Source organism: Hylobates moloch, unplaced genomic scaffold (assembly GCF_009828535.3).
Source record: "Hylobates moloch isolate HMO894 unplaced genomic scaffold, HMol_V3 SCAFFOLD_14, whole genome shotgun sequence".
NCBI lineage: Eukaryota > Metazoa > Chordata > Mammalia > Primates > Hylobatidae > Hylobates > Hylobates moloch.
This window is the reverse complement of record NW_026652289.1, coordinates 74,045,986-74,175,839: the sequence shown is the minus strand read 5'-3', so window position 1 is coordinate 74,175,839 and position 129,854 is coordinate 74,045,986. Positions and strand designations below refer to the sequence as shown.

Here is a 129,854-nt window from a genome sequence, read left to right as displayed (position 1 = left end):
TAAAAATGTTTCAGGCTGGCTATGTTGGCTCACAGCTATATTCCCAGCATTCGATGGAAATGTGGTGATTTAGGATCCAGGTTCTGTTTAGCTCAACAAGCTAGAGGCCCTCCCCTGAGGAGGGAAGACAGCTTGAACCCAAGAGGTCGAGGCTGCCGTGAGCTATGATTGCGCCATTGCAGCCTGGACAACAGAGTGAGACCTGTCTCAAAAAAAAAAAAAAAAAAAAAGTTTCAAATGATAATACAGTTGACCCTTGAACAAGGGTTTAAACTGCGTGAATCCACTTATGTGCATGGTTTTTCTGTTTTTGTTTTTGTTTTTTTTTTTGAGACAGGGTCTCACTCTGTCACCCAGGCTGGAGTTCAGTGGCACGATAATGGCTCACTGCAGCCTCAACCTCCCTGGGCTCAGGTGATTTTCCCACCTCAGCCCCCCGAGTAGCTGGGACTACAGGCATGTGCCACCACGCCCAGCTGATTTTTGTATATTTTTTGTAGACACAAGGTTTCACCATGTTGCCCAGGCTAGTCTCAAACTCCTAGGCTCAAGGGATCCTCCTGCCTTGGCCTCCCAAAGGGCTGGGATTACAGTCATGAACCATGGTGCTCAGCCCAGATTTTTTTCAATAAAAGTTACACCAGGTGTGCCTGCCTCTCCTGCCTCCCGTGCCTTCCTTTCTACCTCCTTCATCTCTTCTGCCTCTGCCACTCCTAAGACAGCAAGACCTACCCCTCCTCTTCCTCCTCCTCAGCCTATTCAATGCGAAGATGATGAGAATGAAGATTTTGATGACGATCCACTTCCACATAATGAATAGTAAATATATGTTTTATTCCTTATGATTTTCTTAATAACATCTTCTTTTCTCTAGTTTATTGTAAGAACACAGAATATAATACATATAACACACAGAATATATGTTAATCGACTATGTTATCAGTAAGGCTTTTGTCAACAGTAAGCTATTAGTAGTTAAGTTTTGGAGGAGTCAAAAGTTACATATGTGAATTTTCAACTACTGGGGGTGGGGGTGGTCAGTGCCCCTAACCCCAACATTGTTCAAGGGTCGACTGTACTGTATTCAATTTTGGTGACCTTGTGTTAGGTAGGACTCTCATATACTGTAACCAAAAGTGTAAAATGATAAAAACTTTCTGGAAGACAATTTAGGGACAGGTATCAAAGGCTTTTGAGAAATTCATACTCTCTGTATCCAGAGATGGTTAGCAGTCCACTGATCATGCTTGCTTCCATAGTGTACAAGTGATGCAGGGAAGTGGCTGCCCAGACAGGGACTATATTCCTCAGTTCTCCTTGCAGTAGGTGTGGCACCATGCGACCAGCCCTTGCTAATGAAAAATGAATGGAGGTGATGTGTGTCCCTTCCAAGCTGACATGGTAAAGATGTGCCTCCTCCACCCTCTCTTTCTCTGTGTATAGTGGCTTTTCAAGGTACATGCTGAAGACAGCAGAGTGACAAGCTAAATGGAACCTGGATCCTAAATCACCATGTTAAAGGCCACCCACCAAATACTCAACATTGAACAGCTCTGTGAGTGAGAAATAAACTTTTATTGTGTGAAGTCTTTGAGATTTGGGGCCTTATCTATTATAGCAATTCTTGTTGCTTACTATGACCCAGAAATTGCACTTCTAGGAATGTTTCCTAAAGAAATAATCCGAGATGCAAAGACTGACAGAATCTGAGAACAATGGACAAAACCCAAAATGGCTATAATCACAATGAATGCTGCAAATGGCTCTGAAACATGGAAATGGAAAGTGAAGAGCAGAGGACAGAAAATAAATTACAAAATTGCTCAGTAGTACAAATACAATATTTGTGATGGGAATTAAGACGAACAACAGTTGAAAAGAAAATAAAAAATTGATCAGCAAGCCTGGTGTTTGCACAAACATTTTGGAATAGATTGGTGAATGGATCCTGGCATGGAAATACTTTGTTAATTGTGATCAGAGGGTTATCAGCTCTTTTTCTCTAAGAAATTATTTGACATATGATTAAATTGCCAAGGTCTCTTCTACCTTTTATACGTAGATTTTTCCAGCCCAAGTCTCCTAACATTATTGTGTTCACAACTCCGAAGGCTTTTTTTCTCCTCTTCATAGCTGATCCTTCTCACCATTCTCCCTGGCCTCAGGCAGTGATGGTAATATGGGTAAAGTAAGTGCTACTACCAGAAATTATGTTAAAAATGTATTATGGGCGGGACATGGTGGCTCACACTTGTAATTCCAGCACTTTGGGAGGCCGAGGTGGGCAGATCGCTTGAGGTCAGAAGTTCGAGACCAGCATGGCCAACATGGTGAAACCCCATATCTTCTAAAAATACAGAAATTAGCCGGGCATGATAGCAGGTGCCTGTAATCCCAGCTACTTGGGAGGCTGAGGCAGGAGAATCACTTGAACCCAGGAGGCGGAAGTTGCAGTGAGCCAAGAATGCGCCACTGCACTCCAGCCTGGGTGACAGAGTGAGACCCCATCTCAAAAAAAATACATATGTGTGTATGTATATGTATATATATATATTTTTTTTGAATATGTTTATACTTTCAAATTACTTTCACATATATTGCCACTATTTTGGATAATTGTAATCTCTATGTCAAATAGCATCTTTCAGACTGGTGAGTCATACATATACCAGAGTTGATTTTCAAGGTTTTATCTTTCAGTTTTTGAAATAGTAATCTCTAATATGGACACAAAATGTAAAGAGAAAAAAAATTGTTCCTCTTTGACTACTATATTATTCAAGATAGGCCAGGGTATGCTGCAGTAATAAAGCAACCCCCAAATTTCAGTGGACACAAAAAAAGATTGATTTCTCTCTCTGCTGCATGTTTATTCCAGATTGACAGGCACATGGCTCCACATAGTCACTTAAGGACACAGGATGAAAAAGGCTATTTCATTTTGTAGTTGTGCTATTGGAACAAGGGGCCTCTTCAATCACTGGAACAAGGAAAGAGGAAAGTAAAGAAGGGCACGTGGGTATTTTCTGTCTTAGCCCAGAGGTGATCTGCATCATTTCTGCTTATATTTCATTGCCTGGAACTTGTCAAATGGCTCACCTAATATACAGGACTAAATACAATGTTTAGCAAGCACCACTGTTTCTAGTTACTTCTCTCATTCTGTCTACCATTTCTTTTCTGGGGCTGTTTTCTACTTATCTTTGCATATATATGACAGTCTAACTTTCTGAAATTGTGCTAGATAAGGGACATCAAATATGTGCGGTTGTTTCCTCCTCCCATGCCCAGTAGACATTGCTCTTTGGTCATGGTACTCTTTTGGGCTAAGCCTAGATGTAGCATCAGAAACCTTCCCAATACAGCTGGCTGCCAATTTCTCATTATCGCTAGAGATGAAACTTATTTGTCATCCCCTGCCTAAGGAATTCCACTAGCCCCAAGGACGTGGAACTGACTTGCTTGATTCTAATCTACACTACTCCATTACTTTCTTCAGGGATGGACATGAGACTAGGAGGCACCTGACCAATTCTGTCATCTGTACTGTTCACAAATACCTAATCTCGGGACTCCAGAGTTACCATCATTTTGGGGCTCTGGTATTTTTCCCTTCCACTGTCTGCCACTTTGATCAGGGTAAGAACAATCAAAGGAAACTTGACTTCCTTTACAGCTAACATGGGCTACTACCCATAAACTGGGAGAGAGAAAAAAAAAGAAGAAGAAGAAGAAAAGAAAAAGGAGACTTTAGGGTAAAAACAAAAACACAAATCTTCCCCAACCAGAACTTTGAAATGGATTGGCCCAGGCTTCCTCTCCAGAAGCCTCCACAGTTTCACGGGCCATTCCCCAAACCCAGGGAAGGGAATATTTCTTTCCTATCCTCAGTGACATGGAACAAAGAGAATAGCCCTTGTAAAAATAATTTTTTTAAAAAACTTAAAAAAGAAAATGTCACTTTCCTTAAGGGTTAAACAAAGTAGGATATCAGGAAAATCTAGAATGTTCTTCCCCTCAGCCATGAAAACTGCTCACCATTTTCTGTTTCTTGAAAGCTTTATCCCGAGCCCCCTGGGGGTCTCTGATAAGAGATACTTTAGAAAATAGAGAAGTTGGGGCAGGCTGCTGGCTTCCTTGTGTTTTTTTCCTCTCAGCCATTTCCCAAAACTTCTTAAAGTCCTCGCGTTATACAAAGTGAAGATTTGTTCTCCCTACACCAGTAGTTGAGAAGTCTCTCCCGACAGAAGTTTTCACTACTGTTGCTGTTTGGAATTGGCTCAGCAGACGTAAACAGGGTCATCTGGGGCCAAAGAGGGTGGGTGTTTAGTTTTAAAGCTCCGGGGTTAAGAGTGAAAGCATGTGACTCCAGCCCAGCCAGAAACAGAGGAGGCTTTGTGTGCAGCGAGTGAGCCAGAGGCAGTCCACAGGGGGAGCGGGAAGGAGAACGCTGACACAGGTTCAGAGGGGCTGACAGGATGCCACTGCAGGGAGATTAACTCTTTGTTCCACAAGGGGAGCTTCTGTTCGTGGCTCACAGTAGAGCAGAATACTTTTAAAAATAAAACAGCGAGCTTGCGGAGGGACACACATATTTCTGTAGCCAGAGTTGAGATGAGAGGCAGACCGAAGCAACTGGAAGCAAGAGCAATGTCCCAGAGGGAGTTTTTGGTCGATTAGCCTGGGTACCTCCTTGGGGTCCTCCCATCTAAACACTGCAGGCTATTCCTGTGCTGCTGCTCCCCTCAAACACACCCCTTCTCCTCCTGGATGGCTAGGACGAACCGCAGGGGATAGCAGGGCAGCCTGGACCACACCTCCCCTGGTTCTGCTTCCTCAGGAGCAGGGAGGCTGGTGGTTGGCAGGACCCTGCCAGAGGGAAGCTGCCAGGCTGCTGATTCAGCCCACCCTGGCCGCACCCTCAGGCACCAGAGCCCACTGGTGTCATCCTTCACCAAGGTGCTTCGGAACCATGGACATTTGGTGAGCGTGGGCTCTGCTGGCACTGAGCAAGGAGATGGCCCTCAGCCTGGCTCACCAGCCTACACTGCTCAGAGCCCACCTGCCCCAGTGCCAGTGTGCCCTTCCCCCAACTCCACTTCCACCCAGAAATTGCTGCATTGAACCCTACTGAAGTGAGCAAGTCAAATTTCCTGAAAGTCTGCAGAATGTGACTTTCAGACTTTGGCAGGAGGAGGAAAGGAAACAAGGTTCATTTTGCCCTCGCCCCGTGGGACTGCTCAGGAGTTCAGAAGTGAGGGCAGCAGTGAGTGGCACGCCTTGCTGAACATCACACCACGAGCACTCACACTTCCTCCCACTAGTATTCTTCACTCTGCTTACATGAAGATTGCTGAGCTCCTTGCAAGCGTCAGGTTCTTTGCTGGATAGCGGGGCTACAATGGTAAAAGAGACAGATCAGTGCCTGCCCACCAGGGGCCTTCGGTCCATCCAGACATGTAAAAAAGCCACTCGCACAATAATGTCCATTGGTGGTCAAGAAAATGGGGACAGTTGTACTGAGTAAATGGTGACCATCGGTGGTAAGAGGTAAAAGGGAAATTTGCTGGTCCTTAATGGTATGGAATCCAGTCTTACAGGTGTATTTCGGTTTCCCCAGTCTGTGAAATGTCATCAGTTCTCCTCTACATTTTACAGAGGAATCATGGAAATTATGGGTCTAGAATGGCTGTAAACTGCAGAATATTGAGGCAATACCAAGCCCTGGTGCTCAGGCAAGTGGCTCATGACCACAGCCTTTGATCTACCAGACTCAGGGGCTGATGAATTTTTTTTTGTTGTTGCTTTTTAGAATAGTAGCCAGCCCTTTCAAGTGTGTGAGAGTGTGTGTGTGTGTGTGTGTGTGTTCAGCACCTATGAAATTGGTACTCAAGGGCTCAGTACCTATGAAATTGGGCTCAAGGGCACTGGGCAAATGTAATGGTGTGTTAGAAATGAGGTTGCCACCAGGCACCAAACCCTCTCCACTTCAAAGACAGAATCACAGGGCAGAACCCTACGCTCACTCAGGTGCAAAGCAAGCAGCGTTTATCAGGGTTGCCCAGAACTCCCAGGCCTTTGCCCCTGGTCCACTCCTGAGTCTTCCACAGCCCCCAACCATGTTTTCCTGCCCCTCCAACGGTTGACCGCTCCCCACCAGTTCATTTTGCATGAACCTCAGAAGCCTCTTTCTGAGTTCATGGAAAAGCACCCCAGGTTCATTGCCCGTCTTCCAACTGGATAAGATAGAAGGCTGCAAAGACCATTGTGGCTACAGATACTCTCTGTGGGCTGAAGTTGTGACCTCCAAAAGGACAGGACCATTTTCACAGCCTCAGTCTCGGAATGTGCTGACAGGAAGTGTACATCTCCAAAATCAAGAATGCAGTACAGTAAACACACGTGCCTCCAGAGGTTGCACCATCCTCCATCACCGTGTACACAGGGTGAAATGTACAGGCGACAGCAGTAACTGCCTGGAGTATGAGGAAAGTCAGGCGCGCAATGAAGAAAAAGCTTGCTTTGGTTTCGAAGGTTTTGCAGTACTTGTTCTTTTGCTTTTTCCTTTACAAAGAAAACCATAATTCTGAAGCCTAGAGACCAAGTGACAGGTCCAGAGACTCAATAATTTTCCTGAAATCTTATGCAAAAATTCTCGAGTCTAAGCATGTCATATGCCTTTTCCCTAGGAAAGGATTCCTATCGTAATTCAGCAGAATCTCAAAAGAGTTCAAGACCTCGCCAAAAAAAAAAACAAAAAACAAACAAACAAAAAAAAATTGCTGAGGCCGGGGGTGGTGGCTCACGCCTGTAATCCTGGCATTTTGGGAGGCCAAGGTGGGTGGATCACTTGAGTCCAGGAGTTCGAGACCACCCTGGCCAACATGGTGAAACCCCATCTCTACTAAAAATACAAAAAATTAGCCGGGAGTGGTGATGGGCGCCTGTAATCCCAGCTACTCGGGAGGCTGAGGCAGGAGAATTGCTTGAACCTGGGAGGCAGAGGCTGCAGTGAGCCAAGATCGTGCCATTGCATGCCAGCCTGGGCAACAGAGCGAGACTCCATCTCAAAAACAACAACAACAACAACAACAAAAACCTGCTGAATAAAATGCTGGGGCAGGTCACAGAGATGCAGTCTGGTCCTGCCCCATTGATAGATAAGGACCCCAAGGACCAGTGAGGTGAAGTCACATCCTTGCCCAAAGTCATTCAGTCAGCTAATGATACAGTCAGCCAGAAAACCCAGTCTCCTTAATCCCCACCAGGTGTTTTATCCACTTTTTCCACACCACCTGGATTTCTTGCAGGGCATAATTTTGAGGATGGGGACCATGTAGCTTATTTCTTTCCAATCTTTGCACTGGGCTTAGCGTGGCACCTCGCTTCAGTGCCAGTGACTCATTCAGTGTATCTCATCTTCTTAGGAGCAGGATTGGTGCTCGAATGAGCACTCAATGCTGGCGACAGATCCCCCTGCAGAGTAGCGTGGAGCCAGGGGACATGTGAATGGTAGCAAAAGCAGCGGCCAGACAGGACATCACTAACATCACTTACTTTCACCCTCCCTTTAGGACAATTCCAATTCCAATTCCACACCGAGCCTTCCCAGTTACGGGGGCAGAAGTGTCTCCTAGGAAGCAGTGCGTTAAGGGCAGCATGGTTTGGGGTTTGGGGTCCAAAGCAGTCTTATTGTACACAGGGACTAGTTCCAAGACCCGTAAAGCCAAATCACATAAAGTGAAAATTTCCCTTGAAAATCCTTTAAAATGCCTGTGAAGCACAACAAGCAGACATGATCCCTCCACAGGACATCCCAGCCAGTCAGCTCTGCCTTCAGGCTGGAAGAGAGTCCTGTTACCTCAGCTGAGCAGCAGAGGAAAACATGGGTGGCATTTAGGGCTGTGCTGGGCCAGAGAAGCTTATCTTCAGTGTGGTGAGAGGCTGCCGTGAGATGAGGCCAGGGAAGGGCGGCTGCGTGTGCTCCCGTCTCACACACCCTCCGGGCCCTGCAACCTTGCCCGGCTGCTGCACTGTATCACCACACATCAATATATCACTGTATGTGTCCCTCCCGCTCTCCCCACCTCTCAGCTGAGCTCCTGCAGTTGACTTCATGAAAATTAAATGGGTGCTTCAGGAGTCTCCACCTTAATACCAGCACCTCATCACGCAGCCACCTTGGGCTGCCACTTCCAAATTCCTGGCCCACAGAAACTGTCAGATAATAAATTTTTGTTTGTTTGGTTTTTAATTTTTGTTTGAGACAGAGTCTTGCACTGTTGCCTGGGGTGGAGTGCAGTGGCGGGATCTCGGCTCACTGCGACCTCCACCTCCTGGGTTCAAGCGATTCTCCTGCCGCAGCCTCCCAAGTAGCAGGGATTACAGGTGCCCACCACCATTCCCTTCTAATTTTTTGTATTTTTAGTAGAGATGGGGTTTCACTATGTTGGCCAGGCTGGTCTTGAACTCCTGACCTCATGATCCACCTGCCTCGGCCTCCCAAAGTGCTGGGATTAGAGGCGTGAGCCACTGCACCCGGCCATGTTTGTTTTAAACTGCTAAATGCAGGGGTAATTTGTTTTGCAGAATACAAATACAAAGGAGATATCTGGAGAGGCAGGCTAAGGATCCGGTAGGGCAAGTTTTCCAGTGGGGGCGATGGGATTGAGTCTGCCATTTAGGAAGTTTCCCTGGCAGCACGGAAGACCATGCTGTGGAAGGGGCAAGGCTGATGAGAGAACAGTTAAGATGCTCCACAGTTGTTCAGGCAAAAGAACTTACATTAAGACGGTGCAGCAGAGACGGAAGATAGGCTGCAAGAGACATTTCCAAGTAAGAATGGCCAGAGCTTATTGACCAACTGCCCACAAATAATTATATCATTAATATTAATAGCTAACATAAATTGAAAACTTAATATGTACCAAGCACTCTTCTAAGCACCTTACACATATTTACACATTTAATTCTCACAATAACCTTATGGGTAGGCACTACTATCTCATTTTATAGGTGAGGAAACTGAGGCACAGAAAGATTATGTGGCCTCCCAATGCCACATAGCTGGTGAGCAGTACAGTCTGGGTTAAAACTTGGACAGCTGTGCCTTTAATGTCTCTGTTCTTCCTCTGGAGGGATCAGAGAGAGAGAAAGGAGGGAACAAGGGGAACAAAGGTGAGCTCTCAGATTTCTAGCCTGGGCAACCGAGTGCAGCCTTACCCAAGGCAGGCCTCGCTGATGTGAAAGACATCACTATCACCAGCCACCTACTAATCCCCCGTGAACCTCATAGGAACTGCTTAATGGACTCAACTACAACCCAGCAAGTGAAATGTGGAATAACATCCGGACATGGCACCAGGCCCCACTTATACCACGCTCCAGTAAAAATAAACCTCCCTGTCCAAATACAGAGTGGTTGGAAGTGCCATACTTTACAGAAGAAGAGGCAGTTATTTGGCATTAAAAATAGATAAGTTTTGGCTTACTTGAAGATCTGGGCATGAGCAGTGCGATTCCCAAATGGAAACAGATGGATGGGGTGAGCCCCCCCTCAAGACTGACTCAGCTATTTAAAGAGACCAAATAGAAAATTATATCCCCTTTCTGGGCCTCAGTTTACTCACCCATAAGACAGAGAGGTTGGACAAAAGATCCAATGTCACGCCAAGCTCCAACCCCCTATGAGGGTCGGAACTGGAGGCCAAGGCTAGATCTGAGAGCTGACAACCTCCTAAACCAAGGACAGCCCAACAGATGCAGGGTGGGTTGGCCCCTCAGTTCATAACTTACTGCTGATAGGATCAGGAGTAGTTTTTCCCAAGGATTTTCAGAACTCTGTCAAGAGCTTTAAATCACCGCTTTGAATCGGACACATTGTTAATCCACAAAGAAATGCAAGCCAGGAAGTCCTCCTACAACTAGCTTGCCTCCTGAGGGGCTACCTTGATAGAACGGAGGGGTAGGGGAGTGTGTGCGGGAGGGGCTGCTGGGGTCCTTTCCATCACTGGGTCCCAGCGGCGGACAGGCCCTTTTGACACATTCCCTTTAATCCTGCAAGGCAGGCACAGTCGTATTTCACACGTGGAAGAACTGAAGGCTCAAAGAGGTGACATAACTTGCCCAAGATCATTCAGCTGGAGGAGGAGGGAACCGGGTCCAAAGCCTGCATCTTTCCCCCTCACAGGGCCTCTGCTGTGCTGCCTACCGTGTGGTCGGAATCACTCTTCTCAACTCCAAGAGGGGAAAGGAAGTCACGGCAAAAGCTGAGCACCTCCGGGTCACTCAGGCTGGCAGCTGAGAAAGCTAGAAGGCTTTAATTTCCTAACTGATCTCCTTGCATTTTTACCACACCTTGAAAAATAAAAGACCAGATTTGCTTTAAATGATTTTATTAAAAATGGTACCAATTGATGGGGGGAAAGATATACACACATACACACATATGCATGTGAAGAACATAGACACATAAAGCCAAAGGCTCTGTACAGTTTTTTAAAAAACGGGGCCCCTTTCTTCTTCCTCTCTCCCGGAGGCAGAGTGCCCAGACCCCAGGGCAGCTACCCTGGGGATGAACAAAATGCTACATTCTCACTGGGTCTCCCCCTGATAGCCCCTGTGGATCCAGGGATGGGGTAGAAGGCTAGCAATGCTCCCAGAGCAGCGAGGGGCACTGGCCACCTGCACAGAGAGAGGGGCAGTGGGGCTCTGAGCACCTTTAGGTGGGAGGCTGGCTGGGCACCTATGAGCTCAGCTTTTTCCCCTATCCCCTCAAGACTCAAAAGTCCCCACCAGCCCTCAGGCTGCCTAAGAGTGACAGGTGAGCCCCTTCCTGCTAGGGTGTCTGGCCAGGATGGCCTGCCTCCAAGAGTCCTCACCTTCACACAGAGAGCTGTTTCCAGCCCAGGCCAGCACTGATTTGCAGAAGGCCTGCAGAGCCATGGTGACCAAAGTCTTCCCGCTTCTGCCATGTCCCTTCTCCCTACCCCACCTCCCCATCAAGTCCCTCAAAAAGAAGTGCTCACTGGGGTAGCATGCTCCTTGCTGCCCAGGACAGTCACCGTGGCTCCACAGCACTCTTCCTGGGAGGCCCTGGCTGAACTGTCCCGAACAACCCCCAGGCAGGGGCCACCTGCCGATGGGGCTGGCCTGCCAGGAGCAGTGAGACAGGTCAGCTGGGCCCCTCTGGGCCCTTGAAACAAGCCTGCCACATAGCTTTGGACACAGACCTACTCCCCTGGGGGCTGAGGGAGGTCACTGGGAGGTGATCTTTTTCCACCTCGGATTGAGCAAGAGAAGGCTGCCAGGGAGCAGCTCTCCAGTGGCCCAGACTTTGAAACAGGCCAGGCTGAGTCCTCCACCCTCACTGCAGGAGTCCAGCGTCTGGCCTGGGGAGTTCCCTCACCAGATCTGTCGACCAACTTCTAGAAGCCCCTGCTTTGGGGTTGTGAATTAGAAGGGCTGTTTTGATCCTGAATATCAGGCTTCCCTTCCTCCCAGGCATTTCTTTGCCGAGGAGGAAGGTTTCCAGTCCCTCTCCCAACCCCCACCCTCAGCAAGCCACAAAGCCTCCACCGTCTTCAGCTGGTTACAGGTCAGGATCCAGGTCAGACTCTCCCTCCCTCTAAATCTGATTCTCCACCCCTCGCTAGAGACAGCCAGGCTCCTGGGGGTGGGGGATGGAGTCTGAGGGGGTGGAGGTGGGGGGGGAGGGGCAGGTCTCCCGAGGCTAGACTTGAGGAATGTTTAGGCCAACTCACCAGGCAGAGGAGGAAGGGGCCAGTTTAGATCACTAAGCCAATTAAAAACAACCAGCCAGAAAGAACCTTTCTCCTTCCTGACAGCTACTCTGCCAGCTACCTCCTGGGTTTTGTTGGTGGGGAAGAAGGGAGAGGGAAAAGTGAGGGGTGTAAATTTTGCCCCGGCTCACTTAAGACAGTGAGTGAGTTCCTGGCTTTGCATAAGATGGAGACAGTGCAGTCAGACCACCTTCCACCTGCCCCAGGCTTGATGTTGAGGTGGGTTTGTCAAAGCCTGGGCTCAGTTCTCAGGCCACAGGGCACCCAGCCTGGGCCTGGCAAGGTCTCTGAAGCCGATGGCCTTGCCTCAGCACCAAGATCTAAATCATTTTCTCTCTCACTGAGCTCAGGTGGAGAGTCTGCCAAAAGGGGTGAATAGTTGGCTGCTGTAAATAATCCCGGTTTTTTGGTGTGTGCCACTGAAGCATACGGCAGCAGCCTGCCTGTCACCACCTTGATCTAGAGAGGGGAAAACAACATATGTCCCATACACATCATAAAATGGTATGGAGACCCACAGGGAAGGCTGAATTTCACAATGGTCAGTGTGTCCCAGAGCCAGTCTTCACACTGGTCCCTGGCTCCTTCTCTACATAGCAGGAACCCGTCTTCTTAGCAGACAAATCATGGTACACACCCTGAGAATAGAATTCTGACCAAGAAGAGGTAATATCCAGAATATCTGAGCAGAACAAAACAAAGGCTTACACACACAGTTTGAGGCCCTTCTCCTCCAGGGTGCTGTAAGCCCATATGGCACCTTTGCAAATTAGGAAAGGCACCCCTTCTTCTTGGGAGAAGTAGCCCCACACCAGGGCACACAGCTTAGTGAGCAGAACACAAGCTGAATTCCAGCCTCCATTAGCTCTCTCTGCAGGTGCCCTTGTGCAGTGAACAACCTGCACAACTGTACATCCAGAAGATCAATGTCTCCTTCAATAGTACTGAAGACCTTCTCTCTTCAGAACTGGAAGAGCTTGGGCTTGTTCAGATTTGTGAGTCTACTCTGGACTCCTCCTATTTCCTTGGGTAGCCCTGAGGTCTTCTTCGTCCAGGGAAGCCATCTTTTCTTTGGGCCTTACTTCACTGTTAGCACCAATGTTGTCTTTTCTCACATATGCAAAAGTTATAATTTAGTTTCTAGCGTCTGGTTAACAGATTCCCTGTGCCTGCCATTGGAGCTGCCACACCGGCTGCTTTAGATCCTCTCCATAAGTGCCGCAGCAGGGAGAGAAGGGAAGACATGCAGAGGCAGCTGTGATCCTGCTGGGTTCCAGAGCATGCCCTTCTGGCCTAGCTGGAAGCGGGAGGATGATAGGAAATGTGTACCCAGCTTTGACGGTTCCCCACTCTAATCATTATCTGTTACTCTAAAAGTCACTTAGCTGGCAAAGCTACTGTCCTGGCTTCTTCTGTATCCCACTAGGTATGAAAAAGGATTGGGGATAAGGGGGAAGAGGTATGTTGTTTCCAAGGAAACCAAGGAGTCTGGGGTCCTCTAGGGCTGACTCTTATGGTGGGGTGGCCCCACATTTTCCAGCCCCACTGCAAACCTGCCCCCGAGGTCCCTCAGTGCTGATGTTGGGGGTGGAATGCGGTCTGTCGGCGGGGTCTTTTGAAAGAAGAGCTGACAAAGGCACAGGCTGCCGGCAGCAACACGCTGACTGGCTATTCGGCTCATCCCGTGGCTGACACTCAGCTGGTCCCAGGCCGCCAGTGGTGGCATGGCTCTGTACCTCAGGCCAATCTTGGGGCCTCCAAGTGGGACCAAGTCAGTTTTGAGGCCTAGCCAGAAGTTTGGTTCATTTTGCAACATGTTTGAGGGGTCCTTAAAGAAACCCAACCCTCCCTGAGGTCTGCTGGAGGTGACAGGAGCTGGCCAGGAATCCTTGAGCCCATGGGGCAGGTACTGGCTGGGAAGTAAGAACCCAGTCAGCTGTGGAGCTGGCCGGCCAGCCTAGTGAAGCTGCTATCCTCAAGTGGAGAGCCGGTGGCCGAGGCCCTGCTGGGTTAAAGCAATGTGACCATCAGGATCATGGCCCCCATCCACAATGGAAGGCTCATAAGTTTGGTGGAACTGGGAGTCTAATCCACTCTCGATTTCTTAACTGAGTTCCTCTGGAATAAACCACAGTCCACTTCCCAGAGAACATCACTAACGGATCATCTTCCACAACTGGTAGATTCCTCAGTCGAAGAATCTACTTGTCAGAGCCCTTGGGAATTCTCACCATCACAGACACGTCAGCCTCTCCTTCAACAGTGTTTGACAAAGGCCCCCATTCCAGGTCAAGGGCCTGACAGAGAAAGAAGGTCCCACTTGAGTACGTTGTATGTACACTCAGAGAGAAATTTAAAAAAATTAAAACGCAAAATAACAACAAAAAAACAACTTCACAAGACACAGTGTCAGTCCTGCCCGATGTCCTTCCTGTTCCAGACGGTGTTCCTGGCGCCCCATGTGAAGAGGGCGGCCCAGCCTCACCTAGGGCCTGCCCCGTTCCTGTTCTCTTCTCCATTCAAAGCAAGGTTGTGCAGGAAGAGGAGGATCTGCCACCACACGCGATTTCGGTTCTGCTGGTGCTGAAGGGAGAAAAAAAAAGACCAACATAACTCCCAAACACAACCTTAGACGACTCCCTCTCATTTCCAATAAAAGTTCAGATCTCCAAGTCTCACGGCTGGCACTTTAATCCTATCAGTACAGCTCACAGCGGGGAGGAGGGGGAGGCGAAAAAAGAGACACTGCCATGTAGAGGAGATAGTTGAGTTCTCCCAAAACAATTACAGTTTTAACATTAAAAAGAAAAGACTAGGCTCTATATGCACTATGCACAAGAGGATTAAGCTTTTTCCCCTGCTTGCAGGATTTTCCAGAGTTTAGCCAAGTGCTGCTTTTAATCAGATTGGCTCCCGAGCCCCTCAAACCTCAGCTGCATGAACAACAAACTGGCTTCAGAAAGAGAAGAAGTGCCCCCCTCTCTCCCCCGACTCCAAAGTAACATAGAGAACAAGGGGAAAGGGGGGGCCTCCATCTGCAAGTGATTTGACACTGTGAAGGTCAAAGGGTTAATCTTCAATTTAAACCACACTGCTGAGGCAGCAAAAATCTGATTTCATCCAGTGCAAACACGCACACACACAGACTCTCACACACACACACACACACACACTCTTGTGCGCCCGCCCGCTCTCCCTCCCCAGCATCTCCAGCTCAGTGCTGCCCTTTTTATAGATGCTCTTGACAGTAAGCCATAAATAATCCCTCTTGGAGCGCTCTCCTACTGACTGGAGCCAATTAAACATTAAGCAAGAACATACTTGAAAACAAAACAAAAACAAAGAATATATACTATGCTCTGGAGGTTATCCCAGGTCCTACTGTCAGGCTGGGAAGCTAGGGGCAAAGTTCAGGGGTCAGTGGCTCACCAGATTGGGGCTGGTGCCCTGCCCACACAGGTACCATTTCCCAGGAGAGGCCTGGGGGGTGGAAACTGGGGGGTGCTGGAAGAGGCGGTCTTTGTTCTCTCTTTGTCTGCCAGGGCAGGAGGACTGGGCGGGGGCCTCTCCACAGGGTTCTCAGTGGACAAGGGAATAAAAACCTAGTGTGCAGAAAGGAGCCAGCATGGGCTGGACTTGGATTACTTCAGTGGCCCCATCAGCAAGCAAGTTTACATGAGGTGTCCGGGGGAGCTGGAGCCCTCTCTTAAACTGTCTTTAACTACAGCACCAGCCCCCACCAGGCAACTACTCCTGGTCAGATGGGAAGAGGAGAGAGGATGCCAGCGGCACAGCTGGAAAGGGGGCCCAGGTTGCCTGGACTCCCAAAGCTTCCAGGTTCTGTCCAGCCCCGGCCTCCCTGACCTTTCCCAGGGCCGCCGTGCAGGTTGCTGGCTTCCCCTTCATGCTGCCCTAGGCCACAAAAAGAGAGGCATCCAGGCAGCTGGCCTCAGGGCCTGACAACCCAGGTGAACACAGAATGCCCCCGTCCATGGCAACAGCATTCCTCCTTCCCCCATGGAAGAGCCTGGAAAACAACCCGGCAAGCTGGAGGCGCAGCTCCTGCTCAGAGGGGAAGGGAAATCGGGCGTGCCACAGAAGAGGCCTGGCAGACAGAGGGTGGGGAGATGGATGGCTTCCTCGTGTTTTGTAAACAAAGATGAGTAAAAAGAGGAAACACACCCGGCTTAACAAAATCTGGTTAGAGTAAAACAGCGTGAAAATGGACTCAGCTGCAAACCCGAAGCCTCCGGCCTGCGGCAGCTGGGCCAAAGACCCTCTCTCCTTCCCTCCCCAGCTGCTGCCCGAGACAGGTGCAGAGGTCATGTGGCCGAACAAGAGGAGAATCCAGGAGCAGACTCATCCCTGGAGAGGCCAGTCTGCTGGAATTCCAGATCTCCTGAGGTGCTTGTCTGAGAAGACCGGTGGCAAGAACAATCATCACCATAATAGTAACGTGGGCTAGGGTGGCAGTTGGGGGTGGGGAGGTGCCAGGCTCTGTCCTGTGTGTTCTGCATCCTTGCTTCTCAAAGGGTGGTCCATGGACTAGCAGCCTCAGCACCATCAGAGAGCTGTCTGGAAATGCAGACCCAGCATCAGAAGATTCCCCAGGTGATTTTGAGGCACATTGTCATGCCCATTACTTAGCGACCACATAGCTAGTTTAAGTGGCAGGGACTGGACTGAACCTAGACCATCTGGCCCTAGAGCTATGTCCCTTCCCATTATCTCTGTGCTCAGAGTGCCACTACCTTTCTTTATACCAAAGCAGACCCTCTAGCTTCCCCTTCACTAAATCATCTCAAAACAGCTCAATGGCCAAGGAAAGCAGATGAGAATTCTATGATTTGGGGCTGAGGTGATTCCCATCTCTGTATGCCTCAGTTTCTCCCAAATTCCACTAATGGAGGCCACCTACTCCCTGGGCAACTTGAGATCTCTGAAGATGAGGCACAGACTCCCATCATCTGGGAGCGTTGGGGGACTCAGAAGCAGCCGTGGGCCAGAGAGTGCTTTCAGACAGGAAGGCTGAGGTCTTGCAGGGGACCCAGGCAGGCCTAGGTGCAGGAGGCAGGGTACATAGGCCAGCCCTTGGGAAGGATCTAGTTTCCATGCCTCTGCGTGTGACAGTCCTTAAGGCTCATGAATTGGCAAGAAAGGCTCTATGGTGCATGGATCCCCAGGGACCAGGAATCAGAGGACCTGACTTTAGAGTTGGATCTCCCATCAACCTGCTCATGAGTTCTCTCTTGGCTTATAAGGAAAATGCAGGTATTGTACTAGATCAACGGTTTCTAAACCCAACTGTGTCACTAAGCCAGCTGAGGTGCTGTTGTAAGTACAGAGTCTCCAGGCCTCTCCCAGACCCACTGGGTCAGATTTTCAAGGAAGGGTCCCAGGAATCTGTATACTGAACAAGCTCCCTGGGTGACATTTTAGAGATCAGAAATCATTTACTGTATATTTTAATCATAAAAGCAATACATGTTAATTGTAGAAATATTGGAAAATACAAGACATTACAGAGGAGGAAATAAAGTCACTTATGATCCTCCAGCCTAGAAGAAAACACTGCATATGTTGATGTTTTCTTCAGTCCCTTTCGATCTCTTCCCACCAAAGTAATGTCTTACCCCACTGGCCAAGCCAGAGGTCAATCCTGCCCAGGTGGTTCTGTGGCAGCCAGGACACAGCCTTTTGGAAACCACAAAGGTGCTCTCCAACCCTAAGGAGTTTGTCATCCACAACTACCTTCAGGATTACAACTCAGAGCTCCAACAACTGAATTCTGTCAGCTGGGTGTAGGGCCTGGGAACCACCCATGGGCCCATGAGCCCTCTCTGGCTACAAGCAGATACCACACAGGCTCCCTATGGCCTTCTCCTGCCTCAGGGCAGCCCTCACAAGACCCTTTTCCATGAGGAAACCAAGAGAATCAAAGAATGCCCTGATTACAAAATACAACAATAAATAAAATCTTTCCTAAAAGTTTAACAAAAGGGCCTGACTAGAAAGGAAAGAAAAAAGACTTGAAGGGAGGCCAGTGGGAGAAACAGTGAGGAGGAAGGAAGTTGGCCTTCACCGAACAGGATGAAGAACACAAAGACACCAAAACACCAGAGAACGTGGGTCCTTCCACAAGAGGGTGTGGAGAAGAAGGGGAAGAGAGAGGAACCAGGAATGAGTGTACTTGGCCTCTGACCCTCAGGCACCTGGCACAGCACCCAGCGCACCATCTGAGATCAGTGAGGGCAGATCCCCAGAACCAGGCCTGCTCTCCTAGACTCAGCTAGGGAACCCCTCACAGAATGGGAGTTCCCAGAATACACAGTCAGGGTCACCCAAGGGTGGGGGCTGGGATACAGAGGAGGGGAAGCTCACCCTAGAGCCCTCGGACTCACATGGTTTAGAAGGCAGGGCCAAGGCATGGAGGGAATGAACAGAGGTGAATGCCCCCAGGGAAGGCGCCCTAACATGGTAGATCACGGTGTTCTCTTCAATGAAGAGAGCACAAGCAGGCGTCAGAGCCCTGTGCAGCTTCTTTGGCCCAGCCTCACTTTCTTGCCACGGTCAGGGGATGAAGGCAGTCGGCTGACAAATGTTTCAATCCCTACTGTGTGCAACACCCTATGCCTGAATGCACAGTTGCTCATCCTGTGTAATGGGGAACATGGAAGGCACACAGTAGGCACTCAACAAGGGCATGCTGGACCAACTACAGAGGAGTCAGCCCTGAAAGATAACCCACTTGTCTGAGGCCAGGAACAACTGATGTCTGGCCAGGTCTAAAGATGTACTTTATGTGATAGTATCAGCCTCTCACCTGGGGAGAGGCCCAACTAGTAAAAGGCCTCCTTTTTTTTTTTCCTCTAAAGAGCTGGCTGTGGTGTCTGACAAGGTTGGATTACATAAATCAAACTATGTTTCATCCCACACAGCCTCTGCCCTAAGCACAAAGCGTGTTCCCTACGCTCCCTGGATAAGAATCTCCCTCTGCCTCTCCCCCTTTCAGATCCAATTCATACCCTCTGGGGGCTTTGTGTGTCATCAGTGTTCCAGATGCTCCAGCTAGAGCTAATTCACCCCAAAGTATCAGAGGAAGAAGCAAAGCGAAGCCCTGTGCAGCTCTAAAACAACCTAACTCACAAAATGCAAATTTACCAAACAGAGAGCAACTTATAATATCTCAGATATAGAACAGAGCACTTTCCTTTCTTCTCATGTGATCCTCACAATAGGAGGAGCAGGTATTATCAACCCATTTTAGAGCGACGGAAACAATGGCTCAGAAAAGTGATCCCAAGTTAGTTGGGAGGGGTGTTATTTGAGGCCCTGACTTCTGACTCCAAAGCTATGTTCCTTCACCAAAATTTTACAGTGTGTTTATTCACATTATGAAAATAGTATTACCTTTTCAAAGCAAATCACCACTGATCTGCTCCCCTAGTATGTTTAAAGACATTGTTTCCAGATCATTAACTATTTAGTAAGGATGCTGTGGACCAGAAAAAAATAACCCTTTCAGAGGCAGAGCTAACTGAAGATCAAACAGAAATAAAGCTAAAACTTTAGGTCTGAAATTATAACTTCAGACTGTGATCTGAAACCACACTCAATCTCTTCAAAATGCAGAATTGTCTATACTCTAGGGGAAGGTACACAGTCCACGATGTGAAGTTTTCCTCCCTCTTCCCTTTTGCCTGTCATTCTCTAAACCTACTCAGGCCAAGGCTGAAAGAGCCTGGCAGTTGAGAACAGGAACATTGAGATAAGAGAGACTTTTGAAAAATTCCACTTGAAGGAAGCTAGGAAGATGTTTTCTGTTGAAATAAGGACATTTTAATGAAGCACCCAACTGAGCTACCAAGCACCCAACTGAGCTACCAAGCACCTAACTGAGCTACCAAGCAACCAACTGAGCTACCAAGCACCCAACTGAGCTAAGAGTTATGTGGATACAAAGATGATTAAAATATTATAAACTTGATTCTCAATCATTTTACAATATAATGGGGAGAAGAGCAAAAACACCGAGCTAAGTATCACATGAGGCAGAGCGGGTTGGGGCAGCAAATGTGTGCTCCCTTGTACCCTTGTTTTCTGGAATGTGATTGCTGGGCAGCAGGTATGGGGCGATTGGACCATGGTTCCAGAATCCATCAAATCTGTATGACGCCTCACTCAGCAAATGACAGTGTGACTTGGGCATGTTACCTCACTTCTCTGAGCCTCAGTTTCCTATAACACAGTGACAAAGGAGTCTAAAAGTACAAGGTTGCTTATACATAAAGCACTGGCTTGCGGGCAGCAATGAGCAGGCTCCTCCTTCCCTGGGGAGCACAAGGAAAATCTGGGATTCACTGGGTTTGCAGAGCACTTCTCTCAATATGCTCTGCAACAGGGCCTGCCTGGGGAGCACCATCTTCCCGCCAGACTCATGAAGTCCCTGGGAGATCCCTGACTTTCTGCGTTGAGACTGCCCACAGCAGCCACAGGCCATGGGGCTCAGGATTCTAGGCTGCCAGGCTAAGCCAAGGATTCTGAAACCCAGAGGGCAACCCCTTGGACCCAGTGGGCCCACTGCCTCAGACTGCTTCTGACCCAGAGGCCCGAGGAACGAGCAACGTGGCAAAATGGGAAAGGAAAAAAAGACTCATTGCCAAGAGCTTCCTCAGCCCAGCCAGCAGTGTTAACAGGACATTGAAGCCACCATGGCCACGCCCATTGCTTCTCTAAGGAAAAAAGAGCAGTCGGAAGCCAGCCAGCTCTCAGTGGAAGATGGCAAGGCTTCCTCTAACACAACTGGAAGACACTGGCTCCAGCCACTGGGGGTTGAGGGGTACGGGTGGGGGACAGAGCTGTGCTGCACCTTCCATGTCCCCAGACCCTTGTTTTGCACCTGCACAGCCTGGAGGGAGAAACTACTGAAACCCTTACTCAGTTTCCTTCAAGCTGAGAACAGCTCCATCAAACTACTGGGCAACTTCTTCAGAGCTCAGAAGGGCACAACGGTGTGTGCCCTGGTTAAAGAAGGGAGAGGGAGGGAGTTGGGGGGACAAGCCTGTTGTGTGTATTATGCTATGCAAAATAACCCCGGGTTCTGAAAATCAACTTGGGGTCTTTTCAGCTGACTGTTCATGTCCTGTCCGGGACCAGGTGAAGGCAAACCAGGCAAGGAGGAAGGTTGGAACCGTCCCCTTCACACACGGACTGATCGTGTGCTCTGCTCATGGAACATGACCTCTTGGCTGCCAGACATGGATCAAAAGGCAAATCAGACATTTTTCTTTAACCTTCTTTCTTTGTGTCTCCCTTAGTCCCCTCCTCCCATCACCCACTTTCCAAAAAAAAAGCCAATTTCCATCCCATGGCCTGCCTTGGTGGGGAGGGAATGAACTCTCCGGAACTACAAGGCCCTCTCCTGGAAGAGGGAGCAGTCAGGTGCAGAGTGTGTGGGGAACTCAGCCTCTAGTCTGCCACGCTGATGACTCAGAAGCTAAATATAGCGAGCGATATAAACAGAGCCAGCCACACAGCAAACACAGGCCCCGGCCCCGGCCCCGGCGCCGGCTCTCACGCACGCTGGCTCTCCGCAGTCCCTCCCCCAGCCTCAGTCTTCCCCTGGCACTGTCCTACGTGGGCCTCCCACTCCTGGGACAGAGGCTGGCTTCCTAGGGACCCTTCTCACTCTATAGCAAACCTCTGGGGCCCCTGCCCGGGGCTGTCCCCATCTAGACCCTGAGCAACCTAGTTAGCCAGCTTAAGTTCCAGAAAACCACTCACTAATAACTAGAGAATCCCAAAGTGTCAGGAAGCAATCGGGGGCTCCCTGAACAAACGATCCAGTCTGCTAGGCAGAGAAGCTGCTAGTGAATAAACCATGTAAACACCAACTCGGGTACAACATCCAAAAGAGCTCCCCAAATTACAAAGTCAGGTCCAAGCGAAATCCTAAAGTCACCTTTTAACATATTTCTAAAAGTACTCAACTCTCCCTGACTTAATAGTTATTTGTAGCACAACTCCTAAAGGCCTTTCACATCAACTAGGCAAGCTAAGTATTAGAAACCAAGGCTGAGCCGGGTGCAGTGGCTCACGCCTGTAATCCCAGCACTTCGGGAGGCCGAGATGGGCAGATCACCTGAGGTCGCGAGTTCAAGACAAGCCTGACCAACATGGAGAAACCCCGTCTCTACTAAAAATACAAAACTTAGCCAGGCATGGTGGTGCATGCCTGTAATTCCAGCTACTCAGGAGGCTGAGGCAGGAGAATCACTTGAACCCAGAGGCGGAGGTTGCAGTGAGCCGAGATCGCGCCACTGCTCCAGCTTGGGCAAGAAGAGTGAAACTCTGTCTCACCAAAAAAAAAAAAAAAAAAAAAAAAAGGCTTGAAGAGATTAAATGATTTGCCCACGAACACACAACTTATAAGTGGCAGAGCTGGGATTGTAACAGATCTGCCTACAAGTCTAGGATTGTTTTTGTGATATTACAGCTAAAGATGGTTTCAACTGAGTAGCTGAAAGTTTTCTCAGATTTCATTTGCCAAAAAATCTAATTACTACTCAGGGATTTCCAAACCCAGCTTTTCTGAATGGAGCCACTCCTGGTCCAAGTGAAAAAGCCATTTCCAACATGAAGAATTCCAACCCTCCTGTAGCTTTACTTACTTGACTGTCTACAGTAACTACTATTTTTGAAGATTCTTGGCTTCTTAACATTGCCCAGAAATATCCCCAAATGTCATAATGGGCCATTGGGACAGAAGACTCTCCCAAGGGGAGGGGATACCACTTCCCGCCCCTCCTTAGGCTCATGCTAAAGGAGGCCATGGCACAAGGACAGGAAAGCTGGGGCTCAGACCTTCTGGCCAGGGCAGCCCAAGGGCTCAAGGAGGAAGTACATCTGCACCACGCTTTTCCACGCAGAAGCTGGACACAGAAGCACCACAGCACCACCGTCAAGATAAGTCATTATCAGCAGACCATCGGGGGTCCCTGCCACAGTTTGTCAGCTCACAGAGGAGCGAACAGGGGAACCTTCACTCCTGCCCCGGCCAAAGAAAGGTGGGATGTGTGGTGAGGTTCGGAAAGGTTTTTACCTCCACTCACTCTGCCTCCAACTCTCTTGCTGCTTTGGAGACACAAAGAGCTGAGGCAGAGCACCCTGATGACTCTGATCTTCTGCCTCCGGTTTTTTGCCTGTGGATCTGGAAGAGTCGCCCTGAACTGGTAACTCAGGTAACCAGGCTAGTCCTCCACCTAGCAAGGCTCTTGGGAAATGTGCTGAAAGTGCAGATGGCCCGCGTAAAATGACACCCAGGGAAACTTGGAACCTGTTGCATCTGGAGCCAGGTCGATACACTCAATTGGGATTTCATGGCATCATCACGCCCCCTCCCTCTGCTCCATACCTCCAAGGGAGAAGGGTGTTCTGGTGCAAAAAAACGAATAACTCGGGTCTGTAACCAGGGAGAAAAAGGGGGAGTTCACACTCTCCACAGGACTATGGACCAGTGGCCACTGTCTGGCCCCAGGACACTATCCCAGATGTAGGGGAAAGGTGGTGGTCAGGCCTCCTCAAGTCCCATCTGCCTCTAGGGTTGCTTTTCTTGGCTCTCTAAATCCAGCCCGCAATGATGGGGAACGACTATCATTCCCTGAAGAGAAATCGATAAGGCCAAGGTCCACAAATGATCAGTCTGGACACTAATTTCTCTGGACCAGGCAGGTGGAGGGAAGTTCAGGGGAAGCAGCTCTGCTCAGGGAGTGCCCTGCCAGGTGGAGTGGGAAATGAATTGTGAACCAACAAGAATAAACATGGGGGCTGATCAGGATCATAAACACAAACAGGCATTAAAGAACATCTACTGTATGTCCCCAACTCTCATAGGTATTTTCTCACTTAATTATCACAGTAAAATTCTGTGGTATTAGCACTAATTCATAGAAGAGGTAATAGGCTCAGTGAAGTCAAGTGACTTCCCAAAAACTAGTAGGTGGCAAAGCTGGTATTCAAACCTGGGCTTTCTGACTCTGAACCCAAAGCCTAGAAACTAAATCCTAAATAACCTCCTTCCCACTGCCTCAGTTTCTCTGCCTGCAAAAATGAGGGAAGGGAATGGGGAAAGAAGATAAAGGATAAGAATGCAGGAGTGACAACAGTACTTTCTAGATATGAAATCTTAGACTGTAGTTTATATAAGAATCAAGCTTAGAAAATGACTCACTTCTTAAAACCAGCTGCTGAAACGTTCCAGGAGTACCAGTGTTCCACCTGCCTGAAGCCATCACCTTAGCCCTTCCTGCAGGTTGAGTTCCTGGTGAAGGTCTATAAGTAGGGCCAGTGGGAAGGAGGGGGTTAAAAGCAAGAAGACTCTGGGGAGAACTGTTCAAGAAGACAAAAAGCCTGGCTCTTTGTACTGGAAAATTTGGGAAAACCAGCTCTTTGAGCTAGAAAGGGCTCACTGGCCAGCCTCTTACCCTTGCAAGTAAGAAGAAGTAGGTAGCTGGCAGGAGGGTAGGGGTACAGGGAACCTGGGAGCCAGTGTGGAGTAAGGTGCAACGCAGAGGAGACTCTCATGCCTTGCACCTCCACTTTTCCTTCTCCCCAGCTTGGGTGGCTCTGGCTAAAAGCATAACACCTTGTCTAAAACTAACCTGTGCCCGCAAAGAGGCAGCTCTGAACTGGGAGAAGTGATGCCAACCAGCAAAAAGCAGGGCAAGGCCGGGCGCAGTGGCTCACACCTGTAGTCCCAGCACTTTGGGAGGCCGAGGCAGGTGGATCATCTGAGGTCAGGAGTTCGAGACCAGCTTGGCTGACATGGCGAAACCCCGTCTCCACTAAAAGTACAAAAATTAGCCTGGTGTGGTGGTGGGCGCCTATAATCCCAGCTACTCGGGAGGCTGAGGCAGGAGAATCACTTGAACCAGGGGGAGTGGAGGTTGCAGTGACCCGAGATCGTGCCATTTCACTCCAGCCTGGGCGAAAGCCAAATTCTGCCTCAAAACAAAACAAAACAAAAAAAAAGCAGGGCCAGACCTTGGGATAAGGGCCTCCTCCTCCTCCTGTTTAGGACCAAGTTAGGAGGGCCCCCAAGACTGTATCCTAGTCTTGTGCCAGGAAGGGTTCCCAGCCTATTCCCAAGCCTATAGAGGCTTACCAGTGGATGGGGGAATATTCTGGGGAATAACTGGTGAGAGAGATCAGATTATTGCAAATGAAGCAAGCTGCCTTCCACGTAGCCCTCTAGATAGAGTCTAGGAGAGCCACAGCCACTGTGTCCTCCCATCCTCTCCAGTACCGGGACTGGAAGCTGTGAGCTGGGCTCAGCCATAGGCCTGTACAACCACGGTGGAGTGAATGGGCAGGAAGGAGGCCAAGAAACTGAAAACAAGAATCAGAGTGAGTCCACACATGGACTGAAGGGGAAACTCTAAGCCAAGTTTCCACCAAATAATCAAAGGAGAGAATAAGAACTGGAGCTTAAGTCTATTATCTAAGCATAGGGCCGCCCTCCCTTCCTGATCACTAAGGGACTGGGAGGACTTAACCAGGGCCAGGCCTGGCCCCAAACTGTCCTTAGAACTCCCTGGCAGAGGGCACTAACCATATCTAACCCACAATGTCCTGTTCGTAGGAAACCCAAGGTCAATTCCTCTTCCCCTGGCACTGGTAATGGTTTGACCCTTAAGTCAACCTATTATTACCAATAGCTCTCCTCCAGCCACCTGAAGCTACCCATCTAACCTCGGAGTCTGCCCAGTCATGGTCAAGCTATTTATTCCCTTGATTTCCTCACAGTCAGACACACAAACACACATTCAGAGCCAGCTGGGCTGGGGACACAGTCCCAGAAGTACAGAATGTGTTCGCTTCCAGGTGGCATGCCTGTGCTTCAGCTGTGGCTGTATCAGCACGGATGCAGCCTCAGGCTCCTCTCCCAGCCTTGGCAGCCATCCAGAAACCCCGAAGAGGAAGGGTTAAGTGCCTGGGGGCCCAGCCCAGACAGCGGCTGCTGGAACAGGGAGGGCAACCTCCAGTCCATGGCACAGAGGGCTCCTCCAGCACGAGCCTGCCAGCCGCCGCCTTTGTTGATGGACTCTGCCACATGCTCGGCTGACACGCGATGCTCCGCCCTGGCGGGGCTGGTGCCAGGCTGCCGGCCAAGCACCCGGCTGAGCGCCCGGCTGGCCGCCGGTCTGAGGAGCCTCTCCGAGGTACACTCTCTGGAGTCCCAGACCCTGGTTCCCACACAGAGACAGTGAGGAGCGGCCTCCCCAGCTGGAAAGTGTCAGGTTTCAACCGGTTCCACCACTTTCCCCAACTCAGGCCCCATCCCTTGGCCTGGTTACCCGGTTCCCACTGTACCTTAGCCAGGCACCCCCCAACTGCCCAGTTTCATTGCAGCACCCTGAAAATCTTCCTCTTAGGTCTGTGAGGGGCAACCCCCCCAGCCACGGCCATAAGAAGAGACAGGTTGTCAAGCAGAGCTGCAGAAAGCCATCCTATTCCCAGACTGTAGCTTCTCCCAAGAGGGCTCTTATGGAACATGAGTTGAGAGTGGGCAGTTAACCAATGTGGAGCTCAGAGATGAGGGCAAGATGCTCAGCCAGTTAGGCCCCTCCTGCCCATGGGAACCGCCATAACCCAAACTCTGGGACAATATCCTTGAGGTCTGGCAGAGACAGAGTTGCTGACAAGAGGAGAGAGGCAGGCCTTGGCCCCCAAGCCCCAGCAGACTCAACCCTCCTCCCCTAAACCCCCGTGCCTACTTGCTGCACATGAAGCCGGTGGAACTGGTCTGCAATGCACTGAAGCTTTCGGGCAATCTGTACCTCTGCTCGATGTTGCCACTGCCCTTCGGGGGGCTGCTCCCCAATGGGCAAGACTGCCGGGAAACTGGCAGGGAGAGGAAGCCGGTAGCCAGCATTGCCTGCAAAGATAGAGGACCCACATCTCAGCATTCTCCACAACTGCTCCAGCCTCCCTACACCTGCCTGACCTGGCCAAGATTGGAGGCTGAGGGTAAATCCTCATATGAGAAAGGATAGGAGCCAGCCCGCCTCTATCGGAGCACTCTGCCAAGCTTGGACAGCCTGCTGCCCAAGTGCATAAAAGTTGCACAACAGAAAGAGTGGCCCCAGCCTTCTCTTTGCTTCTCCATTCACTGACAGTGCCATGACAAAGGGCAGGTGGTAACGTGTGGAGGCGAACATGCCAGCCTTCCATCCTTATTTATCAAGCTACCCTTGACCACAGTTGGTTATTCACATAGTAGCAGGTTGAAGCTTTTCTCTGGAAAAGCACTGGAGGTAGCTCTCCAGTTTCTGGGTTGAGCAAAGTAAGAGGCAGAGAAAGAAAAAATCAAAAAGTGTCTTCACTTTTTTAGTGCAGTAGAGAAAGGCTGGTCTCCCGAAGCTCCTGGGCAGCAGCACAAAAAGAGGGAGAGAAAACTCCTGAGACGCACAGAGCTGCCAAGTTGCTCTCTGGAGACAGCCCCAGGCAAGACCTCTAGACCAGCGCTCCACACTTACCCGGTGCACGCGTTAGACCCACCGCTAGGGGCGCCAGTCCGCCGGGCTCCTCGCTCCTTTCCCTCTTCCCCGCCTGCCCGCCTTATCCAACTTCTCAGACTCCTGCCAGAACTGCTTTGCCAGAACTGCCCGAAGGAGCAGTTCCCTCTGGGAGTAACTGCAGTGTCTCCTCAATCTGCTCGTCAGACACAGTAAGCCAGCCTCCTTGACTTTACCCTCCCTCCATAAGCTGCAGTGCTAATAGAAGAAAACAAACTGTCTAACCCTGCCCTTTTGCCAGAGGAGGGCATATTTCTCCTAAAACAAACTATTTAAGCCCACAAATGAAGGGGTCTTGTCTTAGCCTTGGAAGCATCCCCTCTGCTGGCACTGGGCCCAGGCAGGCCCAACCTCTTTCTCCAGTTCCCCTTTCACGCACAGAAAGTCCCAAGTGGCAACTGGGGGCCACCTTCTGCCTCTGGGAACCCTCCCTCCCAGAACCGGCTGGGTTTTTCCCTTCATTGTCAACAGCCAGTCACAGATCCTCCAGCCTTCTCCAGGGCAACAGGAGCCACTTTATAGTACGCAAGTCACTGCTAGGACACTAAAGGCCAGGCCACTCAAGGGGCACAAGATGTAAAAGGAGATACCACGGACCCAAGGATCCCTCCAGGAGGGGACAATTTGCCCTTTGGGGGGGGTCTGAGGCACAGGTGAGGAGCAATAACAAGCCGAGAGGCAGCAGGTGGAAGTCAAGGAATCAACAGCCCCGCTGATCACTTTGGGGAAGGAAACAGCAAAGGGCAGGTTTGGGGAGGGAAAGTCCCCTCTTTTCCCCCAGTCTCTATGGGAGGAGTCTTGAGGCTGAGAGCACTCACCATAAAAGAGTCGCTGGGGTTCCTCAGTCACCCCACAAGGCAGCATGACACCTTGGCTGGGGGAGGCTGGGCTGAGGGTCTGGGTAGCTTTGTCTTCCTGGCTGGTGGGTCGAAGGCCAGGGCCACAGCAGTGGGTGAGAGGGAAGAGCTGAAGTCGGCTGAGGGGGCAGTCCAGTAGGCTCTGGGCAAACAGGTCAGCAGAGAGCAAGCTCCCGGGTTGGGTGCCCGGCTCCCCATCCTCTGGTTGGAACACATCATCCTCTAGCTCCTCCACACACTGAGATGGCTCCATCTCTCCTGTGAGGGGGCAACGCAGGCATCTGGGCTGCTGCCCCACCAGGGCCATACCTGGAAGGACTCCCCTTCCCTTCTTCCTTCCATGCTCCCCCTTCTTATTTGAGGTGGCCGGGCCACATACTGATGACATACAACCCTGGTAATAAAGCACTGCTAAGGGTGACATTCACTCCTCAAATGTGGACTGCCTGAATGTTCAGGGGCTCTCCACACCTCTTCCCTGGGCCCGCCTGGAACCACCCTTTTTCTTGATTACGTTTTCTGACCTAGGCCGGTCACAAAGTTTGACTCTGAGGGTTGTGAGCAATAGCAGGAGTAGAATCAGCAGCTATATGCATGCATGGTACCTGGGAAAATATAAACAAGACTAGCCTGTGTAAGTTGCTGTCAAGGGTGCTGTGACTGGCTATACATACAGTGTTCACCACACACACACACACACACACACACACACACACACAGAGTCATTGTCCCAAGGAAACTCTTATCTCTGTCTGAGCTGAGCTCCAGGCTCAGCAGCAAAAACAAAAGCCAGCAATCCTAGGGCAGCCAGGTTCCCTCCAAACCTCTAAGCTCCGCCCTGCTGCCCATCTACTCTAATCTCCACCCCTTGCTTGCACAACACAACAAACAGGCTCTGCAGTGTGGTAAGAATGTGTCCTGGGAGAGGGGATAAAGACCCAAGCTAGTCATTGCAGCTGCTGTCTCGGCTCTCTTTGAGCAGAGTTGAGCTGTCTGCCCACCAAAGTTTGGCCTAGAGGGTAGGTCCAGCCTCTCCCAACTAAGTCTCCTCACTAGTCTCCACCACTTCAAATCCCTGATTCCACAGCCTCCCGCTCCTGCCAGCTCTGAACCTGAGACTGGTACAACTGGTCTTACAGAAGGAAGTGAAATTCAGCCCTCTCCCTGTGACCTCACTCACTGCCTATACTACTCAGGTTATTGATATGAGTTTCTTGGTGATAAAGAAGTTCCTCTTGCTCTGCCTGATGGCTCTTGAAAGTCTGAGCTTGGAGCTACTCAGCATCTTAAGCTTCCAACCCAGCTCCCTACACATACCAGGAACTGCTTAGGGCCCCTGCAGCAGCCAGAAGCAGCAACCACCTGAACAGCTAAGGATAAAAAGAGATGAATTTCATTCTTGTCAGATTCAATTAGAGATTCCTGGGGGTTCTGTCCCCCAGTCTCTTGCCTTTGAAGAACAAGCCAAATGGTCTATGGATTGGTGAAGTAGCTAAAAGAATCTCAGTACAATTCAGAATCCTGCCTTTGCCAAACGCAAGCTCTCTGTGAGGTGCTTGCTTGGTCCCTGCCTTAGTCCCATCCCATCCCTGTCCCTGAGCTGTCTATGGTCCTGTCTGTGCCCTCTTCCCTGGAGAATGAGGAGATGCCTGCTAGGATGGCAAGCAGCCATGTGGTGTCTTTGAACAGTGTTTCCCAAGTGTGTGTGTGTATGTGTGTGTGTGTGTATGGGGAGGGGGGTGGGAGGGTGCACTCCAGCTTATTAACAGGAAACAAAATTTCCTGATGAAAGGACCAAGTGCTGTCCCGCCAGTCACCTGGCAGGGGCTCCCCTCCAGCTCTCCAACCTCCTCTTCTCAGGCTGGCAATCTCCACCTAAGAAGGGGCCCTCAAAGCCAATCACAAGCATTAGTCATTGTCTTGGTTTTTCCTTTGAAGCCTATCACCTTCCCCTCCCCCTCCCAGCAAAGCCCCAAAGTTCGACCTTTGCCTGGACTGGACAGTGGGGGAGGTGCAGCAAGAAGGTGTGGCTTTGCAAGCCCCAGGGACCCCTCTCACGCTCCACAAACTGTAGGTGGCTTGCCTGTAGGTGGGCGCCTCTGGAGGGGTGCTGGCCAAGGTCAAGGGTAAACTAAGAGAGGGTGAAGCTTTTCTCCTGAGCTTAAGAGGTGATGTCCAGAGTGGTGGGAGGAGGGCACTTCCTGAGAACAGGGCCAGGGAATGCTTTATTCCTAGCAAAGGAACTCAAGCCCCGCTGCAGCCATCCCAACTCCTAAGGGCTGGAAGAGGGATGCTGAACTTAGACTCCTTCTCCTCTTAGGAGAAGGCAGTAGTCAGACAACCAGATACTTGACAGTGACTAGGAACACACACACACACACACACACACCCCAGACCTGGGTGACTCCAGGAGAGAGTCTCGGCCTCCGAGTTCTGATGCCAGGGCTCCGCGCCAGGGTCCAGCGTGACGAACACTCGGGGGCTTGACGCCCAGACTCGATTGGGAAGGAGGGAAAAAGCCCAGCTGTTAAGGAGAGGAGCCTTCAGACTCCGCAGGGAGGCAGGATGCCCCACAACTCCTGTCCTACCCCAAAGTCAGACCCAGAGGCTGGGCCGTTCTCGGGCGCCCAGGTCTGCTCAGCAGTGCACCCCAGGTTCCCCTGCCTACCTGGACCCAACTCCTTCGAGTCCCAAATGTTACCCCCAAGTTCCCTCTTGGAGCAGCGCACCCAACTGTGCGTTCTGCACCCCGTTCCCTCACCCCAGCGCCCCAGTTCTTCATGGTCACCCCAGACGTCCGCAGCCCAAACCCTTCCCGGGCCCCCGTGCGCAGCGCGACTCCGCTCCCCACTTCCCCAAGGAGCTGCGATCCAACTCCGCCCGGCCCCTGGCCGCCACCCGGGCGCTCACCGGGCTGCGGCAGGAGGCGGGAGGCGCAGGCAGGGGCGGCGGCGGCTGCGGGCACAGGCCGGGGCGGGAGGAGGCCACTCTGCACGGTGCGGTATTGTTTCCAAAATACGCCCGCTCGGGGCATCCCGCAAACAGCTGATGAGGCCCCGCCCCCCTGCGCGTCACGCCGAGGACTGGCCAATGGCGAGTGAAGCGCCAAGTCCCGGGCTGGGCCGCTGCCAGGGACGGTCACGAATGTACGAACCTTCCCATGGAAACATTGCAAGGGGCCGAGCAAAATTCCGACCGTCGCCAGAAGCGCAGTTGGAGCGCCGTCGCCAGCGCGGATTCTGTCCCTAACACAGGCTCTGGAAGCGCCAGAGAGTCCCTGAATCCTCTGTATTAGGTGTGGGAGAGGGGGCGCCAAAGTAACTTTTGTCTTCTTTTTCACGGGAATGGGCAGAATAATTGCTGCGCGTCCAGAAAGGGAGGGGGGAAGGAGGCGGGGAGTTTTTTGATGAGGCTGGTGTGTCCAGTGGGTGCAGAGTGCAGGGTGCGGGTCCCTATGGGATCCCAGCCTCAGGGGAAAGCTCCCTCCCGCCTGCCGAGCAGGTCAGAAGAAAACTGCAGCCCCAAAGCTGAAGGTGTGTTTGAAACAAACACATCCAGAGGAGCCCTTAGGTCCTCTTCTTGACTGGGCGTGGGCACTGGCAAAATAAGCACCTGGTTGAGAAGAGGAGCGCTCAAGAAGGCCGGAGCTGCTTGAGCGGTTGACACATATCTCGCATATGGCAGCATTTAGAGACTGTGCTGGTGCCGCCAGGAGAGCAGCATGTCCTGCAGACCGCGCAAGGGAGTCTATGGGCTACTTCACAGACACCGAGCACCTACTCTGTGCCAGATATTGGGCTCAGTGCCAGAAACCTGGCGTCTGCCCCCAAGGAGCTTACAGTCTACTAGGAGAGGTAGCCCTGAAAATACTGAAAAGTCATTGGAATTGTATTCATTCCAAGGATAATGACTATTGAGGAATGCAGAAAAATTCAGAATACAAAGGCTGGAGAAGGCCTCAGGGAGACAGCTTTTAAATTGAATGGGAAATATTTTTCAATAAGGAAAACCAGATGCATGTGGCTCACGCCTGTAATCCCAACATTTTGGGAGGCCGAGCCGGGTGGTTCACTTGAGCTCAGTAGTTGGGGACCAGCCTGGCCAACACTGCGAAACCCTGTCTCTACTAAAAATACAAAAATCAGCCGGGCGTGGTGGCGCATGCCTGTAATCCCAGCTACTTGGGAGGCTGAGGTAGGAGAATTGCTTGAACCCAGGAGGCGAAGGTTGCAGTGGGCCGAGATAGCGCCACCACACTCCAGCCTGGGCAACAATGAGACTCCGTCTCAAAAAAATAAAAATAAAATAAAATAAAAAAGAATAGCCCAGGCCTAAGGGTAGCAGACTGAAGTGCTGAGTTGGAGAGCTTACCTGTGCAGGGAGCAGAGGGAGGCTTGGTGACTGGATCATTGGGTGCACACTGAGATTTAGGAATGGTGGGCATGGGCAGGTGGGTTCAGGTCAGACTGAAGAGGTGTTCCTGGAATGCCAGACTGAAGAATCTGTATTTTATAAAGGGGAAGTGGCGAAGATTTTATTGCAGATGAGTGACTTGACCAAGCCTGAGTTTTAGGAAAGATAAAATGATGAGTCCAGAGAGCAGTGAGAGGGAGCCAGTCCTGCAACAACCCTGACCCACCAGGGGCAGTAGGGCTCAGCAGTGCTCTGACCACCGAGCTGCTCTCTGGGTTGTAAACTTAGATTTAAGTTCAGTGGAGCTGGGACCTTCAGCCCAATAGAGCCTGAAGTCTCCTTGTACCTTTTTCCCATCCATTCTTTCCTTAGCTCCCTCAGAAGGTACCTGAAACAGAATGAACCAGCCATATTGAGGGCTGTGGTTGCTAGAATAGAAAAATACTGTCTCCAAAGGACAAAGAGGGAAAAGGGAAAGAGTGGGGAGTCAAGGTTGGCCAGTAGCACAGTCCCCCCGAAATTGATAGATGTCCAGCAAGAGGCACTAAGCCAAAAGGAGGTATATTATTTTACCCAGAGGCTTGGCCAAAAGTGCATGTCTGAGCTGGTCAGAGTGACCTTGCACTCCTGCTACATGTAGGGAGATACAGAAACCAAACCTAGCCTCTGTGAAGGGCACTGGCAGCCCTCCGTGATTTCCAATGCACCGACTTCCTTCCGCTCCTTCCTTCCATCCTTCTCTTCTCATTTGCCTTCCTATCAGACCAGTGTCTCAGGCTGGCCAGTGGTGCCCCTGAGCATTCTTTCGGTTCAAGAGTGGAACTCAAGGACACAGCAGCTCTGAATCTGCCCTCTGGGACAGCACAGGCCCTGAGGGCTGGGGCCATCGTAGCTCTTCTGACCCACCTGAGATGCTAAAGCTCTGTCTGCTTCATCACAGTCCTGCATGGTAAAATTGGGTCCACAAGGCAAAGAAGCTGAGAGAATGGGTTCTTTTTGTTTGTTTTGAGACAGGGTCTTGCTCTGTTTCCCAGGCTGCAGTGCAGTGGTGCAATCACAGCTTATTGCAGCCTCAATCTCCCAGGCTCAAGTGATCCTCCCACCTCGGCCTCCCAAGTAGCTGGGACTGCAGGTGTGCACCACGACAGCCAGCTACTTTTTAAAATTTTTATTTTTGTAGAGACAGGGTCTCACTATGTTGTCCAAGCTGGTCTTGAACTCCTGGCCTCAAGCACTCCTCCCACCTCGGCCTTCTAAAGTGCTGTGATTATAGGCGTGAGCCACCACACCCAGCCAAGAATGGGTTATTGACATGGGATCTGTGTACTCATCAGGCTCATCAGGGTCCTGAGCTTTAGGGTTTATGAACCCCTGAAACTGGCTAAACTGTGTTTGTGGGTACACACAAACATTTTTGTGAGTGGGGTGGATCCATAGCTTACAACAGTTTCATAAAGTGGTCTGTGGCCCTATAAAGGTTTCAGAAAATCGTCACTGTGACAGAATGGGGCTGAGGAACAGGAGGGAGTATCTCAGGGGGTCTGGCAGTTTGCAAGATATGGGGAGGGTCACATCACTATTGATACTCATTTTAAGACCTCTCTCCCAGGTCTTCACAGCCTGCTCCCTCAGGCTGGTTCTGAAAGACACCTGTGGCTTTGCCTCCTGCGCTCTCAGTCTCTAAGGTCAAGCAGCAAGGGGCCCAGCCTTCTGAGCTAGAGGGACCAGAGAAGGACTGTCAGGGATAAAGGGGTCAGGGAGGTCAGGAGCCTCACCCCCACCTCTCATCACTGTCAAAGCAAACTCCTCCTTCTATGCCCTTTTCCCTCTTTCAGCACAGCATGGACTCAGCAGTATCAGGACCTGCTGTGCTGCAGATCTGGGCTGTGAGCCCCCTGACCAATAGCAGCACTCTGGGAACAGATGAACCCTGAGCTTTTGACTGGGCTCGGAGCAAATACACAGTGCAGTCACAGCAACCTCTATTTTGGAGAATTTCCTTTCTCTCATTCTCTTCCCGCCCCTTGCCTCAATTTGTTTTCTCCTCTGCTAGCTGATGCTGGCTCTGGGAGAAGGGTCCCCAGAGAAAGGCATCAGCACGGAGGCTGATAGGGAGGAGGGCCTTCCCTGACAATCTTGGAAGGATACAAAGAGTTAAGGGGAGGCTGCTCTCAACCAGAGAGAAAACCCAGCTCCTGTAGAAAGCGGGCAGGAGCTCTCTCCATTGTCTCACCTGGCTATAGGATTTCTCTCTGAGACAACAAATGGCTCTAAAACTCCAGTAACTGGATCACTGGAAAGGGCGGTTTTTAAAAAACCAACTGACAGCTGAATAATAGGAATTACCAGGCAGGCTGCCCTGGGGTTACTGAGGTTTGTAACTCAACCCCCAGGGAGGGGTTAGATTGGAAACTGATTTATGGGTAAGGTTGGGGTCTTGCTGGGGGAGCACATGGTGCCTGACCCCCTTAACTACTTCCAGAAGAGTTCATATATGTAAGAAAGACCAGGGATCTGCAAGACGTGGGTGTCCTTCCCTTGCTGGACTTGCCCTATCAAAGGGAATTTATCTCTGTTATCCGTCTGTCTGCAAAGGATAGTTCCTCTCTTCTGAGTTGTAGAGTGTGTGTGTGTGCGTGCGCGCGCGTGTGTGTGCGTGCACGAATGTGTGTGTGTGCATGCGTGTGTGCGTGGGTAGGTGTGTGTGCATGTGTGTGCACGTGTGTGCCCGGGTAGGCGTGTGCGTGCATGCGTGTGTGTGTGGCCCTGTGTGCACGCGTGTGCGTGTGCATGCGTGTGTAGGGGTGTGGGCGCATGCGTGCGTGTGTGCGTGGGGGTGGGGGGGGTGTGTGCGTGTATGTGGGGGTGTGTGTGCGTGTGCGCACACACGTGTGGGGTGTGTGTGTGTGTGTGTGTGTGTGCCAGAACAGACAGATTGGCTTCTACTAACTGGGCAAGTTAAGAAATTCGATTGCTTAGTCAATGAGCTCACTTCTTGCCAATCACTGATTCAGAGGGATTCAAATAGGTACTCTGCTAAAGAGAAAGCATCTGGGAATTCAGAGACCTGGATGTAAAGGACTAAAGCTGGCATGCTACAGTCTGGGAAAGCTTGGAAGATAAGATGTGAAGTCCAAGATCCCATGAAGTATGACAACAGCATATGTTCAGTTTCATTTGGGGGGACTACTCGGTAAATATTTGTTGAATGAGTAAATGAATGTACATTCCCACGTTTAAAAAGTACAAGTAGTTCTGTATTAGGAAGTGGGAAGAAAGCTACAGTGGGGGATTCCCGATAAATGTCCTGTCTACATTGGGTTTGCCATTTGGGATGCCTGGTCTTATCTTAGTTTCTTTTTTTTTTCTTTTTAAAAAATTATTTAATAGAGATGGGGGTCCCCCTATGTTGACCAAGCTAATTTCAAACTCCTGACCTCAAGCGATCCTCCCACCTCGGCCTCTTGAGTAGCTGGGATTACAGGTGCCAGCCACTGCACCCAGCTTATCTGACTGAGTTTCTTCTCACCAGCGAGACAATCCTCCTAGAAGACAAGGGTGATGCCATCTACTCCTTGATACCCTCTGACTGCTCTTCTCCAGGCTTGGCACATGAGTCACTCACTAAGTCTTTGGAGACAAATTTACTGAAAAACTATGAGCCAGGCCCTCAGCGCAGTATCCTCAGCTCCCCTCTCCTCAACCCAGTGTGCAGCCCGTGGAAAAGAAGTTGGCTTTATCCTGCCAAGGAATGAAGAAATCCAACAGAAATACACTTTCTTTCACTCTACTTCTCCCAGGATGGCAGCCTTTTTCCTGGTCAAATGTACATCATTACAACAGTACATACTTCTTTTTGGGATTGGCAGGGAAATCTCAGAAATTTCTAGCTGAGGCCGGATTTATTGCTATCAAGGAAACCTGCCACCCGGAAGAGCTGGGGATGAGTCCCTTCCCGGCTTCAAGTGTCCCAGGTTTTGAACTTCGTGTTCAAGATGATCTGGGCTGAGAAGTGAGTTAGATCAGCTGTTTTTCAGCCAACTCCTTAGTCCCCACTGTCCTGGAGGGGAACAGGGTCTCTCTCTGGAAGGGGCTTCATGAGAGAGAGGTTCAATCCCTCAGGTGTGAGTTTATCAGACATTTACTGAGCACTTGCCATATGTTAGGCTCCATGCCAGCAGCTGGAGGTACAGACACAATCCCCGTGGGGATCATTGAGTATATCAGAACCCTTTTTTCTCATACATGAACTTGCATATACACACCTATGCACATGCTCAAAGAGACACTGAGGATAGGAGGAGGGTATAGCAAGAAGAGCTGGAACTAAACAAGCTAAGGAAAAACAGCCTTCTCCCAAATGGTCTTGCCTTTCCTCGCACAGAAGCATCTGGAAATGTCTGAAGCCCCACTTCCCTGCTCTCAAAGCCCATCTGTCATCAGGTGGAGTAGAAAGAGCTCTGGGCTAGTGTGGCCAGGTGCAGTAGCTCATGCCTATTTATCCCAGCGCTTTGGGAAGCCAAGCCAGGAAGATTATTTGATGCCAGGAGGATCACTTAAGACTAGCCTAGGCAACATAGTGAGACCCTTTCTCTACAAAACATTTAAAAATTAGCTGGACATGGCGGTCCACACCTATGGTTCTAGCTACTTAGGAGGCTGAGACAGGTGAATCACTTGAGCCTAGGAGTTGGGGGATACGATTGCACCACTGCACTCCAGGATGAGTGACAGAGTGAGACCCTGTCTCTTAAAAAATAAAAAACAAAAACAAACAAACAAAAACAGAAAGAGCTCTAGGCTAGATGTCAGGAAATCTGGATTCAGCTCCCAGCTCTGCTACCACAGGTGATCTTTTCCAACATGCATTTATGTGCCCTTATGGATTCAGAGGTGGCATAACTCGGGTAAATAGTCTGGCTTAGCAGGGGTTAGAATGTAGAGCTGACGGGACGGGCATGGTGGCTCACGCCTATAATCCCAGCACTTTGGGAGGCCGAGGCGGACAGATTACCTGAGGTCGGGAGTTCGAGACCAGCCTGACCAACATGGAGAAACCCCGTCTTCTACTAAAAATACAAAATCAGCCGGGCGTGGTGGCACATGCCTGTAATCCCAGCTACTTGGGAGGCTGAGACAGGAGAATCGCTTGAAAAAAGAATTTTGGGCTGACACGCACCTCTTAGCACAATCCTGCCCAGGTCCCTGGGCTGTAATGAAAACAACTCCCACCTGTTGAGCATTTACTACGTGCCAGACATGTTGTGTCAAACGGTGTCTCATTCAGGCTTTAACAACTTCAAGATAGACCTATTACCATCAGCCACGTTTTACACTTAAGAAAACTAAGGTTACTTCTCCAAGTATGGGCCCACAGCAACACACAGTCTGAAGCCACCCTGACCTGAAAGCCAGTGCTAACATCCCCTACCTCTACTGCCTTTAGGCACACTCAGTCCCTCCCCACAGACAGGATTCACTCCCCTTCCCCCATCAATAACACACTGTCCCTGGCTGCCCCTTGAACAGGAAGGCCAAGCCTGAGGCAGCGTAGCGAGGTACATTCCAGCTCTCTCAGTTGCAAACACTCCCACCGCCACCACCACCTGTGGCAGAAGCGATTGCATCACCCGCAGGAAGCGGTCCAGTGGCCCAGCATCAGCTCTAAGGCACATTTTCGGTTCCTACTTCTATCCTTGACTACATTCAACAGGCTGCCTTGTCTTCCAGCCCCTGCCCTGGCCCTGTAGCTTTAGGCTAATGTGATGACTGGACATGGGACTACAGTCTGCTACTTAGATGAGATTTGTACAGGTACATTTTCTCATCACTGCTGGGTGGGTGAGGGGGGTCCGGCTAAAGGGGGCTTCTCAGCTAAGGACCATTCGGAGATCCTGTGGGCTCAGAGAAAAGTCCTCTCGGATGCAGGAGACAAGCAAGGGAGGGGAGTCCCAGGCAGGTACCATAACCTTATCGCTACCTTTCAAGGACGTGGGCCAGCGAGCAGGCCCTCAAGAGCCTGCCAACACAGCCAGGATGTATCTGATGTGGGGTCTCAGCCCATCCAACTGGCAGACATGCTACACTGGGCTTTGCTTTCCTCCCTCTATTATTATTTTTTTTCTTGAAACAGGGTCTCACTTTGTTACCCAGGCTGGAGTGCAGTGGTGGGATCTTGGCTCACTGCAACCTTGGCCTCCTGGGTTCAAGTGATCCTCCCGCCTCAGCCTCCCCAGTAGCTGGGATTACAGGTGTGAGCCACCACGCCTGGCTAATTTTTGCATTTTTAGTAGAGACAGAGTTTTGCCATATTACCCAGGCTGGTCTCGAACTCCTGACCTCAGGTGATCCGCCCCTTCTGCCTCCCAAAGTGCTGGGATTACAGGCGTGAGCCACCACGCCTGGCCGCTTTCCTCCCTCTATCGCCATGGAATCTTCTGTAACTGAGGAGAGATCCTTGTACCTGTAGTTTCTTTTCTGCCCGTCCTGGATGTTCTTTCCCTCTCTGCCAACTTCTGTCTCCCTCCTCCTCACGTAGCACCCTTCCTTTATCTCTTCATTTCTCTTCCTACCGTGGTGTCTTCCTGCATGCACCACCTCTCTCTGGCCTCACCCTCGGTCACAGCAATAGCAGTCAGCCTTTTAGGCTCATAAAACACTCGACATTTTAGTGGAAGTCATCTTGTGTGGAGAGGCTGCTTCTTTTAATGTTATCATCCCCATTTGAAAATGGTTCACTTGAGTCTGAGGGACATTTTAAATGCCTCTGCAGGTGGGGTTATCACTGTCTCTTCACACAGAAATCAACCCTAAGCCAGAGACCAATGTGGGTTTCTCCCAGCTCTCAGCTCTTCAAATGCTGAACCTGACCGACTCCTTGGTAGGGGTTAGGGCACCTGGATCAGTGATTTGAATAAATATCAAGTTGTTCTTTTAGGACCAGCCCAGCCTTAAATTACCAACACTGGTTTACTCTGTTTAAAGAAATGTCAAACTGCAGTGTGAACCTGGATAATGATAGGACCATTTCAGAATCACTCCAAAGGTTTTCAGGTCACAAAGTTGCACTAGATGTAATAAACCCTAAAGAAACAAACGGGGTCCCCAAGGACTCTGAATTCTTCCCCAGAATTAGGCTAGGTTATGAGATCTATTCCAGGTTTCATGGAATCTTTAGTATCAACTGAGGCTATGCAAACTCGTGATAAAAAATAAAAATAAAAAATATAAAACTGACTGGGCGTGGTGGCTCACGCCTGTAATTCCAGCACTTTGGGAGGCCAAGGCAAGTGGATCACTTGAGGCCAGGAGTTCGAGACCAGCCTGGCCAACATGGTGAAACCCCCTCTCTACCAAAAATACGAAAATTAGCCAGGCGTGGTGGCACATGCTTGTAATCCCAGCTACTCAAGGGGCTGAGGTAGGAGAATCACTTGAACCCTGGAGTCGGAGGTTGCAGTGAGCCAAGATCTCACCACAGCACTCCAGCCTGGGCAACAGAGCGAGACTCCATCTCTAAATAAATAAAAACTATCAAGATCAATCTTGAAAGTTACGAAATACAAAAAAGGAGGAAAATTTAAAAAATTCCCAGATGCTTCAGAGTAGAGTAATTCTTTTTTGCCAATCTTGACCCCTCTCACAGTGAAGGTGTAAAATATACAAAAGTGACCCCTGTATAAGCTTCTGGCGTAGATTCTTATTGACCTGAAGGATAAAATACTTCTCCAGTTTATATCACCACTGAGACAAGATCATAGGCTATGACCTTTACTATGGTTTGGAGAAGTTCTCAGAGGTGAGGAGAAAAGAACCTTGATGTTGCTTTGGGTATGGAACGTAGTTCCTCAGCAAAGTATTTTTGGAGTTTACTAGTTTCCTTGTCTGCAGGAAGTTTTTGCTTAATATTTGTTGCTCAAATATTCCCTGTCAGTAGAGAGCTTCTGTATTCCATTTCTTTGGTACTTACAACAAAGTTTGTGTCATTTCCTTTGAAATGCGATTTTTTTTTTTAATTATAATTTAGGTTTTAGGGTACATGTGCACAATGTGCAGGTTTGTTACATATGTATCCATGTGCCATGTTGATTTCCTGTACCCATTAACTTGTCATTTAGCATTAGGTATATCTCCTAATGCTGTCCCTCCCCCCTCCCCCCACCCCACAACAGTCCCCGGAGTGTGATGTTCCCCTTCCTGTGTCCATGAGTTCTCATTGTTCAATTCCCACCTATGAGTGAGAACATGCGGTGTTTGGTTTTTTGTCCTTGCGACAGTTTACTGAGAATGATGTTTTCCAGTTTCATCCATGTCCCTACAAAGGACACGAACTCATCATTTTTTATGGCTGCATGAAATGCGATTTTTAAAAAATAATTTAGTTTTATATTTTGGGGACCTTGTTTCATTTGATCACGTTTTCCCCTTGGCAATGGGGTCCTTTCCTCTTTCTACATATTCCCCACAGGTTTAACTGAAATAATTATTACTTCCTCTCTGAAAAAAACTATTTCCTTTACATTAAGTATTTATAGGGCACATACTATGTGCTATCCTCATCAAACCACATTAGGAATTTTAGGAAGGCCATGAAGTATAAGACACATCTCCTACCTGCCTTCCCACTGGCCTGCCCCACCCCTCCTCCACTTTTATCATGCCCAGGCGCCACTGAAGGAGCCAAGATTCCTTGGGGATTTAATTGGGTGGCCACAGATAATATAGTGAAATAATACTATGACCACAGTGAGATAGCACTGTGACTCAGTTAAGCCAGTGTTGTCCAGGCTCAGTGGCTCATGCCTGTAATCCCAACACTTTGGGAGGCCGAGGCAGGCAGATCACTTGAGCTCAGGAGTTTGAGACCAGCCTGGCCAACATGGTGAAACCCTGTCTCTACTGAAAATACAAAAATTAGCTGGGCATGGTGGTGCATGTCTGTAATCCCAGCTACTCGGGAGGCTGAGGCAGGAGAATCGCTAGAACCTGGGAGACGGAGGTTGCGGTGAGTCAAGGTCATGCCACTGCACTCCAGCCTGGATGACAGAAGAAGGTTTCATCTCAAAGAAAAAAAAGAAGCCAGTGTAACAGGGTAAGAACAAGGCTTTGGAGTCAGACAAATGGGGTTTCAAATCTCAGCCTTGGCACCTGCTGGTGATTTGGGAGTAGTAAATTAACCGCTATGAACTTAGTTACATCACTTGTCAGATGGAGATAATTATAACATCCTCATGTGGTTGTCGGGGAGTAGAAATTCTATTAAACTATACAAAGCACCTATTAGAGTGCTTTTGTATAGAATAGATGCTCAACAAATGGTAGATACTACCATGTGTTCAGCACTGCGTGACAACTGTGAGATAGAGACAGAGTTGAGCCAAGTATGGAGAGGCGTTCCTATAGTCCAAGCTACTCTGGAGGCTAAGACAGGAGGATCACCTGAGCCCAGGAGGTCGAGGCTGCAGTGAGTCAAGATTTTGCCACTGCACTCCAACCTGGGTATCAGAGCAAGACTCTGTCTCAAAAAAATAAAATAAAATATAAAATTGGAAAAAAACGAAAAAACCGTTGGCCCTGTTTATAGAAGCTGTTCCAGCTGAGGAATCAAACCTAGCACATACAAAATAACTGTAGCATGTTAAAAATAGCATATAAGGCTGGGCTTGGTGGCTCACACCTGTAATCCCTGCACTTTGGGAGGCCAAGGTGGGCAGATCACAAGGTCAGGGGTTCGAGACCAGCCTGGCCAATATGGTGAAACCCTGTCTCTACTAAAAATACAAAACTTAGACAGGCATGGTGGCAGGCGCCTGTAGTCCCAGCTACTCAGGAGGCTAAGGCAGGAGAATTGCTTGAACCCGGGAGGCAGAGGTTGCAGTGAGCTGGGATCGCACCACTGTACTCTAGCCTGGGCGACAGAGCGAGACTGTCTCAAAAAAAAAAAAAAGCATACAAATTACCTTAAAAATCATATTCCAGTCGGCCCTCTGTATCCATAGGCTCTGCATCTGTAGATTCAACCAACCTCAGTTCAAAAATATTCAGGAACAAAACAATTGCATCTGTACTGAACACGAACAGACTTTTTTTTCCTGTCATTATTTTCTAAACAATCCAATGTAACAACTATTTACATAGCATTTACATTGTGTTAGGTACTATAAGTAATCTAGAGATGAAGTATATGGGAAGATGTGCATAAGCTAAATGCAAATATTACATCATTTTATATAAGGGACTTGAGCACCTGTGGATATTGGTATCCAGGGGAGGCCCTGGAACCAATTCTACACAGATATTGAGAGATGACTGTAATAGAATATAATGACTATAGAAATAAAATGAGACTATTCATGTAAAATGCTTGACACCAAAGTGCCTTACATATAGTAAATACTCAATAAACGGTAGTACAGTAGTTATTATTATTAACAATAACATTCTCCTAGATTCTTTCTGGAATAGTGGTTTTCAAAGTGTGATCCCTGGTTCAGCGGCATCAGCATCACCTGGAACTTGTTAGAAATGCATATTATTGATCTCCCTCCCAGACCTACTGACTCAGAAACTCTGAGAGTGGGACCCAAAAATCTGTGTTTTTATTTATTTATTTATTTATCTATCTATCTATCTATCTATCTATCTATCTATCTATCTAGAGACAAAGTCTTGCTCTGTTGCCCAGGCTGCAGTGCAGTGGCATCATCATAGCTCACTGCAGCCTCTACCTCTTGGGCTCAAATGATCCTTCTGCCTCAGCCTCTCTAGTAACTGGGACCACAGGTGCACACCACCATACCCAGCTAATTTTGTTTAGAGACAGGGTCTCGCCATGTTGCTCAGGCTGATCTCAAACTCCTGGCCTCGCTAATTTTTAAATTTTGTTTAGAGACAGGGTCTCGCCATGTTGCTCAGGCTGATCTCAAACTCCTGGCCTCAAGCGTTCCTCCTGCCTTGGCCTCCCAGAGTGCTGGGATTACAAGCATGAGCCAGCATGCCCAGCTCAATCTGTGTTTTAATAAGCTCTCTGGGTGATTCAGAGGCAATAGTTCTCCATATTGACTGCGCATTAGAATTACTGGGGAGTTTCTTTAAATCCTGATCCTGGCTGGGCGCGGTGGCTCATGCCTGTAATCCTAGCACTTTGGAAGGCTGAGGTAGGCAGATCACTTGAGGCCAGCATTTCAAGACCAGCCTGGCCAACATGGTGAAAACCCGTCTCTACTGAAAATACAAAAATTAGCTAGATGTGGTGGTGCACACCTGTAATCCCAGCTACTAGGGAGGCTGAGGCACATGAATCACTTGCACCCGGGAGGCGACGGTTGCAGTGAGCCTAAATCACACCACTACACTCCCGCCCAGGCAATAGAGCAAGACTCTGTCTCAAAAAAAAAAAAAAAAAAGTCCTGATGGCCATGCTTCACCTAGACCAATCAGGATTTCTAGGGATGAGATCCAAGCATTAGATTTGTTAAAGCTCCCCCATGTTATTCAAATGTACATCTGGGATTTTGGAATATATCTGTACATACAGCTTTGAGTTTACAAGAAGAGAAGACTATTCAATCTTTACAATGAGTAAGTTTTCTAAAGTAAATTATGGAAAGGACCCTAAAATACCCTTTTCCATCATTTCACCCCTCCTCCCAAATCGGCCCTATAAAAAAGACCCAGGAAGAAGACAGAGCCCCTTCTGTAACCTGAGGTTGAGCAGAGGGTCATGGAACAATTCATCCTGCTTCCTCCCTTTAGAAGAACAGCCATCCCAGGGAAAAGACATGGAGAGCTTGAACCCGATATTAATTTTTAATCATCCCGTGCTATAAATTCCCTCTGGAGGACAAACAGGCATCTGTCTTGATGTTAAGAGGCTCTTGTGTCACCCAAATCCTTTAATTATTCATGGAACAAGGAAGATCCTTTATGAGCCCTAACCAAGCACTCGAAGAGCCTGATCCAGTCGTCCCTAGACGCAGCCTGTCTACCTGGCCACACTTGCCCAACCTGGCTTATCTTTGGTGTCTCCAAAGTCCAGGATGATATCTCAGAAAGAGAACTTGGTGTGGAGTTTAGCAGAATATGGAGTGAAATGGAAGGCAGGATAACCTAGAGCTCATGTGCCATCCTGTGTAAGTGATTGTACAAGATGAGGTGTTCGGAAACAGTGGGTTTTCACCCCAACCATGCCTGTGATTAGAGGGAATAGCTACTGGCCCCTCAGTTGCGCTTCCTAGTAAAGTTGCTTTCCTACAGGCTGTTTTAGGAAAGTAGCTAGGAGTGAAGGAAAGGTGAGATTTGGAATCCTCAGGCAGACAGAAATCCTACTGTGTGTACCTTATAAGTTACTTAAACTTATGTCTCAATTTCTTCATCTATTTATAAAAATTGGGGCTTCAACGAGATGACAAATGTATAAGTCCTAAGCATAGTGCCAACTATGTAGATGCTTAGGAAATGTTAGTTTCCCTTCCCTTTCCCAGAAAAGGGAAGGAGTGGCAGAAGTGTGATGAGTCAGCTGCCTGAGCCTCCTCTCTGACCCCCCAGAACCTCTAGTGAATCTGCCACTCAGTGTCACTGTCTTTTGGAGCTATTGCTAGTTAAAAACAGGGAAGATTTATATGTTAAATGCTTCTCTGATAATTCCCTCACCAGGGCTGCAGCAAATTTGTGGTTGAATCCACTTTTAGTTACTACCTACTTTTCCAGTGCATAACTTAGAAACTCAAGTAGCAGAATATAAAGTTTAATTCTAAAATTACTATTGTAAAGATGAATATGACAATCCTGTGACCTCTGCTCCTTCACAGGGAAGACAACGTCTCTCGGGCTGAACCCATTCCTGGATGGCTCGGGGCTTTCTTCTAGGCTTCCTTTGTGGGTTTGGGTTCACATTTCTCCATCCCCTCACAGGATCTAGGGCTGAATTTCTAAAGAAGAAGGAGAGGTAGAGGGAAAATGGGCTGTTGTCCTTACAAAGGAAATGGTCCCATCTTTTCAATGCCCCAGGCCCTCTGGAAAGCCCACAGAGACCCCACATTGCCAGCCTGGGAATCTGAATAAAAATAACCTCAGGCCTCTTGGAATAGCCACAGATGTTGTGCTTATTTTCATACATTTAGAAGCAAACGTAAACAATGAATTAATTCTGGCACCCACTAGTGACTACAATCAACCCCAGTGTTACAAGCTGTCCTGTGGGAAGCAGATGGCAGGAACGCAGCCCAGGGCAGGGCAGAGCCCCAGGACAGGACAGTAGCTGCAGCCCAGATGCAGTTACTGTTCTGGGACCTTCTTGAAGTAAGGGGCAGAGGCCCAGTGCCTCAGAGACCTAATACCTCTGAACTCCCTCCCCTCTCAACTCCCGCTCCTTCCTCCCTGATATCCAGGGGAGGCCATGGCTCATTCACTCCCTGCATGAGCCCCAGAGTATCTTCTGAGAGCTGCCCAGCCTGGGAAAAAGAGGCTGGACACACACATCTTCACCGCGCCCAGCCAATTTTTATTTATTTATTTATTTATTTATTTATTTATTTATTTAGAGGGAGTCTCGCTCTGTCGCCCAGGATGGAGTGCAGTGGTGCCATCTCAGCTCACTGCAAGCTCCACCTCCTGGGTTCTCGCCATTCTTCTCCCTCAGCCTCCCGAGTAGCTGGGACCACAGGCCTCCGCCACCATGCCCGGCTAATTTTTTTGTATTTTTAGTAGAGACGGGGTTTCACCGTGTCAGCCAGGATGGTCTCGATCTCCTGACCTTGTGATCCACCTGCCTCGGCCTCCTAAAGTGCTGGGATTACAGGCGTGAGCCCCCGCACCTGGCCTAATTTTTATATCTTTAATAGAGACGGGGTTTCGCCATGTTGCCAAGGCTGGTCTCGAACTCCTGAGCTCAAGTGATCCACCTGCTTCGGCATCCCAAAGTGCTGGGATTACAGGCGTTAGCCACTGAGCCCGGTCATCAGCCTAGATTATTTAAAAATTTTGATCTTTTAAACTGTGTGAGCTATGAGACCGTGAGCCGGTGTGAGGCTTATGAAGGATCACACCTACTACCACAGTTTATTCACCAGGACCTGAGCCAGTGCTTCTAAGTCCTAACTGGCTGAATTTGCTTATGCCTAGAGGGACCAGAACCTCAGTCAATGACACATGTTCACAGCCTTGTGGCTGGAGTCCCCAACTTGCACTGAAGTAAAATTGTCCACAAATATATTTCACATTGTTTTGAAATTTCACCTAAGCTAGGGTGTCTCAATTTCGGCATTACTGACACATTGGGCTGGGGAATTCTTTGTTGTGAGGGGCTGCCCTGACCCTTGTAGAATGTTTAACAGAATAACTGGCCTCTACCCAGTAGATGCCAGTAGCACTCCCAGTTGAACAAATTCTGCAGATAAAGTTTCCCCAAAATACAACGCCCCTCCATAAAAGAAAATACAAGCACATTTGTATCGCGGGGCCTAGCTACATAACCTGTGGGCCTCAAACTAGCAGCCTGAAGGATGCCTGGAAGCTCATTAGAAATGGAGAATCTCAGGCCCCACTCAGACCTAGAAATCAGGATCTGCCATTCACCAAGATCCCCAGGTGATTCATCTACACAATCAAGTTTGAGAATCACATTCATGGAGTTTATACAAACTGCACATCTGTGTGTGAATAAAGTGGGCCCAGCTGTGTTTCTCAAAGGTGGGAGAGGGATTACTGCCATTTTGGGTGGGACAATGTGGTGTTGTGTGGGATTGTCCCATGCTTTGTGGGACAGACTATCCCATCCGCATTAAATGTTCACAATGCTCCCCAGTGCTCAAGACAACTAGACACTCCCTCTAAGACTCTTGGTGGAGTAGAGCTGCCTTGGGGTGTGAACCCCGGAAGAGGAGAGTCCCTTCACTCTTAAGACCTTGGATGAATGCCATTTGCCTGACAATAGGACTGCCTGTCCGCAGATGGGTCTGGGAGGAAAGGAAAGATGCAGAAGTTCAAACATCACAGTGCTCTTCGTCAGGGCTTCAAGGGGTGAGGGGCTTGCTAGGAAGTGCCAGGTGATAAGTACTGGCCAAAGGGGAGCCAGGGCCATGAGCCTGGCATATCCCAGGCAATGTCCAAGCTAGGAGCATTGAGGAGTGGAACAGAGGAGATATAGGAGCCCACCTGGAGAAGCAGGAATTACAAAGTGCTGCCCAACCAGTCAGACCAGCTGGGCCGGTTCCCCCTGAGTCCTGGCAGCCTTAAGGGGCTAGTTAGAATAAAGCCAATGATTGAAAACAGTTTGGCATCCCAGAGCAGTGTCTGCAGAGAGGAAGGAAATGCATACAGGTGGGTGAGGTGCCCATTCTGTGCCCCACCCCCTTCTCACCTGCAGGCCCTTCCCAGAAGTGGGAGGAATAGGTGGCTCCACAGCTGGGAAACTTGAGAGCTCAGTGGGATAAGCCCCTGCTTTGAGAATGCAGCTGGACGCCCACCCTGGGCTCAAAACTGAAGGGGCTGGGTTTGCTACCCACCTGCTGCTTGTCAGGCACAGTGAGCCAGGGTCTCCTTTCAGGTCCTCACAACTCTCCTAGGCTCCTGCCATTGTAACCACCTGCACTTCCCCAGATGCCAAATGCACTCTCACTCTCCTGCCTCCCAGTCCCTCCTGTGCTATTCTCTCCACCTGGAAACCCCTTCTCTCCTTTTAGTAACTCCTACTCATTTTTTAAGACCCCCCTCTTGGTGGCCGGGCGCGGTGGCTCACGCTTGTAATCCCAGCACTTTGGGAGGCCGAGGCGGGCGGATCACGAGGTCAGGAGATCGAGACCACGGTGAAACCCCGTCTCTACTAAAAATACAAAAAAATTAGCCGGGCGTGGTGGCGGGCGCCTGTAGTCCCAGCTACTTGGAGAGGCTGAGGCAGGAGAATGGCGTGAACCCGGGAGGCGGAGCTTGCAGTGAGCCGAGGTTGCGCCACTGCACTCCAGCCTGGGTGACAGAGCGAGACTCCGTCTCAAAAAAAAAAAAAAAAAAAGACCCCTCTTGGCAGCACTCCCAACCTCCCTTTCTCTTGTTCTCTCAGCCCCCATGCTTGGGTGTGGGAGGACCCCCATCCTCTTTCAAGTTCCCCTAACTCCAGGCTCCGGCTGGCGCTACAGCTCATAAGCTGTTATATCATAGATTGTTTTGTTTTTCTTGAGCATAGGACTGGTGCTTTTTTCATATTTATATCCCTTTTTTCATATTTATGTGCCTGGCACAGCACCTGACACAAAATATTCAAGAAATGTTTGTCAAATGAATGGTGGACATCCTAGAGTGCTTGGTCTAACAAGGTCATGTGCTAGCTATTCTGTTTTGTTCATTACTGTCAATCAGTCAGTTAACCAGTATTGATTGAGTACCTGCCTCGGGCCAGGTCCTAGGGATGAAGAGTTAGAACCCATCTTCTCATAGCTTTTCTACACCAGTGAAGAAAACAAGGCTAACTGGAGCCTTTGAGTGCTAGAAAGAGGTCAACTGGTCCAATATCTTCGTTTACCACTGAGGAGGAAGGTGCAGCCTGTGGGTAGACGGATGGGCCTCTCTCATGCTTGTCTGTGGTCTGTGTAGCGGAGTCTTCCTCATGTCAGCTGCCATAGGTAACTCATATTCATTGTTGGGAGTCTCTTTCAGGCACACATCCCACAGCTGGCAGTAGTCAGCCTCTCAAATGCCACATCTTCCTCACTGACAACAAAGGGAACCAGAGCTAGCAAAAAAAAAAAAAAAAAAAGCCTTTTCTCTTGGACTGCCCACTGCCTTCTATAGCTGTGTTAGGCTGTTTTTGTATTGCTCTCAAGAAATACCTGAGGCTGGGTAATTTATAAAGAAAAGAGGTTTAATTGGCTAGAGATTCTGCAGGCTGCACAGGAAGCATGGCGCCAGCATCTGCTTGGCTTCTGGTGAGGCCACAAGGAGCTTTTACTTCTGGTGGAAGATGAAGAAGGAGCAAGAGAGAGAAAGGGGCATGCCACATACTTTTAACGACCAGATCTCAGGTGACCTCAGAATGAGAACTCACCCATCACCAAGGGCATGGTGCTAAGACATTCATAAGGGATCTGCCCCATGATCCAAACACCTTCCACCAGGTCCCATCTCCAACAATGGAGAAGCCTCTTTCTACATGAGATTTGGAGAGGACAAACATCCAAACCATATTAATAGCTCCTTACAAAGGGGTTGGATGGAAAACTAGAAATAGACTCAGATAGATCCAGAGAGGTTTGCAGCCCTCCATGCCATCTTTGGCTGTTAGGAGATGATGTTTCTAACTCTGCTTGTCTGGATTCTGTTCTCCTTGCTTTAGCTTGGGAGCCTGTGTTGGAAGAAAGGCACTGAAATGCCTCAGATCAACAAGTGTCGAAGACCTACATGGAGAAGGGAAGCTAGTGGTTCTGTCTCGGCCCAAGAGGCTGGGGTTGGCCAGGCACGATGGCTCACACTTGTAATCCCTGCACTTTGGGAGGCCGAGACAGGCAGATCACCTGAGGTCAGGAGTTCAAGACCAGCCTGGCCAACATGGTGAAACCCAGTCTCTACTAAAAATACAAAAATTAGCCAGGCGCCTATAGTCCCAGCTACATGGGAGGCTGAGGCAGGAAGATCACTTGAACCTGGGAGGTGGAGGTTGCAGTGAGCAGAGATTGCGCCAATGCACTTCAGCCTGGGTGAGAGAGTGAGACGCCATCTCAAAAAAGAGGCTGGGGTTCTCATCTTTGGTATGTTCAATCATCCCAGAGGTGAGCCTGAAATTCTGAAACATAAAGAGTTCCTCCAAAGTTGCTCTGGGTGGGTCCCAAATTCAAGTTTCCCACTGGCCCTCAGTCTCCTAAGGTTGTTTTAAAGGGAGAATGTTGGCCAATTCTGACTGGGACCCACACCTCCAGGTAAAACTTTAAAAGGACAGCCTTTAGAGAAGAAGGCAGAGATGGGAAAGAGGCAAAACAGCTGTCACCTCTCTTAATTCTAACAATCTTCTTGCACCTAGCTGTAGCCAACTTAGTTCCCACATTCAGCCAAATTAAGTTGTTTCCAATCATTTGGCCCCTCCCAGCCTGGGGGCCTCTGACCTCTGGCCTTTCATTGGAAAAGCAATGCAGAGCCCAGATCTGCAGGAGTAGCTCCCAGCTGGGTCCCCGAGAAGGGAAGAAGCAAACTTTCCACAGTTTGCACCAAGCCCCAGGAGGCAATGTCAGAGAGGAAGTGAGGAAGCCTGCTTGGCAGAAAAGCAATGGAGGCTCAGACATATCCACCCACAGACACTCCATTCTCCTGCAAGTGTCCCCACAATGGATTGGCTCTGTCAGGAGCCATCCCTACCCCCATTCAGCTATCTTAGAATTGTCACCTCCTCAAATAAGGACAGAGCATTATGTAACCCATTTCCTCAGGCCTCAGAGCTATGGAGTCACATGCACTAGTCAGGAGAATCCCACTGGCTCTTCCATAGGCCCCCAGGGCCGCTGCACACGGGGCTTTGTGTGAATTAGAGAGAGGAGGCCCCTCTGGGCACTTTTGAAGGTGCCTTCTCTGAGTAGACAAAGCAGAAAAATGTCCCCATTTGCGTGACAGGCACTCTTGGTTGCAGCAATATTTATGCAACTGTATGTGTGGCCCTAAATGAGTCCCTCCTTTTGAAGCCTTCCCTAGGTGGTCTGGGTGTTTTCAGAGCATCTGCCATGTTCTTCCTGTCCTGCTCAAGCTCTCTCTGGTTGATGGCCTCTGTCTCCAAGGCTACTGGAGGACATCCTGCTTCTGCTGGTGTCCACTGTGGGGTGCTGATGTCTGGCTCCAGGGAGGGCCTCCTTGTGCTCTCAGAATGGCCAAGTAAGGCTGTGCCCTAGGCACCTGGGCACGAAGGCAGTGCTGTTGGAGGCTGGCATCACACAGAACCAGCTTTTTTTTTTTTTCCTTTTTTGAGACAGTCTCACTCTGTTGCCCAGGCTGGAGTGCAGTGGCATGATCTCAGCTCACTGCAACCCCTGCCTCCCGGGTTCAAGCAATTCTCCTGCCTCAGTCTCTGGAGTAGTTGAGATCATAGTCATGCACCACCACACCAAGCTAATTTTTGTATTTTTAGTCGGACGGGGTTTCGCCATATTGGCCAGGCTAGTCTTGAACTCCTGACCTTAAGTGATCCTCCCGCCTCAGCCTTCCAAAGTACATAGAACCAGCTCTTATGGCCACTGCCTCAGGCCCTCACTCCACAAACCATAAGTCCTTGGGACCAGGCCAAGAAAGGGTCATGATCCAAGGTGGATATCCTTTGCCCCACTCACTCCAGTTCCCCCCAAGCCCACAGACAAACCCTGCTGCTTTCAGCATTCCTCTTCCTCAAAGGCAAACCTTGCTTGCTGGCAGCTCCACCCATCAGTTCATGGGACATCCCTTATATATGGGAGTGAGTGGAAGCCCCCACTACCTATGGTACTGAGAGACCCTGAATTCACTTCTCCCTCAGAATGTGGTGCCCAGAAGGTGAAGTTCATTAAATGTCAGAACTGGTCAAATCTCTGAAATCAGAGCTGAGGTTTCTGGCACCCAGAGTTTGAAGAAGCTGGCAGCATTTAGATCCTACTCTGCTCTTCCTCCATGGGTAACTCAACTCCTCTTTGCTTCTTAGAGTTTGGATCACTCGTGTGTAAAATGAGCACAATCATGAATACTTGGGAACTCTAAGATTCTCCAAGACCTTCCTGGAACAGAAATTCCTGTCAGAATAATGCCAGGGCAAAACAGCCTAATTTTGCACTTCCCATTAGCTACATAGCTTATTTACTCCACATCTTTCCTTGTTTCTTTTCTTTTTCTTTTTTTTTTTAGATGGAGTTTCACTCTTGTCACCCAGCTGGCGTGCAATGGTGTGATCTCGGCTCACTGCAACCTCCACCTCCTGGGTTCAAGTGATTCTCCTGCCTCAGCCTCCTGAGTAGCTGGGATTACAGGCGCCCACCACCACGCCCGGCTAACTTTTATATTTTTAGTAGAGATGGTGTTTCACCATGTTGGCCAGGCTGGTCTCAAACTGCTGACCTCAGGTGATCCACCTGCCTCAGCCTCCCAAAGTGCTGGGATTACAGGCGTGACCCACCGTGCCTGGCCCTTTCCTTGTTTCTTAACAGCCCTACCATATGGCTGCTTCTGCGTTTGTGATCCCTTCTGACCTTTTGCTTCTTTTTTGCCAGATGCAGAACAGTTGATACCTGGTATCTCTCCATTTATTGCATATATCAGTGTGGAAATTCTCGGTTAGGCAATTTCCAATGTTTTGAGAAGACCATGAAAAGTAGGGTACTTCTACCTAAAAGCAGAAGCATACTCCAGAAAGGAGTTTTCATGGAACTGAAGAGAGAAACTCTGCTCCTAGGAGAGTTCCCTAGAACCCTGTTAGCAACAGCTACTGTGAGATGCAACTGAGCAGCAGCCAGGAGCCCCCAGCCTTGGGCCGATGTATCTTTTCACGTTTCATCTCCCTTCCTCCTGGCAACACAAATTGGTTTGGCTTATTGTGCCCCCTTCTCATTGGTTCTTCTATCTCAAGACACCTAATCACTGGTAAATTGAAGATGCAGCTGCTGTTGATTGGCAAATCTGTTAACCACTAGGGTAAAAGACCAGCATTGTGATAATGCTTTCCCAGATGTGGCATATTTCTGGCCCTGAACACCACCCCTCTCCTTCAATTCTGTCCCCCTTGACCCTCCTCTCACCCCAGATAGTCCCTCCTTCCTTCGTTGGTTGCACAGTAAACAAGCAGTCAGCCCAACAGAGATTTTCATCTTTGGAGTGTTTGGCCTGCTAAAGCTGTATTTTGTATCATCTATGAAGGCAAGGCAACGTTGAGGAAATCAGCCTTCACACAATTAAGAACATTTATATATCCACAAGCCCAGGCAAGAGATCATAGATTTTTGGACAACTAAATCCATCTAAAAACCACTGATGAAGGTAGGGTTGGTTTTGATGTAAAGTAAGTACATAAAATTGAGGAGCTTCCTAGAACAGTCCCATAGTGCTACCAGTTGCCGCTGTGCCTGAAACACCACCACTAAGATTTATTCCTGGCTGGGCGTGATGACTCACTCCTGTAGTCCCAGCACTTTGGGAGGCCGAGGAAGGCGGATTACTTGAGCCCAGAAGTTCAAGACAAGCCTGTGCAACATGGTGAAACCCCATCTCTACAAGAAATACAAAAATGAGCTGGGCATGGTGGCATGCACCTGTAGTCCAAGCCACTCAGGAGGCGGAGGTGGGAGGATCTCTTGAGCCTGGAAGGCAGAGGCTGCAGAGCCGAGATTGCACCACTCCACTCCAGCCCAAGTGGCAGAGTGAGACCTTGTCTTGGAAAAAAAAAAAGAAAAGAAAAGAAAAGATTTATTCCTTCATAAATTTTTTTCTCCTGGAGCCTCCTGTTAAAATACAAGGAGCTCTGGAGGGGCAACATATTGAGTAGCATGTCCCAAAAATCTGTTCTGAAAGAAGGAGTGTGGAAAGGTTTCTTTATGGTCAAGTAAGTTTAGAGATGCAAACATATTTGAATACCCCCTGTGGTAGGCAGAATAACGGCCCTCAAAGATGTCTGTGTCCTAATGCACAGAACCTGTGAAGATGTTACTTTATGTGGCAAAAGGTATCCAGCAGATGTGATTAAGGTTCAAGACCTTAAGATGGGCCGGGCGCGGTGGCTCACGCTTGTTATCCCAGCACTTTGGGAGGCCGAGGCGGGCGGATCACGAGGTCAGGAGATCCAGACCACGGTGAAACCCCGTCTCTACTAAAAATACAAAAAATTAGCCGGGCGTGGTGGCGGGCGCCTGTAGTCCCAGCTACTCGGAGAGGCTGAGACAGGAGAATGGCGTGAACCCGGGAGGCGGAGTTTGCAGTGAGCCGAGATAGCGCCACTGCACTCCAGCCTGGGCGACAGAGCAAGACTCCGTCTCAAAAAAAAAAAAAGACCTTAAGATGGAAAGCGTAGCTTGGATCATCCAGGTGAGCCCAATTTCATCACACGAGCAGAGAAACGTTCCTAACTGTTCTCAGAGATGTGGCAATGGAAACCAGGTGAGAGAGATGCTGTATTTCTAGCTTTGAAGATGGATGAAGGCAACCATGAGTTAAGGAGTGCCAGTATATGCCTCTAGAAACTGGAAAAAATGAAACAAATTCTTGCAAAGAGACTCCTGATAGAAACTCGGTCTTGCCAATATTTTATTTAGCCCAGTGAGACCCATGTCAAATTTCTGACCTATCAAACTGTAAGATAATAATAAATGTGTATCGTTTTAAGCTATTAAGTTTATGATAATGCATTACAATATCATTAGGAAACAAACGCACCCCCATCCTTGGAGATTCAGGTGCACTTTGGCATATTAAGGGCTCCACGAAGCTTTTCATTTAACCCAGGACTTCAGAAACTTAATTAAACACCAAACTCTTAATCCCCTGTAACATATTAGCATCTTAGAACATGATGTGAAAAATACTGCATCTCAGTATTAACTATTTTTAACATCTGAGTGTGATTTAGTTCCTATGTTTTCAATGTGATAAGTGAAAGAATGGGACACAGGACAGGTAAGTTTTGATGGCCCAGCATGGAGGTCTAAAGAGGCGAGGCCGGGGTTGGAAAACTCATGGCAGAGCAGTGAATAGATAGGTGGGCACATGCTATAGATAAACTTTGGCTGCTATACAACTTGTGTTGTTGTGCTCAATAGTTTGTGCCAAGGCCTCCTTGCCCTTCAGGTTGACCATCTTCTCCAGGATATTTCCCCTGACCTCTTCTCCCCAGGACTAGGTTGGAAGCCTCTGTCACATGCTTCCATAGCCTCCTGAGTTTATTTATCTCCGGCTGTGGCAACAATGTACTGAAATTGCCTGTTTGTTTGTCTCTCCTACTGGCCTGAAGTTCCTACAGGGCAAGTTCACTGTTCTCATCTTCTGTGTCCCATCCTGGTTCAGCACATTGGGATGAGCCTTTGTCTCATCCTCATTAGACCATAAATGTGTACGAGCTTAATCCTGACTTTCTTAGAATTGGCGGGTGCAGTTAAAGCCTATCTCCACCCAGGCCCTGTGTTGGCTGCCCAGCTACAGTCCAGCCTAAAAACTCATTTTCCAAATTAAACCACAGAGCACCTTCTGTCATACATTTTGGAGTTTTGTTTTACCTACCTCCTTCTTTTCCCGTAGTGAAACAAGCAAGGGGTTTTAGCCTGAATGCGTTCTACATCATACCAGAGTTTATGGGGAATCAGACTAGGTTATAGGAAAGATTGAGATCAAAAGACCAAACGTTACATTTCCAAGATCGTTTGTAGGAAATGATCAAAATTGAGAAGCTGTAGATATGAACAGGACACCCTGTTGAAAGAAAATGAAGTGCTAGGCCAGTACTGGCATAAGGTAAGAGATAAAATGAGCCAGTTAGAGAATCCCATGCACCACACCTCATATGATCCTGGAAAGCTTCCTGGATGCGGAGGACTTTGATGTAAAAAGTAACCAAAATTTCCTATGAGGAATCACCCCTTCCCTCTCTCAGTCCCAAGGTGAAACACATGACTTGGTTCTGAACAATCAAAGCCCTGAATCCACTATCCCCAGTGACTGTTGGAGAGGAAGGGGTTAAGCAGGGTGACTCCTAAGTTTAAATTTGAACCTGTAAGGATAAAGTCGTGAATCTGTTACTCAATGGAGAATGACAATAAGCCAACAACAAGAGTAGAGGCAAGAAATGGAGAGAGGCCCAGTCCACATGAGTCCTGGGTTAAGCTTTATCTGAAGTCTTTTATATATAAAAGACAGTAAATTCCTTTTTCCGAGTAGGCCGATTTAAGTTGGATTTCTATTTCTTTGGAATCAAGAGTCCTGATGATTCAGAGGAAAGAAGGACTTATATAACATGAACAAAGACAGAAAGCTGGGAACTAAGAACCAGAGGGTAGTGGACAGTATCCTTAGCACCTGGCTCTGGGAAGTGCCACCTCTGTGACCATCCCCACAGTCATAAAGGAGAAATCCCCTGTACCTGGGCTTTCTTAAACGACCATGTTCCTGCCTCAAGGTGGCTAATGCCTGTAATCGCAGCTACTGGGGAGGCTGAGGTGGGAGGATCACTTGACCCCGGGAGCTGGAGGCTGGAGTGAGCCATGATGGGGCTACTGCACTCCAGCCTGGGCAACAGAGCAAGAAGAAGACCCTGTCTCTGAAACAAAACCAACCAACCAAACAAAAAGACCCTACTGCCCTGGTCACATCTGAGCTATCACAATTTCTTCCTCAGAAAATTGAAATTGAGACGAACAGTTTAATGTCAGTCAAGGCTAGTCTCCTGAAGGGGAAAAGAGGTAACACCTTGGGAACCATAGCATGGCTGTTTACTGCTTGTGGACTGAGCAGAAGAGAAAGCAAGACAGTATCATCACTTTATAAATGAGGAAAACTGACGGTCAGAAAGATTATGTAGCTTGCCTAAGGTTGCACATTTGGTGTGATTTTACAGAACTAGAATCCAGCTTTTTGAATTCAAGGGTGGGGCAGGAAACAGCTAGGTCGGTGGCCTAAGAACTCTGGACGGGTGAGATTTGGGGCAGACAGCAGGGGTAGTCACTCTACAAGAGTCACGCCAAGTGCAAGCACTCAGAGACATCTCCCAACACTCAAAACAGCAAAGAAGTTCTGGTGCTTTAAGTGTTCCTCGCTCGGCTCAGAGAGCGAGCCACGACTCAAGACAGCACCTGCGGGGAATTTGTTTTACCTAAGCCTGCTGCACTTCCACAGCCATTGACTCCCGGAAACTACAATTCCCATTATGCACCACATCATCGCGGACTAAACCGGTATAAACTACAAGCCCCAGAATGCCTTGGGAGAGAGGCAAGAGCACGGAGGAGCGGAGGGGCGTGGCCACGTCGACCGCGCGGGACCGTTAAATTTGAAACTTGGCGGCTAGGGGTGTGGGCTTGAGGTGGCTGGTTTGTAAGAGAGTCGAGTGCGTGCCTTGGTCGCTTCTGTAGCTCCGAGGGCAGGTTGCGGAAGAAAGCCCAGGCGGTCTGTGGCCCAGAGGAAAGGCCTGCAGCAGGACGAGGACCTGAGCCAGGAATGCAGGATGGCGGCGGTGAAGAAGGAAGGGGGTACTCTGAGGTAGATACGGGAGAAGAGCTGCTGGGGGCTGGGCCTGAGGGGACACGAAGGTGCCTGGTAGGTAATAGAAGGCTCCGCTCGGAGCAGTCGAGGGGGAGATCGGCACGGTCAGAACAGGCCCCGCCGGAGCCTCCTTCCTTTTGGAGTCGAATGCCAGAGGTGGAGGTGAAAACGCAGTGGACCGAGGGCACGTGCGAATCCTGCCGCATCCAGCTTCAAAGCGAAGAAGGCTGCGGGACCCCAGCGGAACAAAGAGTTTGGAAGTTGTAATGTGGTCTGTTTGTAACTCAGCTCAGCCACCTGCTAGTTGTTTGACCTTGGGCAAATCGTATGTATGGAAAATGCTGATGTTAATGCTGCCTTACGTGGTTCTGGGGGAATTCAAAGTATTTGTTATGTAACTGCTTCCAAATAAGCGCTCAACAAATGGCAGGTGCTATGCCAATAGCACAGAGATCTAAAAAGCCTTTAGCTAATATCATAGAGATCTAAATTATGCCAATAACATAGAGATCTAAAAAGCCTTTCTCTGCATGTTTGTGGCTTTTCCTTGTATTAAAAAAACTATATTGCAGTTCTAGATTGGAAATCTGTATGTGTTTTCACTATGGCGCCCACAATACCTAGATAAGTGCTATGTCATGGGCTCTTTCATTCATGTAACAAGTATTTTTTTGGCTAAGCTCTGAATGCAGCAAATATACAGACACAAAAATCTCAACCCTCATGAAGCTTAAGTTCTGGGATGGGATGAAGGTGGGGGAGTCAGACAACAAAGACAAACTGTTAGGTGGAGATGGTGGTCAGTACTAAAAAAAATAAAGCAAGTGGGGGTAGGGAATATTGGAGGTGGGAATTGTTGCAATTTTAGCATGAACACTGGAGCCTCACTGAGATGTCATTTTGGTCAAGACTTGAAGGAATCTCAAAAGCTAGAGGTTCTATATCTGAGGGGAGTACAAAGGCTGAGCGTGAGAGCTGGGAGAGGGAGTTGCACCTGGCATGTCCAAGGCCATTGTCACTGGAGCAGAATTAACTAGAAGAGTAAAAGGATATTATGTAAAAATGGTGAAGATGCAGATTATAAGGACTTAGCTTTTACTCTAGTTGTAATCAAAAGTCATTGGAAGGTTTTGAGCAAAGGAAAGACATAATCTGACTTGGGTTTAAATGGGGTCACTTTGGCTGTAGTGTTGAATACACTAGAGGCAGCAAAGGATGGAAGCAAGGGACACCAGTTAAGAGGTTATTGAAATAATTCGGCCTGAAATAATTCAGCTCAAAAGTGAGTTGAGCCAGGTGGAAAACAGTGGAGATGATGAGAAATGGTTGATTTCTGTATATATTTTGAAGGTAGAACCAGTAGGACTTGCTGACTGACTGAGGGGTATGAGAAGGGCATCAAAGTTGGCACTAAGATTGTTGGCTTTGGCAACTGAAGAATGGGATTGCCATTTATTTGAGAAAGAGGAAGACTGTGGGAGGAGCAGGTCTGGGAGGAAGTGGGGGCAGTCTTAGCTCAATTTGGGATATTTAACTGAGATAGCGTAATCACTATTTTTAAGAGCAAGAGAAGAAAGTTTAGATGAATTCAACAAACATTCAGGGCATAATAGTGTTATATCTTATATTAGATCGTGGGCATACAAAAATAAATGGCATAGCCCTTACCTTTACAGAGTTCACACAATATAGAGCAGGTCCTGGTATAACGTCGTTTCGTTATAATGTTGATGAGAAAAAAAATCAATTCATTGCCGGGCTGCTGTGTATGTGGAGTTTGCATGTTTTCCGCATGTCTGCATGGGTTTCCTTAGGTACTCCAGTTTCCTTCCACATCCCAAAGATGTGCCTGTTAACTGGCGTGTCTAAATGATCCCAGTCTGAATGGATGTGAATGTGATTGCTCCCTGTGATGGATGGTGTCCTGTCCAGGGTTGGTTCCTGTCTGAGTTGCTGAGATGGGCTCTGGCCACCCTCAACCCCGAACTAGAATAAGTGAGTTGGAAAACGAATAAAGGAATGAATACAAATTACTGTAAAATAAAAATCTGTAAAGGCTGGGAGCAGTGGCTCACACCTGTAATCCCAGCACTTCGGGAGGCTGAAGCAACAGTATTGCTTGAGCTCAGCGGTTCAAGACCAGCCTGGGCAACATAGTAAGACCTGTCTCTATTTAAAAAGTTTATATAAAGTGTGTATGATAATCATACAAATGCATGACAATAAACAATGCCTTATGAAAGTGCCCAGCATGCCCACTATAATGTTACTGTTTGTTTTTTAACTTTGTGGTGGTAGGAGGTACTTCTTGAAATTTTCACTCTCAAACATTTATTCCTTGAGTTAACCCACCAACACTATGACTGCAGTCACTCACTGATTCACCAAAAATTGAGTAAATGATTATTTTTTGTTTTCATTAATTGTTCTTAAGTGTATGGATAGCTCACATTTATTTCAATGTTTAATATTAAAAGTGTTTGTTTCGAGTCTTTATTCAGAAGTTTGGTGATGTTTTTGTGACCAGAAATATGCCATAGGAACTTAACTCTTGTTTATGTCGATCAGCCTGTGGTAAAATTGGTTTTGTTACATGTCATTTTGATTAAAGTCATAGTTTCCAAGAAACTGTCTCTAACGAGTTTTCAGCGCTCATCTAGACTGAAGTCCCATATAACTTTCACTCTATTTCAAAGATTAGTGCCAATGTGTCTCTCTTTTTAAGTCCAGAGGTAATGTCTCTTAGAAGTAGTCTTCTATCTAACCATTGCAGGGCTCTGAATTGCAGAATACGTAATGGTAATTACCTCCAAAACATTTCGGGGATTTTCTCAGTAGGCTTGATAGAATTGGGTGTGAGGATGCAGGGAATTGTGACTAGTAAACTGTGTTTGTTTGCTTCTGCTTTTGGCTACCTATATGTACAAACTTCAGTTTTGAGTCATCATTGAAACATGGGACATTAGTCTCACCCACACTTTGCTAATTTTAATGGTTTTTTTTGAGACAGCATCTTGCTCTGTTGCCCAGGCTGCAGTGCAGTGGTGTGATCATGGCTCACTGCAGCTTTGACCTCCTGAACCTAAGCAATGCTCCCACTTCAGTCTTCTAAGTAGCCACAACCACAGGTGTGTACCACCACGCCTGGCTAATTTTTCACCTTTTGCAGAGATGGGGGTCTTCCTATGTTGCCCAGGGTGGTGCTGAACTCCTGAGCTCAAGCACTCCTCCTGCCTCAGCCTCCCAAAGTGGTAGGATTACAGGCATGAGCTACCACATCTGGCACTAATTTTAAATTAAACTAGATGATGCATTCAGTGGTAGATATAAAATTACTTGTTGCCTTTTTGTCTACTTTGCCAAATTTATAACACTTTTGTTCCCTTCTTTTCTTTCTGCCTTAAGCCCTATTCATTTTTCTTTTCTTTTCTTTTCTTTTTTTTTTTAAAGAAAGAGGCGGGGTCTTGCTATGTTGCCCAGGCTGGTATCAAACTCCTGGCTCAAGAAGTCCTCCCACTTCAGCCTCACAAAGTGGTGGGATTACAGGTGTGAGCCACTGCACATGGCCATGCCCTATTCTTATAGTACTGTCTACAATATCCTTGCTAAGTTGTCTTCCATCAGGCAATACTGTAGCCATAAACTTGAAAAACAGCTAACAAAGAAACTTAGGCATATAATAATAATAATAATTCTGTGTCAGTCCACTATATTCAACCCAAGACCATGAATAATCACCTATTGGAAGACATTTACAATAATCTAGTGCTATAATAGTCAATGTTGGTATGAGATTTACATTTGTTTCCTTCTTCACAGTGAAGCCATGTCCCTGGAGGGAGATGAATGGGAACTGAGTAAAGAAAATGTACAACCTTTAAGGCAAGGGCGGATCATGTCCACACTTCAGGGAGCACTAGCACAAGAATCTGCCTGTAACAATACTCTTCAGCAGCAGAAACGGTGTGTAGAATGGCTGAGTCTCAACCTGTCATCATTCATCCCAAATGTTGTAGATAACATGGGTGTGGATCCATGAGGGATGGCATAATGAGTACTTTTCAAAAATTGGTAGTATGAGAATCTGTTCTCTACCTGCTTTTGTATCACATGACAGCTATCTGAAGATGTCCTCAGGTATAATTAAGAAGAAGGGCTATAGGATTTCATTTCACTGTGGTGCAGCCAAACTCTTTTTATCAAGAGAAATACATTTTATACAGGGGACAGTGATAAGCATAGTAAAACAAGTATTACATTGCAATGCTTCCCAAAAGTATTATGTTAGGAAGTTATTTTTGAGAGTATGACAAACAAAGAAGTGGTCTCCAAAGACTTGTAAACCTCAGAACAATTGAATTTATACCAGAAAGTTCTCAATAATGATTTAACAAACTGGATAAATAAAAGCTGAAAAATACTCTTATGTTATTCAAATGGACCTGTGGATCTTGTTCTCCTTTAACTAATACATGTTTTGATAAATACGCTTTTTTAAAAAAAAGGTAAATCAGAATATCAGTTTCTACCTTCAATCTCTGACAAAAAGAAATACTGCCATTACAGGCAAAATATCATAATTTGGGATTATAATGTAATGACTATTCTTATTCATCTCTTTGGATTTTTTTTTTTTTTTTTTTAAATATGACAGGGTCTCCCTCTATCACCCAGGTTGGAGTACAGTGGCCTGATCTCAGCTCACTGCAACCTCTGCCTCCCGGTTTCAAGTGATTCTCCCACCTCAGCCTCCCAAATAGCTGGGATTACAGGCGTGCGCCGCCACACTGGGGTAATTTTTGTATTTTTAGTAGAGATGGGTCCTTGCCATGTTGGCTGTGCTGGTCTTGAACTCCTGAGCTCAAGTGATCCGCCCACCTTGGCATCCCAAAGTGGTGGGATTACAGGTGTGAGCTACCGCACCCAGCCTCATTCATCATATTTTTAAATTTTACATGCATCAGTAGATTGCTCTTTTTATTGAATAGGATTTCATTTATTTATTCACCAATTGATGAATATTTAGATTCTTCCAGTTTTGTGCTTTATGAATAATATTGCTGTGGACATTCTTGAACAAGGCTTTTTGTAGACATAATTTTCTCTCTCTTTTTTTTTTTTAAGAGACGGAGTCTCGCCCTTTCGGCCAGGCTGGAGTGCAGTGGCACGATCTTGGCTCACTGGAAGCTCTGCCTCCTGGGTTCACGCCAATCTCCTGCCTCAGCCTCCTGAGTAGCTGGGACTACAGGTGCCTGCCACCACGCCCAGCTAATTTTTTCTATTTTTTAGTAGAGACAGGGTTTCACCATGTTAGCCAGGATGGTCTCGATCTCCTGACGTTGTGATCCACCCACCTCAGCCTCCCAAAGTGCTGGGATTACAGGTGTGAGCCACCGCGCCTGGCAGTAGACATAATTTTCATTTCCCTTGGAATGGAACTGTTGGCCCATAGAATAGATGTATGTTTAACTGTTGAAGAAACTGGTTTACCAAAGAGGTTGTAACATTTTACATTTCTACCAGCAACTCATGAGAGTTCATTTGTACCAAATCCACTCCAGTATTTGGCGTTGTCGGTCTTTTTCATTTTAGCCGTTCTAGTTTTGTGGAGTTGTGTCTCATTACTTTGCATTTCCCTGGTGACCAATAATGGTGAACGTTTTTTCACATGCTTTTTGGCCTTTTGTATATCTTCTTTTGTGGTGTATCTGTTTCGATATTTTGCCCAGTTTTCAAATTGTGTTGTAGGGGTTCTTTATTTACTTTTCCCTGGAGTATAGATTCAAGTTTCCCTGATTCAAGTTTCAGGAGCATAGATTCAAGATTCCCTGAATCTATGCTCCCCAGTAGGGGTACTTTATGTAGTCTCTATACTAGTCTTTTATCAAATACATGTGTTGCAAATTTTTTTTCCCTCATCCATGGCTGTTTATTTTCTGGGTGTTTTTTTTTTTTAAACTGCTAAGTTTTAAATTTTGATGAAGTTCAATTAATTAGTGTTTTTGTTTTATGGTTAGTACTTTTTGTGTCCTCTTCAGGAGACTTTTGCCTACCCCAAAGTCACAAAGATACTGTCTTATGTTTTCTTTTACTAGCTTCATTATTTTAGCTTTTTTTTTTTTTTTTTGAGACGGAGTTTTGCTCTTGTTGCCCAGGCTGGAGCGCAATCTCGGCTCACTGCAACCTCTGCCTCCTGGGTTCAAGTGATTCTCCTGCCTCAGCCTCCCGAATAGCTGGGATTACAGGTGCGCACCACCATGCCTGGCTAATTTTTTATATTTTTAGTAGAGACGGGGTTTCACCATGGCCAGGCTGGTCTTGAACTTCTGACCTCAGGTGATCCGCCCGCCTCGGCCTCCCAGAGTGCTGGGATTACAGGCATGAGCCACTGGGCCCAGCCAAGCATTATTTTAGCTTTTATGTTTAGGTGTATGATTTTTCTTAAATTTATCCTTGTATATGGTGTGGGGTTGGAGTAAACAAGTTTTTTTCCTCCCATATGGGTTATCTTTCTAGTTGTTCTGCCTCCATTTGCTAGATTTTTTTTTTCCTTTCCTCATTGAATGCCTTGGGGCCCTTTTCAAAAATCATTTGACCACATATGTGTGGGTTATTTCTGGACTCTATATTCTGTTCCATTGATCAAATTGTCTATCTTTTCACCAATAAAATACACTGTCTTGATTAGTTTTACATAGCAAGTCCAGCAGAGTGAGTTCTACAGCTTTTGTTCTTTTCAAAATTGCTTTAGTTATTCTTGGTCCTTTGCAAACAAATTTTGAAATCATCTTGTCAATTTCTAGAAAAGAGCCTACTGAAAAAGAAAAAAAAAAGGCTGGACATGGTGGCTCAAGCCTGTAATCCCAGCACTTTAGGAGGCCTAGGCGGGCAGATCACCTGAGGTGAGGAGTTTGAGACCAGCCTGACCAACATGGAGAAACCCTGTCTCAACTAAAAATACAAAATTAGCCGGGCGTGGTGGCGCATGCCTGTAATCTCAGCTACTCGGGAGGCTGAGGCAGGAGAATCACTTGAACCTAGGAGGTGGAGGTTGCAGTGAGCAGAGATTGCGCCATTGCACTCTAGCCTGGGCAGCAAGAGCGAAATTCCATCTCAAAAAAAAAGAAAAAGAAAAAAGAGCCTGCTGGGATTTTGATTACATTGGTTTGAATCTATAGATCAATTGGTAGGATTGCTGATTTTTATCAGTAGTGCCTTAGATTTTATCGTTTCACCATTTCTGCAGATAATCTCATTATTTCACACTTTAATTGCCATATTAGCCTCATAACTGTGGTCCCTTCTTCCAATGCCTGGCTATCCTTATAAAGTTGCTTGATTAATCTTTCTGAAATCTTATATTTAAGATGCCCTCCAATTAAAGAACCAATAGTGGCTGGAGTAGATGGAATCCAAAGTCTTTAAATTTACATTTAAAGCATGTGCTTCTTACTTCTCCAGGGGCCTCCATTTGTTCTCGGTACTAACTTTATTTTATAGCTTAGGGTCCACTCACCTTCCTTTGGAAAAGCTCTTCCACCTTCGTAATTTTATTCAATATTAGTTTCCCTCTGTCTTGAAAAAACTTTTTCTTTCAAATTCCCTGGTTCTTTCAGAGTCTCACCTTCTGAGGCTACTTCTGTGATACCTCCTTTTGACTTCTTAAAGCCTTTACTATCCATTCTTGGCTATTGTAATTTAGTATCCTGCTTTGTATTACTAGTTCATTTTTCATTTGTGTACTTTGTTTTTCTTATTAGAGTATAAGTTCCCATGTGTCAGGGACTAATTTATTATTTTTAGATCAAACATAACTGCTTATCCAATTTTTATTAATCATTTATCCAAATTCTGGCTTATTACCTAATTTTTCCCCTCTATTCTAACTGGTCAGTCTTAATTTGGTCTTAGCCCTCTGCCTTTTCCAGCTTTTTATAGTCATATTTTACCCTTTTTTTGAGGTGTTCTCCAAATTATTTATGGTATTATTCTTCTCTGACCAATGTTACCCATGGAAGTTTTTTTTGAACTTTAAAATTCTTATTTATATATTTGTTCATGTGTGTAACCCTTTACATTTAAGACTAGTCAACCTAATAAGAAAGTACTATTATTATCCCCATTTTACAAATGAGGAAACTGAAAACAGGGTTTAAGTAGCTTGTCCATGTTACTCAGCTTGTGATTGGTGGAGCTGAATTTGAATCTAGGTTGTCTTGTTCCAGAGTTCTTAACTGCTGTGTAATATTAATACTGTTTTTCTGTATGTTGTCTTGAAATTTGTTTCTCTAATTTCTATATATTTCTCTCTCTTCTTATGTTAAGTAGAATCTTAATTATTTCTATTCTTTTTTTTTTTTTTTTTTTTTTTTGAGACGGAGTCTCGCTCTGTTGCCCAGGCTGGAGTGCAGTGCTGCAATCTCTGCTCACTACAGCCTCTACTTCCAGGTTCAAGTGCTCCTCCCACCTCAGCCTCCCGAGTAGCTGGGATTACAGGTGCTTGGCACCACACCCAGCTAATTTTTTTGTTTTTAGTAGAGATGGGGTTTCACCATGTTGCCCAGACTGGTCTCAAACTCCTGACCTCAAGTGATCCACCCCACTTGGCCTCCCAAAGTGTTGGGATTACAGGCATCAGCCGCTACACCTGGCCTTTTTCTATTCTTTAACAAACTCATAAACTCTAGTGCAATAATTTAGATCAATATTACCTACTTATTACATGAATAAAAATGGAAGTGATACTTGTTCATTGGCTGTTGTCACTATTGCATATGCTAACTTTTTCTGTTTAAATTTCAGGGCATTTGAATATGAAATTCGATTTTACACTGGAAATGACCCTCTGGATGTTTGGGATAGGTGGGTCTTTTTATTTCACAAGGACAATAGAAACATTAACAGATAAATCCTTATGGCCATGTTTCTCAAATTGGGGCATATGGAGTGTGTGTCAGAGTAGACAGTGGTGTCCTGGGGGCACAGAGATCCAGAATAATCATAATATATCTTCCTGAGGTGTTTAAGATTCAAGAAATTTCGAGTTGATGATGTATGACTTTGAACTACACCCTTCTATCCCTATCCTCAGTTTTCCCCAGAAGCATGTGCTGGAGATACTTTGGAGAAGTTTGAGGGATACAGGGCTTAGGGTATGTCATTGAGGACCTCAAAAGAAACATACTTTACTTCTGCTAAAATCCAGAATGGGTCTTGGAGCAAGAACAAAAGTACATGTTCAATTTAAAATGTGTTCTTATCTTTTTCTTCCCATTTAGGTATATCAGCTGGACAGAGCAGAACTATCCTCAAGGTGGGAAGGAGAGTAATATGTCAACGTTATTAGAAAGAGCTGTAGAAGCACTACAAGGAGAAAAACAATATTATAGTGATCCTCGATTTCTCAATCTCTGGCTTAAATTAGTAAGTCTTTCTCAAGTGCCATCTGAGTTTTAAATATTAAACTAAGAGATTTTCTCTAGAGGTATCTGGTATACCAAAAAAAAGTAAAACAGCCATTTTGAACCATTTAGTAGATTGGAAACATTTAATAAATATGCAATACTTCTTAAATTGGTTCTACTTCAAGGTGGACTTAAATATAGTATAATAAGGTATTTTCGCCCTTTTAAGATTGATCGCAAAGTCTGTAGATCTCTCAATGAGTATGGATTAATAATTTATTTTATGTTTTGAAACAAGGTCTCACTCTGTCACGCAGGCTGGAGTGCAGTGGCTCCATCATGGCTCATTGCAGTCTAAACCTCCTGGGCTCAAGCAATCCTCTCGCCTCAGCCTCCTGAGTAGCTGGGACTACAGGTGCTGTGCCATTACATCTGGCTAAGTTTTTAATTTTTAATAGAGATGACGTCTCTCTCTGTTGCCCAGGCTGGTCTTGAATTCCTGAACTCAAGCCATCCTCCCACCTTGGCCTCCCAAAGTGCTGGGATTATAGGCATGAGCCAACACCCCTAGTCCGGATTACTTACTTATTTATTCTAAACATAACTGGGTGCAGTGGTTCATGTCTGTAGTCCCAACACTTTGGGAGGCTGAGGTGGGCTGATCGCTTCAGCCCAGGAGTTCAAGACTAGTCAGGGCAAAATTGGTGAAACCCCATCTCTACAAAAGGTACAGAAATTAACCAGGTGTGGTGGCACAGCACCTGTAGTCCCAGCTACTCAGGAGGCTGAGGTGGAAGGGTCGCTTGAGCCCGGGAAGTCCAGACTACAGTGAGCCGAGGTTGCACCACTGTACACCAGCCCAAGTGACAGAGCAAGATCCTGTCTCAAAAAAACAAAAACCAAAACAGAAAAACATAATTGGGCCATTCAGCTGTACTGGAGGAGGAGGTGCAGGAGCTAACATTTGGCAGCAGTGTGGTTGTTTCGGGAAAAACTTCCCTCTGTGATTCTGATATCCCTTTCACCCCTTTATGAAAGTCATCAACATAAAGAAGTAATATTTTAGTTTTTTATTGGTCTTTGGACTTTTTTCACCTAGTATATTGCTACTGCCAAAAATGTCTGCCTCAGCTGGGCATGGTGGCTCATGCCTGTAATCCCAGCACTACTTTGTACTGTCTCACTTGACACGTAGGAAAAACATATTTTTTATTTTAAAAAGCTCACCGTTTCTTAGACATTAATATTACTGCTTTTTTTTTTTTTTTTTTTTTGAGACGGAGTCTCTCTCTGTTGCCCAGGCTGGAGTGCAGAGGCACAATCGCGGCTCACTGCAAGCTCCGCCTCCCGGGTTCACGCCATTCTCCTGCCTCAGCCTCTCCGAGTATCTGGGACTACAGGCGCCCGCCACCACGCCCGGCTAATTTCTTTTTGTATTTTTAGTAGTGACGAGGTTTCACCATGGTCTCGATCTCCTGACCTTGTGATCCGCCCGCCTCGGCCTCCCAAAGTGCTGGGATTACAAGCGTGAGCCACCATGCCCGGCCTAATATTACTGCTTTTATTCTAAAATAAATTTTAAAAAATAAACAATAATATTTGGAATTATTTACAACCACTACAATATGATGAAATATTGAATTTAAAACTGAAAAGATTTCTTACTAAAATAAATCTCTTGACATTAAAACTGATAAGATTTCTTACTAAAATAAAGTAATAAATTTCTTACTAAAATAAAGTAATAAAGTAAGAAATAAATTTCTTACTAAAATAAAGTAATAAAGTAAGAAATAAATTTCTTACTAAAGTAAGTCTTGAGGAGGACTGATTTTAAACTTCCAATACAGTTGACCCCTGAACAACACAGGGCATAGGTGTGCCCACCCCTCACCCAGTTGAAAGTCTGCATATAACTTTTGGCCCCCAAAATTATTAATAGCCTACTGTTGACCAGACGCCTTACCAATAACATAAAGTTGATGAACACATAGTTTGTATGCTATATGTATTATATCTTTTTTTTTTTACAACAATGTTAGCTAGAGAAAAGAAAATGTTATTAAGAAAATTATAAGGAAGAGAACGTATATTTAATAGTCATTAAGTGGATCATTATAAAGATCTTCATCCTCGTTGTCTTCACATCGAGTAGGCTGAGGAGGAAGAAAACGGGTTCGTCTTGCTGTCTCATGGGTGGCAGAGATGGAAGAAAATCTGTGTATTTGTGAACCTATGCAGTTCAGACCTGTGTTGTTCAAGGGTCAACTGTAGTTACAAGTATAGAAAATTAGGTAAATCCTGAAGGCATAAGGTATCTTGATTTCCTCAGGACATTCGACAAATATTTTTACATCCTTAGTGAAAAGTTGGAGAAATTACCTTATGGATATTAGTTACAGAAACTTATAATGAAGAATGGCACCCAAAGAATGCTAAACAGATTTGTTAGCCTGGAGTCTGTGGACTCTGGTGGTGTAACAATGGATTTTGTCCTTCATTTGTCACTAGCCTAAATAATATCTTTACATGTAATTTATTAAAAGTGTATCATCTGAGGTTAGGAGTTCGAGACCAGCCTGGCCAGCATGGTGAAACCTCATCTCTACTAAAAATACAAAAAATACAAAAATTAGCCACACGTGGTGGTGCACACATGTAATCCCAGTTACTCGGGAGGCTGAGGCAGGAGAATTGCTTGAACCCAGGAGACAGAGGTTGCATGAACTGAGATCATGCCACTACACTCCAGCCTGGGCGACAGAGCGAGACTCAGTCTCAGAAAAAAAAGATAAAAAAAAAAAAAAAAAAAGATTGGACTAGCTGCACCTCTAAAGTGACTTTTAATCCCAGGATTCTATGATTATATTTAATTGGAGTTGTTAAAAGTAACAATTAATTAGAATAATTTATCTGTTTATTTTTGATAACCTGGTGCTTATACTGAAGAAGAATAATATCATGAAGTAAAAAGCATAATCTAGATCAGTGCTACTGAAAGAAGGGTTTGCATACTGTTTGAGATAAGTACAAAAATTGAAAGTGAGCTTTTAGAAACTTTGGTAACAATTTGATATTGCCGGGACATCCAAGCACATCATCATTCTTCGAGTAACTTCTGTTTCTATTGTACTTTATATCAGTCCATAATGGAACACACACATACACACAATAAAACTGGCCCCTTCGCCACAGATTATTTGAGAAGCACTGGTGTAGACAACCATCAAATTCAAATGATCAGCACTAGAATGATCAGCAATAATCTGAACTTTGTATGTGGCTAACGAGGTACATATTAAACTATTGCTTTTTCTTTGTGGGTCTGGTCAAGAGGAGTAACAGATGAATTCTTCACGCTACTTTCTTTTGCTTTGCAGAAGGATTTCTCCAGTCAGTTATTTTATGTAACTCCTACAGTCTAGCTAAGGAAAAAATTGTTTCTGGAAAACATCTGGTATTTTTATTTAAAGGTATAAAATTATTTTAGTTTGGCAATTTAAGGGTTACCAAAAAAAAAAGGTTTATTTAACTTTTAGATCTATTAATCTAACCATATAGTACTTTTATTTATGTTATTTCTTAAGTGATCTTATTCAGCACTCTGAATAACCTGATCTTTACTGGCTGTCCCATGCACAAGAACACCAGAACCATTCAGAAAGCTCTCAAAGTAGTGAACTCAATGTTAAGCTATATTTATGTAGTGACAGATATCAAAGACTGGATCTTATGCTGGTAGCACATTCAGAGTTATAACTTTTCTTGAAACACCATCACGTATGAGAAAACATCACTAATTTAAATAAGCAAGAAAAATCCACTTACTGAATTACTGCAAAATTAAACTATAAAATACTAATTATTTTTGTTAAAGATATAAATAAAACATTTCATTTATTTAGCATTTGTTGTACTAGACCATGATTAAGGGCTGGCATATAATAGCAATGTCTTCTGAGTTTGTAGAGCTTAGTTTATCTGAAAGACAAATGTGAAGCCATTAACTGTAACTGTAACAAAGAGAAAATTACGAGTTCTATAGGAACGCATACAAGAAGGACTTAACCTGGGCTAGACAATTAGGAACAGATAAATAGGAGACATTTGGTAAAGTAACAAATGGTAGCTTCTCTACTAGTAAAAGAACTCCTAACTAGAACATTGAAATGCTATTTTTGGCCGGACGCAGTGGCTCACTCCTGTAATCCCAGCACTTTGGGAGGCCGAGGTGGGTGGATCACGAGGTCAAGAGATGGAGACCATCCTAGCCAATATGGCGAAACCTCGTCTCTACTAAAAATACAAAAATTGGCCAGCCGTGGTGGCAGGTGCCTGTAGTCCCAGCTACTCGGGAGGCTGAGGCAGGAGAATCACTTGAACCTGGGAGGCGGAAGTTGCAGTGAGGCGAGATTGCGCCGCTGCACTCCAGCCTGGGCAACAGAGCGAGACTCCGTCTCAAAAAAAAGAAAAAAGAAAAAAATGCTATTTTTATGTGAATTTAGGAATTGTTTTTAATAGCTTCTAATGCTGATTAGAGTCTGGTGGAATGAATATTTTTGCGAATTATTAAATTTTAGCATTAACAATTTTTACAACCTTCTCAGAAAGCAATTTGTTACCTTTTAACATAGTTCTAGGAATTTCTCTTAAGGGAATAATGTAAAATGTGAAAGGTTGTATGCATGAAGTTATTTTTTATAGAATTATTTATAATTGGGCAAAATTAGAAGTTGTTTAACTATCCAGAAGTAGATGAACAATTAAATTATGGAAGCTCTATTAGATGAAACATGATGCATTCATTTAAAAATAATAGTGAAAAGAATTCGAGGTTGCAGTGAACTATGATTGCATCACTGCAGTCTAGCCTGGGCAACAGAGCAAGACCTTGTCTCTAGAAATAAAAAAAAATAAAAAATAATGGTTAAGTGTAAGCAGCAGCATGGAAAAGTGAATGATGCAGTATTATAGTGGAATAAAAGCAAATTTTATTATGATCAAAACTTTATAAGATAATATATATCCTTTTATCCTGAAGGGAAAAAAGACAAAAAATTTATCAAAATGTTTGTGGTGTGAGGTTTTTAGTGATATTTTCCTCCCTCTTGCTAATAGAATTATCTACATTGTATATGGTCTGATAATGTCTCCTCTAAAACACAGATTTGACTATGTCATTCCTTTGCTTATCGCTCACCCACCCTAACACATATAACAATTACTATTAGGCAGATTCAGAATTGATTAGCTTGATATTCAAGACCTATCACAGCCTTTTTCTCCAGACTATTATCTTGCCTGGACCCCTACATAACTTTTAATTTTCTGTATCTTTGCTTATGCTATTTTCTCTGGCTGAAATACCCTTCCCTTCCCATTTTCCACCTGATGAAAGTCCATTTCTCCTTCAGGGCTAAGCTCAAATGTTAACCCCTTCCTCCCCCTTTTTTTTTCTTTTCTTTAGAGACAGGTTCTCATTCTGTCACCCAGGCTAGAATGCAGTGGCACCATCATAGTTCACTGCAGCCTCAAACTCTTGGGCTCAAGTGATTCTCCTGCCCCAGCCTCCTGGGTAGCTAGGACTACAGGCGCCTTCCACCATGCCCAGCTAAATTTTTAAATTTTGTTGTAGAGACAGGGTCTTGTTATGTTGCCCAGGCTTGTCTCAAACTCCTAACCTCAAGAGATCCTCCTACTCCTACCTCGGCCTCCCAAAGTGCTGTCACTGCAGGCATAAGTGACTGCACCTGGCTTATTACTCCTTCTTGAAGCCTTTACTCTCCAACTCTTCTTACAAATCACTCAATTTTGTCTCTTTTTTAGGTCCTCCCAGTATGGTCCTTATCACATTGTAATAATAGATTTTTTTTCAATACAGGAATTGCATGTAGTATCTCCAGTGATTGTTTGGCAACTAATAGGCATTCAATACGTGAGTAGAAATTGGTTAACTGTTAACACTTCTGTTACAGGGGCGTTTATGCAATGAGCCTTTGGATATGTACAGTTACTTGCACAACCAAGGGATTGGTGTTTCACTTGCTCAGTTCTATATCTCATGGGCAGAAGAATATGAAGCTAGAGAAAACTTTAGGAAAGCAGATGCGATATTTCAGGAAGGGATTCAACAGAAGGCTGAACCACTAGAAAGACTACAGTCCCAGCACCGGTAAACTTTCTTTGGAGCTTGTCTTAACTCTAAAAATAATAGAAATAAATTATCTGTTTTTTGCATCTGAATAAAGTGCTTTCTGGTGGATTGGCATGTTACGTTTACTTAGTTACTATTCAATTTTTTTAAAGATATATTTTAAAAATTTATCGTAGAGTAAAATCTACTCTTTGGTATATAGTACTATGAGTAAAAAAACTTGTGATCATCATCATTACCAAGATACAGAATAATTTCACACCCCCTAAAAGAATTCCCTTTGTAATTAGTACCTATGCTGAACCCAAACCCCTGGCAAACACTGATTTATTCTCCAGCCTATGGTTTTGCCTTTTCCAGAGTGCCATATAAATGGAATCGCATAATATATAGCCTTTTGAGTCTGGCCTGTTTGATTTAGCATAATGCATTTGAGTTGTAAAAGTTCTTTATAGATTGTAAATATAAGCCTTTGTCAGATATGTGATTTGAAAATATTTTCTCTCAGCTTAAGCCTGTTCTGTTCATTTTCTTAACTGTCTTTTTTAGAACAGAAGTTTTTAATTTTAAAGATGTCTAATTTACAAGCTTTTCTTGTATGGATCGTGCTTTTGATGTTGTGTCTGAGAATTTTTTGTCTAGCCAAAGGTTGTTACAGAGATTTTCATCTTCAGGTTTTATAATTTCACTTTTTACATTTAGATCTCTGATCCATTTTGAGTTAATTTTTATAGAGGATAGTGGTTAAGGTTCTTTTTTAGCATATTAGTGTTCATTTGTTCCAATGCCAATTGTTGAAAAGACTAACCTTTCTCCATTGAATTGCCTTTATACCTTGATTTTAAAAAAATCAGTTGATCATATTTATGTAGGTTTATTGCTATTCTATTTTTTCTACTGATGTATGTGTCTATCCATTAATGTTTACCATGCTATCTAGATTACTGTACCTTTTATAGTAAGTCTAGAAATCAGATAAAATGAGTACTCTTTGTTCTTATATTTAACTCTGTAGTTCATTTGACTTTCTATATAAGTTTTAGAATCAGCTTTCTGGGATTTTGATTAGGATTATACAGGAATATGGTATAATTCTCCATTTATTTAGGCTTTGCTTTTTTCTTTTTTTAAGTAAACTTTGGCAGATTTTTGTCTTTCAAGGAATTGATCCATTCATCCAAGTTAATGAGTTTGTGGGCATAGAGTTGTTCATAATATTCCCTTATTATGCTTTTAATGTCTGTAGGTTATGTAGTGATTCTCCCTCTTTCTCCTGATACTGGTAATTTGTGTCTTCTCAGTCTGGCTAGGATATCAATTTTACTGATTGTTTTAGAAAACCAGCTTTTGGGTTCATTTCATTGATTTTTTTTTTTCTCAATGATTTTTCTGTTCTTAATTTTATTTCTGCACTTTATTTCTTCCCGCTTGCTTTGGATATAACTTGCTCTTCTTTTTGTAGTTTAAGGTGAAAGCCTAGATCACTGATTCTAGACCTTTCTCTTTTTCTAATATAAGCATTTAATGCTCTAAATTCCCTTCTAAGCACTGCTTTAGTTGTATCCCACAAGTTGTGATATACTGTATTTTCATTTTAATTTAGTTCAAAATATTTTCTAACTTACCCTGTGTCTTCCTTTTGACTCATGAGTTACTTAGAAGTGTATTACTTCAGTTAGGAAGTGTTTTTGTTAGGAAGTGTTTTTGGATTTTTCAGATATCTCTGTTATTGATATCTAGTTTAATTCCATAGTGGTCAGAGAACATAAGGTATATGGTTTCAAGTCTTAAATTTGTTAAGGTTTGTTTTATCACTCAGATTATGGTTTATCTTGGTGAATGTTTCATGTACACTTGAAAAATATGTGTATTCTGTTTTTTAGAGTGTAATATTCTGTAAATATAATTTAAGGCAAGTTGACTGGTAGTCTGTTCTGGTCTTCTGTATCATTGATGACTTTTCTGTCTACTTGTTATATCAATTACTAAGAAGGGTTTTGAAGCCTCTTTGTGATTTTGTCTATTTCTTTTAGTCCCATCAGTTTTGCCTAATATATTTTGAAGTTCTTTTAGATGCATAAACATTTAGAATTGACCCCTGTATCATTATATAATGTCTCCCTTTATCCCTGATAATACTTCTTATTCAGAAGTCTACCTGGTCTGATATTAGTACAGCTATTCCAGCTTCCTTTTTGTTTGCATGGTACATCTTTTCCCTTTCTTTACTTTTTAAAAACCACATTAAAAAAAAAAAAACCACTCTTAGAGTTGTATAATCATCATTACAATCTAATTTTAGAACATTTTTAACACCCTAAAATGAACCCCATGCCCATTAGCAGTCACTCCCCATTCCTACTTACCTCACTCCTAGACAACCAGTACTCTGCTTTTTGTCCCTATGGATTTGCTTATTCTGGACATTTCAGTTAAATGGAATCCTACAATACATGGTCTTTTGTGATTGGCTTCTTTCACTTAACATACTATTTCCTTTTTTTTTTTTTCCAGGGAGGGGAGGGTGGAACAGGGATTTTCAGCATACTATTTTCAAGGTTCATCATAAATGAACATAGTTGTGACATATATCAGTACTTTATTCCTGTTTATTGCCGAATGATATTCCATCATATGAATATTATTTATCCATTCATCAGTTAGTGAACATTTAGGTTGTTTGCACCTTTTGGCTATTACAAAATAATACTGTTATGAATATTTGTGTAACAGGTTTTTGTGTCATTTTCTTTTTACCTTTTTGTTAAGCTAGTCAAATTTAGCAGTGGAGGGTTATATACCAACTTTAGTGACACTTATGTTAATTAGCTTCTTTAACTTTTAACCTATGTCTTTATATTTTTTAAGTGGGTTTCTTATACACAGCAAATAGTTGGGTCTTGTTTTTTCCGTGAACTCTAACAATATCTTTTTTGTTATGTTGAGACCATTTAATAGAATTTTTTTTTTTTTTTTTTTTTGAGACGGAGTCTTTCTCTGTCCCCCAGGCTGTAGTGCAGTGGCGCGATCTCGGCTCACCGCAACCTCCACCTCCTGGGTTCATGCCATTCTCCTGCCTCAGCCTCCCGAGTAGCTGGGAATACAGGCGCCCGCCAACACGCCCGGCTATTTTTTTGTGTTTTTAGTAGAGACGGGGTTTCACCGTGTTAGCCAGGATGGTCTCGATCTCCTGACCTCGTGATCCGCCCGCCTCAGCCTCCCAAAGTGCTGGGATTACAGGCTTGAGCCACCGCGCCCGGCTTAGAATTTTTAATATTGTTGGGTTTAGGTCTACTATTTTATTATTTGTTCCATGCCTTTTGTTCCTCTTCGGCCTCTTTCATACCTTCTTTTGGATTATCTGAGTGTTTTTTAGTATTTCATTTTAATTTGTGTTATTGACTTTTTGCCTGTTACAACTTTTTAAGTGGTTGCTATAAGGTATATAATATACCTAAACTTTCACATTCTACTTAGAGGTAATGTTTTACCATTTAAAGTAAAATACAGAAGCTTTATAACCATAAAGGTTCCTTTATACTCCCTACCCTTTTGGTATACTTGCCATGTGTATTACATCTATATGCATTGAAAACCCCACCAGACAATATTTTATTTTGCTTTCAAAAGCCATATATATATATCTATCTTAAATAACTTAGGAAAATAGTCTCTTGTGTTTACCCTTTTTTGTTGTTATTGTTCTTTCTTCATTCCTGAAGCTCCAGGTTCCCTTCTAGTATCATTTCCCTTCAGTCTGAAGAACTTCTTTTAGCCATTTTCTTTTAGACCAGGTCTATCGTCAATTAATTCTCCTAGTTTTTCTTCATCTGAGAATGTCTTCATTTCATCTTCTTTCCTGAAAAATATTTTTACTGGATATAGAATTCTGGGTCAATGTTTCGTTTCTTTTCTTTCTTTTTTTTTTTGAGATGGAGTCTCGCTCTGTCACCCAGGCTGGAGTGCAATGGATGGCACAATTTCAGCTCACTGCAACCTCCACCTCCCAGACTCAAGTGATTCTCTTGCCTCAGCCTCCCGAGTAGCTGAGTAGCTGGGACTATAGGCATGCACCACCACACCCGGCTAATTTTTGTATTTTTAGAAGAGATGGGGTTTCATCACATTTGCCAGGCTGGTCTCAAACTCCTGACCTCAAATGATCTGCCCACCTTGGCCTCCCAAAGTGCTGGGATTACAGGCATGAGCCACTGTGCCCAGCCAACATTTCTTTTCTTTCACCACTTTAATGATGTTATCCCACTGTCTTCTGGCCTCCGTGGTTTCTTTTTTCTTTTTCTTTTTTTTTTGAGATGGAGTCTCGCTCTGTCGTCCAGGCTAGAATGCAGTGGCGCAATCTCGGCTCACTGCAAGCTCTGCCTCCTGGGATCACGCCATTCTCCTGCCTCAGCCTCCCAAGTAGCTGGGACTACAGGTGCCTGCCACCACGCCTGGCTAATTTTTATATTTTTAGTAGAGACAGGGTTTCACCGTGTTAGCCAGGATGGTCTCAGTCTTCTGATCTCGTGATCTGCCTGCCTCGGCCTCCCAAAGTGCTGGGATTACAGGCATGAGCCACTGCACCCGGCCCTCCATGGTTTCTAATAAGAAATCTGTAGTCATTTAGTAGTTCCTGACCTATACATAATGTGTTGATTTTCCTCTTGCCTTGTCCAAGATTTTTTCTTGTTTAGCTTTGGTTTTCAGAAGTTTGATTGTGATGTGTCTAGATGTGATTTTCTTTTTTTTTTTTTGGAGACAGAGTCTAGCTGTGTTGCCCAGGCTGGAGTGCAGTGGCATGATCTCAGCTCACAGCAACCTCCACCTCCCGGGTTCAAGCGATTCTCCTGCCTCAGCCTCCTGAGTAGCTGGGATTACAGGCATGCGCCACCATACCCAGCTGATTTTCTAATTTTAGTAGAGATGGGGTTTCTCCATGTTGGTCAGGCTGGTCTCGAACTCCTGATCTCAGGTGATCCGCCTGCCTCAGCCTCCCAAAGTTCTGGGATTACAGGCATGAGCCACCAGGCCTGGCCTAGATGTGATTTTCTTTACATTTAATCTGTGGTTCACTGGGCCTTTTGAATTTGTAAATGCATACCTTTCACAAAATTTGACAAGTTTTCAGCCATTATTTTTAAAATGATTTTTTATACCTATATTTCTTTCTCTCTCTGAGACTTGAGTTGCACAAATTTTAGACCATTTCCCCCGACTCTGCTACCAATAATCTGTCCAAGTTAAACCTTTTGATATCATTCTATAGGTCCCTGAAGCTCTGTTTAACCATTTTTCTTTTTGTTTTTCAGATTGGCCCATTTTTATCGCTCTGTCTTCAGGTTCACTTATTCTTTTCTCTTCCATCTCCATCCTGCTGTTGAAACCATTCAACATAAATTTTTTATTTCAGATACTGTATTTTTCAATTCTAAAATTTCTGTTTCATTCTTTTTTATAATTTCTGTTTCTCTATTGAGAATTTCTGTCTTTCCATTCATTTCAAATGTTTTTACCTTTATCTCATGGAACATAGTTATATTAGATACTTTAAAATCTCCAGGCTGGGCACAGTGGCTCACACCTGTAATCCCAACATACTGGGAGGCCGAGGTGGGCGAATTTCTTGATGTCAGGAATTTGAGACCAGCCTGGCCAATATGGTGAAACCCTTTCTCTACTAAAAATACAAAAATTAGCTGCGCGTGGTTGTGGGTGCCTGTAATCTCAGCCACTCGGGAGGCTGAAGCAGGAGAATCGCTTGAACCCGGGAGGCAGAGATTGTAGTGAGCCGAGATTGCACCACTGTACTCCAGCTTGGGTGACAGAATGAGACTCCGTCTCAAAAAAACAAAATAAAATCTCCATCTGAAAACCATACCATCTGGGTCATTTTATGTTTGCATTTGCTTATTGTTTTTTCCTTTGAAAGTTGGTCACATTTTTCTAGTTCTTTGTGTGTCAAGTAATTCTTGTACCCTGGACATTTATCCTGACCCTATGTTATAAGACTCTGATCCTGTTGGCCAATATTCTCTGGAGAATATCTATGTTTTTTGTCTTAGTAGACAACCACACTTCAGATATTACAAGTTCTTTGTCATCTTGTGTGGCTGTTGGTTCCACTGTCAGTTCAGTTTTCAAGACCTTTGCTATGTTGCTTTGGGTCTGTCCCATGCACGTCCTGCTTAAGGGTTAATCTGGGGCTTGGGCAGTGGTTTATATCATAGTTCAGTTCTCAAAGCCTTTTCTGTGCTGCTTGGAATCTACTCTGTGCATGCATAGCTCAAGAGGGAACCTAAGATGTGTGCCAATTCACATACAGAATTAGGAGATGCTCTTTTTTTTTTTTTTTTTTTTTGAGACGGAGTCTCGCTCTGTCGCCCAGGCTGGAGTGCAGTGGCACAATCTCGGCTCACTGCAAGCTCCGCCTCCCGGGTTCACGCCATTCTCCTGCCTCAGCCTCTCCGAGTAGCTGGGACTACAGGCGCCCGCCACCACGCCCGGCTAATTTTTTTTGTATTTTTAGTAGAGACTGGGTTTCACTGTGGTCTCGATCTCCTGACCTCATGATCCGCCCGCCTCGGCCTCTCAAAGTGCTGGGATTACAAGCGTGAGCCACCGCGCCCGGCCAGGAGATCCTCTTGTTCAGCTCATTCCTTTGCAGTTCTCCTCCCATATTCTTTGGCCTTCAGAGTACTCTTTTCCCAGTCCTCGGGCCAGAAAGATGGGGTTTCTCTAGGAGTTTTACATTCACATACCACCACTGCAACAGTTTAAAACCACAAGAGAAAATAGAAGAATAAAAAAACAGGAAACAATCCTGCGTGGGTTGTTTCTTCAAGTTTTGACCCCTCTCCACTGTCTGCATGCTTTTGTTGACTTTTCAGAGCCCTCAGTTAGTTGCTTTTTTTGTATATTGTCTACAGTTTTTAATTCCTATCAGTGAGGGAGAGAGAGAGAAAAGGTATAGTGGGCATACTCCATCTTGGCCAACACCTGCAATTTATTCTGGGTTTTTGGGGTTTTTTTTTACCCTTATGATAATACTTTTTAAAGCTAGTTAAATGAAGCAGTGGTAGGAATGGAGAATCTTCTGATAATACTTAAAACTGTGGCAGCAGCATAGGAAGTTTACTTTTCAAACTTCTGCCAGCTTTGCTAAAGTACAATGTCATGTCATATGCAACTTCATTTCATATAGGTCAGGAGAAACTGTATATGTGTGTGTGCGTGCATGCGTGTAGAAAAAGAGACACACAGTGATAAAATAGATGTGGCACAGTGTTAATTGGTGGATCAAGTTTTCTAATAAAAAGTTAGTGGGGAAACTCTAATCTTAATAATTTCTGTGATCTTAGTCTTAATAACCCTAACCTGATCCTCAGATCAACTTAATGGTGATTTTCAGAATAATTTAAATTGGTCAAACTTGGGCATTTAAAGGGAGAGTTAAGTAATTCTAGCCAAAACTTTTCATGATCTTAAGGTGACTCTCTTTACTTCCGAGAGAATAAACATGTTCTTTGGGATATTTCTGCGTTCTTCCCCCAGCCTGTTCTTCTAATTTGTTTACTTTAACAAATTGGAAATTTTGAGTCTGGTAAAGTAGTGGTCACCTCACTAAAAGTTGTGCATTCTGCTACTTTAGACAATTCCAAGCTCGAGTGTCTCGACAAACTCTGTTGGCACTTGAGAAAGAAGAAGAGGAGGAAGTTTTTGAGTCTTCTGTACCACAACGAAGCACACTAGCTGAACTAAAGAGCAAAGGGAAAAAGACAGCAAGAGCTCCAATCATCCGTATAGGAGGTGCTCTCAAGGGTAAGTTTGTTAAACGTTATTTCGGAAAACTTAGTTTCTAGTGGTAAAACCATGTAAGTGGTAAAATCATGTAAGAAGATAATACATAAATATACCTGTGGACACTGTTCTAGTTTGCTGAATACTGAGTAGCACAAAGAAGGAAGTCAAAGGAGAGCTAATATTACAGTGTGCAGTAAAATCAGAATGCATCAGTAATTTTGTGTCTTAATTAAGAAAGACCTAACATTTAGGAAGCATCAAGATTTTCTGAGTTTGCATTGTTAGTTGAAAGAAGATATGTAGTAACATAGCAGGTGTTGTTAAAGTGAAGCTTACGTATACCAAAGCCTCAGCGAATGATACTAATATGGTTAAGAACCCTGCCTTCAGAGCCCTTTGGGACCAGAAATTAGACTCTCTGTATACCCAAAGATCAGCAATAATTTTTTTTTAATTAACACGGACTTTTTTTTTTTAAGAGATAGGTTCTCGCTCTGTTGCCTGAAACGTGGCGGTGCAATCATAGCTCACCGCAGCTTCAAAATCCTAGGCTCAAGCAGTCCTCTTGCCTCAGCCTCCCAAGTAGCTAGGATTATAGGTGTGAGCCACTACATCTGGACAACACTGACTATTTTTTAGAGCAGTTTTAGGTTCATAGCAAAATTGAGCAGAAGGTACGGAGAATAATAAGCTTTTATTTACTAAATTTATAGCAGTTAGACATGTAAACCAGACTTTTAATCTCTTATTTCTTTCCTGGTATCAATTTATCAATAATCAGAATGTTGCTTGGTGGTTCTAGAATTAGGATATAGGGAGTGTTTGGTCCCAAAGGCTGTTTCATCCAGATCGTGATGAAGCTTGGTTAACCAGCCCCACAACAGAGAAAACCCCTAATAAATGGGTTAATTTTGTATTCTCTGGTTCCAGTATATCTCTGCTGATTTCCACTGAGAGAAAATTTAAAACTGAAGAATAAAACTTAGGTTAGTTTCTGATAAAACTAGATAATGTTATAATGATGACTGAAGGAAGATGCAGAATGTCTTTTTTGCAAATCTGTGAATAAAAGATGTGGGGTGACTGGAGGAGGGAAAAGAAGGCAGAATATAAGTCACAAAGGATGGATAAAACGATTCTATTTTTGATTTATTTTTTAAAGATTTTTTTTAAAATTTCTTTTTTTTTTTTCTGTTGTAGTGGAAATACTCTCCTTGAGTTGAGGAAGAATAGGTATACTTTATCTGGCATCTAAGTTAATAATGAAACATTTTACATGAGGTTTTAATATTTTTGCTCCTAGCTCCAAGCCAGAACAGAGGACTCCAAAATCCATTTCCTCAACAGATGCAAAGTAATAGTAGAATTACTGTTTTTGATGAAAATGCTGATGAGGCTTCTACAGCAGAGTTGTCTAAGCCTACAGTCCAGCCATGGATAGCACCCCCCGTGCCCAGGGCCAAAGAGAATGAGCTGCAAGCAGGCCCTTGGAACACAGGCAGGTCCTTGGAACACAGGGTAAGGACTCCTAGATCCAGTGCTTTGCTGACACAACAAAGACTTCACATTTAGAGTAGAGAAGTATTTTTACCATCTCTTTTAATTCCTCTTGAATATTTAGCCATGGTCTATATATGCTGTCTGAGAACATAAAAACTATGGTAATTTTAGTTTTCTTCTTCATCTCCAGCCTCGTGGCAATACAGCTTCACTGATAGCTGTACCCGCTGTGCTTCCCAGTTTTACTCCATATGTGGAAGAGACTGCACAACAGCCAGTTATGTGAGTGTGGTTTTTGGATATTTTGAAGTGGGAATTATTAAGGGTGGGCAATGGCGCCTATTCTACTTCCCAAAGGCAGTTTCTTCTTTATGAAGATGAAAGTAACCAGGCCAGGCACAGTAGCTCACACCTGTAATCCCAGCACAGGCTGAGGCAGGAGGATCCTTGAGCCTAGGTGTTCAAGACCAGCCTGGGCAGCCTAGTGAGACCCTGTCTCTATTTATTAACAAAAAAAGTAACCAGACAAAGTTTTGTATATCCTTTATGTTTGTATTCCTTTGAGTATTTTAGGGTTAAAAGACCATTTGTTAATATTTTATTAAGGAATAAACATTAATTAGGTTTATATTTTCATTACTGAACATTGCTTTAGGAAAATCAGTGGTGGCTATTCTGAAAGATGGATTGAACATAGATAAATAAGCTATTGGAATAGTTCAGGCAAGGATATTAAGGGGCGGTATTTGGGCAGGGTAGTGGTAATGAAAGGAGAAGGGAGCATGGATGGGAGAGGCTTCAGCAATAAAGTTAGAAGATTTGTCTGATGGGATAATGGGGATGTAGGGAAAAGATAATGTGATTTAAATGAGACGTTCTCATTTTGTCATTGATAGTAATGAGAAATCATGATAGTTTTCCCTCTTATCCTGCCTTTTCCTTCTGGACATATTTTTCCTCTTTCTTCCTAATCCATAGCATTTCTGTTTTTAAGAAAAAGTATAGTAGCTGTTGGTTAAATAAACAAGCCAGCCTGAGATTTAGTCTAATGCTTAACATTGCCTAGTTCTTTTTTTTTTTTTTGAGATGGAGTCTCACTCTGTTGTCCAGGCTGGAGTGCAGTGGTGCGATTTGGGCTCACTGCAAGCTCTGCCTCCCAGGTTCACGCCATTCTCCTGCCTCAGCCTCCCAAGTAGCTGGGACTACAGGTGTCCGCCACCACGCCCGGCTAATTTTTTTTTTTTTTTTTAGTAGACACGGGGTTTCACCGTGTTAGCCAGGATGGTCTCGATCTCCTGACCTAGTGATCCGCCCGCCTTGGCCTCCCAAAATACTGGAATTACAGGCGTGAGCCACTACGCCCGACCCTAGTCCTAATACTAGGTTGAATTCTGTCCCAGTGCAAGAGTTACCTCATAACTAATTTATAACTCCCACTACATGCTAGGAATGCAAAAATAATAATTAAGATTTTGAGCAAAAATTCTGCCTAAGTGCTCAGGACAAGGGGAAGGCAATTTTTTTTCTTTTTTTTTTTTTTTCTTTTTAAACAGAGTCTTGCTCTGTTGCCCAGCAGGCTGAAGTGCAGTGGCACCATCTCAGCTCACTGCAACCTCGACCTCCTGGTTCAACGGGCATGGCAGCCCACGTTTGCCATCCCAGCACTTTGGGAGGCCAAGGTAGGAGAATCACTCCAGGCCAGGAGTGAACCAGCCTGGGCAACATAGCAAAAACCTGACCCTACAAAACAATTTTTTTTTTTTTTTTTTTTGTAGAGACGGAGTTTCACCGTGTTGGCCAGGATGGTCTCGATCTCCTGACCTCGTGATCCGCCTACCTCAGCCTCCCAAAGTGCTGGGATTACAGGTGTGAGCCACTGCACCCGGCCAACAATTTTTTTTTAATTAGCTGGGTATGGTGGTGGGTGCCTGTAGTCCTAACTACTCGAGTGGCTGAAGCAGGAGGATCACTTGAGCCCAAGAGTTTGAAGCTACAGTGAGCTATTATCATGCCACAGCACTCCAGCCTGGGCAACAGGGCAAGAACCTATCTCTAAAAAATAAATCAATTATAATAATAAAGAAAAATCAGCCTGGCATCATGGCTCATGCCTGTAATTTCAGCACTTTGGGAGGCTGAGGTGCAAGGATCGCTTGAGCCCAGGAGTTCAAGACCAGCCTGGGCAACACAGGGAGACCCTGTCTCCACAAAAAATTTAAAAACTAGCCAAGTGCGGTGGCTTGCACCTGTGGTCCTAGCTACTTGGGAAGCTAGGGATCCTTTGTGCCCAGGAGTTTGAGGCTATGGTGAGCTGTGACTGCACCACTGCACTCCAGCCTAAGTACAGAGTGAGACCTTGTCTCAAAAATAAATAACGAAAATAAAAAAGAAAATCCTATGAGCCTTTATAGAAATTGATAACATACATTTATAGATGTCTGGTTTTTCTAATGTTTCAAGTCATTTTGTAGAAACATGACTTATGTTAAAATTAATATGGTACAGGAAATATTAAACTTATTATTTTTGAGACGGAGTCTCATTCTGTTGCCCAGGCTGGAGTGCAGTGGTGTAATCTTGGCTCACTGCAACCTCCGCCTCCTGAGTTCAAGCAATTCTCCTGCCTCAGCCTCCTGAGTAGCTGGGATTACAGGTTCGGGCCACCACACCCGGCTGATTTTTGTATTTTTAGTAGAGACAGGGTTTCACCATGTTGGTCAGGCTGGTCTCGAACTGACCTCGTGATCTGGCTGCCTCGGCCTCCCATAGTGCTGGGATTACAGGCATGAGCCACCGTGCCCGACCTAAACTTAATTTTATTTTAAATTCTTTTCCATGGATGTTTTATTTGACCTCTCCACACATTTTTCTTTAGGTTGCGTTTTGCTTAATGATGTGTAGAAGCTCTTCATAGATGAAGAAAATCAGCTAAAAATCTATAATACGAGTTGCAAATATTGTCCCCCTACTTTGTCCTTGTCTTTTGGCTTCATGTAGCAGTAACCATTATGCTTTTAATTATCGTACAGTCAAATTTAAGTTTTCGTTTTTGTTTTTGTTTTTTTTCGAGACAGAGTCTTGCTCTGTCACCCAGGCTGGAGTGCAGTGGCGCCATCTCAGCTCACTGTAACCTCCGCCTCCCGGATTCAAGCAATTCTCTTGCCCCAGCCACCCGAGTAGCTGGCATTATAGACACCCGCCACCACGCCCAGCTAATTTTTGTATTTTTAGTAGAGCCATGGTTTCACCGTGTTCGCCAGGCTGGTCTCGAACTCCTGACCTCGAGATCTGCTCGCCTTAGCCTCCTAAAGTGCTGGGATTACAGGCATGAGCCACTGCACCCAGCCTTTTAAAGCTTTTTTTGTTTTTTTTTTAAGCTTCATCGAAATATAATTCCGCGGCTTTTAGTATGTTCACAGAGTTGTGCAACCCTTACCACAATCAATTTCAGAGCATTTTCATCACTCCAGAAAGAACCTTGTACCCATACCTGTAAGACTCGATTCCCCACCATTACCCCATTCCCCACCCTAGCAACCAACTGTTTTTGTCTCTATAGATAATTTACCAATTCTAGACATCTCATGTAAATAGTATAATATGTGGTCTTTGTTTTTTTCTTTGTTTTTTGTTTTTTAGACAGAGTCTTGCTCTGTCGCCCAGGCTGGAGTACATTGGTGCAATCTCTGCTCACTGCAACCTTCACCTCTCCAGTTCAAGCATTTCTCCTGTCTCAGCCTCCTGAGTATCTGGGACTACAGGCATGTGCCACCACTCCTGGCTAACTTTTGTATTTTCAGTAAAGACGGGCTTTCACTACGTTGGCCAGGCTGGTCTCAAACTCCTGATCTCAAGTGGTCCGCCCACCTCGGCTTCCCAGACTGCTGGGATTATAGGCATGAGCCACTGTGTCCGGGCAGTGTATGGTCTTTTCTAACTGGTTTCTTTCACTTAGGGTAATATTTTCAAGGTTCATCCACGTTGTGACATGTATCGGTACTTCATTATTTTTTATTGCCAAGTAATATTTCGTTGTGTGGCTCCACAACATTTTATTTAACCATTCATCAGTTGATACAAATTTTAAGTGTTTTCATTTTTTGGCTATTATGGATAATACTGCTGTGAATACTGTGTATACATTTTTGTGTGGACATGTGTTTTCATTTTTCTTGGCTGTATACCTAGGAGAGGAATTGCTGGATCATGTGATAACTCCATGTTTAATATTTTGAGGAACTGTCAAATTGTTTTCCAAAGAAGCTGCACCATTTTACCTTCTCACATTCCCCTAATGTACGAGTACTCCAATTCCTTCCCAACACTTGTTATTATGCTTTTGTGGTTATTGTCATTCTAACAGAGATGTGAAGTGATTTCGCTGGTTTTGATTTGCATTTTCCTAGTGACTAATGATGTTGAGCCTATTTTCATAGGTTTATTGGCCTTTTGTATATCTTCTCTGGAGAAATGACTGTTTAAATCCTTGGCCTATTTTTCCTTTGGATTACAGTAGTCCCTCCTTGTCTGTAGGGGATATGTTCCAAGACTCCAGTGGATGCCCGAAACTTGATAGTACCAAACCATTTATATACTATGTTTTATCTTATACATGCACCGTGGCCATAACTTTTGCAGTTTGAGGTATGACAGCAAAACTAACTTTTTTTCCTCTTTAGAAGATTCATTCTTACTGTAAATCTTATCAACTTCAGCATGTGATTTATTTTTATTTTTTTATTTTTTTTTTAGTGAAAGTTGAGGCTGGGTGTGGTGGCTGATGCCTGTAATCTCAGCACTTTGGCTTTGGGAGGCTGGGGCAGGAGGATTGCTTGAGACCAGGAGTTCAAGACCAGCCTGAGCAATATAGTGAGACCCCATCTCTACTAAAAATAAAAATAAACTGGCTGGGCATAGTGGCACATGCCTATGGTTTCCGTTACTATGGAGGCTGAGGTGGGAGGATTGTTTGTACCCAGGAGTCCACGGCTGCAGTGAGCCAGGGTCACACCACTGTACTCCAGCCTAGGCAACAGATTCAGATCCTGTCTCTAAAAATAAAATAATAAAATAAAAGTTAAGAACTTTCACCTTTGGCATATCCAAATTACTAGCATCAATACTCTTGTGCTTTGGGGCCATTATTAAGTATAATAAGGGTTACTTGAACACAAGAACTGCAATACTGGGACAGCTGATCTGATAAGAGTCAGCTGCTAAGTGACTAAAATGTGGATGCTGAACAAAAGGATGATTCACATCCTAGGTGGAACAAAATGGGAATATATGGGATTTCATCAGGATAGTCAGAACGCCTTGTAATTTTTTTTTTTTTTTTTTTTTTTTTGAGAGCGAGTCTCACTCTGTTGCCCAGGCTGGAGTGCAGTGGTGCCATTGTGGCTCACTGCAACCTCAGCCTTCTGGGATCAACCGATTCTTGTGCCTCAGCCACCCAAGTAGCTGAGATTACAGGCTTGTGCCATCACACCCAGGTAATTTTTGTGTTTTTAGTAGAGACGGGGTTTCGCCGTATTGCCCGGGCTGGTCTCGAACTCTTGGGCTCAAGTGATCCACCCGACTCAGCATCCCAAAATGCTGGGATTGCAGGCATGAGCTGCTGCACCTGGCCAGAATGACTTGTAATTTAAAACTGAAGAATTATTTCTGGAATTTTTCACTTAATATTTTTGGACCACCATTGACCATAGATAACTGAAACTGCTGAAAGTGAAACCATGAGTAAGGGGAAACTACTCTATTTGGTTTTTTATTGTTGAGTTTAAGAGTCCTTTATGTATTCTAGATACAACTTCTTATCAGATATATGATTTGCAAATATTTTCTCCCATTCTGGGTTGTCATTTTCTCAATGATCTCTTTTGAAGACCAAAAGTTATTTAAAATTTTAATGAAATGCAATTTATCTGTTTTTTAAAATTTTGTCCCTGAGCTTTCAGTGTCATATCTAAGAAGGCTCTGACTAATCCAAAGTCACGAAGATTTGCTTCTATACGTTTTCTTCTAGGAGTTTTATAGTTTTAGCTCTTATATTTAGGTCTGTGATCCATTCTTAGCTAATTTTTGTGTATGGTATAAGGAAGGAGTCCAAATTCATTTTTCTTCATGTGCATATCCAGTGGTCCCAGCACCACTTGTTGAAGACTACTTTTTTGCCATTGAATGGTCTTGGCACTCTTGTTGAAATATCAGTTGACCAAAATGTATGAATTTATTTCTAGACTCTTAATTCTATTCCATTGATCTATTTGTCTATCCTTATGTCAATACCACACAATCTTTTTTTTCCCCTACGCAATCTCGATTACTGCAGATTTGTAGTAACTTTTGAAATTGAGAAGGATGAATCCAACTTTGTTCCTCTTTTTAAAGATTGTTTTGACTATTCTGATTCCCTTGTAATTCCTTATACATTTTAAGATTAGCCTGTCAATTTCTGCAGAAAAGCCAGCTGGAATTTTGATAGGAATTCTGTTGAATCTGTAGGTTAATTTAATGAATATTGACATCTTAAAAATATTAAGTCTTCTGGTCCACAAACATGAGATGTCTTTCCAGTTATATATATCTTTAAATTCTTTCAGTGTTTTGTAGGTTTCAGAATACAAGTTTTGCACATCTTTTTCTTTAATTAATAGGCTTTATTTTTTAGGGCAGTGTTAGGTTTGCAGAAAAATGGAGTAGAAAGTACAGAGAGTTCCCACATACTCCCTCCCCACCCCTCAACCCTGTGCACAGTTTTTCCTATTACTAACATCATGCATGAGTATGGTATATTTGTTATAACTGATGAACTAATATTGATACATTAATATTGGTTAAAGTTCTTTGTTTACGTTAGGATTCACTCTAATGTGTTCTACAGTTCTGTGGGTTTTAACAAATACATAATATTATATATCCATCATTACGGTGTCATTCAGAATAGTTTCATTGTCCCAGAAATCCCCTGTGCTTCATTTGTTCATCCCTTTCTCTCTTTCCCAAAATCCCCTGTAACTATTGATCTTTTCATTGTCTTTATAGTTCTGCCCTTCCCAGAAAGTCATGTAGCTGGAATCATAGTATATGTAGCCTTTTCAATCTGGCTCCTTCCACTTAACAATAAGGTTCCTCTGCATCTTCTTCTGGCACAATACCTCATTTATAGTGCTGAATGATATTCCATTGTATAGATATGCCACGATTTGTTTATCCATTCGCCCACAGGAGGTCATTTTGGTGACTTACAAGTTTTAGCAATTATGAATAAGGTTGCTGTAGACATTCATGTGCGGGTTGGTTGGTTGGTTTGTTTTAAGTAGTCTTGTTCTTTCACCTACGCTGGAGTACAGTAGCATGATCCTGGCTCACTGCAGTCCTGACTCCTGGACTCAAGTGATCCTCCCACCTCATCCTCCCTAGTAGCTGGGGCTACAGGTGCATGCCACCATGGCTGGCTTTTTTTTTTTTTTTAATGGGGTCTCACTGTGTTGCCCAGCCTGGTCTTGAACTCCTGGGATCAAGTGATCTTCCTGCCTCAGCCTCCCAAAGCACTGGGATTACAGGCATGAGTCACCACACCCAGCTAGGTTTTGGTGCAGACATAAGTTTTCAACTCATTTGGCTGGATTGTATAATAAGACTAATTTTAGCTTTGTAGGAAAGTGCGAAGTTATTTTTCAAAGTAGCTATACTGTTTTTGCATTCCTACCACCAATCAGTGAGAGCTTCTATTGTTCCACATCCTTGGCGCATTCAGTGTTGTCAATATTTTAGATTTTAACCATTCTAATAGGCGTGCAGCAGTATCTTATTGTTTTAATTTGCAATTCCTTAATGACATCTGGGAAGCATCTTTTCATATGCTTATTACCATCTTTTTTTTTTCATATGCTTATTACCAGTTTTTTTTTTCCCTTAGAGACAGTGTCTCACTCTGTTGCCCAGGCTAGGCTCAAGCAATCGTCCTGCCTTATCCACCCTGGTAGTTGGGACTACAGGTGCATGCCACCACGCCTGGCTACTTTTTTTTAAAGACAGGGTCTCAGCCAGCCATGGTGGCTCATGCCTGTAATCCCAGTACTTTGGAAGGTGAGGCATGTGGATCATGGGGTCAGGAGTTCGCCAGCATGGCAAAACCCATCTCTACTAAAAATACAAAAATTAGCTGGGCATGGTGGCAGGTGCCTGTAATCCCAGCTACTCGGGAGGCGGAGGCAGGAGAATCGCTTGAACCTGAGAGGCGGAGGTTGCAGTGAGCTGCGATTGTGCCATTGCACTCCAGCCTGGGTGACAAGAGCAAGATTCTGTCTAAAAAAAAAAAAAAACAGGGTCTGACTGTATTGCCCAGGCTGGTCTTGAACTCCTGGCCTCAAGTGATCCTCCTGCCCCAGCCTCCCAAAGTGCTGGAATTACAGGCCACTGTGTCCAACTTCCATCTGTATGTCTTCTCTCACTTCCTTATTTTAAATTTATTGTGAAGTATTTTACTATTTTTGAAGCTATAGTAAATAGAATTGTTTTCTTAATTTCATTTTCTTCCCTTTTTTTACATGCTGCCTTGAGATGAGATTAATTTTATTTTCAGATTGTTCATTGCAAATGGATAAAATAGGTTGATGATTTTGTATACTGATCTTGTATTCTTTGACTTTGATGAACTCGTTTGTTATCTAAGACCATATCTTCTGCAAAAAGAGATAGTTTTGCTTCTTCCTTTCCCATCCGGACTCCTTTAATTTGTTTCTCTTGCCTAATAGCCTTGGCTAGAACTTCTAGTACAATGTTGTATAGAAGTGACAAGAATGGACATCCTTGTCTTGTTCCTGATCTTAGGGGGAGAGCATCTGGCCTTTTACCATGAAGTATGATGTTAGTGTGGGTTTCTCATAGATGTCCTCTAGCAGGTTGAGCAAATTGGGGAAACTTTTTAAGCATGTAAATGCTTGGACCCTACCATTACAGTTTTTGATTCACTGAGTCTGGGAAGGACCGGTATCTTTAGTTGTACAAAGGTATATAAGAAAATAAAAGGTATATAAGTTATTCTGACCCACAGGTTTGAAAATATCTGCTGTATCATGGTTGAAGTATCTTATACTTCATTCTTTTAAAATCTATGCTGCCACTCTGATTCTTCCCCCTCACCTGAGCACCTTGGACTTAATATTATTATGTTCCTAATGCTATATTCTTAACTCTAATTCTTTTGGATACTAAACCATGAAAAATGGATTGTATTGCATAGGTTAACTTCTTTTTATATACTGGTTATGATTAGGATATGGTATTAAGATTTGTTTTCACCTATAAGTAATATAAGCTACTTGATTATCCCACTTAGGGCTAATTTCCTTCCTTATCATGGCAGAGATGGTACTCAGAACATAATTTTATTTTCCTTTTTTTTAAATTTCAATAGATTTTGGGGAACAGGTGGTATTTGGTTACACAAATAAGTTACTTAGTGGTAATTTCTGAAATTTTGGTGCACCGGTCACCCAAGCAGTGTACACTGTACCTGATGTGTAGTCTTTTAACCCTTACTCCCCCCATCCTTTCCCCCAAATCCCCAAAGTCCATTGTATCGTTTTTATGCCTTTGCGTCCTTATAGCTTAGCTCCCACTTTTAAGTGAGAACATACGATGTTTGGTTTTCCATTCCTCAGTTATGTCACTTAGAATAATAGTCTCCAATTCCATCCAGGTTGCTTCAAATGCCATTATTTTGTTCCTTTTTGTGGCTGAGTAGTATTTCATGGTAGATATATACCACATTTTCTTTATCCACGCATTGATTGATGGGCATTTGGGCTGGTTCCATATTTTTGCAGTTGTGAATTATGTTGCTAAAACATGCATGTGCAAGTATCTTTTTCATATAATGACTTCTTTTCCTCTGGGTAGATACCCAGGAGTGGGATTGCTGGATCAAATGGTGGATCTACTTTTAGTTCCTTAAGGAATCTCCACACTGTTTTCCATAGTGGTTGTACGAGTTTACATTCCTCTGAACAGTGTAAACGTGTTCCCGTTTCACCACATCCATGCCAGTATCTATTATTTTTTGATTTTTTTATTATGGCCATTCTCACAGGAGTAAGGGGGTATCGCATTGTGGTTTTGATTTGCATTTCCCTGATAATTAGTGATGCTGAACATTTTTTCATATGCTCGTTGGCCATTTGTATATCTTTTGAAAATTGTCTATTCATGTCCTTAGCCCACTTTTTGATGGGATTGTTTGTTTTTTTCTTGCTGATTTGTTTGAGTTCCTTGTAGATTCTGGATATTAGTCCTTTGTCAGATGCATAGATTGTGAAGATTTTCTCCCACTCTGTGGATTGTCTGTTTACTCTGCTGATTATTCCTTTTGTTGTGCAGAAGCTTTTTAGTTTAGTTTAGTCCCATCTAATTATCTTTGTTTTTGTTGCGTTTGCTTTTGGGTTCTTGGTCATGAAGTCTTTACCTAAGCCAATGTCTAGGAGGGTTTTTCCAATGTTATCGTCTAGAATTTTTATGGTTTCAGATCTTAGATTTAATTAAGTCTTTGATCCACCTTGAGTTGATTTTTTGTATAAGGTGAGAGAGGAGGATCTAGTTTCATTCTCCTACATGTGACTTGCCAATTATCCCAGCACCATTTGTTGAATAGAGTATCTTTCCCCACTTTACGCTTTTGTTTGCTTTGTCAAAGATCAGTTGACTGTGAGTATTTGGCTTTATTTCTGGGCTCTCTATTCTGTTCCATTGGTCTATATGCCTGTTTTTATACCGGTATTATGCTGTTTTGGTGACTGTGGCCTTACAGTATAGTTTGAAGTCAGGTAATGTAAGGCCTCCAGATTTGCAGAACATAATTATTGATGGCCCTTGTAAATTATTTTTAGCTTCTTTTATCAATCTTACTGATTTTTTTTATTTTGATCCATATGAATAATAGTAATTTTGCTTCTTTAGGACACCATGTAAAATTGAACCTAGTATAAACCACATCCTAAGCACCAGAAAGCCTGGAAAGGAAGAAGGAGATCCTCTACAAAGGGTTCAGAGCCATCAGCAAGCATCTGAGGAGAAGAAAGAGAAGATGATGTATTGTAAGGAGAAGATTTATGCAGGAGTGGGGGAATTCTCCTTTGAAGAAATTCGGGCTGAAGTTTTCCGGAAGAAATTAAAAGAGCAAAGGGAAGGTATGTGTAATTCAAGTTTTTGAAAAGGACTTAACTTAGTTGTGTGAAGGTTGAGCTGATCTATTAAGTCTGAAGAAAACTAACCTTATAGTTTACCTTTGTGTGATGTTTCTGTGGTTGTACTGTTTCTTTCTGTGTATCAGCCAAAATCCCATTGCTGCCTTCTATGGTTGTACTATTTCTGTGTATCAGCCAAACTCCCATTTATGCCTTCCATGAAAACTGCCTGGGGTGTGGGGGCACTGAGTATGTTTAGAAGTAAAGGAAGAAGTTCTAAACTGTGTGAACAATTTATATTCCCCAATACAATAAGCAAGCAGCTATGATCCCTGATATGCATATATGTGCATTCCATGCATCCCTATTAAGTAGTTTTCCTAATGTTATTGCTTGAAATATTTCACTTTACCTTTGATACTTTGTCTGAAATTTCTCCAAGGGCTTATTTAGATTAACATACTAGGTCATACTGCAATGATTTAGATTATAGATATTCATATTGTTTTTTAAAGACATTATATTTCTAAATTAAAGGCAAAGGTTTAAAAATTGAGATATGGGGAATTTTTGGGAAACAGGAAGCAGTTCTGATTCTGGAGTCTGGAGTACTTGAAGGCAAGATGTAGGGCAGAATGGGCTGGGAAGTAGGGAAGTAAGGCATATGGGGCTTAAGGCATGAGAAGGTGAAGGAGAATAAAGAAGGGTACAGAAAATGAGGTATGGGAGGGTCCACTTCCATTTAGACATTTTTTATTAGGATCTGTAAGGAAAAAGTAATGTTTCTTTTATACATGCATATCCAGAATAACCTACTAATATAGCTCAGCTCGCTTAACAGGATGTGGTGTTTGTGGGGTTAGCTGGGAAACTTAACCATCACTTATACTTTGAGGAGCAATCTTTTCTGAGTTCCAGGTGACAACCTGGAAGCAAACTTTGGTAAAGCAGACTGTTAGTAAGTTTGGAATTGCCTTCATTTGTTACACTAATTAGTGTCATCCAAGATTGTCAAAAGTGCTCTGGGTCCAAATGGAACTTGTGTGTCTAGGTAGGAGAGAGGGATGGTTGCAAAGCAAGGTGTTGAGTAAGGCTTTTAAAAAAGGAGAACCACTCCAGCAAAGAAATAGGCTAGGAGGGTGGCCAAATATGAACCAGAAAAGGAACTAGGTATCTAGATAAAAACTGCTTCCTAAGGGAAAAGCTTAGTCTGTACCAGATATATAGAAGGAAAATGAAAGTCCATTTTAGGGCCAGGCACAGTGGCTCACACCTGTAATCCCAGCACTTTGGGGAAAAAAAGACCAGCCTGGGCAACATGGTGAATTCTCATCTCTATGGGAAAAAGAAAAGGTACATTTTGTTTTTAACTAGCCAAAGAAGGACCTACTCTAGATTAGATGGGATTTAATTAGGAATAAGAAGGTATTGACCTCTGAGAATTTTTTAGTACTCATTTCTATTATGTTTTTTTTGTTTTGTTTTGTTTTGTTTTAAATAGAGAGATGGGGTCTCCCTGTGTTGCCCAGGCTGGTCTGAAACTCCTGGGCTCAAGCTATCCTTCCCACCTTGGCCTTTCAAAGTGCTGGGATTATAGGCATGAGCCACCATGCAGACCTTAATACTCATTTCTAAGCTGGTCTCTGAATCTATTTCATGAACTTGTATAAATTCCCATCTGTGTATAAGTTTGTACCCTTATATAAATCCTCATTTCAATAAATGCAGTTTCTAGTTACTGTCAAAAACTGGCTTCAAAGACTTGCTAACTACTTACTCTCGGGGAAGAATACAAGAAAAGAGGAAGCCACACTCAAGGCCTACACAAAGGTTGTTTTTTCTTTGCGTGGCACTTCCAAATCATTTTTTCCCTCTTCTTTCAAAAACTCTAGCTTCTTTCAGATTTCTGTCCTCTAATTCTTTTCTATCTCCTGAGCCTCCTTAGTGTACTCACCTCAGACTTTTCAGTCACACCCTATCATTCATTAATTGACTAATAAGCACATGGCTCACTATCTATGCCTCTTTACCCTAACCTGCAAAACCCTGCATGGCCAAGCATGGTAGCATGCGCCTGTAGTCCCAGCTACTCAGGAGGGTGAGGCAGAAGGATTGAGCCCACAAGTTTGAGACCAGCCTGGGCAATATAGCAAGACCTCATCTCCAAAAACAAACAAAACTCCATGTGGCTTAGCCTTTGCCTACCTCTCCAACCCCATCTTTTTCTATTCACCCTCTTACTCTGCTGCAACTACACTGGACTTCCTTTGGATTCTTAGACACAGTGGTCTTTTCCTGCATTAGGGCCTTTGTGCCACCTAGTTTGTTAGTCTAGAATCTTTCCCCAGAACTTTGGCCCCTTAACATTTAAGTTACAGCTTAATAATGTCACTTTATCAGAATGATCTTCCCTGATCACTGGTCTTAAGTAGCCCTCCCTTGGCCTCCATCTCCCTACCCAGTCAAACATTCTCATGTCACCTATTTTATTCTTTTTCCTAAACTGATTTTCTTGTGTGTGTGTTTCCCCCAGATTTGAATGTTAGCATCACATAACCAAGGACTTTGTAGTATGTACCACTGAAACCTAAGTACTCAGAGTTGTGCTTGGCACATAGTAGGTATTCAATGTTTTTTTCCTTTTAGTAGAAACCTGTGTTGTTCAAAGGTATTCTATTTTTTTATTGAATGGATAAAGAAAAGAATAGAGGCCTAGACCACAAGTTGAGGACCTTGGTCCACTTAAATCATCTTCATCTGTATTAGTAACGTATATGTTGAGGAGATGAGCTCCAAAGGCAGTTTTTGACAGAATGAGTTACTATGACGAATAATACCTCAAGCAACTTTACTGTTTCTAGCCGAGCTATTGACCAGTGCAGAGAAGAGAGCAGAAATGCAGAAACAGATTGAAGAGATGGAGAAGAAGCTAAAAGAAATCCAAACTACTCAGCAAGAAAGAACAGGTGATCAGGTAATTTTTCTTTTTTCAATACACAAAACTAAAATTTATTGAAACAAACTTAAACATTATAAAAATATAGAAGGTTAAAGTCCTCCCAACCCCCACTTAGAGTTTCTGGTAGTTTCTTAGCTGTTAGTAGCAGGAAAGTTGAGCGGGAAAGTAATTTAACAGGTGACTTCAAATGGAATTTGTGGCATGTGAAATAAGTGGTGCAGTTTATTAACTTCTTAGTTATACTCCAAGTCATTATGTTGTTAATTCTGGCTTAAGCTTTTTATTCTAGCTATGTTCCATTAAAATGAGATTGCCTAAAGAAATTTAGTATTTGCCTGGCACTGCTCAGTTGAGTACAACAGTACCGGTTTAGAGTAGGAATAAAAATCATTGGAAATGACTTTTGTGGTATACTCATTTTGTACTGTTAGTGGATGTCTAGGGAAAGAGTACGGTAAAGCTAATGTTAGAGCTAGAAAATAGCATTTTCTGGATGGGAGGGACATTGATTTTGTTTATTTAATGCAAACAGCAAGAAGAGACGATGCCTACAAAGGAAACAACTAAACTACAAATTGCTTCTGAGTCTCAGAAAATACCAGGAATGACTCTATCCAGTTCTGTTTGTCAAGTAAACTCTTGTGCCAGGTAAGTAAGACTACATTGGTGGAAGGGACAATGCGTATAGGAGGGCATTTAGAACCAACCTTTGACTCTCTAGTGCCTTGAAGTCTCTTTGACTTTTACAGTATCGAGACATCGTTTTTATAAGTCTCTGTCACAACGTAAGCTTTGATGCTGATGAGGGAGGACAGAGCATTGACTATTTTCCACTGAAGAAACATGTTTCTTATAGAAACAAATACATATAATGTTTTTAAAAAACAAAATCACCCATTTCTACCACTAAGAGATGACTACCATTAACACTGTTCTGTTCTCTTCTTTTGTGTTGTATTTTTGTTTTGTTTTATAAAAATGGCAGCTTACCATTTTGTAATCTGCTTATACTATTAATGCAACTTGACATCTATTATCAAATATATTTCTGCAACATTTTTGATAACCAAAGCTTCCATCTTCTTTAAGAGAATTTGGATTGACAGTAATAATTTATCTTGGAATAAATATTATATTTAATGGAAATGCCTCTTGGACTTTTAAAAATTAAACAGTTCTTTCTGTGGGTATTGAGCACATGATTTAAAACAAGTTTCTTCACAGAGAAACTTCACTTGCGGAGAACATTTGGCAGGAACAACCTCATTCTAAAGGTGAGTTGTATTTGACAGCCTTGAGAAGAACTTGCTGACAACAAATGTATTATGTAATAAATGGTAAATATTTTTAATTATGATAAAGGGATTGAAAGACAGGGGGACCAGGATACTAGGAATTTAGTATAAGCATATGCTTTATGATAGGAAAGACATTTGAAAGAGTATGTTTTTAAAGATTCCTCAGTGCTTCAAAATATTTGGTTTAATTGTAATTTTAAATTTACACTAACCACCAAATCTTATACTTTAGTTACTGTACACTAAACAGCAAAGACACTAAGGAAAGTGTTTCTTTTCAGGGAAAAAAAAAATTTTAAGCTATTTTATATTCAAATTGGTTTTCTTTTCTTCGAAACGTGTTAAAAGTGGTGAAACATGAATATCTACTTGTAAATGGTTTGGCAAAAATAAAAATAAAAAACATCAAAATCTAATTAAACCTCTGTTTCTAACAGACAATTTATTGGAAATATAAAGCATGGAGGAACGTTGTTAAACAACACAGTGGGATGGAATTGGCAAAATCCAGCATTATGGGGCTAGCAACCCAGTTTGTTCAACAAAAATTCCCCCCAAAACTCTATAGAATAAAAGAGATTTAAGAGGCATTTGAACAGTCACAGTATACGGATCTTAACTCTGCATCCCCAATTCAAGCAAACTTTAAAAAAAATTTTTTTAAATTTATTTATATTTTTTTGAGACTGAGTCTCGCTCTGTCACCCAGGCTGGAGTGTAGTGGCACGATCTCAGCTCACTGCAAGCTCTGCCTCCTGGGTTCATGCCATTCTCCTGCGTCAGCCTCCCAACTAGCTGGGACTACAGATGCCCACCACCACACCCGGCTAATTTTTTTTTTGTATTTTTAGTAGAGACGGGGTTTCATCATGTTAGCCAGGATAGTCTTGATCTCCTGACCTCGTGATCTGCCCACCTCGGCCTCCCAAAGTGCTGGGATTACAGGTGTGAGCCACCATGCCCGGCCAAAACATTTTTTTAATTGGTAAAATATGAAACTTCTCACTGGACATTTGATATTATATATATATTCATAAATTGTTCATTTTATAGGTAGGTATCATGTTTTGGGATGGGATTTTTAAAAAGCCTCTTTCAGAAATATATACTGATATATTTGCAGGTAAAATGACATGTCTGGAATTTGCTTTAAAATAATGCTGTTGGGTTGGGTTTGGGGAGTAGTGACAATGGTAGAGAATCTAAATGGAACAAGATAGTCTATATTTAGGTAATTCGTAAATTGTTTAATGACCTTTTATATGTTTGAAGTTTTTTGTTATCAAAAAAAACAGATTGCCTTCCTGCTTTCAAACAACACAAAATATTGATTAATTTATCTGGTTGTCTTGAAGAGTAAAGCATTTACTCCTAGAGTATATATCTAGTCTCTCTTTCTCTAGGTCCCAGTATACCTTTCTCCATTTTTGATGAGTTTCTTCTTTCAGAAAAGAAGAATAAAAGGTACTTTTGTTTGTTTGTTTGTTTTTACTTAAGAATTTTCTGTTGTTATAAGTGAGGATAAATTAGGGGTTACTGTTATGAAAAAAATTGCTAAGTGAGGTATGTCTTTTTCCAGTCCTCCTGCAGATCCCCCACGAGTTTCAGCTCAACGAAGACCCCTTGCAGTTCTCAAAACCTCAGAAAGCATCATCTCAAATGAAGACATATCTCCAGATGTTTGTGTAAGGAGCAGGATCCTTAAGTTAATGTAAATGGGCTAGTGGATTGTTTATTCAAATCCACAAAAGCTTAAGGTTAAAATTGAAACCACTGACTTGAATTAAGCACATGAAAAGATGCTCAGCATTATTACTCAACAGGGAAATGCAAATCAAAACCACAGTGAGATACTACTTTATATCCACTAGGATAGCTATAATAAAAAATTACGCACAGTAACAAGTGTTGGCAAAGTTGTGGAGAAATTAGAACATACATTACTGGTGGGAATGTAAAATGGTGTAGCCATTTTGGAAACTTTGGAAAACAGTTTGGCAGCTCTTTAAAATGTTAAACACAGTTACCATATGATCCTGCAGATCTCTTCCCAGGTATATACTCAAAATAATTGAAAACACATGTTCACACAAAAAATTTGTACGCAAATGTTCATAGCCGTATTACTCATGATAGTGGAAACAACCCCAAATGTCCATCAACTGATGAATGGATAAACAAAATGTTACGTATCCATACCATGAAATATTACTTGGCAATAAAAAGGAATGAAGTACTAATACCTGTCACAACATAGATGAACCTTGAAAACGTTATGTCAAGTGAATGAAGCCAGATACAAACACCACACATTATATGATCTCATTTTCATGAAATATCCAGAATAGGCAAAGGTATTATGGATTGAGGTTTTCCAGGGGATTAGGGAGAGGGTGATGGAGAGTGACTACTAATGGGTATAGGGTTTCTTTTTGGAGTGATGAAAGTATTCTGGAATTAGATAGTGATGATGGTTGTACAACTTTGTGAATTTACTAAAAACCACTGAAATATACTTTAAAATGGTCAATTTTATGGTATATGAATTATATCTCTATAAGTGGGGAAAAATCACTAATTTTAAAGCCTTTTGTACTTTTAATTTTTTAACCAACATAGCAAAAGACATTTGTTCTTTTTTATATAAAATACCTTTTGTGGCAAAGCAAAAGTTATGTGGGCCAATCATTTTTCTTCAGTAATGTTCTATATTAACCACTATAGACTAATGACATAATACTTAAGGTAAAAAGACCCTGTGGAGACATTTAAGTCAAAACAAATAACCTTTATCATTGGCATTTTATTAAAGTTTTAAGGAGGAAAAATCATTCTCTTCAAACCAGCCTCTGGAAGCTTGTCATGAGACTGAAAACAATTGAGTATGTTTAATCTGAAGACTTTTAAGGGGTGATGTGAGCAGTAGCTTTAGTGACTTAAAGCAGTGTTTTCCACATCCTAGGGAATCATTTGGAGGAAGTTTTTTTAAAAACACTTCATTTTAGTTTCTTCTCTGTTGACGTATATTTTATATCCAGTAAACTGCACAAATATTGTACAGCTAGATGAATTTTTCCATGCAATTTTTTCCCATATCAAGATACAGAATATTTCCATCAACTCAGAAGAGACTAGGGAGTCTTTTGTAACTAACAGTGCTTAAGCCCCATTCCATCTAGGTGCCATTGGAATTTCCAGGGAAGAAGTCCAAATACGTATTTTTGTCTTTTTAAAAATACTTTCTCAGATAATTCTGATACAGTTAGTCTACTGACTGCTATGAAAAGACAGTGATGTAAGAGTAATTAATTACATACTGTGTTCTGGAGTAAACCACCAGAGAACATGATGAACAGGCTAGATTTGGATGCAGTGGTTCTAGATTCAGCTGTTCAAGGATACGCTTAATTGTTAAAGGAGTCCAACTTCATCTACCTTTTTTTTTTAACCAGTCTTTTACTTGAATTTTGTTGATAAGTACCTACCAGAATTTTCATCCCCTAAAAAAATCATATTTAAAATGTCTAAGCTAATAGGGCCATAAGTAGTATTTGCATAAAATGTATAGATTATAAACATCTATTTTACTTTAATCACATATATAAATACATATATATGTGTATATATATGTATATATATATTTTTTTTTTTTCTTTTTCTTTTTTAGACAAGGTCTCACTCTGTCACCCAGGCTGGAGTACAGTGGCATGATCTCAGCTCACTGCAGCCTCTGCCTCCTGCACTCAAGCATTCCTCCCACCTCAGCCTCCCAATTAGCTGGGACTACAGGTGTGAGCCACCATGCCTGGCTAATTTTTTATTTTTTGGAGAGACAGGGTTTCGCCACGTTGCCCAAGCTGGTCTCAAACTCCTGGGCTCAAGTGATCTCCCACCTCAGCCTGCCTCCCAAAGTGTTGGGATTACAGGTGTGAGCCAATGTACCTGGCCAAATTTTTTTTTTGTTTTGAGACTGAGTTTCACTCTTTCGCTCAGGCTGGAGTGAAGTGGCGTGATCTCAGCTCACTGCAGCCTCCACCTCCTGGGTTCGAGCAATTCTCCTGCCTCAGCCTCCCAAGTAGCTGGGATTACAGGCGCCTGCCACCATGCCCAACTAACTTTTGTATTTTTAGTAGGGACGGGGTTTTGCCATGTTGGCCAGGCTGGTCTCGAGTGCCTGACCTCAGGTGATCCACCCACCTCAGCCTCCCAAAGTGCTGGGATTACAGGCGTGAGCCACTGCACCCGGCCTATAATTTGTTTTTTAACTATACTTTGTTTCTTCCAGATGTACCTCCCACCTTTAGTTACTAAGTCAGAAATTCAAAGTATGTGTCAAATTGGTAATGATCTAGAAAATTAATCTCTAGTATCCCTATGGGTTAAATCAAATAGACACTATTTGTATACTACAGGTAAATATGTAAAGTGGTATAATCTCTGAGGACAGCTAAGTAATACAGATAAAGAACTTTAGTGTTTATAACCTTTTGACCTTACAATTCTACTTTTAGGAATTAATCCTAAGAATATTAAAGTGTTTATAAAGATTTATGTATAAGGAGAAAGTAGTTTTAAACTAGTAAAAAACAGAATAACCTGAAAGTTGGTTAATTTCTTATAGACCCACAATGTGGCCATTATGTTTTTAAAGAATTTTTAATAGCATAGGAAGGAAGAAATACAAAAAGTATGAGAAAGAGCAATACAGAGTATCATGAATGCTACAGTTTCACTGGTTTTAAAATTCCTTTTTAAATGCATAGAATATGCTATGCATATATCCTACCAGACATACATGAATTATCTTTAAGAAATAAATAAAAATTAGGTATGTAGCATAGAGGAAGAAGACCTAAAAACTACGAGGATAGCAAATTATTAGAATATTTACTAAGTGAAAGCCAGAAGAAAAATAGTATTTGTGCTTTAGTTCATAGGTGAAATTTGTTGAGGAACAAAACCATTGCCCAATATTTTTCTTTGTATGGAGAATCTTCCTGGTACATTTTTTGGATGAAGTATAGTTTACTGTGTTCATGATATAAAAACCTTTTTATATTTGCCTAGATATTCTGATATGCTATTTCTGTACCCTATGTCTCTGAGCTAATGTGTCTCAGTAAAAAAGTTCTTCATGTATTGAAATATTTTAGCTAAACTTTATATGGTTTTTATTTCAGGATGAATTTACAGGAATTGAACCCTTGAGCGAGGATGCCATTATCACAGGCTTCAGAAATGTAACAATTTGTCCTAACCCAGAAGACACTTGTGACTTTGCCAGAGCAGCTCGTTTTGTATCCACTCCTTTTCATGAGATAATGTCCTCGAAGGATCTCCCTTCTGATCCTGAGAGACTGTTACCGGAAGAGGATCTAGATGTGAAGACCTCTGAGGACCAGCAGACAGCTTGTGGCACTATCTACAGTCAGACTCTCAGCATCAAGAAGCTGAGGTGACTGGGGATTTACAGGTTTTACAAACCAGATTGCTTACTTTCTTATTCTGCATGTGCTTGCCAGTTATAGTCATCAGTTATCAAGTTCTTACTAACTGCCAGGTACTGTGCTAAGTGCTTTACATGAGAGTAGGGCTGCCCCAGATGAAGTGTCAATGGGACTTAGTGATTGATTTGGATGTGAGGATTAAATAAATTTTGATGGTAAAAAACTAAGTGGTCTGAGAGGAGTATAGTACCATTGAGGAAACTTTGCAAAGTGTACATGACTGACAAAAAGGAGGCATTTAGTTTTTCTTTAATATTGAGTTTAAAATAGTGATAGGATAGCTTTTGTTAATTTTATTTATTTATTTATTTATTGAAATGGAGTCTCACTCTGTCGCCCAGGCTGGAGTGCAGTGGCACTATCTTAGCTCACTGCAACCTCCGCCTCCCGGGTTCAAGCGATTCTCCTGCCTCAGCCTCCCAAGTAGCTGGGACTTCAGGTGTGCACCATCATGCCTGGCTTATTTTTATATTTTTAGCAGAGACGGAGTTTCGCCATGTTGGCCAGGCTGGTCTCAAACTCCTGACCTCAGGTGATCCACCCGCCTCGGCCTCTCAAAGTGCTGGGATTACAGGAGTGAGCCACTGTGCCCGGCCAGCTTATGTGAATTTTAAATAGGTAACTAGAGATGTGTTTTTTAAAAAACTATCTTTTGATAGAGAGGTGGAAATGAACTATGGAATAGATATGAGGGAATGGCTTACAGCCAGGGTCTGACCCTTGTTTTAGGTCAGCTAATTTAACTAATTCCAGTTTTAGGAATACTTTTTAATGGCCAATTTTTGCTTTTAAAGCTACATTTTGAGAGGCCAGATGCAGTGGCTCACCTCTGTAATCCTGGCACTTTGGGAGGCTGAGGGAGGCGGATCACTTGAGGCCAGGAGTTGAAGACCAGCCTGGTCAACATGGCTCTACTCAAAAAAACTTTTTTTTGAAACTTTTTCCCTACAGGCTTTTAAGCACATTTGCTAGCATGTATTCACATTGCATGATGTGGGTTTCTCTTTTCTTTGCCTAACCTTTTCTTCTTGAAGAAAAAAAAGTCCAGAGAAAGGATAAAGAGGAAGAAAGTGTCAATGTTAGTGTTTCTCAATATTATGGAATATAGAGTAGATATTTACTATAGGTAAATAAAGCATAAATCCAGAAATGTATGCTGGACATGGCTTATTCACCAGGTTTAAAGGAGGTTACCTAGATTCTGATTTGGGGAAATAATGGACTTGAAAAATGAGACTATTGCTGAGTGCATTGGCCCTTGCCTATAATCCCAGCACTTTGGGAGGCTAAGGTGGGAGGATCACTTGAGGCCAGGAGTTTAAGACCAGCCTGGGGAACAAAGTGATGCCTTGTGTCTAACAAAAATAAAATAGCTAGGCATGGTAGCACTCACCCAGCTATCATTTCCTGGGCTCAAGTGATTCCCCCACCTCAGCCTCCCAAGTAGTCCCAGATATTAGCTTTTTTGTTTTACATCCTTTCAGCTACTTGGGAGGCTAAGGTGGGAGGATCACTTGAGCCCAGGAAACCAAGGCTGCAGTGAGCTGTGATCACACCATTGCCCTCCAGCCTGGGTGACAGAATGAAATCCTGTCTCAAAAATAAAATGAAAAGTAAAAAAAAAAAAAAAATGAGACTATCAAATAAATTGATAACAAATTATAAATTATTTAAACCTAAATTTTATTGTGTTAAAAAATAAAAGTATAACATGAAATTATAAAATTTGTACATTAAGCCTGGGTGCAGTGGCTCACGCCTATAATCCCAGCACTTTAGGTGGCTGAGACGGGTGGATCACCTGAAGTCAGGAGTTCAAGACCAGTCTGGCTAACATGGTGAAACCCTGTCTCTACTAAAAATACAAAAATTAGCTGGGCATGGTGGCAGGTGACTGTAATCCCAGCTACTCAGGAGGCTGAGACAGGAGAATCACTTGAACCCGGGAGGCAGAGGTTGCAGTGAGCCGAGATCGTGCAGTTGTGCTCCAGCCTGGGTGACAAGAGCAAAACTCTGTCTCAAAAAAAGAAAAATGTATACATTAAGAATTTATGAAATTATAACAAAGTTGATATATATTGTTCCTATAAGAATTAACTTATTTTTTATTCTTTTAGCCCAATTATTGAAGACAGTCGTGAAGCCACACACTCCTCTGGCTTCTCTGGTTCTTCTGCCTCAGTTGCAAGCACCTCCTCCATCAAATGTCTTCAAATTCCTGAGAAACTAGAACTTACTAATGAGACTTCAGGTAGGATTATACATACCACTATATCCATGTCTAGTGAACACTTGTTTATCTCAGCAAACTGAGCTGTATGTTTTTCTTTTTTTGAGACAGGATCTCACTCTGTCACCCAGGATGGAGTGCAGTGGCACAATCACAGCTCACTGCAGCCTCAAACTCACTGGGCTCAGGTGATCCTCCTACCTCAGCCTCCCGAGTAGCTGGGACCACAACTGCGCCACCACCAATTTTTGTATTTTTTGTAGAGGCGGGGTTTCGCCATGTTGCCCAGGCTGGTCTCAAACTCCTGGCCTCAAAGGATCCTCCCGATTAGCTGGGACCACAACTGCGCCACCACCAATTTTTGTATTTTTTGTAGAGGCGGGGTTTCGCCGTGTTGCCCAGGCTGGTCTCAAACTCCTGGCCTCAAAGGATCCTCCCGCCTCAGCCTCCCACTCCCTGGGAATATAGGTGTGAGCCACCATGCCCAGTCTGTGTGTTTTTCTTTCTTAAAGAAGTTGCCGGCTGGGTGCAGTGGCTCACGCCTGTAATCCCAGCACTTTGGGAGGCCAAGGCAGGTGGATCTCGAGGTCAGGAGATCGAGACCATCCTGGCTAACACGGTGAAACCCTGTCTCTACTAAAAATACAAAAAATTAGCCGGGCCTGGTGGCGGGCGCCTGTAGTCCCAGCTACTCTGGAGGCTGAGGCAGGAGAATGGCATGAACCTGGGAGGCGGAGCTTGCAGCAGTGAGCCGAGATGGCGCCACTGCACTGCAGCCTGAGCTACAGAGCGAGACTCCGTCTCAAAGAAGTTGCCATAAATTGTGAAATTTCTAGAATAGATTAGTACGAAGTGAACACAGTTTCATAAACACCTGAGACAGGTGAGTGTAGTTAACAGTGCTGACTGTGTCATCTTGATTTTTTTTTTCTTCTACTCTGTTATAATATCCATTTTAAGCATTAGGTTTTTTTTGGTGATATCTTTTCACCTTTCCCTCCCACTGGCAGAAAACCCTACTCAGTCACCGTGGTGTTCACAGTATCGCAGACAGCTACTGAAGTCCCTACCAGAGTTAAGTGCCTCTGCAGAGTTGTGTGTAGAAGACAGACCAATGCCTAAGTTGGAAATTGAGAAGGAAATTGAATTAGGTAAGTACCATTGAACGCATGTCCTCTGGTGCATGACAGTATACAAATAAGTGATTATTTGTACTTAAGCTTGATGCTTGAGCACTGTAAATATTCCTAGATTGTATTTTTTAAAAAAGCAATATACAGGATGACACATCAGTAACTTCATGTCCTAATAATAGGAATTATGTCTTCTCCTCTTACAATTTTTAACAAATTATTTTTAAAAGTATTCTAGATACTACTAACTGGCAAATACACCAGTGCCTCTATCCCTTAAACCAGGAGGTAAAAGCTAGAGGGCTGTATATGTTCACAGTGATTTTGAAATGGAATCAAACTTTCTCTACAGGTAACGAGGATTACTGCATTAAACGAGAATATCTAATATGTGAAGATTACAAGTTATTCTGGGTGGCGCCAAGAAACTCTGCAGAATTAACTATAATAAAGGTGGGACTGATTCTTTGTAATTCCAGTTACTTTGTAAATAATATGGATTGAAGCAATAACTGTCCTCATGTTACCATCAAATCTTTCTAATAATCTCTCTCAATATGTCCAAATATATTAAGTATCCTTTCAGTTTCATTTTTTTTAGGAAATCTCTGCTGATACTTTCTGGCCTGCTCCAATCTGGACAAGTTATACATTAGCTTTCACACAAACACCACCCACAATCACCTTGGAATTTCCATTTATTATCATCCTAGGTATTCACATTACCTTTTTCTTATATTGGATACCTAGTTTCTTTTTATCTTTGGTTTTTTGTTTTGTTTTGTTTTTTTTAAAGGACACGGTCTCTGTCATCCAGGCTGGAGTGCAGTAGCATGATCACGGCTCACTGCAGCCTCAACCTCTTGAGCTCAAGCAATCCTCCCACCTCAGCCTCTGGAACAGCTGGGACCATAGGTGCACACCACCACTCCCAGCTAATTATTTTTTGTAGAGACGGGGGCCTCTCTGTGTTGCCTAGGCTGGTCTTGAATTCGTGGCTCAAGCAATCCTCCCACCTTGGCCTCCCAAAGAACTGGATTACAGGCATCTAACTTTGCTTTTGAATTTTTTTGCCATTCTGAGTCTCAAAGCTTTGTGTGAAGTTATTTTTCCCTCTTTCTGGATCCTTATAGGATCTTATTCTTGTCCCCGCTATTCTGAAATGTCACAATTACATGCTTTTTCATAAGTTTGTTGTCACTTATGTGCTAGGTACTCAATGGCCATTTCAATCTGTTAATTCCCTCAGTTCTGAGAAATTTTCTTCAGTGGGAAAAGTATTTTTTCCCCTCAGTTTTCTCTGTTCTCTTATTCTCTAATTCCTTTTATTAGAGGTGCATATGGCATCTTTTGGACAGAACCTCTAAAAATTTAACTTTTTTTTCTCCTATATTCTCTCTTTGTCTTTTTACTTTACTTTCTGAGTATATTATCAGCTTAATATTTTTGGTCTTTTTACTAGGTTTTTATTTCTATATTTAATTTTCAAGAGCCTTTTTTTTATTCTCAGGATTTTCTTTGTAGCATTCTATTCTTCATTTCAAAGATAGAATATTCTTTATCTTTCTGAAGTACTAATGATACTTTAAAATTTTTTTCCCCCTTTGTCATCTGTTTCTTCTTCTTTTTTTTTTTTTTTTTGTCTGTTTTGATCTCTTTCACACTACAGGCTTTCTTCAAGTCTTTGGCTCTCTATTCATATTTAAGTATGGGACATTGAAAGCTCTGTGTATATGGAAAGACCTTGACAGCTGTGGACCTCAATGTAGGATGATCTAGCTTGGCCATTTTATTGGAAAACCCTCCAATCTTTAGATCTTTTCTCTTGAGCTGATCAGAGAAGTCTTCTCCCTCAGAGAAGACTTCTAATTTTCTGCCTGGAGCATATAAGCCTGGCTGCTAGCTTTCTGAAATCTGAGTGAGGAAATTGGTCTGAAGAATGGAAGAGCAGGGAGGTGCATCTTAACATCTTAACTGCTGCATATATAACATCTGATATATATACTTTTTCCTGTTTTCCATGTTATTTCTAACCCCCTCAGTGGTGCCTAGTGCCCTCTAGTCCAGAGCCCTTCTGTTTTATACTCACTAGGTAATAAACTTCTGAACTTCGAGAATAGGGGAGAGGTAGTTGCTGGGCTGGGCTATGGGAGCAGAGGAGGGAAGCTGGAGTCTACCTTCCTCTTTTTTTTTTTTTTTTTTTTCTTCGAGACGGAGTTTTGCTCTTGTTGCCCTGGCTGGAGTGCAATGGCACGATCTTGGCTCACTGCAACCTCTGCCTCCCAGGGTCAAGGATTCTCCTGCCTCAGCCTCCTGCGTAGCTGGGATTACAGGCACTCGCCACCAAAATCCTAGCTAATTTTTTGTATTTTTAGTAGAGATGGGGTTTCACCATGTTGGTCAGGCTGGTCTTGAACCCCTGATGTCAGGTGATCCACATGCCTCGGCCTCCCAGAGTGCTGAGATTACAGGCATGAGCCACTGCACTAGGCCTACCTTCCTCTTAAATGGGATTCGATCACTCCTGTCTTAGCACCACCCGCAGCCTCACTTCCATGGGTAATTGGTGCTGCCAGTTATATAATATAGGAAAATAGCCTTGTAGTGTAAATGTAGCTCAGCTTTCTCTTCTGCCAAAATCAGTTTTTATTCTAATTGGATTGTTACCTCCTGTTCTCTTTCCAGCTTATCCTCTTTCCAGAATTTGTTGTTATTGTGTGTTTTATAGTAGATTTATGCCTTTAAAAGTATCTCTTTATTATTTCTCTATCAGAAGGGCTGGAAGGAATGTGTATCAACCTGCCAGCCATAACCATAGACTTAATTGAACTTATTTTTAAAATACAATGTCTTACAGGTATCTTCTCAACCTGTCCCATGGGACTTTTATATCAACCTCAAGTTAAAGGAACGTTTAAATGAAGCCTTTGATCATTTGTGCAGCTGTTATCAGTATCAAGATGGCTGTATTGTTTGGCACCAATATATAAACTGCTTCACCCTTCAGGTCTGTAATACTAAAAACATAATTTAAAGTCCTCAAGTAGAGAGATTTTTGCTCCATTTAGCAAAGGAATTTAGTACAAAATTCCTGTCAATCTTCTAGAAATAGACCAATTCAAGTATAAGTTAAAAGCATTGATAATTTTCTCAAGTTATTTTGACCAAAGATCTCTTTGGTATTTTTTTAACTTTTTTTGGTCACTTGTCAAGCATAAATAAAAGTAGAATTGTACAATGAACTCCCATGAACTAGTCATCTATGATAATCTTAGCTCATGGCCACTCTTGTTTTAGCTATACTACCCCCACTGGATAGTTTTTAAAACCTAGACACAATATGTCATTTTACTCTTTGGTTTGTTCTTAAGAAGGTTTGCTACAGATTTTGATGATAATATGAATTCTCAAAAATGGTTGGAATGAGGGTATTTTAAAACATTTATTAAGTACCTATTTTGGGCCAGGCTTATGCTTGATGCCCTTCATCATTATGTCATTAAATCCTTACAAACAATCTTATGGGAGATCGCAGTATTATTAAAACTGGGACATAGACTCAGTCTACAGAGGTGCCTACGTTCCAGTAGAGAACAAGGAAGACTACAAGCCGTCAGTTTTCAAGGTATTGAGTATAACTACAATCTGCCAAACTTGAGAAATAGTGAGTTTTCTGTCCTTCAATTTCCAGGATCTTCTCCAACACAGTGAATATATTACCCATGAAATAACAGTGTTGATTATTTATAACCTTTTGACAATAGTGGAGAAGCTACACAAAGCAGAAATAGTCCATGGTGACTTGAGTCCAAGGAGTCTGATTCTCAGAAACAGGTTGGTCCTTTTCATTCTTATAATTCTATCAGCTTTCTCTTAAAACATGGATAGTTGCCACTTTTTTTTTTTTCTTTTTTGAGGCGAGGGTCTCACTCTGTCACCTAGGTTGGAGTACAGTGGCATGATCTTGGCTCACTGCAGCCTCCATTTCCCAGGTTCAAACAATTCTCCCATCTTAACCTCGCTAGTAGCTGGGACCACAGGCGTGCACCACTACACCCGGCTAATTTTTTGTATTTTTTGGTAGAGATGAAGTTTCGTCATGTTGCCCAGGCTGGTCTCAAACTCCTGGCCTCAAGTGATCTGCCCACCTCAGCCTCCCAAAGTGCTGGGATTATAGGCGTGGGCCACTGCACCCAGCTAAGTTGCCAATTTTTAAAGCCTTTTGATAAACGCCATATCGAGGAACATATTATGTTAAGAGAGTATTTACCTAAAAGTCAAAAATCATTAAGAATAGTTTAAAATAATTCAAAGAAATAAACACACTGAGGAAATAGATTAAATCAGATAAAAGAATTAATCACTGAGTATCGTGATGATATATGTCAAGATGAGATATAAAATATGAATATTTTGAGGAATATAAAGTGGATTGTTTAGTCATTCTTTGAGTGGGACCAGTGCCAATCTAGCGAGGATGCCAGCAAAATCAAGGCACTACTCAGTTTCATAGACCAAAGCTTAAGTCAGGCCTAATTGACCTGTTAGTCAAGAGAAGTGGGTAAACCCAGAGTTCAAATACAAACTATGCCAAGGAATGGGTCTTAGTGTTCAAATTAAACCCAGTGTGTCCATCAGGTTCAAGGGGTGAGCACAGAGCAGGAAATAATAAATGAATACTAAGGACTGAGAAAATACAGATCACATTCAGGCATTAACTAGGCAAAAACAGTCCAACATTTTTGCTTTGTGAAAAGGACTAGAGGACTACTACGTTCTTTTAGTGATCATTGGTGTTATAGTATTTGAGTAAAAGCAGCCTGGTTTAAAGATGCTCTGTCTGCCCAACCCTATGTCTTGGGTGAGGTGTTAACTTTGTTTCTGAGGCCACTGGTATACACTAATAGCTGGACTTATTCTTTACATTTCTTCTGAATACTTAATCTATCAGAAGAGATTGAATTAGACTCTAAATTATAGTTAACATGGAAATTAAAAGAATCCTCAATGTGTTCCTGTGATTGTAACCAAAAGAACTAGAGAATCCCACCTTCTCCCCTGAGATAGCAGAGTCAAAGGCTTTCCCAGACATAATGTAGCAGCATTTCTCATCCAGGGCACCATAGGTATTTTGGATGAGACAATTCTTTGTGAGGTATGTTCCAAGCAATGCAGGATGTTTTATATTCCTATTCCCCCCACCCACCCAATTAAGTGCAAGTAACAATCCCCTAAGCCGTTGTGACCACCAAAAATCTCCCCAAATTTCCAAATATGAGAACCCCTGGTATATTTTCACTCTACTTAACATTAAAATGACAGTGCTGAAATTCCCACAGCTATGGAAATTGGAAGCAGAGGTTTTTTCTAAGCCTTTTAGAATTGGGCATTTGTGGTCCAATGAAGTGTGATAACCCTTCTCTCGGCCACCAGAGGCTCTAGGAAAGTCCATAGTATTAAAGAGGCATTGCTTTTTACTTTGTCACTGCTTATCAAATTTAATCAGAAATTTCACATAGATTCATAAGGAATTAAAAACCAGAAAGGGGCCGAGCACAGTGACTCATGCCTATAATCCCAGCACTTTTGGAGGCCAAGGCGGGCAGATCACCTGAGGTTGGGAGTTCAAGACCAGCCTGACCAACATAGAGAAACCCCATCTCTACTAAAAATACAAAATTAGCCAGGTGTGGTGGTGCATGCCTGTAATCCCAGCTACTTGGGAGGCTGAGGCAGGAGAATTGCTTGAACCCAGGAGGCACAGGTTGTGGTGAACCGAGATTGCACCATTGCACTCCAGCCTGGGCAACAAGAGCAAAACTCTGTCTCAAAGAAAAGCCAGAGGCTGGGCGTGGTGGCTCACACCTGTAATCCCAGCATTTTGGGAGGCCGAGGCGGGTGGATCACGAGGTCAGGAGATCGAGACCATCCTGGCTAACACAGTGAAACCCCGTCTCTACTAAAAATACAAAAAGTTAGCCAGCCGTGGTGGCAGGTGCCTGTAGTCCCAGCTACTCAGGAGGCTGGGGCAGGAGAATGGCGTGAACCTGGGAGGTGGAGCTTGCAGTGAGCCGAGATCGTGCCACTGCACTCCAGCCTGGGTGACAGAGCAAGACTCCGTCTCAAAACAAAACAACAACAAAAGCCAGAAAGGGCTGGATGCAGTGGTTCACATCTGCAATCCCAGCACTTTGGGAGGCAAAGGCAGGAGGATCTCTTGAGGCCAGGAGTTCAAGACCAGCCTGGTCAACATAGCAAGACCCCGTCTCTACAAAAATAAAATGAAAGCCAGAAAGAACCTTTTGAAATTGCTTAGTTTAGTTGCTTACTTTAGTTTCTGCATATTTTTTGTGAGGAAAATGAGATCCAAAAAAATGGAATGCCCTACCCAAAGTAACAGTGAGTGAGTAGCTGATTAGAGGGCTAGGACACCTTCATGCATACTTCTTTTTATTAATCTATGAAACATTTTTTCCTATGCCTCCAAAGTTATATAAATATTTTACAATTACACTGGGCATGGTGACTCATCTGTAATCCCAGCACTTTGGGAGACCAAGGCAGAGGATCACTTGAGCCTAGGAGTTCAAGACCAGTCTGGGCAATATAATGAGACCTCATCTCTACAAAACATTAAGAAATTAGCCAGGCATGGTGGCACACACCAGTAGTCCCAGCTACTCAGGAGGCTGAGATGGGAGGATCGCTTGAACCTAGGAGGCAGAGACTGCACTAAGCTGAGATCGCACCACTGTACTCCAGCCTCAGTGACAAGAGTGTAGACCTTGTCTAAGAAACCAAACAAAACACACGCACACACATGTAATATATATATATAAAATACATATGTATGTTTTATATATATCAGAATCCACGATCCCTATGATTGTAACAATATATATATACTATATATATATTTTTTTTTTGTTATAGTATAGTTTTATGGTGGCCAAAAAAGGTTGGCTCTTGTGCCAAGGAAAAATGGGAGCAGTTATCAATTTTAAAGTAAAATACATAGATCATTCTGTGCTGTGGAGGTATGTAATTGGAGTAGTTAAAGACTATATTTAGGAATATTGTACCAATATCAGGAGTTTGAGGGAATTAATTGAGAAAAACAGACAAAAGGAACACATGAAAACCCACTCTTTTCATTTATAAACAGTTCCTATGTCTCCTTGGAGAATAGCATTATTGCATAGGATAGATAAACCCAAGGAAAACAAAATTAATTGATAATTAATTAGTATTATAAAGGTTTTTTTAGTAAATAAGAACTGGAATTACAAATAAGTAAGATAAAATGGTGTTTTACAAGAAATTTTACAATATAGACAGGACTTTATAAAACAGACTTGCATTGTTTTCCATTAAACTCTGGAAGGAAGAATCTAAACAATACTTGGAAAGCCTATCTGGAATAGTAAACAAGAAAGGCTATGACACCTATAAAATTTTAATTTCCTCCATCATAATTCCTGTCAGTGTATAAATCATTGCAATTGTATGTGTTAATGTGTACAGGGAAGAAGCCTGTCCTCTGCTTCCATACTTACTTTATATAACATGGAAGCTTGATAAATGTTTAATGGTTGCCATGCACCTTGATTGAAATATACTTTGTGTCACCAAACTGGTGACATTCCTTCCGCATTCCTTGGACACTGCCACTGCTGAGTCTTACAGGTGCATTTTCAAAATTAACCACTGGAGGGAGTTGTTGGCATAGCTAAGATGTACCCAAGGTACCTTTTTTTTTTTGAAGACCAGCTATACAGCTTCTTTCATGGCCTATTTTTATTATCTCCTTCTCTTAAATCTGGGCTCAGAATCCACGATCCCTATGATTGTAACAAGAACAATCAAGCTTTGAAGATAGTGGACTTTTCCTACAGTGTTGACCTTAGGGTGCAGCTGGATGTTTTTACCCTCAGCGGCTTTCGGACTGTACAGATCCTGGAAGGACAAAAGATCCTGGCTAACTGTTCTTCTCCCTACCAGGTAAGTGTAAAATAAGCCTGAGCAAATATGGAGAGGGTTTCTTAATCTCTTTATTATCTAGATAAGCTATAAAAGCTAGTGTTTACTGATATTGACTCTCCTAGAATAGATGACCTAGTTTTCAAATATCACCAAGTCAAGTAAAATGTAACATTTTTGTGTTACAGCATTGAAGAATATACACATACACGTGCAAACACATGACTAACTCTGTAACCGAGTGCCAAGGCCATTCCTACTGCCTACCACCCATGTAATCTTTTATAAGTTATTTTCTGTGATCTTCTCTGTAAAATAGGGATAACAGTCTCTGCTATGTGTTTATCAGAATTGTTATGAGGAGTAAATGAAGTAATGTATATAAAAAGAACATTAGCACAAATGTAAAAGTCTTTTGTATGGTGGCATTATATGCCGAAATTCCTTCTAACTCAGCTTTAGACATAAGACATTTGCTGATTGAATATGTAGCACGAACCTGAACTAATCATGTGGACCCCATTTCGATCACAGCTGGAGTTCATGCAAACTCAGTAGGTCTACAAATTTGAATGTGATAGTCCAAATATTTCATCTTTTGTTCTTAAGGATAATTCCTAGAGTCGGCTCTATTGATCACTTCTTTGGAGAGCTTCTCCCTTTACTGTAAGGGTGAGGAATGGTCTACTAAAATGTATGTCTTAAAATAAACTTAGTTAAGCACTGTAATACCTTTCAACTTCCTACCGAAATAAGCTGCCATGGTAGAGGCAGAGAATTATTTTAGCTGATGGTGCTTTTTGTGATTTCAGGTAGACCTGTTTGGTATAGCAGATTTAGCGCATTTACTATTGTTCAAGGAACACCTGCAGGTCTTCTGGGATGGGTCCTTCTGGAAACTTAGCCAAAATATTTCTGAGTAAGTACTGATAAATGTCAGGGTCTCTGCCTGTCCCAATAATTTTCTGTTTCTCTTGGGTGCTATCTCTGCTTTGGCAGCCTTAGTTTTTTAATCCAAATGCCATGATTCCAGTAGTTTCAGCCAGTTTTCATTAGAGTATCAGCAGAGCAGCTAGTGCAGGAAAAAGGAACTGCTCACTAAAAATAAGATTCAAAACTATTCAGACTTCAGGACATCATTCTGAATCTAGCTGTATCTTCCAGACTACGGCTATAGTATGGAAGCTTCCCTGTTTAGATATGTGAAAAGAAACATTTCATAAGAATAATTTTCTAACCAATTGGTGTTAGCCTTAAATTCCTTTTTATTTATTTATTTATTTTTTGAGACGGAGTCTCGCTCTGTCACCCAGGCTGGAGTGCAGTGGCACGATCTCGGCTCACTGCAACCTCTGCCTCCCAGGTTCAAGTGATTCCCAGCCTCAGCCTCCTGAGTAGCTGGGATTACAGGTGCGCACCACCATGCCTGGCTCATTTTTGTATTTTTAGTAGAGATGGGGTTTCACTATGTTGGCCAGGCTGATCTCGAACTCCTGACCTCGTGATCTGCCCGCCTCGGCCTCCCAGAGTGCTAGGATTACAGGTGTGAGCCACCGTGTCTGGCCTAAATTCCTTTTTAATAGCAATTATTACCAAAAGTTAATAAGCATCCTTTGAAAAGACTTACATTTCTAAACTATATGCTAATTTTAGGCTATTATTTATTTAATAAGTGGATAGAACCAAACCAGATAACTGAATCTCCTGGAGAAGAAGTAAGTGGTCTCTTAATAAGCACTGCTTGGTCTCAGAACCTTAGTACTCCCTCAAGCCTGCTCATAAAACTTACTAAGTCAGCCGGGCATGGTGGCTCACACCTGTAATCACAGCACTTTGGGAGGCCGAGGCAGATCACCTGAGGTCAGGAGTTTGAGAGCAGCCTGGACAACATGGCGAAACCTTGTCTCTACTCAAAATACAAGAAAATTAGCTGGGTGTGGTGGCACATGCCTGTAATCCTAGGAAGCTGAGGCACGAGAATCACTTGAACCCGGGAGGCAGAGGTTGCAGTGAGCTGAGATTGCGCCACTGCACTCCACCCAGGGCAACAGAGTGAGACTCCGTCTCAAAAAAACTTAAGTATCTATGTTCCACTTTAGCTTATCTTAGCAAATAAGTTCCCAGCCTAAGTTTGCCAGTCTGTCACCTATTGTTATATTCTTTGGTTAAAAAAAAAAATGAGTGTTGAAGATTTAATGCCCCTTCTCTATTTTCATCTTTGAATAATTGAATTGTACTTTTCTCTTCATTTAATTCAGAACTTGGCCAGTGTTGTCTCTTACATGAACTTTTAAAAATAGGCTTGAAATACAATGTTAAGACATATAGGATGGATACAGGCATGTCCACTTGGCTATGGTCCAGGCAGGTCTGGCTAACACAAGCAGAAACAAGTGGGGTCAGTTGGGGTTTCCTAACAGCCCTGCCTTATCTAATAAGGGAAGTTTCTCTGATCAAAAGAAAATAATAACAAGCAAAGGTACAAATATATTAAGCAGTAGTTACTTTAGTGAAGCTTATGATTATCAGAGAATTGTAAAGATGATCCACTACTGGGGTAGGAGAAAGAAGCTGTAGCCTTTTTAATGACCTAGACTCTAGGAAAGTTAGAGGAAATAAAATTCCTTTTTCTTCTATTTGTAGAAGAAAAGTGCTATGTCTTAGTACACAGAGGAAATTTATAGATTTAGATGAGAGATCTTCTTTCCCTTTATGTGCATTGTATCTTGGCTTTTCCCACTATGGTAGCCCTTTTTTGTAGTTCTTCCCTGGGCTTTCAAAGGACTATTTGAATGATCTCTAACCCTAGAGTTCTAGGTATTACCTTACACCATTTTGGTGCATAAATGTACCACTGAGTTAAACTAAAAGGAATTATAATTTTCACATGCCTAATCTTGATGGAAATGGTTTTATATATTTTTAGGCTAAAAGATGGTGAATTGTGGAATAAATTCTTTGTGCGGATTCTGAATGCCAATGATGAGGCCACAGTGTCTGTTCTTGGGGAACTTGCAGCAGAAATGAATGGGGTTTTTGACACTACATTCCAAAGTCACCTGAACAAAGCCTTATGGAAGGTAGGGAAGTTAACTAGTCCTGGGGCTTTGCTCTTTCAGTGAGCTAGGCAATCAAGTCTCACAGATTGCTGCCTCGGAGCAATGGTTGTATTGTGGAACACTGAAACTGTATATGCTGTAATTTAATTTAGGACACATTTAGATGCACTACTGTTGCTGTTCTACTTTGTGGTAGAGGTATATTTCGAAGTAATTGACATTTTTTACACAGTGATATACTTACTCATGGCCTTGTCTAACTTTTATGAAGAACTATTTTATTCTAAACAGGCTCATTACAAATGGTTACCTTGTTATTTAACCCATTTGTCTCTACTTTTCCCTGTACTTTTCCCATTTGTAATTTGTAAAATGTTCTCTTATGATCACCATGTATTTTGTAAATAATAAAATAGTATCTGTTAAATTTGTGCTTCTAACATGTCATGTAGTTTTTGCAAACTAAAATAACAAATGGCTTAATTTTGCAGAGAGGAGCTATTTTGCCATGGAAATTTATGTATCCTAGACTTAGAATTGTTACAATAGGGTTGTGACGAGACAGAGTAGCCAACTATTTCTTTAGGTGGGTCTGACCTTCCAATAAGTGGTCTAGACTGAAAAGTAGGTAAGATGATATGCATAAGACCAAATATCCTTCAATTTCAAGTGGCATGATTGTATACGTGGCTTATGTTTTAATGTTGTCACTTTTTTGGAGACAGGGTGTCCTCTGTTGCCCAGGCCATAGCCTTGATTTCCCAGGCTCTGGCAATTTTCCCACCTCAGCCTCCCAAGTAGTTGGGAGCACAGGCGCACACCACCACTCTGGCTAATTTTTTGTATTTTTGTAGAGATGGGGTTTCGCCACATTGCCCAGGCTGGTCTCGAACTCCTGGGCTCAAGTGATCTGCCCACCTCAGCCGCCCAAAGTGCTGAGATTACAGGCGTGAGCCACCATGCCTGGCCCTAATGCTTTCACTTTTATCCACCAAGCTCCTTGGTCTATTTATATAATCTAGTGGCACTGCTGCTGGGGTCTTTTGATTAGGAATGTGACTCTTAGAAAGTAAAAGCAAATGTGTTGAACAGGGTTTAGCAACCTTTCAGAAATGGAATAATCCCCATTCTATTACATGCAGAATGACTTGGAGGGGGCAAGAGTCAGTGAAGGAATAAAAGGAAATTTTGCTTGAAAGATTTGAGGAAGCAGGAGGTCAGAATAAAACGATAACTTTGAAGTATGAAATAGTTTGGAAGAGAATAGGCCTAGATAAAGTATTGGACTCCCAAAGGGAAGCGTGAATTACACCTGGCCTCAGGGATAGGGAAGAAAATTGGTAGAAAAAGGCAGTGAAAATTATCCAACTATCAGCCGGGCACCGTGACTCATGCCTGTAATCCCAGCACTTTAGGAGGCCAAGGAGGGAGATTCACGTGAGGCCAGGTGTTTGAGAGCTGCCTGGGCAACAAAGTGAGCCCCATCTCTACAAAAAATAAAAATAAACATAAATTAGTTGAGTGCAGTGACACATGCCTGTAGTCCTAGCTGCTTGGGAAGCTGAGGCGAAAGGATTGCTTGAGCCTGGGAGTTCAAGGTTTGGTGAGCATGATTGCGCCATTGCACTCTTGCTCTGGGCGACAGAACAAGACCCTGCCTCTAACAAAAAAAGGAAAGAAAATTATCTAATTATCTATTTCATACCTAAATGCCAAAATTATCTAATGTTCCTCCATGCTAGTGCCTTTTTTTTTTTTTTTTTTTTTTTTTTTACTGTAGTTGTCACTGTTACTGCTCTTAAGATTGCTGGAAAGCAGAAAATCCTATGTATGTCTCAACTAAAAATATTTAAGCAGATATAGTTGAAGCACTGCAACATGACTTGGATCTGAAAGATAATCAACTTAGAAATATTTGCTCTTAACCAAAATACAGCTTTCCAAACATTCTCACATTTGCTTCTCGTACTGATGATGTAAAATGATATATCTGTATCTTTTACATAATCAAGCCCCTCTCCTCTCTGCTCTCCTCATTTCTCAGTTCACTGTGTTGACACATGAAGTTATTACTCTGAGACTGGACAGAAAATTTACATTTATTCTTAATATAGGCTTAGCTACTATGTAGTGAATTCTTTAGCAACCTTGACAGCAGGCTGCTATGAAGTAAAGCTTTGTTTCTGAAAGTAGGCTGTGAGGAAAGGGTGGGGAATCTGAGGAAGCTACTTTGTTAGAGAACTTGCATCTATTTTGCCATCCCTCCCTTCCATTCCAATCTCTTCCAACCCCAGCCCTTCTTTGTAGAGAGGAGAAAAGGGTACCTGACCATTTAGGACTTACAATGTCTTAGGTTTTCAGTTTGCCTAAGCATAAAACCACAAAGTGAGATCCTTTACATTTCCCTTATATTTTATGCTTATTTGTCTTGGGAGAAGGAAGCCTTTCCTTTTTGGCAGAAGTTTCAAATGGTTCTTATTTCTTGTCTCACTAAGGCAGTAATAGTGTAGTGATGGACCTGGTTGGGTAGTGGGGGACAGCTGAAAATGCAGGAGTTTTACTTTTATTTGAAAAGAGACCACATAACATATAGCATCTCACCATTCACAAAGTGTACATCCACCAATACTACTCCACTGTTAGAGCCTTCGTCCTCCTATGGCAGTAGTATAAGAAACCTTCCACCAAGTCAGAGTGCTCTAACTGATGCCAAACCTGAACCTGGAAATAAAGATTTTCCTGGAGCAGTAAAACTTCAGACTGTTGGCTGAGCTATTATCTCAAGGTAGATAAGAAAGCCTTTCAGAAGGTGAGCACATGGTTCTTTGAAATAACTCATTGGTGTCTTTAAGCTGAAGCCTTTAAGCAAAGACAGCAAAGAAGTTGCATCTGAAAATGAGGAATTCTTCCAACTGCACCAGTTCTTTCTAATGTGCCAAAATTAGCTTCTAATTTGGCTCCTAAAATTAAGGTTTTCCTAGTGAGGAGAATGCATTTAAAAAAAATTTTTTTGTAATACGGCAAACTTCTACCTTAACGGGGTCCTTGGTTCTACCAGAGACATAAGAAGCTATGACTATTTAATAGGACAAAGATGGCATTTTAAGTCAGTATGTGAAAAGATTATTTAATAACTGGTGTTAAAACAATGGATTAGGCTGGGTGCGGTGGCTCACACCTGTAATCCCAACACTTTGGGAGGCTGAGGTGGGTGGATTACCTGAGGTCAGGAGTTCGTGACCAGCGTGGCCAACATGGTGAAACCCCCATCTCTGCTAAAAATACAAAATTAGCCATGTGTGGTGGTGCATGCCTATAATCCCAGCTACTTGGGAGGCTGAGGCAGGAGAATCACTTGAACCCAGGAGGTGGAGGTTGCAGTTAACCAAGATCATGCCATTGTACTCCAGCCTGGGCAACAAGAGTGAAACTCTGTCTCAAAAAAAAAAAAAAAAGAAAAGAAAACCCACAATGGATTAAAGCTTGAACTCTATCTCCAGTGCCACTACTAGTTCATATAGCACCTTTGTGCAAATTAGAAAAGGCCCCTTCCTCTAGTGGATTCAGTACCTTCCAATGCACCACAGCTTGACTGAATTTCAGTCCCCACTTACCCCCTCAGCCTGGTACCCTTGTGCAGCAAATACATTGTGCAGTCTTATGCATTGATCTTGCCTGTTTCACTGCTTATCCCCAAAATAATTTTGGAGAAATCAGAAATTTTAATCAAAATACAATGTAATAGATGGTTTTGCAATCTTTTGCCTGTGTGACATAAAAGCAAGATATAAACAAGAAGATTGCTATTACTATAGTAGATAAAAAATTAGATATAGCATGGCCACCTATCCTCCCCTCCAAAAAAATTAAAACCATAAATTCAAACTAGGAACATTTACTAGCAACAAATATTTACATGTTTCTTTTGCCTCGACTTAGGGATCTTGCTCTGTCGCCCAGGCTGCAATGAAGTGGTAAGATCAACTCCTGGTTTCAGGCCTCCCAAGTAGCTGGGAGTCTCGGTGCACGCCACCACACCTGGCTAATTTTTTTAATCTTTAGTAGAGACAAAGTCTCACTGTGTTGTCCAGGCTTGCATCCACTTTCATCTGGTCTCATGACTCTGTTGTTCCTACCCACCTCCAGCCAAATTAGAACCCTCCAAAGACTTTACCATGGCCTATAAGACCCTAGCCTATCTGACCCCACTCTCTCTGACCTCCTCCCGGACTCCCCTCTTCCTCACCCACACTGCTGTAGTCGGCCTCCTTGCTGCTTCTCAAATGTGCCAACTAATTTCCCTCTCCCTCTCTTTAAAGCCTTTTGGCTTTAAAGGCCAGATGTTTTTTGGCCTTGTTTTCCTTGATCTTCGTGTAAATTACTCCCTTTCTTCCTTTCAGGTAGGTGTCTTCTCAAATCTCCACTCTATCAGAGAGGCTGTCCCTGACCATTCTGTACACTGTACAGAATAGCATCCCATCCCACACACACTGCTATCGCTTTCTATCCCTTTTTACCCTCCTTTATTTTTTTTTCTATAGCACCTGTCACCGCCTCATGCATGTGTCTGTGTTGTGTGTGCGTGTGTATACATACACTTTTTTTCTTTATCTCTCTACTAGAATTTAAACTCCTTAAGGGTGGGAATTTTCTTTGTTGCCTGTTTGACTGCACTGTCTAGAACAGTGCCTGAATGAATAAAACTGTTTTACCTAAAGTACAAAAAACTCTTAAAAAATTGATAAACCAAAAGAAACAGGCAAAGGACATGAACAATCCACTAAAACATTTTAATGGCTCATATACCTGAGATGTTCATTCCTAATTAAATAAAATGCAAAATAAATGAGAAATTGTCATACACTCTAAATGGTTGAAAATTGTATTTGTAAGGATGATAAACAGGTACTCATTATTAATTGGGATGCAAATTGGTACATTATTAGAAGTTGATTTGGCAAAATTCACTTAAATATTCCCTTTAGCTGAGAAATTTTTCTAAGAATTTATCTCACAAAAGCATTGACACAGGAGCTCAGAGAAAGCACTGTTTCCAACACTTGTCCTCTCTGCTTCCAAGACTCGACAGTCCCCAGAGGGATAATTCATGTGACAGACCCCAGGAAGATAGTGCTGGCACTAGTGCAGAGGTGCTGGCAGGCCATCTCTGTAGGCTTCAGGGTGCCTTGCCATTGGCAGGGAACGCCCTTCCAATTTGCCATGAGCACTTGTAGATGGCAGAACCTGAGATAGGCAGACATTTTCAGCCTATGTAGGGAAAAAAGCGGTGGGGAAAAAGTGATTGCCTTTGGTGGGGAGAGCGTATGGGAGTGGAGAGAGGAAAGAATGAAGGCTCTTGCTTTTCAATTTGTACATTTATAAGCATTTTGAATTTTCTGACCATGTACATGAATTGCTTTTTTAAAAAATGTACTGGGTTAATCTAGGCTAAGAAATTATAGGCCATGTTTTTGCCATCTTTTCCCTCCTCTATGTTGTAAAAAATAAGCCTTGTAAGTGTTCGTTTTTTAAAAAACTGGGACTTTGGAAAGCTTTATTATCTAAACATGAAAGCAAGGTTGATATGGAATTCAAATGAGAGTAAAAATAATTTTAAATCATTGAAGATAATATATCTGAGCTTTTATTTTTAGTATATGAAAATTCGTGTTTAAATGTTTTATACTGTTCTATTAGAGATATGCTTTGTAAAATTGCCATCTTCCTACTATTACAACTTCCTATGTCTGTGAACGAGGTATCAAATTATATAAAATCCAACTATTTTCAACACAAAATACATTTTTATGGCTTTCATATAAAAACTTGAGTTTTCACAAAGTGATGTATGTTTAAGAAAAGAACAAACAGTGATGAACTTAGGCTAAACTTCTATAGACGTGCTTTTTTTCCATCAAAGCATATTACTTCCAATAATCTTGCTCCTTAGAGGCTTGTATGGCAAACCTTTGACTTATGAGTAGTATTGTCCTGTAAATTCATGTTTGCCTTTCGATAGGAAATTGTGGTTGTCCTGTCAAACTGCTAGTTTTTAAGCCCCTTGTGAGCAGGGGACTATGTGTCTATTAATTTTATATACTCCCAGAAATGAGCACATGGTTCTTAAAAATAAGTAGTGAATTAAAATATTGGAAAAGAGCAGCCACAAGTTCAGAAAGTAGTTACATTGGCGCCTTGGTGAGAGGGAAAAATATCTGAGTGAGTCTCTAGATGTAGCTGAAGGTGTAATCTCACTTTCATTTTTAGTATGCCACTTTATACGTTTCTTTAACATGTAATAAGTGACTGCTGACCTTACATTGCAATACACTTCACTGTCCTGTTTACACCTTTTTCAATTAAATGTTATTTTCACAAGTATATTCCACTGAAATGTGTACTGTATTTCCTATTAAATTGCATCAGTCTTGAAATTAAAGTGAGGATGGCATTTCATGAAAACAAATACCAGTTAAAATCTGTGGACAAAAAGATATGCGTTTTATTTGTTTTCTTTTTTAAAACTTTTTTTTTTTTTTTTTTTTTGGCATTTTAAAGCCTAGCTGTCTCCCCACACCCCTGCATTCCCCCACCAAGAGATGGGGTTTCACCATGTTGCCCAGGCTGGTCTCGAACTCCTGAGCTCAAACAGTTTGCCCACCTTGGCCTCCCAAAATGCTGGGACTACAAGCATGAGCCACCGTGCCTGGCCCTTATTTGTTTCCTTTTGCATTTTAAACAAAATTGAAAAATCTGATAACCTTAGAACAAAGTGATAACACAAATTTTTTTTTTTTTTTTTTTTTTTGAGACGGAGTCTTGCTCTGTCGCCCAGGCTGGAGTGCAGTGGCGCGATCTTGGCTCATTCCAAGTTCCACCTCCCAGGTTCACACCATTCTCCTGCCTCAGCTTCCCGAGTAGCTGGGACTACAGGGTAATTTTTTGTTTTTTAGTAGAGTGGGTTTCACCGTTACCAGGATGGTTTGATCTCCTGACCTTTCCCAAAGTGCTGGGATTACAGGTGTGAGCCACCGCGCCTGGCCTGTGATAACACAATTTAAAAAGATGACATGCATGAAGCTTCAGTGATATTGTCTCATTCAAAGAAATGATAGCTAAGGGTGAATGAGTGTGCATGAGTCCAGAGTCCCAGCGAGTTCAGGGGGTCAAGCTGGCAGAAATATGAGTGAGGCAGAGTAGACGAAAGCTAACTAGCGTGGCCAGGAGGGACTTTTTCAGACCAACTGTACCCCATCACTGAACAGATATAAAAGCCATTGCCTAGGACTCACTCAGACAGGCATGTTCAATATCCTAGCATATGGACCAGTGGCTGAGGTTCCATGGTATAGGCCACTGGGGACAGCTGTGTAGCTTCTCCTTGTACCATTCCTCTGCGACATTTTATTATGAATTGCCTTGCCTTGGACTTGTCTCTATTTATGGCCTTACCTCTCCAACTCATATGAGTTTGTTGGGGGCAAGTTTTCTTTTTTTTTTTTTTTGAGATGAAGTTTCACTCTTGTTGCCCAGGCTGGAGTGCAATGGCGCAATCTCGGCTCACTGCAACCTCCACCTTCTAGGTTCAAGCGATTCTCCTGCCTCAGCCTCCTGAGTAGCTGGGATTATAGGCATCCACCACCATGCCCAACTAATTTTGTATTTTTAGTAGAGGCGAGGTTTCTCCACGTTGGTCAGGCTGGTCTTGAACTCTCGACCTCAAGTGATCCACCCCCATCGGCCTCCCAAAGTGCTGGGATTACAGGCGTGAGCCACCGTGCCCGGCCAGCAAGTTCTCTTTTTATGCCCTGGTTAGGACTTCAATATAGTGCTTACATTATAAGGGGTTAACTTTACAGGCCCAAGGTCTCTTAGAACCTTCTCAGCATTGAGATGGCTCTCTGCCTATGGTACCAAACCAAACACTAGCATGGTGGCTAGAAATTCTGCCTTTAGCCAGAATATCTGGACTTGAATCCTAGCTGTGTAGCACTGGACAAGTTAACCTCTCTGAGCCAGTGTCATCTATAAAATGAGGATAACTGAAGTGCCTACTTTACGGAGTATTGAGAACTGAAGCTTTAAGTACACATACTTGTAGATGTTTGTATTGATTTAGTTCTAATGTTTAATGGCCTGAGGTTCTCTGGAAACCTCTCAAGTAATTTGAGATCTCAGCTGGTTGATCGGAGCCTTACTATCTTTTGACTTAGTATACACAGTATAGCTAAACCTGTAATATAATAAAAGTAAGTGAAACAAATGTAGTATTCTGTAATTTAGAGATAAGGGAAAATTAGTTGTTTCTATCAGGATAAGTTTCAGGGAACCAAATATTTGTACTTAAAGAGATAGTCCTTAAGATCAGCCAAATACCAAGGTATCAGGAAAGTCCATTCAGTCCCCATTCTCATTCCACAAGGCTGTTTCAGCCCAAAGGACCTCTGGCTTGCAGCTGGGCTGCTTCTGTGCCATGTTCAGAGTGCAGAGATCTTTAAAAGGCTGACTTGGGTCCTATTTGCTCCAAGGTACCAGGCAGGGTCTTGCTGCCCACCAGCCACTTACAGGTGCATCTCAGTCTTCCTCTCTCCAACCAGGAGAAATGGCTTTCTAGCTTAGGGGCATGGCCTACTGATCCCATTTAAGGCATCTAGTCCCTTCCTGAGACTCTCTTGTTGCTAGAGCATCCAGCCACACAACAATGTTGCGGTCAACAGTGAGCCTCATATCTGACTGTAGTCTCATAAGATACAATATCAAAATTTTACTGTACCTTTTCTATGTTTATGTTTACTTTTTATTATTTTTTGAGACAAGGTCTCACTCTGTTGCAGGCTGGAGTGTGGTGACATGATCAGAGCTCACTTCAGCTCCATCTTCTAGGCTTAAGCGCTTCTCCCACCTAAGCCTCCCAAGTAGCTGGGACTACAGGTGTGTGCTACCACACCTGGCTAACTTTCTTTTTTTAAAATTAGAGACAGTGTCTCACAATGTTGCCTAGGCTGGTCTCAAACTCCTGAACTCAAGGGATCCTCCCACCTCGGCCTCCCAAAGTGCTGGTATTACAGGTGTGAGCAACTGCCTACAGCCTAAATATGTTTAGATACACAAATGCATACCTTTGTGTCACAACTGCCTACTGTATTCAGTACAGTAACATGCTGTGCAGGTTTGTAGCCTAGGGGCAATAGGCTACACCATATAGTCTAGGTATGTAGTAGGTTTAGACCATCTAAGTTTGTGTAACTACACTCTGATGTTTGCACAATGAAACTACCTAACAATGCATTTCTCAGAACGTATCTCTGTGATTAAGCTAGTATCTGTCATTAAGCAATGCACGACTGTATTTCTATTTTATGCTCTGCTACATCCCTCACCTTAGCCAATGAATAAAAGGTGATCACTTGCTTAACAGGAAAAAGGAAAGGGGAAAATAATAGGAAGCCCTGTGAACTCAATTCAGGAACTGGAAAACCTGGGCTCAAAAGCTGCTTGATCTGATTAGGTCACTGCCTTTGCTTGCCCATCTAAACTAGTAGTGATGGCCCCTACCCCAAACGGTTCTTATGAGAATGAACACAAGACAGTAGGTGAGCATGGAAGTTCCTTGGCTTAGAGCAAGCAGTGATTCGTGTCTGCTTCCCCAGCATCTAGCCCAGGGCAAGGCACATGGGAGGCAGTAGGAGCTGGTGCAAACCACTGGTGAATCTAGGCCACTGTTGAGAGAGATGCCTGACATTCTTATTCACTCAGGCCTGCAGCTGCAACCTGTTGACTCCTGTTTTACTCTTTGTTGAACACAGAAATGTGTTCATTTTTGCCCTCCAGGGCAGCAAATAATATCTTGGAATGTAGCAAAAAAGATAAGCCCCTATATATTAAGTTTTACTGTGGCCTCCACAGTGATGATGGGTACCACAAAGAATATAACAAAATGTAAGGCATGCTCACTCCCTTCAGAGACCTTATAATTTGGAGAAACAGGCCACAACACTTAAAAGCCAAGATAATATATGAGAGAAATAAGTCAGTCAAAAACGGACATCTCGAGGGAAGCCATGAGCAGGAGCTGATGGAGTGGAGCAGTGTATATGTTAGACTGAAGTAAGGGCTAGTGTGGCATGATAGGGCCTGGAGCTGGCTTATATTAGGTAGTTTTCAGCTGCAAAAAAAAACCAGAAGAACAACCAAAATATCTTAAGTGGTAAGAATATCTGTTATTTCACATAACAACAAACCTGCAGCTCAGAGGTTCATGCGGGGCCCAAGTTGTTTCCACCTGCCTATTCCTCTGTCCTCAGCATGTTGGCTTTTGTCCTCGAGCTGGTTGCCTTGTGGGTCTCATTTGGCTACCACAGTTGCAAGTTCCTCAACAACTTGGAGAAGCATAGGAAAACTTTCTCCCAAAACCCTCCCAGCTGGCTTCCTCGCTTGTCTCTTGGCCAGATTGTCACATATCTGAGTCTACACCAATCCCTGGCAAAGGGAAGGGCGTTACCAAGATCGGTTTAAACTTAAGATTCACCCCTAAGGGCTGGGGCTGGGGAGAGGCCTTTCGCTGGGTACACAGTTAGGAGAGTAGTATACATTCTAATAAATAGGGTTTCTTCCAGCAAGGGAGGTGAGATGGATTTAGAAAGGCAACCAAGCTGGGCATGGTGGCTCACACCTGTAATCCCAGCTACTCAGGAGGCTGAGGTGGGAGGATCAGCTGATCCCAGGAGTCTGAGGTTACTGTGAGCTATGGTGGCACCAATACACTCCAGCCTGTGTGACAGAGAAAGACCTCATTTTATTTTATTTTATTTTATTAAAAAGCAACCAAATGTCTGCTATATAGGTAATGTTGTTGCTGGGAAGAAAAAGGGAAGGATTTGCTAACACAATAGCATCCTAGACTCTGAAACAGATCGCCTGGGTTCAAACCCATGTCCTGTCATTGAATGACCTGAGTAAGTAAGTTAACACCACAATGCCTTAGTTGCATCATCTCTGAAATGGGATTATAATGGTTCCTACCCAGACTATAAATTTCGTGGGGACAGGGTCTCCTCTTGCTCACTGAGTTCCCCCCAGCACCTAGCAGAAAGCATTGTACCTAGCAGGTACTCGGTAGATATTTGTTGAATGGGTTAATTGTATTGTGAGGATTAAATGAGTTAGTGTATGGCAAGGGTTCAGCACAGCACATAATCTAAAGTATGTGCTCAAAAAAATAGTGTTTCACTGCAGGCTTTGTAGAGACCTTTGGAACCCTCTTTCAGCAGTCCCCAACCTTTTTGGCACCAGGGACCAGTCGCATGAAAGACAGTTTTTCCACAGATGGGGGATGGTGGGGGATGGTTTCGGGGTGAAACTAAATTCTCAACCTAGATCCCTTGCATGCACAATTCACAATAGAATTCGCATGCCTATCAAAATCTAATGCCCCTTGCAGGAGGCAGAGCTCAGGCAGTAACCCATGCTTGCCTGCTGCTCACCTCCTACTATGCAGCCCAGTTCCTATCAGGCCACAGACCGGTACCAGTCCGTGGCCCAGGGGTTGGGGACCCCTGGTGTGTCTTCTGGCTCCTTTGCACCACCTACGCTGCCAGGCTTAGCAGCAGCCCTAGAAACAGGTATGTCAAGAAGACTCTGCTCCTGGTGGGCTGGGGCTGAGATGGCAGAGGCCCATCCCGTCATATGCTAGAAAGAGGACACACTTGTGAGTCCAGGACTTGGGATTCTACAGTTTGCAGCTCTGCTCGGACTGGCTTCTGGGCAGCTCCTCACTTTGCCATTAACTCCTCAGAGTCAAGCCCCAGAAGCCCCTTGGACCAGCCCCACTC

The 129,854-nt window shown here is 43.8% G+C and overlaps 2 protein-coding genes across 3 annotated transcripts; one reads left to right on the top strand and one right to left on the bottom strand.

The window, feature by feature from the left end:
- Window positions 1-10,377: 10,377 nt before the first annotated feature.
- BMF (Bcl2 modifying factor) lies at window positions 10,378-31,267 on the bottom strand. Its single transcript, XM_032175841.1, is given in 6 exon segments — window positions 10,378-14,384; window positions 26,576-26,736; window positions 28,195-28,491; window positions 30,630-30,716; window positions 30,719-30,757; window positions 31,144-31,267. Coding segments are annotated over 6 exon segments (810 nt in total). The 3' UTR covers window positions 10,378-14,282.
- Window positions 31,268-57,387: 26,120 nt separating this feature from the next.
- On the top strand, window positions 57,388-118,450 carry BUB1B (BUB1 mitotic checkpoint serine/threonine kinase B). Of its 2 annotated transcripts, XM_032174455.2 has the most exons (23): window positions 57,388-57,810; window positions 61,633-61,776; window positions 66,616-66,675; window positions 67,092-67,236; window positions 73,193-73,389; window positions 81,020-81,189; window positions 82,475-82,689; window positions 82,862-82,953; window positions 93,631-93,860; window positions 96,719-96,831; window positions 97,349-97,464; window positions 98,041-98,090; window positions 99,518-99,578; window positions 99,694-99,799; window positions 103,295-103,569; window positions 105,739-105,872; window positions 106,862-107,002; window positions 107,337-107,437; window positions 109,842-109,991; window positions 110,676-110,818; window positions 114,814-114,985; window positions 115,777-115,883; window positions 117,891-118,450. In XM_032174455.2, the coding sequence occupies exons 1-23, from the start codon at window positions 57,776-57,778 to the stop codon at window positions 118,084-118,086; spliced, it is 3,153 nt and encodes a 1,050-aa protein (XP_032030346.1). In that variant the 5' UTR covers window positions 57,388-57,775; the 3' UTR covers window positions 118,087-118,450. The 2 variants fall into 2 exon arrangements, with proteins under 2 accessions (XP_032030346.1, XP_058283699.1); XM_058427716.1 differs by lacking the exons at window positions 114,814-114,985; window positions 115,777-115,883; window positions 117,891-118,450 and adding an exon at window positions 113,853-113,937.
- Window positions 118,451-129,854: the final 11,404 nt, after the last annotated feature.

Coding starts and splice junctions, on each gene's coding strand:
- BUB1B (XM_032174455.2), top strand. CDS start 57,776: ATGGCGGCGGTGAAGAAGGAAGGGGGTACTCTGAG. Junction 98,091..99,517: donor GGAACAACCTCATTCTAAAG/GTGAGTTGTATT, acceptor CTCTTTCTCTAG/GTCCCAGTATACCTTTCTCC. Junction 115,884..117,890: donor CTTAGCCAAAATATTTCTGA/GTAAGTACTGAT, acceptor ATATATTTTTAG/GCTAAAAGATGGTGAATTGT.